This window comes from Rhinolophus sinicus, chromosome 4, assembly GCF_057876585.1.
Source record: "Rhinolophus sinicus isolate RSI-liver-muscle chromosome 4, RSI-T2T, whole genome shotgun sequence".
Lineage (NCBI taxonomy): Eukaryota > Metazoa > Chordata > Mammalia > Chiroptera > Rhinolophidae > Rhinolophus > Rhinolophus sinicus.
The window spans coordinates 58,465,051-58,609,229 of NC_142504.1; the positions used below are offsets into that span (position 1 = coordinate 58,465,051).

The following is a 144,179-nucleotide window of genomic DNA, read 5'->3' on the forward strand; positions in this document are numbered from 1 at the left end:
CCGCAGCTGCAGAGATGCAGGGGATCCCAGGACGGATCAGAGAACACAAAAGCCAGGAGGTGGGCTCTTTCCCTGTGTCCCACAGCTGATCTCTACCGCAGAGGGGGCAGCATATCCAGCATTTGAGGCAATAACCTCAGTGAGACCTCCAGTTGGGCCCTAGGTCGGAAAAAGGACACAAACTCCATACCTGGGCCCCTCCCCCCCTCTTCCTACCCTACCCCCACCCTTCCAGAGACTTAAACTGGCCCCTGAACTGAGGAGTAGTGTCAGATTACAGAGGAGCCTTGGTGCTCGGGCTCCGGGAAGACTGGCCTGCAGCTCTGACCCAGGGAATAGGCTGGGAAGAGTGTGATTTTTGCTGGGCTAGGAGAGAAGAGACTCCTCCACCCCCAGCCACCACCTTTTCTGGCCTGCCTATAGCAGGGCAATTATAACTGCGGAGGCACTCCCAGGGATCAGCAGTAAGTGGCAGATGCAGCTCTGGGCTTTCAGCAGCTAGGAAATCTCCCGCCCACCACACACACACACACACACACACACACACGGAAGAAGTGCCGTAAGACTCAGGAGAACTGGACACAGGGCTGGTGGTGCTACTCTCACTGTGCATATGTGCAGGCAAGAGCAGAAACTGCACTGACTTTGTAGAAACTACCGTCCAGACCCCTCAGCCCCACTCATCTAAATCTGCAGTCCCAACATCACTCTGGGCACCAGGTGACCGACTCTACCTGCACAATACGCAGGTGACTCTTTGGGACAGCAGAGGACAACCTGGAGATTACTTGGTGGGCTTAAGCCAAGACTGGCGCTGCTGTTTGTTTTGTTTTGTTTTCTCTTTATATCTTTGATATCTTTGCCTGTGTTGAGTGGGGATTGTCGGTTGTTTTTACATGTGAAGGTATTTGATTTTTTCTTTGTTGTTGTTATTGTTGTTGTGCTTGGTGATTTGCTTTGTTCTGAAATTGCACTACACCAGGGCCCAGCTTAAGAGGCACAAGATTCAAAATACCCAGAGGCCAACTCCAGACCAAATCAGAGTACTACCGGGCTTGACCTACAAGTGACACACCCAGAGGGAATTCTCTACAAGCATAAGAGCCCATAGAGGCCAAACCTCATTTAAGCTGTCAATCCTCATGCAGCAGAACACCCTGCGGTGGGCAGAGCCAAGTCTCACAACTAGTCAGTCTAGGAGTTAACTCCACCTACTCACAAGTAAAAAGCAATTAAAGATCTTCTTTAATAGGACAATACACACAACACAAGAGTCACACTTGGAGCACACGCAGAGGAGAAGAACGAAGTAGTGCAAGTCAAATCTAAAGGACACATACTACATAAGATAACCCAGCAAGAAATAAGAACTCTAGGGGATCTACCTAATACATCGAAGCAAACACAGAGAGGCAGCCAGAATGGGGAAACAAAGAAACATGTTCCAAATAAAATAACAGAAGAAACCCCCAGAAATGGAACCAAATGAAACAGAGGTAACTAACCTATCAGAGACAGAGTTCAGAACACTGATGATAAGAATGTTTAAGGAGCTTAGAGACGACATAAAGAAGGATGTAAAAATCATAATGAACAACCAGTTAGAACTAAGGAATACACCAACTGAAATAAAAACACACTTGAAGGAATTACCAGCGGGTTAGATGAGTCAGAGAATCGAATCAGCGATTTAGAAGACAAGTTAGCAGAGATCACCCAAGCGGAACAAAAATAAATCCATGCCTATATGGCCATTTAATCTACGACACTGGAAGCAAGAATTTACAGTGGGGTAAAGACAGTCTATTCAATAAATGGTGCTGGGAAACCTGGACAGACACATGCAAAAAAATGAAGATGGACCAGCTCTTTACACCATATACAAGAATAAATTCAAAATGGCTTAAAGACTTAAATGTAAGATCTGAAACCATAAAACTCCTAGAAGAAAATATAGGAAGAAACTTTACATATATTACCCGGAGTAAGAATTTCACTGATATATCCCCTTGGGCAAGGGAAATAAGAGAAAAAATAAACATGTGGGATTACATCAAACTAAAAAGTTTTTTCACAGCAAAGGAAACCATCATTAAAACAAAAAAGGATCTTACTGAATGGGAGAAGATATTTGCCAATGATATATCCAAACTTTATTAAAAACCTAACTCAACTCAACTCCATAAAAACAAACAACCCAATTAAAAAATGGGCAGAGGACATGAGGAGACATTTTTCTAAAGAAGACATACAGATGGCAAACAGACATATGAATAAATGCTCAACCTCACATCGTTAGAGAAATACAAATAAAAACCACAATGAGCTATCACCTCACCCCAGTCAAAATGGCTATCCTCAATAAATCAACAAATAACAAGTGCTGGCGAGGATGTGGAGAAAAGGGAACCCTTGTGCACTGTTGGTGGGATTGCAGACTGGTGCAGCCACGATGGATAACAATATGGAGGTATCTCAAAAATCTGAAAATGGAACTACCTTATGACCCAGGAATTCCACTCCTCGGTATCTATCCGGAGAAATCCAAAACTCTAATTCAAAAAAATGTATGCACCCCTGTGTTTATTGCAGCACTATTCACACTAGCCAAGACATGGAAACAATCGAAATGCCCATCGGTAGGACGACTGGGTTAAGAAACTGTGGTACATTTATACAATGGAGTATTATGCAGCCATAAAGAAGAAGAAAACCTTACCATTTGCAACTATATAGATGGACCTAGAGAACATTATGCTAAGTGAAATAAGTCAGACAGAGAAAGACAAATACCTTATGATCTCACTTTTTTTATGGAATCTAAAGAAAACAATAAATGAGTGAACTAATCAGAAACAGTCTCAGAGACATAGAGGAAAAACTGAAGGTTGCTAGATGGGAGCGGGGTGGGGATAATGGGGAAGGTGAGGGGATTAGAAAGCACAATCGGTAACCACAAGATTGCCATGGGGATACGAAAGTCAATTTGGTGAATGTAATCAATAATGTAAAGATTTTGTAGGGTATCCGATGGACACTTGTCTCATTAGGGAGACCACTTCAGGGATGATGTAGATGCCTGACCACTGTGCTGTCACCTGAAGCTGAACAATAATGAATATTAATGTTAACTACAATTTTTATACACACACACACACACACATATACATGTATGTATATATATGGTTACAAGAAGTGGAGTACAGCAATAGGGATAGAGGCAGTGGAAATGTAATGGCTGTGTGTGATGTCAGAGGGGTCGTTGATGAGGGGAGAGGGGTCATCATTATGTGAGGGATACAAATTATAAATGTTTATATTACATTGTTTTGTACACCTGAAACTAGTAATAAAAAAAAGTTAACAAATAAATAAATACAACTCATTAACTGGAAAAAGAAAGAAAACACCCAGAACTAGTTTCTGCACAGTAAAACAAAAAATAGCACTTCTTGATGACTTTCAGACATGTATATAACACCTGTCAATCAGCAATCTGGCCCTCAGCTTAAAATAACCCAGTTCAATACAGTCTAGTCATGGCCGAAGAGAAACAGGGATGAGCTATTTTCAGTTGTAGCCCCAGCAAAAAGCTGACTATATTATATACTATATTATATAAAATACTATATGTCAATAGTCAAAAGACATAGAGTATTTACTTCTAGGGCCAAAGATTAGCACGAACCAGGAAAAACTTGTTCACCTGAAACTAACAACATACATTATACTTCACTTAATTTTTCAAATACAAAGGAGATAACAGACTCTCTGCCACATATTATATACTCCCCCATGAAAGAATTATTATTTCATTATCCTTTTTATGCCTACCGCTTCCTAGAGAAAAAAATTCAAACTCACTTAAAGCCCTCCTCAATTTGACCTCTACTAACCGTTTAAACTAATTTTCTATATTGTATGCTGCATATGAATTAGACCAATTGTTCCTGAGCAGATGATTTGTGCTTTCCTTCCTGTATTCTCCATGTTGTTTAAATGTAATAAACATTTTGGAGGGTAAAACAAAACAAAACAAAGCAAAACAAAAAACAAACAGCAGTCATGAAGAATCTCACTGAGATATAACAACACTCACAAGGCAGTTCAATGAGTTCAGGAGTAAAATTAATGACCAGAAGGAGTACTTTATCAAAGAGATGGAAACTATGAAAAAGAACCAAACAGAAATCCTGCTGGTCAAGAACTCAAGAATGAGTATTTTTTTTTTTCTTTTTTTCTTTTTTTTTTAATTTTATTAAATTTATTGGGGTGACAATAGTTAGTAAAATTACATAAATTTCAGGTGTACAATTCTGTATTACATCATCTATAAATCCCATTGTGTGTTCATCACCCAGAGTCAGTTCTCCTTCCATCACCATATATTCGATCCCCCTTACTCTCATCTCCCACCCCCCCACCCCCCGCCCCGTTACCCTCTGGCAACCACTAAACTATTGTCTGTGTCTATGAGTTTCTGTTTCAAGAATGAGTATTTTTAATAACCACGTCACATGAAGAAAACAAGCTGTGATTTAAAGATTCCCTAGCATTGCCATCTTACTCATCAATTATTCAAATGCTGTCAAGACATATAGACATAAGTGAACTTTATTTTAAAAATTCAAATATTTGCTTAATGTCCCTATTTAGAATATGTTCAATTGCGAAGCAATTCATTTTAAAACACTGAAATAGATAATGCTATGAATAAAATAAAAATTAAGAATATACTGTCTTGTTAGAAGATAACTTTAAACATAAAAACAGAGATTAATCTTTTTCAGTACTACAAGTTTTGCTGAATTCATAAAAAGAATCATATCCGTTTCATTTAATAATAAACATCCCTTTGTGATTAAGTGTTTGGACGTCCATCATTCACTTACGCTTAGGGGAGGAAACACTGGGATGCACAAAACTTTAAAATTGTTATGAATCATCTCCAACTAAAACCAATTAAGAAGTAGCCAAAGCATCTCAAAGCATACCATTGGTTAGTAGGCAATGATATTTAACACCTAAAATAAAATTTAAAGGCAAATTTTCAAGAATTTTAAATGCATCACTTTAGTTACATTTACTAAATAATAATAAATCTTAACACAGGAGAGATCTAGGGACTTAAAAAAAGATTGTAAAATTTCTGTCTCCTTTGTATGTATATTAACACACACAATTATGACTTTTACCTCATGTGCATTAGTCAATGAAACAACTCAAAATTTTACCAAAGACATACAAAGAAAGACAAAAACCCATAGACACAGACAACACTTAGTGGGTGAGGGGGGAGAGAGAGAGGTAGAAGAGGGAAAAGGGGGTCAAATATATGGCGATGGAAAGGAGAACTGACGGGGGGTGAACACATAGTGAAATATACAGATGATGTATTATGTAAATGTACACTTGAAACTTATATGATTTCACTAACCAGTATCACCCCAATGAATATATAAGACAAAACAAAACAAGAATTATATCAAAGAAATACAAAAGAAAGAAATCTGAAACCCAAGGGAAAGAAGCTAATATAACTAACCTTGGTACAGTAAGCCTCCAGGCTATCATTTGAAGCCCGTGCAGTTGACTTAGGAATCACCAAAGTTTTCTCCTGGAACAGGATTTCCATTGAAGAGTAACTTAGTATTCAAACTTCCAACGGCAAGGTGGCTCCAGGACTGGCCTCCTAAGAGCAGTGCTGAGAAACTGGTTCTGCTGTTCCTTTGCGAGAAGATCGGTTCTGGCCTCTGCCAGCCTTTCATTAGCACTGTGAAGATTGTAAAACACAAAGCTTTGAATTTTATTTTTCCTGAATGACTTGCATTTTTTTCAAGTTGCCATAATAAATAGTAAAAGGAATTTCCCATTAAACAGCATTTTAACACTGAAAATGTGTCGGGGCACACCTACTATGCCCAAATATAGGTTTAAAATTATTCTAAACAAGCACATATATTTCTATGGGGATGCCAGACTAAGAAGAAATTCAAAGCAGGGAGGGAGCAAAAGGGCTCTCAGAGACCTGTCGGCTTCACAGGTTATACTTGCTGCCTTCTGCAATGGCTGAACTGGTAGTATGATTCTGGAGCACTGCACTGAGACATACTTAGTAAACCAGGTTAGAGACTTTTAAAAATCCCACAAAGATATTTTCAAGCATTTGCTGTCTCCGCCCTTGGAAAATACTCTCATTACCCTGGAGAAATTAGTAACCATTTGGCACCGAGGCATCATTTAGAGCAACAGCCTCTAGTGGGGAACAAGAGAGCCTGGTTGGTTATCAAAACAATTCAAACAGCTCCAGAGGCTTTAGCTTATGACTTTGTCACCAAGGCTTTGGAGGCGGGACCTGCCCTTTCTGTCTTCCACACTGCCCCTCAGGCAGGCAGACCACCTTATTATTTTTAGCCACCTTGTCAATTATGCTGACTTTTACCCCTCTGTTAATCTTTCCCTATTTAACATGTATACCTTTGTGTAGAGTAGAAAGACTAGAAAAAAAACAGTTTTTCTCAAAACCACCTGTAGTGGTAATAACACAGATCACAATCAAGAAAGTGCATTTACCAAGAGCCAGATGTGCAGAGTACTTAACCATTTGGGTTTAGTGTTATATTCCCCAAGATAGTTAAACTCATTAGAAACGATTTAGGGGAATTCTGACAAGAAATTTTATAATAATAGCATTGTCTAATTTATATAGTTTCAAAAACACTTTGCTTAAAGACTAGCAGATCAGGCTGACTTTATGAAAACATTCAGTGGGAAAAATACAGTCATGTGAAACCAAAAATAGGCGAGAGAAGCAAATGTCCTGGACTAACATTGTAAAGGTTAAGTTCATTTACTAGCATCATTTCCCCAAATTGTACTATTTACTTAGCTTTCACTTCCTTCTAATCGCATGAACCTGGCTGGATCAAAATTATACTTTAGAGGCAAATTAATGAGCTTAACTGATCTTCTCTATGTGTTTTGACTTATGTGTTTAGTTTATTTGCCAATGATATTCTACGTTTTTGTTCTTCCAGGTAGGCTTGCTTATATTTTTTCAATTCTACTTCACAAGAATCTTGAGAAGTTTTCACTTTGGAGAGTTCAGACTCCAGACCTTTACTTCCGAGTTCCATTTGACTTCTGTTGGAAATATTGTTATACTCATTTAACGGGTCCAAATTTTCTGGAGCAGCTGCTTGTGCCTAAAGCCAGTCAACAGGATACACTTTAAAAATAATTATAGAACATTTGATTCCTTTAGTACATTGAAAGTAAAGTTACTTTCAATGATTTGGAAAGTAAGTTTAAATGTGAAAAAAAAAAAAGCTGAAGTTTAGTATATTTATCATCCATATCAATGGAATTAAATCTGAAATATGAAAATAAAGTTGAATCATTCTTCTATTGTACTCATGTCATCTGATTATTCAAATAATAGAATCAATTTCAAATTTTAAAAATCAAGCAGTATAACTCAATAATCCAAGAGTATGGTGCAATTTTTAAATCACCTTTTTTCTTCACTTCCTAATAGTCTTGTTTAATATCAACTGCTCTTAAAAATAAAATGATTCTCTAGAAAGAATGATTCTCAAAGATCATTTTAGTGATAATAATGATGGACGCTGAAATATCTAAAGGGAGAAACAAATGTGTGGGGACAGAGCCCCTGAAAGTAGTTTACAGGCTCTCGGCCTCACATGGAAAGGTGCTGGCTCGGGTGGTGGATGGCCGTCGGCTGTGGCCGGTTAGCCGATTGGCCGCTAGTATAACTGCTGCAGCTACAGAGGAGAACCGAGGAGAGCGGAAGAGAGTAGAGGAACAGAGTCGAGGAGAGTGGAGGAGAGTCGTCGGTCGGTTGGCTGAAAGGTGGACGGCAGGTCGCGCGTCCGGTGGGCCCAGCCTCCAGTGAGACCATAGTGGTATGACTCCCCTACCTATGGCTCCGTGTGTGTTCCTTTTTGGCCTCACCATATCCTGTGTTCTTGTGTGGGGAGCGGGAGCAGAGACCCCGCAGGCCGCCCCGCCTGAAAAATGGCGCAGCAAGCAGGGTCTCCCGCACAACAAAATGCCACCTTCCTTCCACAAATCTCAAAAACAAAACAACAACAACAAAAAACCCGAAAACAGCAGCAGCAGCAGCAGCTATTAAGGGAAGTAGACGAATCACATACAATGTATATATTCAAAATGTAGTTTGCAGTGTAATGAATTAAGGCACATTAAAGATCAACAAATGAATCTGTAAAAATAGATCGACTTCTTTCAATTTTTTACGACATCTTGTCTTGCTCGTTCTTCAAAATATCTCGTTTATACCATTCTACTTCACTCTTTTGTACTGTATTCATTGGCCATATGACATTTGAGGTTTAATAATTCTCAACTCCTTATTTTTATTCTGTAATTTTTCACATTTCTTTTGTATTCCTTTCATAGATAATAACTCCTGTTAAAGAGATTGATTTTTTCCAAGCAGATGTAGACATTCTGAAGACTCAGTTTCCGTTTTTGCTGTGAGATCATCAATCTCCATGAATAAGATAATATAGTTTGGTTATGACAGAAGTTGACTGAGAACAGTCCTACCCCAAACCAGTATCAACTCTGAACTAAATTCAGTTGCCATAAATGTCATCTGTACTGTAGTAGAGTCTCAGAATGTGGAGCCTTGAGTTACTCAGAATCAAGAACAAAGATGAAATCATCAGTAGTCTCAAAAATACATTCTTTACTGTCATTGCCTTTGCCACACAACATCTACACTTGATTTTATACTGCTTCATGTCTTTACTGCACAAAATGACCAGCAGTCATCTCTTAGAAGTCTCTTAATTCCCTCAGTTAACACCCCATAATTTTTAAAGAAGTTTTAGGGATATCGTGTTGCGTTATTTAGGTCTCAGTCAATAAACGCCTTCCCAAATAAGACTTTGAAAATAAGCCTGTAATTAACGCATCTGATAAGAATAAATTATAATGCCATCAGCCTTTTACTGAACTACCAATGTTTTATGGTAATTTGAATAGCATTCCAAGAAGAAATAATTTCCAGATTTCAAATATCTGTTTCCTGAATATAGCCTCTCCCACATGTCCAGTTGTCAAATCACGCTAAAATGAAGAAATGGCTTGTGGATGAAGATCTAATACAGAGTGCTTCCAGGAAGACATGGTCTAAGGATGAAGATAAGACTGTAAAACAGTCTTGTTCCACTTTGCCAAGTGGAAGCCTGTCACTTGGAAAGAGTAAGGTGTGGCCTCCAATTCCTGTACGGATCTTAAGAGTATAAGAGAGAAACGGGACGCTTATAACCCATCAAAGGACTCTCTGCTCTTCACGCAGAACAGCGAAGAGACTCACGCAGGGATTACTTACAGGTGGGGAAAATTGGGCGAGCAGGGGAAGAAGGAAGGGAGCGGAGTGGAGACGCGCCACACCTGCAGCAATGGGGATGCGGGGTGGAATCGCGATCCACACCTGTGCTGTGGGGACTTGCCCCCATACATGTGGCTGTCGATATTCGGCCCGCACCCTCCTCGGGTTGTGGAAATCTGCCCCGCACCTGTGCCTGAGAAAATCCAGCCCACATCCACAGCTACAGATACACAGGAGATCCCAGGACGGAGGAGAGTGTGGAAGCCAGGAGGTGGGCTCTTTGCCCTTCGTCCCACAGCGGACCTCTCCCACCACGGGGGCAGCATATCCAGCATTTGAGGCAATAACCTCAGCTGATACCTCCAGTTAAGCCTTAGGCCGGACAAAGGACACAAACTCCATACCCGAGCCCCTCCCCCCGCACTTCCGACCCTACACCCGCCCTTCCAGAGACTTGATCTGGCCCCTGAACTAAGGAGCAGTGGCAGATTACAGAGGAGCCTTGGTGCTCGGGCTCTGGGAAGACAGGCGGACGGCTCTGGCCCAGGGAGGAGGCTGGGAGGAGTGTGGTTTTTGCTGGGCTGGGAGAGGGGGGAATCCTCCGTCCCCAGCCACCACCTTTTCTGGCCTGCCTATAGCAGGGCAATTACATCGGCGGAGGCAATCCCAGGGATCAGCAGTAAGCTGCAGACACAGCTCCCAGCTTTCAGCAGCTGAGAAATCTCCCGCCCACCACACACACACAGGGAAGAGGTGTCCTAAGACTCAGGAGAACTGGTCACAGGGCTGGTGGTGCTACTCTCAGTGTGCATATGTGCAGGCAAGGGCAGAAACTGCACTGGCTTTGTAAAAACTACCGTCCAGACCCCTCAGCCCCACGCATCTAAAGCTGCAGCCCCAACGTCACTCTGGGCACCAGGTGACCGGCTCTACCTGCACAATACGCAGGGGACTCTGTGCTACAGCAGAAAACAACCTGGAGATTACTTGGTGGGCTTAAGCCAAGACTGGCGCTGCTTTTTGTTCTGTTTTTATTTGTCTTTATATCTTTGACATCTTTGCCTGTGTTGAGTGGGGGTTGTAGATTGTTTTTTACATGTAAATGTATTTGATTTTTTCTTTGTTGTTGTTGTTGTGCTTGGTGATTTGCTTTGTTCTGAAATTGCCCTACCAGGGCCCAGCTTAAGAGGCACAAGATTCAACATACCCAGAGGCCAACTCCAGACCAAACCAGAGTACTACCGGGTTTGACCTACAAACGACACACCCAGAGGGGTCTCTTTACAGGCACATAGAGGCCAAACCACATCTAAGCGGTCAACCCTCACGCAGCAGAAATTCTGTGTGGGCAGAGCCAAGTCTCACAACTAGTCAGCCTAGGAGTTGACCCCACCGACTCACAAGCGAAAAGCAATTAAAGATCTTCTTTAACAGGACAATATACACAACACAAGAGTCACTTTTGAAGCACACGCAGAGGAGAAGAATGAAGCAGTGCAAGTGAAATATAAAGGACACATACTACATACTAACCCAGCAAGAACTAAGAACTCCAGGGGATCTACCTAATACATTGAAGCAAACACCAAGAGTCAGCCAGAATGAGGAAACAAGGAAACATGTCCCAAATAAAAGAACAGAAGAAACTTCCAGAAATGGAACCAAATGAAGCAGAGGTAACCAACCTATCAGAGACAGAGTTCAGAATACTGATGATAAGAATGTTTAAGGAGCTTAGAGAGGACATCAAGAAGGATGTAGAAATCATAACGAACAACCAGTTGGAATTAAAGAACAGAATTACCGAAATAAAGAACTCACTTGAAGGAATTAACAGCAGGTTAGATGAAGCAGAGGATCGAATCAGCAACAGAAGACAAGTTAGCAGAGATCACCCAAACAGAACAACAGAAAGAAAAAAGAATAAAAAACAATGAAGATGGTTTAAGAGACCTCTGGGATAATATCAAGCGCAACAACATGCGCATCATAGGAATACCAGAAGGTGAAGAGAAGAAACAAGGGATTGAGAACATATTTGAAGTAATAATGTCTGAAAATTTCCCTAACCTGATGAAGGAAACCAACATACAAGCCCAGGAAGTGCAGAGAGTTCCAACCAGGATAAACCCAAACAGGTCCACACCAAGACACATTATAGTTAAAATGGCAAAGGTTAAAGACAAAGAGAGAATCCTAAAAGCAGCAAGAGAAAGACAGAGGGTTACATACAAGGGAACTCCCATAAGACTATCAAATGACTTTTCTGCAGAAACATTGAAGGCCAGGAGGGAGTGGCAGAAGATACTCAAAGTGATGGAAAACAAAAGCCTACAACCTAGGTTGCTTTATCCAGCAAGGCTACCATTTAAAGTTGATGGAGAGATAAAGAGTTTCCCAGAAAAGAATAAGCTAAAGGAATTCATTACCACCAAGCCAGCATTGCAAGAAATACTAAAAGGACTTCTGTAAATAGAAGAAAGATGAAAACAATCTAACTACAAATTTAAAAATGGCAATAACTATGTACCTATCAATAATAATTTTAAATGTAAATGGTTTAATGCTCCAATCAAGAGACATAGGGTGGCTGAGTGGATAAGAAAGCAAGACCCTTGTATATGCTGTATACAAGAGACTCACCTCAGATCAAAAGACTGAAAGTGAAGGGTTGGAGTAAGATATTTCATGCAGGTGGAAATGAGAAAAATGCTGGAATTGCAATACTTATTTATGACAAAATAGACTTTTAAACGAAGAAAATAATAAAAGACAAAGATGGGCACTATATAATAATAAAGGGATCAATTCAACAAGAGGACATAACCCTAGTAAACATTTATGCACCCAACACAGGAGCACCTAAATATATAGAACAGATATTGGCTGAAATAAAGACAGAGATCAACAGTAACAGTATTACAGTAGGGGACTTCAACACACCTCTGACAACAAGGGATAGGTCTTCCAGACAGAAAATCAATACGGAAACAACAGCCTTAAATGATACATTGGACCACTTGGATTTAATCGATATTTTCAGAGCATTCCACCCTGATGCTGCACAATACACGTTCTTCTCAAGCGCACATGGAACATTCTCCAAGATAGACCATATGTTAGGCCACAAAGCAAGTCTGGATAAATTTAAGAAAATTGGAATCATACCAACTGTCTTCTCTGACCACAGTGCTATGAAATTAGAAATGAACTACAGGAAAAAGACTGGAAGACACACAAATTCATGGAGGCTGAATAATATGTTACTAAATAATGAATGGGTCAAGCAGGAGATCAAGGAAGAAATCAAAAGATATCTCGAGACAAACGAAAATGAAAATACAACGACCCAAAATCTATGGGATGCCGCGAAAGCAGTCCTAAGAGGGAAATTCATAGCACTGCAGGCCTACCTAAAGAAACAAGAAACATCACTAATTAACAGTTTATCTTCACACTTAAGGGATCTGGAAAAAGAACAACAAAATAAGCCCAAAGGGAGTACAAGGAAGGAGATAATAAAGATCAGAGCGGAAATAAATGAAATAGAAACCAGAAAAACAATACAAAAGATCAATGAATCCAAGAGTTGGTTCTTAGAGAAGATAAACAAAATTGACAAACCTTTAGCCAGACTCATTAAAAAAAAGAGAGAGAGGACCCAAATTAATAAAATCAGTAATGAAAGAGGAGAAGTGACAACAGACACCGCAGAGATACAAAAAATCTTAAGAAATTACTATGAGCAACTGTATGCCAACAAATTTGACAACCTGAAAGAAATGGACAATTTCCTAGAGGCATACAACCTTCCAAGGCTAACTCAAGAAGAAACAGAAAACCTGAATAGACTGATTACCACCAAGGAAATTGAATCAGTAATCAACAATCTCCCAACAAACAAAAGCCCTGGACCAGATGGCTTTACAGGTGAATTTTACAAAACGTTCAAAAAAGAATTGTCACCTATTCTCCTCAAACTCTTCCAAAAAATCCAGAAGGAGGGAAGACTCCCAAACACTTTTTACGAAGCCACTATCACCCTGATCCCAAAATCAGACAAAGACACGACAAAAAAAGAAAACTACAGGCCAATATCGCTAATGAACATAGATGCAAAAATCCTCAACAAAATATTAGCGAACAGAATTCAGCAATACATTAAAAAGCATACACCATGATCAAGTGGGATTCATCCCTGGTATGCAAGGGTGGTTCAACATCCGCAAATCAATTAATGTGATACACCACATTAACAAAATGAAAAATAAAAATCATATGATCATATCAATTGACGCAGAAAAAGCATTTGATAAAATTCAGCAGCCATTCATGATAAAAACCCTTAAGAAAGTGGGAATAGAGGGATCATATCTCAACATAATAAAGGCCATATATGATAGACCCACAGCTAACATCATACTCAATGGGGAAAAGCTAAAACCATTCCCCTTAAAATCAGGAACAAGGCAAGGCTGCCCACTTTCTCCACTTCTATTCAACATAGTGCTGGAAGTTCTAGCCACAGCAATCAGACAAGAAAAAGAAATAAAAGGCATCCAAATCGGTAAGGAGGAAGTAAAACTGTCATTATATGCAGATGATATGATACTATATTTAGAGAACCCTAAAGACTCCACCAAGAAACTATTAGAGCTGATAGATGAATTTCGTAAAGTAGCAGGATACAAAATTAATATTCAGAAATCAGTTGCATTTGTATATACCAATAATAAAACATCAGAAGGAGAAATTAAGAAAGCAATTCCATTTACAATTGCTCCAAAGACTATAAAATACCTGGGAATAAATTTAACCAAAGAAGTAAAAGATCTGTACTCAGAAAATTATAAGACACTGAAGAAAGAAATGAAAGAAGATACAAATAGATGGAAACACATACCATGTTCATGGATAGGAAGAATTAATACAGTTAAAATGTCCATCCTGCCTAAGGCAATATATATATTCAACGCAATTCCTATCAAACTACCAACGACATTTTTCACAGAAATAGAACATATAATCCTAAAATTTATATGGGATAACAAAAGACCCCGGATATCTTCAACAATCTTGAGAAATAAGAACAAAGTGGGAGGTATAACAATACCTGACTTCAAATTATACTACAAAGCTACAGTAATCAAAACAGCATGGTACTGGCATAAAAACAGACACGTAGATCAATGGAACAGAACAGAGAGTCCAGAAATAAATCCATGCCTATATGGGCATTTAATCTATGACAATGGAAGCAAGAATGTACGGTGGGGTAAAAACAGTCTATTCAATAAATGGTGCTGGGAAACTTGGACAGACACATGCAAAAAGATGAAGCTGGATCACCTCCTTACACCACATACAAAAATAAATTCAAAATGGCTTAAAGATTTAAATGTAAGATCTGAAACCATAAAATTCCTAGAAGAAAATATAGGAAGAAACTTCACAGACATTACCCAGAGTAAGATTTTTACTGATATATCCCCTCGCACGAGGGAAGTAAGAGAAAAAATAAACATGTGGGATTACATCAAACTAAAAAGCTTTTTCACAGCAAAGGAAACCATCAATAAAACAAAAAGGGATCCTACTGAATGGGAAAAGATATTTGCCAATGATATATCTGATAAGGGGTTAATATCACAAATTTATAAAAAACTCACTCAACTCAACTCCAAAAAAACAAACAACCCAATTAAAAAATGGGCAGAGGACATGAAGAGACATTTTTCTAAAAAGGACATACAAATGGCATACAGACATATGAAGAAATGCTCAACCTCACTAACCATCAGAGAAATGCAAATAAAAACCACAATGAGATACCACCTCACCCCAGTCAAAATGGCTAGCATCAATAAATCAACAAACAACAAGTGCTGGCGCGGATGTGGAGAAAAGGGAACCCTTGTGCACTGTTGGTGGGAATGCAGATTGGTGCAGCCACTATGGAAAACAGTATGGAGGTATCTCAAAAATCTGAAAATGGAACTACCTTATGATCCAGCAATTCCACTCCTTGGTATCTATCCGGAGAAATCCAAAACTCCAATTCAAAAATCTTTATGCACTCCTATGTTTATTGCAGCACTATACACAATAGCCAAGACATGGAAACAACCGAAATGCCCATCGGTAGATGACTGGATTAAGAAACTGTGGTACATTTATACAATGGAATATTACGCAGCCATAAAGAAGAAGGAAATCTTACCATTTGCAACAACATGGATGGACCTAGAGAACATTATGTTAAGTGAAATAAGTCAGACCGAGAAAGACAAATACCACATGATCTCACTTATATGCGGAATCTAAAAAAAGAATAAGTGAATGAACTAATCAGAGACAGTTTTGGAAACATGGAGGTAAAACTGAGGGTTGCTAGAGGGGTGGGGGGGTGGGGATAAGGGGAAGGTGAGAGGTTTAGAAAATAGTCGGTAACCACAAGATGGCCACGGGGTTTTGAAAATTAATTTGGGGAACGTACAGAGGGATAGTGGATGGGGGGAGGGGGCTCACACAGTGTAGGGATATAAATGATAAACATCTAATTTTTGCTTTGTCTTGTACACCTGAAACTAATAAATAAAAAATAATAATAATAAATAAAATAAAATAAAATAAATGAATTAATGGTACACTCAAAAAAAAAAAAAAAAGAGTATAAGAATATTAAAGGCCTGGTCCTACAACAGTTACAGGAAACCCAAGGTGAAAAGCTTATCTCAAAACGCTTTGTCAGGGTGGCTTTTCTAAACGCATGAACTCCCATAAAACTCACATGCAGTTCAAAGTTTTTAAGAGAATCCTAGTAGCAAAAAAACAAGCTTGCTAGCTTTGCCTAATGAAAACCAAAACAGCACAAAATAAGGGGAGGCCTGTGGATCTTACATATTTTGAGGGGAGGAATCATGCTAACAGCTGCACACACAGGTCATTTTTTATGAAAAGTACAGAACAGAGAGGTCAGAGGGTAGAGCACAGGGTCATGGAGTAGCCTTCCCATGGTCAGGAGTAAGTGCTAATCAAAGAATGGGCAGCACGCAGCACGCGGGTTTTCAGAATAACTGCGGACTAGCACACCTCCCGATTTCCATTTCTGTGTGGGAAACTTTAGCAGTTTTGCAGAAAGAATGTTGGCTGTGTGGGTGGTAGCTAGCTCATCTCTCTGCTTCTAAGGTCTTCATATTGAAAGGAATTGTCTTCAATGGGCTTACTCCAGAAACCACGATCCAGGCATCTCATCATCATTTGCACCAGTCTAAGATGGTAACAATCTTGGACTTGAGCCTGAGCCTGACGCTGTAACAATTGTGACTTGTGAGGGTATTGTGTAGGGATGAGTGTGTTTTCCATGTGGGAGGAAGACATAAAATAGTGGCCCGTGGGTAGATTAAGCAGGTTTTTAAATGTATCCCTACGTTTTGAAATATTCATGCCATAAAAACAGTAGAATACTGTTCAGTGACTTGCTCCTACTAAACAGAGTATGTTGAAAGAGATTCCGTGTGAATTCCAAGGCTGGTTCAGAAAAAGCAACACAGCTGCTGCTGGCTGTGTCTCTGAGGACGTTACCCTTGGAGCCCAGCCCCCATGTTGTGAGGAGGCTCAGGCCACAATGCAAGCCTGGGTGTTCCAGCGGAGGTGTTTGGGCCCCAGCGAAAGTTCCGACCAACGGTGGGCATCAACAACCACACACGCTGGTGAACAAACTTTGAAATGATTTTAGCCACCAGCGTCGAGCTGCCCCAACTGAAGGTGAGGGGAACAGAGACAGATAGTCCTGGCCACACTTTTCCTAAAAGCAGAACTTTTTGTCCACTTGTAATAATTTATAAGTAGTTTCGTGCGGAGACAAGTAAATAGCTAACAGGAGTGGGCTTTCGAGCTGGCAAGATGGGTCAGGCAAAGATGAACAGGAGCGAACTTGAAGCTGCAGGAACGAGCTTAAACATTAACTGCTTGTTCTGAGTCCCCTGGCTAGCACGGCACCTGCAAGCTGACAAGCACCTTACATCCATCACAGGTGGGAGAAGAACAGTTCTCAGTCACAAGAGCAACCCCGTGAAAGCTGACCTCCATCAAAGGTGGGAACGGGACAGTTCCCAGGAGAAGACAATTGTAACGGCAGCCCCTCTGAAGCTGACAAGCACCGTACACCCTACATGGAAACATATAAAACCCCAGCATTTCTCATCTGTGCATCTGTCTCCATCGGACTCTACCCTGGCAAAACACCTTTGGTCAGTATTTCTCTTACCCACTGTCTCCACAGTTCTCTCTGTCCAACTGCCTTGGTAAAATTCCTTTTGCCAGTTCCAGCAGAAAACTCTCTCTGCCTGACTTTCAGTATATCCTTTCTCACTTTGTAGAGTCTTGTGAATACTTTCTCATTCTGCGATTGACCACGGGCTAATTCTACGCCAGTACACTTCATTCTGTACTACTCAGTGGGCAAAGACCATGGAGTGTAATGCAGAAACCACCTCCCGGACTGAGCGTACAGTGCACATGACCATGAGAGGCAGGGTAAAGCCACTGACATGGAAAGAATGGACTCTAGTGCTAAATCCACCTCCCAGATCACTTCATTCGCAGCAAATGTTTATGCTGGGCTGCATTCCCAAGTCCTCTGAGAAGCAGATGAAAGCAACATGCTCTGGCGGATCAGAGAAGCCGTCCCCAGATCTTCACAGTTACTCACGTGCAGCCAATCTCTGCACATTCCCACTGTGGCGGAGGAGTGAAGGGAGGCTGGCTTCCTTTTTTTATTTTTTGTTTCTTTGTTTTTTACAGAGGGGGAAAACTGAGCATTTGATTGAACAATTCTCTATTAGATTAAGTGCTTTCAATTTTGTATTCAATTGTGGAAAATTCTTTTACAATAAAAGCTTAATTATATCCATGTCTCCAAGAAGAAAGTATTAGTGTGGTATAGAATATTTAATGTTATCCAAACAATTGTTCAGCAAAATATTTTCAATTTATACAAGTAGAGGTGCCATCATATCGAATACCATTTCCCCTTTGACAAATTCATACTTAGAAAGACAAGATATCGCTCATGAAGAAAATTTTAACACTGTAAAATTCAGAGCTAGATTGTCCTGCACAGACTGGCTCATAAGCGCTGAGGAGAATGAGCTCAGTGAGAGTTCGAACAGTCACAGAAAGCTTCACAGAGAGGACAGCATGGGACCCGGGCGTCCAGGGGCAGGGAAATAAAACAGTCTCCCACCGTAACTTGTACACAAATGTTCATAGCAGAATTAATAATCCCCAAAAAGTGGAAACAACACAAAGATCCATCATTGATGAATGGATAAGTATTTTATCCACAAAGTGAAGTAATGTTGGGCAATAAGCAGAAATAACTAATATGCTGACATGTGCTATAACACAGTTGTGCTGGAAACATGATGTTAAGTGAAAGAAGTGAGTCAGAGGAACTCATATTGTGTGATTCCATTTACATGAAATATCCAGAATAGGCAAATCTATAGAGACAGAAAGAACATTGGTGGTTCCCTGGGGCTGGAGGAGACGGGAAGATGGGGGTGACAGCTAAGTGATATGGGCTTTCTTTTGGGGGTGATGGAAATGTTCTATACTTGACTGTGGGGATAGTTGCACGACTCTCTGAATGTATTGAGAGATCCTGAATTGTACATTTTAAATGGGCGAATTATATAATATGTGAATTATGGCCTGATAAAGTGTTTTGTTTTCCTTTTTAAAGCCAATAGTAGATCTAGATCATTTTCTTAATTCTCTATTGTGCGTGTACATGCCTCAATGATCTACATATTTCCATACTTTTACAATATTTCTGAAATGAAAAGAAAATTAAAGAAATGCCGACTTTGATGGTTTGTATAATGACCTTTCTGTAAAAGTTAGCCTGAAATCCATGGACTATATACAGATTCTGTAACCATTCACAAATGTGACAATGAAAAATAAGATAATTTTCTGGATTGTTCTATGAAGTATTATGCTCTGATTTTAAATGGCTGCCTCATCGTGGTAATGGAGCTATGAATACAAAACGTTGTTTAATAGAAAAAAAAGTCTGTCGACTACTATGAGGAATGCTGTACTTGTCTCAACTTTCCCAATGGTATATATTATAAGAAAAAATATATACCGTGTTTCCCCGAAAATAAGACCTAACCGGTCAATCAGCTCTAATTCATCTTTTTAATTTATTTTTATATTTATTTATTTATTTATTTACAAATAAATAAATTTTTATTTTGTCAAAAATAAAGGGCATTGTAAAAGGACAATTAAGTAAAATCTTGAAAATCCTAAATATCTGTAGGATGCCTGTTCTTTATACAGTCCCTTCATATGCCACATTATACTTAATTTAATATTTTCCCACTTCTTCCTCTTTTTTTTCAGTTTTGCATTATTATTTTTTAATTAAAGTTTATTGGCGTGATAATTGTTAGTAAAGGTACATAGATTTCAGGTGTACAGTTCTGTATTACATCAGCTATAAATCATATTGTGTGTTCACCACCCAGAGTCAGTTCTCCTTCCATCACCATATATTTGATCCCCCCTACCCTCATCTACTACCCCATCCCCCCTCACCCTCTGGTAACCACTAAACTATTGTCTGTGTCTGTGAGTTTTTGGTTCTCATTTGTTTGTTTTGTTCTTTTGTTGTTTTTCGTTTACACACCACGTATCAGTGAAATCATATGGTTCTATGCTTTTTCTGAGTGACTTATTTCGCTTAGCATTATAATCTTAAGATCCATCCATGTTGTCACAAATGGTCCTATTTCATCTTTTCTTACCGCCGAATAGTATTCCATGGTGTATACATACCACAACTTATTTATCCATTCATCTATCGAAGGACATTTTGTTTGTTTCCATGTCTTGGCCACAGTAAATAAAGCTGCAATGAACATTGGAGCACACGTGTCTTTATGTATAAATGTTTACAGATTTTTTTGGTAGATACCCAGAAGAGGCATTGGTGGGTCATATGTTAATTCTATTCCTAATTTTTTGAGGAACCTCCACACTGCCTTCCATAGCAGCTGCACCAGTCTGCATTCCCACCAACAGTGTGTGAGCCTTTTTCTCCACAGCCTCCCAAACAATTGTTACTATTTGTCCTGTTGATAATAGCCATTCTAACTGGAGTGAGGTGATAGCTCATTGTGGTTTTTATTTGCATTTTTCTGATGATTAGTGATGTTGAGCATTTTTTCATATGTCTATTTGCCATTTGTATGTCCTCTTTGGAGAAATGTCTCTGCAGGTCCTCTGCCCATTTTTCAATTGGGTTGTTTATTTTTTGTTGTTGGGTTGCATGAGTTCCTTGTATATTTTGGATATTAGCCTCTTATCAGAGGCACTGTTTGCAAAAATCTTCTCCCATTCAATTGGTTGCCTCTTTATTTTGTCGATGGTTCTTTTGCTGTGCAGAAGCTTTTAAGTTTGATGTAGTCCCATTCATTTATTTTAGCTTTTACTTCCCTTGCCTTTGGAGTCAAATTCATAAAATGCTCTCTGAACCCAAGGTCCATAAGTTTAGTACTTATGTTTTCTTCTATGCAGTTTATTGTTTCACATTTTATGCCTAAGTCTTTGATCCACTGTGAATTAATTTGGGTACATGGTGACAGATAGCAGTCCAGTTTCTTTCTTTTGCAAGTGGCTTTCCAATTCACTCAGCACCGCTTATTGAAGAGGCTGCCTTTTCTCTATTGTATGTTTTTGCCTTCTTTGTCAAAAATTATCTGTCCATATTTAGGTGGCTTTATTTCTGGGTCCTCAATTCTATTCCATTGGTCTATGTGTCTGTTTTTCTGCCAATACCATACTGTTTTGATTATTGTTGCCCTGTAGTACAAACTAAAGTCAGGGAGTATGATACTCCAGCATTGTTCTTTTTCTTAAGATTGCTTTGGCTATTCGGGGTCTTTTGTGGTTCCAAACAAATCTGATGATTTTTTATTCTATTTCTTTAAAAAATGCCATTGGGATTTTCATGGGGATTGCATTAAATCTGTATATTGCTTTGGGTAATATGGTCATTTTAACTATGTAGATTCTTCCAAGCCAAGAGCACAGAATGTATTTCCATTTCTTTGTGTCGTCTTCAATTTCTTTTAAAAATGTCTTGTAGTTTTCAGCATATAGATCTTTCACGTCTTAGGTTAGTTTATTTCTAGGTATTTTATTCTTTTTGCTGCAATTGCAAAAGGAATTGTTTTTTTTTTCTATTTCTTTTTCTGAGATTTCATTGTTAGCATATAGGAATGCAATGGACTTCTGTACGTTGATTTTGTCGCCAGCAACTTTACTGTATTCATTGATTGTTTCTAGTGGCTTTTTGGTGGAGTCTTTAGGGTTTTCTATATATAGCATCATGTCATCTGCAAAGAGTGATAATTTAACTTCTTTATTCCCAATTTGGATGCCTTTAATTCATCTCTTGCCTGATTGCTCTGGCCAGGACTTCCAACACTATGTTGAAAAGCAGACGTGATAGGGGACAGCCTTGTCATGTTGTTCCTGAACGTAGAGCAAAGGGCTTCAGTTTTTCACCGTTAATTATGAGATTAGCTGAGGGTTTGTCATATATGGCCTTTATTATGTTAAGGTATTTTCCTTCCATACCTATTTTATTAAGTGTTTTAATCATAAATGGATGTTGTATGTTGTCAAATGCTTTTTCTGCATCAATTGATATAATCATATGACTTCTGTCCTTTATTTTGTTAATGTGATGCATCACATTGATGGATTTGCATATTTTGAACCATCCTTGTGCCCCTGGGATGAACCCCACTTGGTCGTGATGAATAATCTTTTTAATGCATTGTAGCATTCGATTTGCTAGAATTTTATTTAGGATTTTTGCATCTGTATTCATCAGAGATATTGGTCTGTAGTTTTCTTTTTTTGTGTTGTCCTTGCCAGGTTTTGGTATGAGGGTAATGTTGGCATCATAAAAAGAGTTAGGGAGTACTGTCTCTTCTTCAATTTTTTGGAAGAGTTTGAGCAGGATTGGTATTAGATCCTCTTTGAAGGTTTGGTAGAATTCACTAGAGAAGCCATCTGGTCCCGGACTTTTGCTTTTTGGAAGGTTTTGGATGACTGATTCAATTTCATTACTGGTGATCGGTCTGTTTAGATTTTCCAGTTCTTCATGGTTCAGCCTAGGAAGACTATATGTTTCTAGAACTTGTCTATTTCTTCTAGGTTATTGAATTTGGTGGCTTATAGTCCTTCATAGTATTCTTGGATGATCCTTTATATTTCTGTGGCATCCGTGACAACTTCGCCTTTTTCATTTCTGATTTTGTTTATTAGTATCTTCTCTCTTTTTATCTTAGTGAGTCTAGCCAAGGGTTTGTCAATTTTGTTAATCTTTTCAAAGAACCATCTCTTTGTCACAATTTTTCTATTGTCTTTTTGTTCTCTATTTCATTTAGTTCTGCTCTGATTTTTATTATTTCCTTTCTTCTGCTGACCTTAGGTTTCATTTTTCTTCTTTTTCTAGTTCTTTAAGGTGTAACGTGAGGTTACATATTTGGGATTTTTCTTATTTCTTGAGATAGGCCTGTAATGATATAAATTTCCATGTTAAAACTGCTTTCACTGCATCCTAAAAATCTTGGTAGGATGTGTTTTCATTCTCATTTGTTTCTATGTATCTTTTGGTCTCTCCTCTAATTTCTTCTTTGACCCAGTCATTCTTTAAGAGTATCTTGTTTAATCTCCTTGTATTTGTGTTTTTTCCTTTCTTTTTGCAGTTGATATCCAATTTCAAAGCCTTGTGGTCAGAGAATATGCTTGGCATGATTTCAATCCTCTTAAATTTGCTGAAGTTAGTTTTATGTCCCAATATATGGTCTATCCTTGAGAATGTTCCATGTACACTAGAAAAAAATGTATAGTCTGATGTTTTAGGCTGAAGTGCTCTATAAATGTCAATTATGTCCATTTCATCTAATGTATCTTTTAGCTATGTCTATCCATAGCTGTCAATGATGCATTTAGGTCCCCTAGTATAGTTGTTTTGGTCACGTCCTCCCTTTAGTTCTGTTAGTAGTTGCCTGGTATATTTCGGTGCTCCCTGATTGGGGGCATAAATATTGACGACTGTTACGACTTCTTGTTGTATAGTCCGCTTTACCATTATAAAATGTCCATCTGTGTCTCCTGTTACCTTTTTCACCCTGTAGTCTGTTTCATCTGATATTAGTATGGCCACACCTGATTTTCTCTGGATACCATTTGCTTGGAGTGTCAATTTCCACCCTTTCACTTTGAGTCTTTGCTTGTGCTTGTAGCTGAGATGTGTCTCTTGGAGACAGCATATGGTTGGGTTTAGTTTTTTTATCCAATCTGTACCTTTTTATTGGTGTGTTCAGTCCATTTACATTTAGGGTGATTATTGATATGTGAGAATTTCCTTTCATTCTATATTAGTTTTCTGGTAAGACTGTGTCTCCATTGTTTCTTTGCCTTTTTGTTGTTGTCTATTATATCTGTGTGGTGGTATTCTATGATGCTTCCCTTTGTTTCTTCTTTTATTACAGTATGTATTTCAGTTCTGAATTTCTTTTTGAGTGGTTACCCTGAAGTTTATGAAAAACAAAGTTTGATATTTAGAGTATTCCATTTTCTTCAGCACGCTTACTTTCTCCATTCCCATATTCCGGTTCAGGCCTTACTCTCCCCCTTTTTATGTTCTGGTTGCCACAAATTGTCCCTGTTTGTGGTGGTCGAATAGCCTCCTTTAGTATTTCTTGTAGTGCAGGTCGTGTATTAGAAAATTCCCTCAACCTCTGTATGTCTGGAAAGCTCTTTATTCCTCCTTCACATCTAAAAAATACCTTTGCTGGATATATTATGCTTGGCAATTATTTCTCTCTTAGAATAGTTTGAATATTTGGTTCCACTCCCTCCTGGCTTGTAGAGTTTCTGCTGAAAAATCTGATGATAATCTAATGAGCTTTTCTTTGTAGGTTACCGTCTTCTTTTCCGTGGCTGCTTTGAGGATTCTTTCTTTGTTGTTGATTTTTTTACAGCTGCAATACAATGTTGCTTGAGGAAGGCCTATTGGGTTTGAGGTAATTAGGTTTTCTATTTGCTTCTTTGATTTGAGCATTCAGTTCTTCCCACAGATTGGGGAAGTTCTCCTCGACTATTTGTTTGAAATACTCTCTTTTTTCCCTTCTGTCTTTCTTCTCTTTCTGGTATGCCCATTATTCTTATATTGCTCTTTCTGATGGAGTCAGAAAGTTTTTGTAAAGTTCTTTCATTTCTTTTAAGTCTCAAGTCTCTTTCTTCTTCCATCCGTGTCATTTCCAGGTTTCTATCTTCAATGTCACTGATTCTTTCCTCCATCTGGTCAACTCTACTACCTAAGCTGGTTATTTCATTCCTAAGTTCTTTTATTGAGTTCTTAATCTCCAGAAATTCTATTTGGTTCTTTTTTAACATTTCAATCTCTTTGGAAAAATGTTCGTGTTGTTCTTTGTGTTTCCGAGTTCATTAAACTGCCTTTCTGTGTTTTCTTGCATCCCATTGAGTTTTTTCAGAACCACAATCTTGAATTCTCTGTCATTTAAGTCACATATTTCCATATCTTTAAGTTCGTTTTCTGGAGACTTTTCACTTTCTTTCTCAGCTATCTTGTTGCCTTCGTTATTCATGGCAATCAATGATTTATTATGTCTCTTCCTAGACATCTATAGGAGTGGGTTCTGCAACAGGTTAATAGGAAGAGGTTTTCTTTTGTTTTCCAGTACATGTTGTTAGAATGTTTTATTTTGTCTCCGACTACAGCCTTTATTTCATCTCACATTGTAATACTATGTTTTCTCTGTGGTATTCCACCTTCTCACACCATGGGAGGTTTCCCTGAAAGGCTGGCTTCTCTGTTAACAGTTCACCTGGGTCGTAGGGTGCCGCAACCATGTGGGGATGTGGAGAGTTTTTGAAGTTCCAAAGCTCTTCCTGCACCAGATTCAGAGCCTGTGTGTTCCAGCAGTTCTGTTTACTCCTGTAGGGATTCACCCAGTTAGGTGGGGACAGGGGCATGGTGGGTTGTGAGAGGTGGCCCAGAGCAATGGCAGCGACCACCACCACAGCCAGTCCTGCTTCCACAGCTCCATCCCACCAAAAAGGAAGGAAGTAGTTGGGCTGCGAATCTGTGTCTTTGAACCACAGTTCTTAGAACTGCAAACATTCTGTTCTTTTGATCTGACACTGCTACTGTTCCGCTTCTAGCACTGGGGAGGTGTGGGCGGGGTGAGCTCTAGGAGGGGGCGGCTAGTCTCATTGCCTAAGGCTTCTGTTCTCTGTGGCAGTGAAGGTTTAAACCACCGTTTTCAGCCTTCTTCCCTCTGTTTTTGCTCTGAGGTCTCTGCCGTGAGCTTTGGGTTCAGCCATGTTACATGCTGCCTTCAGCCCTGTGGGCCATAAGCGGAGCCCTAGCAGTCCAAGTTCTTCCCTCTCTTGCAGCTACAGTAGTTCCGGGATGCTGCGAGCTCGGAGCACTGACCTAGGTCTCCGTCCTGCGCCCGCGCTGCTCTGTCTCTGCACTTCTCCCTTCCCTCCTCCCCCGCTTGCACAATTTAGGCCACCTTCTGGTGAGTTCAGTAGTGGGCCTCTTAGTCTTGCCTCTGCTGTGCAGGGAGTCCTGTGTGGAGCTATAGTTGTTCCATTCATTGTAAATTCCAGGGGAGATTTCCAGAGGCTCAGCTCACACTGCCGTTTGATTACGTCACTCTTAATACATCTTTTAGAGCAAAAATTAATATAAGATCCGGTATTGTATTATATTATCATACTATATCATATCATATCATGTCATATCATATCATATCATTATTATATAAGATCCAGTCTTATATTAGAGTAAAATGAAGCCAGGTCTTATATTAAATTTTGCTCCAAAAGACCCATTAGAGCTGATTGTCTAGCTAGGTCTTATTTTCAGGGATACATGGTAATACAAATAGCAGAATGAAAGCCAAAATCTAAGGAATAAGTGCATTATAAAGATCATAAAATTATACTAAATTAATCACAATGAAAATACAAAAGAAAGCTGCCCTTGAAAATCAGCATCCTAAAACACTTTATATTATTTAATCAGCTGTAGCTTAACTGTTGAAATGTTACATTTCATACATACTTGATTTCTCATTTGCGCTAATGTCTTTTCCAGATCCTGTATCTCAGCTTCTAAATTCGTGCAATCACGTGATATAACCTCCAGTGAAGCCTCTGACAGACATTGTTTTTTTAGGGTATATGCTAGCTCTTATTGAAGTTGTCTCACAACCACCTAGAAAGATGTTTCTGTTACAGATTTTATAATCGTATTATATTAAATTATGTTAATAAGCTGTAACTCTAACATATTAAAGAATATATAACTTGAAAGAGATCACCACATGCATCAATTCACCTTCTTTTCCTCTCATGGACACACTGCTGTTTACTGAATCCGGGAAAAGACACAGAAGGTATTATCCCTAATCACCATTAGGTTACTTAAACAACGGATTCAGCCCCACTCTCCATGCTCCCCTGATGAACCTGAGGAGTTTTACAATCTACTGACGTCTCAAAGGGAAATGGGTATGTCGGTGGGACTAGTGGTAGCATAATCTACATTCTGGAAAGTGTCCCTCCCTCTTCTTTATCTCAGGCTGAGATTGACTTCAGAGGTCCTCACATATGCAATCCTCTGCTCAAATCCTTCCTAGAGATTCCTATATCTTAGAAGAAAACGACCTCATTTCAATGGTCTTCAGGGCCCCAGGTAACCTCGCCTCGACCTCCCTGCCTGTTACACATGAATCCTGCCTCCCCTCACTTGTCAGAAAATGGAGATCCAATGCCAAATTAATAAACCACAGAGAGCTACAATTCTCTTTGAATTGGACAAACTTACTTCCAAATGATAGTAATTGGGCCTTGTGATGAGAAATGAATAAATTATGTGTAAAAATATTGAAAGAAAATTAAATGTAGCAGTGGGAAGATTAAATCGCGTATACTTTCGCTAAAACCCAGCACAGTTGTCCCAAATTGTGATTTAATGAAAATTTAACTGCCTTTAAAGAGTTGAGCGATCATAAGAGTACATTACTTTAAAAGGAAGTATTTCCATATGTAAGGCAAATTGACATGAATATCAACCAAATTATACCAACTAAAATGTACAAGAAGCTACTGAAGGAAAGGTGCAGTATATTGAGGGACAGCGTCTACAATTCGGTTCATCTGGGAAATCAACAATTAACTGTCTAGGTAATGCATTGAATTGAACCTGAATCTACAAACATGTTAGAGATAGGAGCATTTCCATTGATCTGCTTCATAACGGTATGACACTGTGGTGACAGGAAGATTACAAGTACTATTATAGCAGTACACGACTAAACTGCTAATGTCAATCTACATCTAGTAACAAATTCTACCTTAGAATGTTAAGGGCAACACAATGTCTTTCCTCCAAGTGAAGCACCTCACACATCTAATTTTTATTTGCTGGATACAACATATGCTTTTACGTTGTTACAGAAAATACCTTTGTAGTCTATATATTTTTAATATTCAACTACATTCAACATTTCACCATCATCAAATATCTGAACACTGAATTTTCTTTCAGGTAATTTGAAAACTATTTTTCTTTCTGGATACTTACTTCTCTTTCTGCCCTAATGTTTTCATGCTGATACAGTCTTTCATTTAAGTGAGTCCATTCATTGAGTAACACCTTATTTCTCTCCTCCAGCATACAATCTAGTTTCTCAGTTTGAGCTTGAAATATTTTTATGATATCCTGAAACTGGTCTTGGATACTAATTACTCTTTTCGTTGTGACTTTTGTTGCGAGCATCATCTCATTGCTGTTGAAGCAATGTATTTTCACTTTGTAGGTGAGAACACCTCTTCTCTAGGTATTCCAGCTTTCCAATGTATGTGTTCACTTTTTCTCGTTCACTTTGATACATGTGTTCAATTTCCTTTTTGTGACACTGTGTTTGGCTTAGGTCTCTGTGAACACGTTCTAAAACCAAAGTCATTTCTCTAAGAGCAACTCTTGTGTGATGGCACTCAGTTTCTAGACTACTGAATTTACTATCAGCTTTAGAAAGTTGTTGAGAAAGAATCTCATTGTTATCTTTTAGGTTAGACACATCAAAATTCATTTTGTCCCGTAAAACAAACCATTCCTCTCTTGCTCTCTGGAAAGCAAGCTGTACGCCTCTTTTAGATTTCTGACTTTGCTCAAGACCGTGGATAGCAGTAGCCAGTCTAGAATGGTAGGATTCAACTTCTGTTTGCAGTCTTTCTCTGTTTTGTTTTTCACGCCGCGTTTCAGAGGTTAGTCTTTTATTCTCAGCTGTCAGAACATTCAGCTGTCCATTACATTGAAATATTGTTTTCATTAGTGTTTCCTCATTCAGTTTTATTGTCTTTTGAAGATGGTCATTCTTTTCTTTTGCAATTGCAATGTCCTCAAAATACATTTTTTCCATTTCCTGATACGCATTTTTAACCCTATCTGTTTCCAGTCTTAGTATGGCAATTTCATGCAACAGATCTTTTTGTTTTTCATGACTCTCAGAAACCTAAGTAAAAGAAAAAAAGACTTGTAACTAGCCCTCAGTGAAATGATGTATTGTGATATCCTCTGAAATTAAAGAAAAACCTATATGTTTATATAATGAAAGGTTGTAATAAATGGATATCCCACTGATTGAAATAAATGGATATCCCAAACCTCCAACTTTATACAAGCATAAATTCTCCAAAGTTCAAAAAAAATTTTTTTTTTAAAATTAAATTTATTGGGGTGACAATTGTTAGTAAAATTACATAGATTTCAGGTGTACAATTCTGTATTACATCATCTATAAATCCCATTGTGTGTTCATCATCCAGAGTCAGTTCTTCCATCAAAAATTTAATACAAGAGGCTGACTGAATCCATGAAAGTGTAAAACAGAATTTTCAAATCATAAGAGAATTTTAAGAGTCTCAGATTTGGAAAAGATACAAAATGAGAAGGCATAAATGATTAAGAAATCTCACTTTAAAAAAGAGTTTACATTCGGAAAATATAGCAAATCCAGAGTAAGAGTATTAACTCTGCATATACTCGGACAGATTAAATTTCCTAAAATTCTTTTTTCTGATATATTCCATAGATATTCTAATTTTCCAGTATTTTCATAGTCAGTTATGAAAATTATATCTACTAATAACTGATAAATCTAGGCATTGCACTAAGCTCTTCTCGTTAGTTATCACAATCTGAAACAGAGAAATTGAAAAGATGAGTAAGTTTAGGATTTCCCCCAGGACTTCTGACTCTACAATAGTGCTCTCACACCAAACCACAGTGATTCCTCTAGTGTAAATATATAAATTGAAGAGGCCTTAGAAATTCATGAGATTATTTGCTGCTACAGTAACTTTTATTTCCTCTTCATAATGTTTAAAGTAGCCATAAATATAAAACGGGAAAATACACTAGGAATAAAACACTCATCAGTAAATTATCACTTGATATATGTATGTATATCATGGCATACAATCTTCTTCAAAAGTTCATTGTACTTAAATAGGCTACTACTTGGAGCAAATTGTTCCTTTTCTCAAAAGGAGGAGAATGAATGTAAAATATGGTCTGAACTGGCTGTACATTAGCCTCAATGGAAATGAAAACTAACCTCTCTATTAATACAGCAAGGGGATGAAATCACTGCCGAAAACTGGAACATCTGTTGATAGTAGCAATAGTTTTGAGATTATAGAAAGCTCATAGATTCCTACAAAAAGTGTTAAAGCCTCCACTATGGATGAGGTCACTGTGAATGTCACCACTTGTCTGTTGGACATAGAAGGATTTGAATCAAGAATATCATTTACTGCAATGGACCAAAAATGTCACTCCACATAAAACACACACACACACACACACACACACTTTCACACATGCACACAGAGATACACACAGACTCACAAACACATACACATATACATATGCTTTCAAAATCCTCAATATTTCCCATATATACAGTGTTGGTTTTTAAATATATACACACACAAATACACATGTGTTTGAAAATCACTAAACAAAATACCTCAGAGTTCATTTTCTTTCCACAGAAATCTTTAGTAAAAGGTGAAAGATTTATACGATTTGGAGAGAAACCAGAGTATAAAGAGTTCATTTTCTTAACATCTATTTCTTTCTCCTTTTGTTTGCAAAGGTCATTAGTCAGAATTGCATCTTGCAACATTCTGTCATTGTGCCCTGGAGAAGGTCTCCTCTGAGTGTCATGTTGCTCTAGTGCCACCTAGAGAATCGAGTATGAACAAAGAAAAATTAGAATAGAATTAAAATTTAAGTGTTAAACTTCTTAATCGATGTTTACTTACTACCAAATTACTGGACTACAACTAGGAAGTGGCAGATAAAGTGCCTCAGTCTAAATTAAGAGAAAAACATGAGCCCGCCAATCTAATTCTGTCCTTGTTTGAACTAAACAATTCGTTAGATGTTAAATCCACCCAAACATGAATTAGTAGATGATTGTTAAATGTTACAGAGGCTTCCTCCCTTAAAATATGTCACCCCACCATATCTTAATTAGTGAGTACCTGCCATGAACCTAACAACATTTTTAAAGATTAATAGCTGGAGAAGAGGCAAACTTTAAACTATTAGGAGCCAAAAACATTTACATGAAGCAGAAAGAGAAGCCAATTTCTAAATTTTTATTCAAATTATATACTATGAAAGGGTTATGCATTCATAGAGTTACCTGTTGCATTCAGTTCCAATTGATTCTAATACCCACTGAGGTGAGCAGATAAAAACAATGAGTAACATTGACCGATTTCCTACACCAAAATGAAAAACTAGAAAGTGAGTGTTTGTACCCTAACAACAGAAGGTCTCATCGTGCAGGATGTGGTTATCTTACTTAATAAGCAGTTGAGTTGATTTCATGACCCCGTTCTCTCCCTGAATATAGACTCGGAAGTCAATTACACAGAGGTCCCAAGGCAAAGTCCATCTCTAACCTCGGCCTTAGTGAGTAGCCATACAAAACTCCAAACTTTGAACCACTGAGAATGATGAATCTTTTCACACGAGTCCAACTCAGTGGTCAGCATTTGTACAGTGTTCATAATTTCAACTGTTTAATCCTGTGATTCAATAACTAATGGTACCTTCTTTATCATGTAAGGAAGTTAAAACAACAAAGAAGGAAACAATATTCAGGACTTTTTTTTTTTTTTTTTTTGCCTCAGTTCCAGGAATAAAATTGACTTACAAGAAACTATAGATTCTAACAATATTTGAAGTTTTGGAAGCAGTTCAAATGTGATGAAAATAATATTCAATTATGACCTATTGACTCTTAAAAAGCTAGCTTGAAAGTTAATTTCAATGGGCCATGTTACGTTATTGAGGCATTAAAAACAACATTATACTAGAAATTTAAAAGTAAATTTTCACATACATGACGGTGGTTCTTTTCACTTCCATCAAGCCTCACTTGCTCTTTCTCTGATTTCATGCTTAAATGTAGTTCTGTGGATAAATCTATATATTAGATAAAATGAACTTCTTAGGACATTTAGATAAAAACTATAATCTCTATAGAAACAAAATAACATTTTATCAATTGAGACTTTAAATTAAGCTTAATCTTTCACTGAACATTGACTTAAAAAATACTTGTGATTATCTAAAACTTCAACAAACCATTTGAGAAATAACAAATGTCACAAAGTTGAAGGCATACAAACATGTCAAAATCCATTCACAAATTCATTCACCCAACTTCAATGAAAACACAGTCAGAAACAAAACAAAACAAATAAATACCAGACAGACATATCAAGTCATGATGTACTCTGTTCTCTACTTCCTAAGAGTACCTTTGAACAACACCCTAAGATTCAATTGCAACATCGTTCAGTTTCCGGAATTTATGTTACTGTTTATGCCTTTGTCAGTGTACACCTTTCCTCATATCTGAAATGTTTTCCTCTACTATTCTGACAAATTTCCTTTAATCTTTGAGGATTCAGCACTGGGCTTTAAGGAAGAACCGAGATAAGAGGGGACCGACTATGTGGACACAGCTGCGAAGGAAGTACAATGCAGCAAATTCTCAACAAAATCCATTACGGCTAGAAAAGTCCACTCTGAAGTGCATAAAGCCATAGAAAATCCAAGAAATATTTTAATATTTGGTTTCAGAAGGTGCTTTTTCAGTTACACTAAATAGAGTTATAACTGATACTTGGGAATTAACTCAGGGCTATAAAACTAAAGCTAAGAAACCACGTGTCCTCTCAGTGGGCAATCTTTAGATCTCTTCCTACGTTTCCCATCTGCTCCCAACGTTCTACATATAATCCCCCTGCCCACTCCCCAGTGTACGCTAAATGTTACTCTAAAGGAAATCATGCTGTCAACTCATTGTCTTTCTTATTTATGTATATGTTACTGTAGTTACAGGAAGAATGCAAATGTCTTGCTGAAAGGTATTCCGTTTGGATATCTGTTGAATAAATGGAGTGAATATAAAGTAGATTTTGCCACAAAATGACTTTTGGAAAGTCAGAAAACTATGGTGAAGCCACACAGAGGTGGTCTAGGGTTAAACTCTTTCTGTTTCTTTTTTTTTTTTTTTTTCATGTTCTTTGCTGTCTCTGTTTCCTGGTAGCTGTGATTCACACAAGTCACAGAGCCTATAATATCCTAATAGAAACACACCTCCAATATGAGTCTTTTCTTTATCTACTAAGATCATGTGTCCAAACTCTGTGGATGCTGACAGATTTTGTGTCATTGAGTGTGATGCACATGGACATTGATCATCAACTTTCCAATCCCTGGATATTTCACGAGTGTCATAACTGAAGCTCAAAGCAGTAGGGTCCCATTCTGAAGAATCTGAAAATAAGTTTTCATTGAGTAAAATGGAAATGATAACACAAATTTGACAATTGTGTAAAATTTCCTTCTTCAGATAAGCAGTCCCATGTCCTCCCTTTCCCCAAACACGCTACTCCTTCATCGCACATGTTACTTTAGGTGTCCTATACCTGCCATTCACATAGATAAGTTCAATTAAATGTTGTCTCTCAGCAATTTCTGTTACATAATGTGTTTCAGGTCAAAGCTTTGCTTCTTAATAGTTAAGATTGTTCAGGGTATGAATTTCTTTGTTATTATCAAAAGTTATGTCCAACCATCTATTTTAAGTTTAAATATGCATGTAAAACATGGGTTTAAAAAACTTTTAATGAATGGTACCACTTCAAATAAGAGACCACTTATTCCAAGGAAATGGTCTTTTCTAAATGCACCAATATCTTCAGAATTCATCCTTTAAACCTCAGACAAACAGAACTTCATATGACAAATGACAGCCTTGGGTGATCTTACTGCTTCCAAGGAAATATAGGATCAGATTAGGTCCAAACTAGCTACCTCCAAAGGGTACAGAGTGTCACAAGACAGAAAGGAAATATATAACAAAATTATTTTCCTTTTATAAAAAACAAAACTCTCAGATTAAGTTTTTAAGACAAGGGCAAGACAAAAGAAATGACTGTAGAGGTGAAGCTTTAAAGCCTGTTTCTTCATGAGGAGTAGCTTCATCATGTCACATCCATGAACCCCGTATGGGGCTTCCAAAGGTAGTTCTCAATGTCACGCGACAGTCCCTGAAGTCCCAAGATGTATGAATTCAGGGGCCTGAAGAGGTCAAAACTACCTTCTCAGGAATACTTAATGTCATTTGCCATTTTCACTCTCATTCTCTTGATCAGTGTCCCATAGAGTGTTCCACAGCCATGGTAACATCATAGCTCTAGTGGTTACTGGGTCATCTCTCTAAGGGCGAATGGAATGTGCCTGACGGGTGTGCTTGCATTTTAAATTTTCCTGTTATAATTTCTAATATTGTAAATAGCGTGTTTCCCCAAAAATAAGACCTAGCTGGACAATCAGTTCTAATGTGTCTTTTGGAGCAAAAATTAATGTAAGACCTGGTCTTATTTTACTATATTATAAACCAGGTTTTATCAAACATAAAATAAGACCAGGTCTTATATTGATTTTTGCTCCAAAAGATGCAGTAGAGCTGATTGTCTGGCTAGGCCTTATTTTTGGGGAAACAGGGTATCAACAGATACTCCCAATTTACACAAAATTCATTGGAATTCCCAATAATTCTTTCTGGGTTTTTTTGTTTGTTTGTTTGTTTGTTTGTTTTTTAATTTTTATTGGGTAATATTGGGGGAACAGTGTGTTTTTCCAGGACCCATCAGTTCCGAGTCAAGTCAGCGTCTTCAATTTAGTTGTAGAGGGCGCAGCTCACTGGCCCATGTGGGAATTGAATCGGTCACCCTGTTGTTCAGAGCTCGCACTCTAACCAACTGAGCCATCTGGCCGCCCCAATTCTTTCTGTTTTTTGTTTTTTTAAATTCTTAATAGTATAAGAGGATCCTAAGGCCCAAAAGTTTCACAACTACAGTTTTCGAAGATTGTGTCTACCAAATATTCATTATGATTAATTACTCCCACCACTTTAAATAATCAAAGATACCATAAGTGCGCCTGCCCGCGCACACACACAGTCTGCTAATCAGAACATCAGGTTGGCTTAACGTCATCCATATACAATACTAACACGACGTGAAGTTAAAACATAGTCGAGGGCCGGCCTGGTGGCTCAGGTGGTTAGACCTCCGTGCTCCTAACTCCGAAGGCTGCCGGTTCGATTCCCACATGGGCCAGTGGGCTCTCAACCACAAGGTTGCCAGTTCAATTCCTCGAGTCCTGCAAGGGATGGTGGGCTCTGCCCCCTGCAACTAAGATTGAACAGGGCACCTTGAGCTGAGCTGCCTCCCGGATGGCTCAGTTGTTGGTTGGAGCGCGGGCTCTCAACCACAAGGTTGCCAGTTTGATTCCTCAAGTCACACAAGGATGGTGGGCAGTGCCTCCTGCAACTAAGATTGAACACAGCACCTTGAGTTGAGCTGCCTCCCGAATGGCTCGGTTGGTTGGAGTGCATCCTCTCAACCACAAGGTTGCCAGTTCAATTCCTCAACTCCTGCAAGGGATAGTGGGCTGTGCCCCCTGCAACTAGCAACGGCAACTGGACCTGGAGCTGAGCTGCACCCTCCACAACTAAGACTGAAAGAACAACCACTTGAAGATGAACGGCACCCTCCACAACTAAGATTGAAAGGACAACAACTTGACTTGGAAAAAAGAAGTCCTGGAAGTACACACTGTTCCCCAATAAAGTCCTGTTCCCCTTCCCCAATAATAAAAAAAAATAAAACATAGTCGACATGTTAGAAACTTAGGTAAAGGGCAACATTCAAATGAGCATTTCAGAATACTGGAAAAATCTCTGTGTGTGATAATTAACTTCTGGGAACTCCGATTAAATAAGGAATTCCAAACTGGGAAATTTAGGGTGTCAAAACAGAAATAGAAACATCTCAATTAAAGCACACTTTTTTTAATGTCTTTTTCTTATTCTTGTAAACATATTTTTTCTCAAATATAGATACAAACAATGACATCTATACTATTTACATCAAATCCATCAATTACATTTGTAAAACGAAAAAAAACACACAAAGGAATAAGTAAGAAGACTGTGAGCATGTCAGAGATAACATTTGTTTATCTGAAAATGGATTAACGGGAAACCTGAGGATAGAATCAACAGCATATCTTGACTGCAGTACATCAGAAACATTTATACCATCACGCTACAAGTATTTATCATGTTCTTCAATTTCTCCTGTAATTCAGGAAGTACACACTTGTGAGGAGAGTTCTGTTGAATGCATAATGCATTTGTCAACAGATGAAGTGTTATGAATCGATCAGCTGGGATACGCAATGATAGAATATCAATTCATAAAAATATTCATTACTTTCCACACCAATGTGGCCTACTAGTATGCCTACACTTCTTGTATCCTCTACTTTACAAACATCACAAAGTTTCTTGATCTGCTCATGCAAGAAGCTGTATCAAAATCCTCTAAGAAATGATGTAGAATGAACCTTCAATATGAAATATGATATTTAACAGGAAAAATTAATTTAACAGCCACAGAAATATTAGACATAAAAAATCTTTTATATTTCAAATTCCGTGTAACATTTACTGAAAACAACAACTTTAGAACTTAGGGAATGAACTCTCTAATTTCTTTTGTGTCCAAACTTACTTTCCTTTGGTATCTCATGCTAGACTTGAAAGGACTTTTATGAACTGGCTATCTTATCAAAGAATTAGCTCCTAAACAAACAACAACCATGTGCTCTACTCAAACTCATCTCATTGGAATAACAAACACCAGTGTAACCTATGTATCTTGGATGCCTGAGAATCCTGAGGAGATAAATGAGTGGCTACAGTTTATCCCGTTCCAGCACTTCCTCCTGCTTCCAGGATTCTCTGGAGCAGCAAGGATCTCATCTGTTTCTGGGCAAATACACTGAAGCCTTCCAAATGAGGTCTCTCACATTTCCTCATCAACTCCAAAAGGCAAAAGCCTTTCTCATTCTTTCTGTGGATTATCCCAACCACTTTTTCTTTCCTCTCTGTTTAGTACTAGTATCTTACGACTATCACTTCTATGTCTTCATTTTGGTCATAAACATGGTCACAAAGAAACACAAAATAATGCTGTTCTTCGATCCTTTTATATCATCAACTATCTGATGCCTCTTCTTCCAGATTTCTCTGAAGAGAAATCAGCACCCTCTGGCACAGAGCCTGGGCTGTGGACCAGCAACATTGGGGTCCCCTGAGCCCTTCTGAAACATGCAGATATAAGACCTGCGGCTATCATTTCCCCCAAATATGCAACTGCATTCGGACTCATGGACTTTCTCATGGACTTTTGGTCAGGTTATTGCTTCCCATAACTGACCCCGCTCCCTGCTTCATTCCAATGCTCTTATTTTGCTGTATATGATACTATCCTATGGAGTAGCAGCGTTTTGTATGGCATTAAATTATATACATTTACAGCTGACCCCATAGGCTTAAGTTCATCGATGGTGGATAAAATAGAGCTCTACGTGGTCACGTACCTCAATACACAACCGTGAGGAAAAGAGGAAGAGCTGGGACACGTTTTGGTACCGAAAACTCACTTTCTGTTCTTCCCACATTTCAAAAATTCTGTTCTTCTTTTTTCTAAACAAGTATTTAGTACCTTACACTCTGTATACATGCTTCATTTTCCATCATTGACTCCCTACAATTTCTGCCTTTGTCATGCTTCATTCCCTCTTTTATTCTTTTCCTCTGCTTTATTTCCTGACTCTCCTTAGGTGTCAGAATATCTTGAAATGGAGCAAACAACTGAGCTCCTATGGTTGCACTCCCACTTGAATCTGCTGTTGATACCTAAGCACTGTACAACTTTGGTCCATTTCACTTTCTTTTCCTCACTGGGCATTTAATAGGTGATTTCCTTTGGCTGTCAGACTATGCATGTTTTACATCAACATTCAGGTGAATGACTTTTTACACCACCCAGGTCTTACCTTCTACTTGTTGAACAAGTACAGCAGTGAACAGGGAATGATCAGCATATGTCCCTGGACGTAGCTCAGGAACACTCTGTTAAAATTTATACCAATCGTGAGTTGTATAATGATTTCTAATCCCTTCTAAGAACATGTCTGAGTTTCCCCCGTTAAAAGGAATTAGACTGAACAATAAGACAAGCATGTCTTGGAAACCAAACCATTTAAACAGAAAAGCCTGGAAACGCTGTCTAGATCTGCCTTCCCTTTTGTCTTCATCTGGCTACTGTCTGACTCTAAGTGAGCATTGAAGGCCAGAGGAAATGCTTTCTCAGACACTATGCCGAGGTCTATGCTCACTTCACCGAGGAACTAACTTCAAACACCTAAATCGACTTTGCTGTCCCCTCCCGGATGGGAGGACACTTTGACAGTAAGTATGTACACAAAAACTTAATAAGTGTGCTTGATCCAAAATTTAAATATTTCATCTGTCAGAACTGCTTTACTGCAAAAATGAGATGGTTGACCTGATAAGACACCTTGGTGTATGTCACACTGCATCTAAACAGAACAATTCAGAATCTACTGTGCTTTGGTAAACAAGGGCTTGGAAAAAGTTACTATTTAATTAAAATTTTTGATAGGAAATTGGTTCAATAAAATAGTAAGGAAGTAAGAAAAATACTTCTTTAAATTTACAACATCTTTGAATAATAGCCAAAAATTTTACACAGTTATGCAACTCTTCAAAAAATGATACTAAGTTTTCCTTGGGGAAAAATGAGAACATTTATTTATTAACCAACTAACATGGGCCAAGCACTTATTATGCACATTTTATTTCTCTTCTACACAAAACAACAGATATAAGAATGGTTTGATGATAGTTACTGTTCTGCCTGCTTCCTGGCCTTTCTAAGACATCAGGGTAAGTGATGAGCAGATGTGACCCACTGTTGTCTCTGTCCAACAGATTTTGCTCCTAGACCTTCACAGGTCTGGCTCCTTCTCATGCTTCACTTGCCAGCTTTTGTCACACGCAGAAAGGGGGTCTTTTCTGACCCCCTTAATTCTACTCCCACTCCCATTCCAACTATAAACTCCCTCTTATTCTCTAACCTAACATTCCCATTTCCTTTACAGGAATCACATATTGTTTACTTGTTTTTCTGCTCCTACTGCTACAGCTTAACCCCTCAACTTCTACATTCAGTGCCAAACCGCCGGCACATGGATGGTGTACAATAACAGAAATTTGTTTCAGGTGAAAATTTTTAAGATCTCATTAACAAGGCCTCACCTACCAAACACTACAGACCTTTGCTGCGTGGCCAATCACAGTTTCCTGAACCCTAACGTCCCTAATTAGAAATCCACATGCTCCTTCTGACTTTCCCGTTCTGTTCTTGACACTACTGCCTTTTCTTGTCCTTCATGTTACAGAAAGTGTCCCCGATATTAACAAGTCACTACAAGCCACAGTGATCATTGTGCCTTACTTTTCCACAGCACCCTTTACAGTTTACAAAGTGTTTTTACATTTGTTACCACACTTGTTCATTACACATAGATGAAAGGTAGGTACGAGTACTGTCGTTATGAATGAGGTCTGACATTGACAGGTTAAAAATTCTCCCAAGATCCCATAGCTAGTAAGTGACCAATCCAGGATGCTAACATGTTCCTAAACTTCAGATACACTGCTTGTACCATTAGGCAGCAGATGCCCATTTCAAAAATCACACCCTTCCTGTCTTTCCTAACCTGAGCTGTCACCTCAGATTAGCTCATCATTACTTTGTGCTCATATTACTACAAGTATGGTTTTCAGAAATTTACTCAATGCCTGCTATTTTAACTGAACAAACAGCGTGGAAGGCCAGAGCACATACTTCCACAGACACAATACTTATGCACGTGCACATAAAACTAGCACTCATCCAAAGTGCTGTTCGTACAATCCTATCTCCTTATTACTATTTGTGGGGAGCCATGGTTAAAGCTAATTGCAAGCCTTAATGGCTCTGCTAATGCATAACCGGTTTGTGCTCCTGAGGCATTGTCTTTGCCTGCACCTGGAGGGTGCTTACGAACTGCTAAGGTATGAAGTGGGAACAACCAGTTTCAAGACATAGTGATGCTAATCAGGGTAATTGATGGATTCTGTCATGGGACAATCGTTTTGGGGAGTTTCAGTGATTAAGTAAGTTTCTGTGAAAAAGTTAAAAAATCAACTGTTAATGATGTAATGCATTTTTGTGATTGTGAGCTTGCACGTACTTAAAAGGTATAAATTCAGCAGAGAAAATAAACCTGGTGCTTCAGGACCACTGAAGACCGGCCGCATTAGCATATGTGTGAGTGCCTTTTTTCATTCCCACTCCCCTTGTCAGGAACTGTTCGACTCGTGGCGGCTGGCTCGCCACAAGTGGCGCCCGAACAGGGACCTGAATATAGGGGTAATAGTGAGGAACACCGCGTGGGAAGGGTCCGGCTCATTGGAGCTTATCGGTAGATGCGTGGTGAGTACGGCACTGTCCCCTCGGTCGAATGAGTGTGTGAGTGAGTGATAGCTCCACGACTTTGTGTTACGGAGCTTGATTGGGCCCCAATCTGCGGTTCCGGTTCTGTCATATGGCATAACGGCGACTGGGCTTTACAACCCACCGGTCCGGGGGATTATACCGGAGCGCCTCTAGCTAAGACAGATTTAGCCCCGCAAGGGACACGGCCAGACGGGCACCTGGGTGATTTCTGTGTGAAAGAAGGACCGAGTCAGGGAAAAGGGATGGGTCTCGCAACCAGCAAGGACCTGTATGTTAGAGGACTTAGGAAGTTGCTTGCCGCTCGCGGTAGTCGTGTAAGCCGAGAGCAGTTAGATAAATTCATAGACTTTATAAAAGAAGTCTGTCCGTGGTTTCCTGAGGAAGAAACAGTCAGCTTGGAAATCTGGCAGAAAGTGGGAGAACAATTAAAGGATTTTTACACTGTCCACGGGCCTCAGCAGGTTCCGATTGAAACATTTGGACTGTGGACTTTGATCCGGGACTGTATGAACCTTAAAAATGAAAAATGTAAATTAGAGAAAGTAAAACAAGCCGGCGATGAGGAGGGAGGAGGCGCAAAGTTTTTAGAGGGAGTTCTTAAAGTTAATAAAGAGCCGGTTGCTCAAGAGTTTCCAGACGACATATGGAAAGATTTGAGCCCTAAAGATCAGAAAAAATTAGAGGATGAGGCTGCCACGTATGATAGGGAGAAATATCCCCCTGTTGTGGCTATGGCCCAAGAAGAGGGACCAACATCTGATGCTCTTCTTACACTGTCAGAACAGATTAAAAAGATTCAGGGACAATTAATAGAACTAAAGGTTTCAAAAAATGAGGAAAACGGTCCTCGAGGCTCACAAGTCTCTTGTAGAGATCCCTGAAATCCGGGGGGAAGGGATCCTCCATTTGATCCTTCAGCACCGCCCCCCGATGAGACTGGAATGAGGGACCCTCCATTACAGCCTCCTGTCTGGGATATGCCCACACAGCCTCCACCGGGTTATGTTAAACCGGGATCTGATTCCTTTGATGTAAAATCGCCGCTCCAAATGGCTTGTGAAGAAGCTCACAAGCAAGGGGAGTCCACAGAGCATTTTAAAATATACCCTATCTTTGAAAGGCTCGGCAGACTGGGCCTTTATTAAAATCTCAACAAAAATAAAAGCCTAGATTACAACTAAATTCTCCTCCAAGTGTAGTTGCAGGGCTGGATCCACAGCCTGAGGCCCCTGTTTTAGCACCTGTGACAATCAGACAATTATCAGGCGTAAAAGATCAAAGGTCCCCCTTACAAAAGATTTTACAAACTGCTAGTACAGGAGCAACTTTAAAAGGGACACATTGCTTCCTCTAATTCTCCCTGGAATTCTCCCATTTTTGTTATTAAAAAAAAATCTGGTCAGTGGAGATTATTATAAGATTTACAAAAAGTTAATAAAACCATAAAATTAATGGGAGCCTTACAGCCAGGCTTGCCCTGTCCTACAGCCATACCAAAAAACACATATAAAATTGTTTTGGACTTGAAAGATTGTTTTTATACTATACCTTTAAATCCTGATGACTGCCCTAGATTTGCTTTCAGTGTTCCTTCTGTTAATTTACAAAAACCTTTTAAGAGATATCATTGGCTAGTGCTACCTCAGAGAATGGCTAGTAGCCCTACATGATGTCAAAAATTTGTATCAGCTGCAATAAAACCTACCCAAAGGGCATTTTCAGATATTCACATCATCCACTACATGGATGACATACTTCTTGCCCACTCTTGTGAACCAAAGTTGCTTGCTGCTTTTGCTCATTTACAAAAAAAGCTCCACAATTATGGGCTAGTTCTAGCCCCAGAAAAAATTCAACAAGTGCCTCCTTACTCTTATCTGGGATATTGTTTAATGCCTCAGGCCATTGTGCCTCAAAAAATACAAATCCGGCGAGATTGTTTAAAAACATTAAATTATTTCCAAAAGCTACTGGGAGACATTAATTGGATTAGACCTCAGTTGCAGTTGACAACTGGTGAATTACAACCTTTGTTTAAAATATTACGTGAAGAAGCTGATCCTGCTTCTCCCCGCGAGATAACATGGGAAAGAGGCTTTGCTTGTATTTCTCCAGGTCCTGAAGAAAAACCTTTGTAAATTCCTGGTCGGTGTTAAACCATACCATGAGCGGTGTTAAACCATACCATGAGCGACAGCCCACAGAAGAAGACATCTATAGATACCCATCCACGCCCCTAGGGTGTGAAAAAGCTCTCACATTCCGCAGCTGCAAAAGGACTTTCCACATCAGACCCTGTTAAATGGATAAAGACTTTGGGTAGAGGGTTTTTGCTGGGGATATTGCTATTCTGTTTATTGTTCTGTGTTTCTCATGCTTCAAAAACAAAAAAGGGGGAGATGTAGTCACACAGCAGCCTAGCCGACTGTCCCCCCCCATGTCTTTTCTTAAAAAAAAAAAAAAAAAAAAGTCAGTGAGACTGTGCCTTTTTAGGACTTTGCTTATCTTTATGTTTTACACCTTATGTCTCTCTGTCTGGTCCCCAAAAGATGGTTTGCAGCCAAAGACGGGTAAGATATCTCAAGGGAGATACAACCTAAGCAAGGCAAAACCGAGTGGGGACCCCCAATGAGCTGCCTTAGAAAAATATGGGAAGAGGCCTTGCCTCTCCTTCCCCCTGCCTGGGAAAAGCCTCTGCTGTCTCTGGCTTTCCTCAAAGGAGATTGGTAGCCAATGACGGGTAATGATCAGTAAGCGTTTTTACAACCTAAGACAGGAGTCGATCGCTTTGATGATTGATATCCAATGACGGGTAAGTCAAAATGTCTGTACTGACCACCTAAGCCAGACACGATCTCAAAAATATAAAATAAAAAAGGGGGAGATGTGGGGAGCCATGGTTAAAGCTAATTGCAAGCCTTAATGGCTCTGCTAATGCATAACCGGTTTGTGCTCCTGAGGCATTGTCTTTGCCTGCACCTGGAGGGTGCTTACGAACTGCTAAGGTATGAAGTGGGAACAACCAGTTTCAAGACATAGTGATGCTAATCAGGGTAATTGATGGATTCTGTCATGGGACAATCGTTTTGGGGAGTTTCAGTGATTAAGTAAGTTTCTGTGAAAAAGTTAAAAAATCAACTGTTAATGATGTAATGCATTTTTGTGATTGTGAGCTTGCACGTACTCAAAAGGTATAAATTCAGCAGAGAAAATAAACCTGGTGCTTCAGGACCACTGAAGACCGGCCGCATTAGCATATGTGTGAGTGCCTTTTTTCATTCCCACTCCCCTTGTCAGGAACTGTTCGACTCGTGGCGGCTGGCTCGCCACACTATTCAACATGCTCTTCCTTCCCTGGAAAAGTTCCTTGCAGATCTACTTGACAATACAAATATAATAATACTTTGAAGTCCCAGGCCTTAGCTTTTCAAGTTCCAAGTTATAAAAAAAACTAGATTCCCAACGCTTTCTTTCTGAATCTCATTATGACATTTACACATTCACAAAAAGCACAAACAGACATCTGGCCATTGGTCAACTTGGAACAATTCTCGAGATTTTAGGTAAACTTAACTTCAATACCCAAAGTGATTCCTTATGACTTTGAAGCCTTCAGTTACACTACAAGCTTCTTATTATACTACACTGCCTTCATTAAGTGAATCTTGCAAGTTAGCAGAATTGTACTACGCAGTCTTATTATATTCAGCACATAGCTCTTTTATTAATTATAGGTGAAACCATAAGAAAATAATTTGTATGGGGAAATGCAGAGGTGAGAAAGCACAGTCAAAGCGCACCTTAGGTTTTGACATCACTGAATGCTAACATATAAAATAATATCGATGATAATAATAATAATAATGAAAGACAGTACCTCAGAATCCCCAGGTGATTTTACATCTTCTTCTTCTCCTAATCCTAATGCTGACATTTGGACTATAAAATGTAGTCACAGAAACATTAATGTGAATATTTATCACTCTGCATTGTAAATACACATTCAGGTCTATCGCAATGCATGACTATTCAGATAACCGTAATAGTATTTCAGAGGGTGGAAGGATTTGCCAGAAGAAAACGTCAGTAATAGTTGGGATACATTTGAAGAAACTTAGCAAAACCAAAAATACGTAATAGAAATGAACATCACATTTGGATCTACACAGGCTAGATTTTTTTCTATCAGCATGGAAGCTACGAAAAATTCATAGGTAGTCACTAAATTACCACTTCTTTTATTCTGCTGTGCTCCATCAACATAAGACAAATTGTCATTATTGGTGAGCTCTTGTGGAGCACTTTCAATAATATCCATACCATTTTCTTTTTTTCCAATTGCCGGTTTTGTTGGTTCTTCCTATAAAACAAAACAAAAGAGAAAGCCAACTTCAGGAAACATCATATTCATTTACTTGCTCACTCACTCACTCAGCCCACCAGTAAGTAAGGCCACAAATATTTACTGTATCCATCAAATCATGGGAACTACCCCGGGAGAAGCTGAAAATATAAATAACAGATGTTGTCCTATATTCCAGTACGGGTAGAGATACATACAAACCGTAAGAAGAGTATCACTGGCTGACTGGACACCTGAACTGAATAAAGTACAGTGAGTGAAGCTCAGGAGATGCTGCAAAGGTGGGGCTGCATCTTGAAAGTTATGTTAAGTGCAGGGGGAAGGCGAGAGAAGTGGATTCTAGAAAGGGCAGCAGGAGCCAAAGCATGAGGTATGAATCAACATAGGAAGGGAGGGTACCAAAGGAATGATGTAAAACTGAAACACTGAGAATGGGACAGAGAGATAAAACTGCAAGATCAGAACCAAGCCAAAGAAGGCAAGTGTCAGGCTAGTGAATTTTACCCTCATGTAATGGGGAGACACTCAGTAAGCAGAGTGGCTGCATCGTTGGAAATATGTTTTAGAACAGTGACTCCAGCTGCAATTTAATCAGGAATATAAGGGAAGCAAACTGGAAAAGAGTACTTCAAAATTAAATGTGAGAAAGTGAATTAAGGTAATAAGATCTAAAATATTGTAAGGATGTAGAAAATATGAAACTTGATGAGTGAATGAATGTGGTGATTCCAGGGAGAGTTGGGGTCCAGGATATTTCTTGCTTCAGTATTTCAGTGATGCTATTTGCTAGGATGGGGAAAAGACACAACAGAATAGACTGGAGAGAGTCAGGAAAAAGATAGGGTCGGGGCAATGTCTTCACTTCGGTACATATCAAATTTGAGTCACCCAGAGGACTTAGAAGGAAAATGTGGATAAATACATTTGGAGTAGAAATAGATGACTTTACTCAGAATAAATGTACGATGTTAAGAAGATAGGTATTTGTAAAACATACTCAGCTCGTATCATTAAATACCGTAAAGCCAACACAGAGCTTGTGAAACTTTAAAAACAAAACATGAGCAGAGGTACAAAAACATGAGATCTGATTTTTCAATTACATATTTCAAAAACTAAAATATAAAATATGCTTTTATGGATACATGCGAATTTTCATTTCTGGGATATTATCATAATAAACATTTTAAGTGTAATGAAAAAAATTTAATTGTCAATCACCAATTCATGATGCTACAAAAAGACAACTATTTAAAAATAATTTTTAAAAGACAAGTTTTAAATTGTAGAAGAGAAATGCTTATGTGATTACAGAATCACGAGTCATTTTGAACTACTGCTATATATATGAAAGAAATACAAAACCTTATTTTAAAATTCACATGGTTTTCTTATTTCCCTGCGAACAGTACAATAAAGGTCTAATTACCTATCTACTGCATATAGCATGGTGGTTAAATATTGTAGGGAAAATCTAGTGTAAAGACGGAAATAAAACTAGGATTATCTAAATTAAAGATTTGAAAGTCTTCAAGTACATCTACGATTATCACACAGGACCGAATGAAAAAGGGGACTGAGAAATCAAGTTACCAGGATGTCTGAGTTTGAAATATGAAAGAACTTTCAACTTAGCTTTCACAACTACGGACACCAAAGTTAATAAAGTTTCTTACCAATACTACAAAATATACCAATTGCTGAAGAGGTTTTAAAAAGTAAAAAAAATCGTCTTTCAGAGACAATATTGTATACTTTGTTGGTAATGTTTTCTTTCTTATGACTTTACAATATCGAGTATTTTATATTAGAAAATAATCATAAATTGTGATTTCATCCTTTGATGTGTGCATATGTGTCCACTTATTGCAGATATTATTAGGAAAAGATCACTAAGAATCTCTAGCTCCCGAAGCTAGGCGAGGTGCCCATCGTCTCACAGATGGGAAATGGTACAGAGTGGGCCAAGCCAGGCCACCTGTCTCCCAAGCCAGAGACCACATTCTGCTCAGCCCGTCCTCTCCCTACCCAGCTCCCTTGTCACGCCTTCCTCTGCTTCGCTCCTTCTTTTTTTCCCCGTGTCCCGAGCAAAGCCTGAAGTGAAGCACTGTGCTAGGCACACAGAGAACAGAGAGAGGGGGCCTGCTGAAGTCCGGGCGTCCTGCAGCCCTGCTCAGTCTGACCCTGCAGACTAGAGCTGGGAGAGGTTCCCTGCATCAGTGTTGATATTGGCAAAACAACTGGCTATCCATGGGGCACCGAATAAATAACTGATGTGACGTCTGCACAGTGGAATTCTCTGCAGCCACTGCAAAGTAGCCCCTTAACACAGACATACTAGTATGTTAAGTGAGGAAAGCAAGAAAAGAAGACATGTTTTAAATGAGCCCATTTGATTGTTTTTAAAGGTGCACCAGGATCTTAATGTCATTGATTCATTATTGTTATGATAGTATTCTCTTTTTGGTGAGGTCAAAGTACACAAAACATAAAATTGAACATTTTAAAGTGAAAACTTCAGTAGTCTTTTGTACATTCACAATGTTGTGCAATGATAGCCTCTAGTTTCAAAACATTTCATGACCCAAAAGAGAACCGTATTCCAATTAAACAGTCACTCCCCGTTACTGCCACCACCAGGCCCGAGAACTACTAATCTGCTTTCTGTTGGTATAGATTAACTTATGCTACACATTTCAGATGAAAGAAATCATACAATTAAAAAATTTTTAAATAATGCATCCTGAAAAAAATAATTTATGTACTTTTTTCTTTTAGGGTATTGCAACTTAAATTCATTTCCTCATTCAATGAATAGAGATTAAGAACCTCTTTTACATAATCAGAAATTTAAATTAATGAAACACTAAATAAAATCCTTATTTATTTCTGCTGTCTTTATCTTCAAAAACTCAAAAACCCCTAACAAATTTATAACAATGACTAAAATAAGTTAATTAAGCAAGACGAGTGTATGCCAAATAGTAAGATAATGTAGAAACCACAAAATAAACAATGGCCAAAAATTCATAACAATCTGGTAAGACCTAAAACAGATTTTACTTTGAATTATAAATGAACACAGGTTTTGCTAGATTAAATACAAGATGTCACTGTATTAAGTTTAAAAGTGAGGATTACAAAAAAAACAACTTTAATAAAAAATTCAATAACCAAAGAATAAGTGAGAATTAAACTTTCCTTCAGTTCTTCATATAATCAGCTATAAGAAGTTCAGAGAACTGAGCATCTTTTTTCATGACTTGGCTTTTTTTTCTTAAAATCATTCTCTCGTATTTTATAATAGAATGAGCTCCTGCTCTCATTTAACCCACCTATTTATGTTGGGTCGTTATAATAATCTCATCTTGACTCTTATTAAATCTTGGCAGAAATATTCAAAGTATAAAAAACAACATAGGCTATCATTTAGAATCGAAGGAGAAATGAAAAAGCTTCCAGAAAAGAAAAAGCTGGACGAGTTTATACCACCAAACCGGTATTACAAGAAATATAAAAGGTATGGTGTGAAGAAGAAAACTAGAAAGAGGAAGAAGAATGAGAAGGAGAAGAATGAATGAATGAATGAATGAATGAATGAATGAATGATAAAATGGCAATAACTACATACCTATAAATAATTATTTTAAATGTAAATGATTAAACACTCCAATCAAGACATAAGTGGCTTAATGGATAAGAAAACAAGACCCATATCTATGACATGAAAACAAAAAGGTTTTGCACAGCAAAGGAAATCATCAATAAAATGAAAACACAACCAAATAGGAGAATAGGAGAAGATATTTGCAAATAATACGTCCAATAAAGGGTTAATATATAAGGAAGGAACTCATAAAACGCAACATCAAAAAGACAAACAATGAATTAAAAAATGGGAAGAGAACCTGAATGGACTTTTCTCCAAAGAAGTCATACAGGTGGCCAAGAGACATAATGAAAAGACGTTCAATGATACTCATCATCAGAGCAATGCCAATGAAAAACACAAGGAGCTATCAGTTCACACATGTCAGAATGGCCATCATCAATAAGTCAAAAAACAACAAGTGTTGGTGAAGATGTGAAGACAGGGGAACCCTCGTGTGCTGTTGGTGAGACTGCAAATCAGTGCAGCTACAATGGAAAACAATACGGAGGTACCTCAAAAATTTATAACTAGAAACACCAAGTGACCCAGCAATCCCACTTTCAGGTATTTATCCAAAGAAATCCAAAACATTAATTTGAAAAGATACTTGAATCCATAGGTTCATTGCAGCATTATTAGCAATAATCAAGATATGGAAGCAACCTAAGTGTCCGTTGAGAAATATTGGATAAAGAAGAGTGGTACATATACGAGGTCTCACATTTAAGTTCGCGAACTTGCCACCTTGCGCTTTATATTGGCAGCACTGTACAAACAGCTCGATAAGGTTTTCATAACCTTGGTATGTCAGCATCTCACAGCTGTGTTTGCGTTGCCCGTCCTGTGGTGGTGTCTTGCTGAGTGGCGTTCATTGTTGTTGTTGCGTGATTTTGTGTGCTGTTGCGAGAATGTCTGAGCTTGAATTAGAACAATGAACAAACATTAAATTTCTCGTTAAACTCCACAAGAGTGGAAGTGAAATCAGGGATATTTTAGTCCAAGTTTGTAGGGATAATGCCATGAAGAAAAGGGCAGTGTACAAATGGATTAAACGTTTTACTGAGGGGAGAGAATGCGTCACTGATGAAGAGAAGTCAGGGCGGTCAGTAACAAGCAGAACTGATGAAAACATTGCAAAAATTCATAGAATTCTGCATCATCATCATTGGCTGACTGTGAGAATCATGGCAGACTAAGGAACCATCGATAGAGAAACAGGAAAATCTGAACTGAAAATCTTGGCATGAGAAATGTGTGTACAAAAATGATCCCAAAGTACGGGGCCGGCCCGGTGGCTCAGGAGGTTAGAGCTCCATGCTCCTAACTCCAAAGGCTGCCGGTTCGATTCCCACATGGGCCAGTGGGCTCTCAACCACAAGGTTGCCGGTTCAATTCCTCAAGGGACTGGTGGGCTCTGCCCCCTGCAACTAAGATTGAACATGGCACCTTGAGCTGAGCTGCCACTGAGCTCCCAGATGGCTCAGTTGGTTGAAGCGTGTCCTCTCAAAAACGGCAACTGGATCTGGAGCTGAGCTGCGCCCTCCACAACTAAGACTGAAAGGACAAGAACTTGAAGCTGAACACCACCTCCCATAACTAAGACTGAAAGGACAACAACTTGACTTGGAAAAAAGTCCTGGAAGTACACACTGTTCCCCAATAAAGTCCTGTTTCCCTTCCCCAATAAAATCTTAAAAAAAAAAAAGATCCCAAAGTAGCTCACCGACGAACAAAAGCAAAGGAGAGTAAAGTTTGCCAGCACCTTTTGGAGAGGCAACACGATGTTCTGGGCCATGTTATCACTGGTGATGAAACATGGGTGTACCAATACGACCCTGAAAGAAAGCGTCAAAGTGCACAATGGAAGTCAGCCAATTCACCACAACCAAAAATTTCCAAATCAACAATCTAAAGGATGTTGCTAACCCTTTGTGATATCAGAGGGATTATTCATTCTGAATCTGTACCAACTGGACGAACACTTAACTAAGTTTATTGTCTGGAAGTGCTGAAAAGTCTGTGTGAAAAAGTTAGACAAAAACGACCTGAATTTTTTGACGATTCATGGCTCTTGCATCACGACACTGCAGCAGCTCCCACGGCACTGCCTGTGAGGGAGTTTTTAGACAGTAAACAAATAACTGTATTGGAACACCCTCCCTACTCACCTGATTTTTTTCTTTACCCAAAGATAAAGAAAATATTGAAAGGAAGGCATTTGGATGACATTCAGGACATCAAGGCTACTACGATGACAGCTCTGATGGCCATTCCAGAAAAAGAGTTCCAAAATTGCTTTGAAGGGTGGGGTAGGTGCTGGCTTCAGTGCATAGCCTCCCAAGGGGAATACTTCAAAGGTGACCGTAGGGATACTCAGCAATGAGATATGTAGCACTTTTTCTAGGATGAGTTCACGAACTTAACTGTCAAGCCTCATATGCACTAAAATATTACATGGCCAGAAAATAGATTGAAATCTTACCATTGGCAACAACATGGGTGGACCTAGCTGGTATTATTCTAAGTGAAATCAGTCAGATAGAGAAAGACAAATACCGTATGATTTCACTTATTTGTGAAATGTAAAATACAATAAATGAACAAGGAAATGAGAAACAAATTCATAGAGATGGAGAACAAACTGATCATGGCCAGGTATGAGGGGTATTGGGAGGATGGGTGAAAAAGGTAAAAGGCTTAAGAATTGCAAATTGGCAGTTACAAAATAGTCATGAAGATGTAAAGTACTGCGCAAATAATACAGTAAATAATATTGTAGTAACTATGTATGGGGCCAAAGGGTACTAGATTTATTGGGGGATCACTTTGTAAGGTATATAAATGCCTGACCTCTATGGTGTACACCTGAAGCTAACATAATACTGAACATGAACTGAAATGGAAATAAGAAAATTTAAAAACAACAGTAAAAAATTTCTGAAATTTGACATTTTACCATATAATTATTAAGAATCTGTGCTTCTAGAATTATTATTTTATGCAGAACATGTACTCTTCCATTAGATGAAGACATTTAAATAGATTCACAATGCAATGATTTAGAGCACAGTGGAATCCCTTTGTAATATGGATTTTGAGAAGAAAAACTCAAATTCTAATTTCCACAATTATTTTAATCTAAATGATGGACCCAGTATACGTGCAACTAATATAAAATAATATCAAATGTTAACTGAATGTAACTGAAGAAAAAAATAACAAAAACGAGAGAAAACATTTCCTAACAACTATAAGATAGCAAAATGTAAAGTGTAAAAACAAAACAAAAACCTATGTAATATATGCTATATAGTTTTAAAACTGAAAGGTTACAGGAAGATTTCCTGACTATTACAATAACTAATTGGATCCATTAAAGATTTCATTTAGGCAAGTGTATAAAAGTCATGCTAGTATAATTTAAATGTCACATTAAGAATCCTTCCCCTTCTCCTTCCATCACCATATATTTGATCCCCCTTACCCTCATCTCCCACCCCCCACCCCCCTTACCCTCTGGTAACCACTAAACTATTGTCTGTGTCTATGAGTTTCTGTTTCTCATTTGTTTGTCTTGTTCTTTTGTTGTTTTTGGTTTATATACCACATGTCAGTGAAATCTATCAATAAAAAAAAAAAAAGAATCCTTCCCCTTGAATGTAATCAATAATGTTGTAAAGATTTTGTAGGGTATCCAATGGACACTTGTCTCATTAGGGAGACCACCTCAGGGATGATGTAGATGCCTGATCACTGCACCGTATACCTGAAGCTGAAGCTGAACAATAATGTATATATATATATACATATAAACTTGTAGTTGACATTCATTATTGTTCAGCTTCAGCTTCAGGTATATATATATATATATATATATATATATATATATATATATATATATATACATATAGTTATATATAGTTACAACATTATATATATATAGTTACAAGAAGCGGAGTACAGCATTGGGAATAGAGACAGCGGAAATGCAATGGCTATGTGCGATGTCAGAGGGATAGTGGATGGGGAGGGGAGTTGACACAGTGTGAGGCATATAAATAATAAATGTCTAACTATTACATTGTTTTGTGCACCTGAAACTGAAAAAAAAAGAATCCTTCCCCTTGATCAAATATCATATCTCCTCTACTGTGGGAAACCTCCCAATGTAATTGTCCTATCACTGTATATTTTCCAGCCCACACTGCTTTTCAGCCCTCATCTTCAGTACTGACGAGGGTTAAAAAATTAAAATAAAATAAGATAAAACTCAACTGATCCTAATTTATAAACTGGTTTACTCTGCCCACTTTTCTATTACAAACATAAAACAATGATAGGTGGACCCCTACTAAACTGTAGGACTGGTAGTACACAAAACTAAATTCAGAGCAGGAAAATTAATTTCACAAAGGTCCACTTTACCTTGGGATCAACAGTGAAGTTTTTATCCTGTGATATAGACCGTGAACCATCAATGCCAGGATTGCAGGAAAGACTTTGGGGTAAAAATACACAACAAAAATAAGTGAGTTCATTCCTTTACAAAAGCAACAACAACAAGAACAAAATAGTGTGGTAGTTCAGCTATCTGCACATTAAATGAAGTATCTTGATATAATTAAAACTGGGCCTGTTTTAAAATGTTTTCCGTGATCTATTTCTGCCTCCACCTCTCCCAACCTATGAAAAAGTCAGTGAAGATACACTCAGATTCCATAGCAAAGAGTGACAGCCATATATTGGAAAAGGCTTCGATTACTTTGTTTTCACCAGAATTCCTGAATCCTGAACTGCAAGTCCAATTAATAACCGACATAACTTTTGTAACCTAAACTGGGATGAATCTGATGACCTAAATCACGGTACAAAGATACACTGGCTCTTCTCCATTGTCCGCCCCTGCTTCAAAGACTAATCTGTGTCACTCAAAATGTCAGTCTTGGGCCGGCCCAGTGGCTCAGGCGGTTAGAGCTCCATATTCCTAACTCTGAAGGCTGCTGGTTCGACTCCCAAATGAGCCAGTGGGCTCTCAACCACAAGGTTGCCAGTTCAACTCCTCGAGTCCTGCAAGGGATGGTGGGCAGTGCCCCCTGTAACTAAGATTGAACACGGCACCTTGAGCTGAGCTGCCTCCCAGATGGCTCAGTTGGTTGGAGCGCTTCCTCTCAACCACAAGGTTGCCAGTTCAACTCCTCGACTCCAGCAAGGGATGGTGGGCAGCGCCCCCTGCAACTAGATAATGGCAACTGGACCTGGAGCTGAGCTGCACCCTCCACAACTAAGACTGAAAAGACAACAACTTGAAGCTGAACGGCACCCTCCACAACTAAGATTGAAAGGACAACAACTTGACTTGGAAAAAAGGCCTGGAAGTACACACTGTTCCCCCAATAAAGTCCTGTTCCCCTTCCCCAATTAAAAAAAAAAAAAGGCAGTCTTGGTTCCTTAGCACAGAAAGCACTTGCTAAGATGACCCCATTCTTTGTTTTCACCCTTAAACAATACAGTGAGTTCCCTGATATGTTTGCAAGTTACATGCACAAATGTCAAAGAACAAATGTGTATGTTGTTAGCCTTCCCACTCCCAGATCTCTCATCCTCAGGGCTCCCTGGCAACCTCCAACCTTGAAATCTTCAGCCTATGAAGGCACAGACTCCTGAAACAAAGTCAGGCTCGAATGACCCGCCCTCGGAGCTCTCTATTAACCTACTCCTGGGAAGCAAGCTAAATGGAGTCTCAGTCGTCCACTCACAACACAGGCATGTTACCAACTCACCAACCCCCTCACGGATTTGGCGGTCAGTCTTTCCTCTGCCCCACCGTCCATGTACATGGAAAGGACATGAGCGAGTTGGGAAAAGAGGTGGAGGTGACGAGACACCTGCCTTGGGCCACAGATCTATGTAGTTCAGCAATCTCCAGTGCCCTAGGACTGGAAGCCCCCTCTGTAAGCTGGGGTGCAGGTAGGTAGTACCGCATTCCTTCCTACTGTAAAGATAATCTTTAAAGTGGCCATAATTATTTTAATATTTTTGATAGAAACCTTGAATTTTCCTAGTTCCTCCAAGTCAACAAACCAAAAGTCAGCAATCTGTCCAGGACACACTTGAACCCCTTATATTAATCTATTTCCTAGGCAACTGCTAACATCCTGTGTCTTCTTATTTCAATTTTCTTTAACTTGTCACAAACCCCATTATTCTGATCTCTTTTCCCTGATCTGATCTCTGATCTCTGTTCTAAAACCCTTATTTCTATCCCAACCCACTGGTGTTCCTCTTCAAACTTGGATTCCCTGCTAATTCCATTCTGATCCTCTTCCACTGTGTTCACTAGACATTTCTATTATTAAAACACTCACGGACAGGATGATGAAGTAGGAAGTGTATGCGATTAGAAATCTGAAGTTGAATCTCTTCTCCATCCCTCACTAGACCCAAATAAATCATTTTAATCTCTTTGAGTTCCAAACTCTCCATGTGAACAATCACTTGATCGTTATCGCAGCATGAAATACTAGAGGGTGTTTTAAACAATTAACACCTCAGATTCCTTAAACCCTTGAAATTCTAGATGCTTTTGATTCTATCAAAATTGGAGACTGCTTGGCTGGCAGAAATGGAAAACAAATAACACAACCAAAGAAACACCAAGAAAAGCAGAGAAGAAAGTAAAAAAATCAAGAAAACTCATGGAAGAAGAGCAAAGACTCTAGGAAATATCAAAAAAACTTCATAGAATTAGGCAAAGGCACCGGCCTGAAGAGAAACCCAGACTGGGGAGTCAGTCAGTAGTGAAATCAACTGAAAATACCCTCTAACTTGATGCTGAACTTCATTAACCTAACATGGCCTATACATGGGTATTTTTCACTTACTGAAAAATAATTCATCTCCAGAAGGGTAGATGGCATCGCACCAAAAACCACCTGCCTGATCAGGTCTTGCTTATGTACAGCCTGGGGTTCTGGGGCCACAGCTAACTCACATCTGCCCTAAATTCTGATGCTGAAAATAAGCTTCCCGTTACTGCTTTACCATACACTATATTGACATAAATGCTTGGACTAACCGGGCTTCTAAGGAAAACTCTAAATCAGCATTAACACATAACTGAATTGGACTCTCTGAGCTCCTCTAACCTGCATCTGAATCTGACTCCAGAGCTGCCCAGGAACTTCTCAGGACAGGCTGAGGGACAGGAGAATGGCTTTGGGGAGCCAAGTAGGCTGAAGGTCCAATCACGGGTCAGCCACTTGTAACTATGGAACCATGGGTCAATTAATCAACCTCCTGGAACCACAATGTCTAATTAATAGAAAGTAGGCCTCAACAGCACAGTTACTTTGCAAAGCTATTGTGAGGGCGACATGAGATGACAAATGTTAAGCAGATAAGATAGGGTCTAGCCCAGAGCAGAACACTCAATAAATGTTCGGTTCTGTTCTCTGCAGTCGAGTAATGAACATGCAATTTTTAGAAATCCATAAAATCTTACCTGCTTGCAGGGTCTTTCTTAGAACACTCGTCCACTATTAAAGAAAAAAAATTAAAATACATTTAAATCCACAATAGAAAAATGCAGAACTCCAACATATCAAACTGATATTGTATTAAAAGTATTTGTGGAGAATATAGTGGATTGAATATTAATTATACTATTGGTAGGCAACTGATATAGTATGAACTTTTACTTCTCGTATATATACATTATAAAAGGGAATAAAAAATAATGGGATGTACCAAAATGTGACACCTACAAGTCAACCCCCATTTACAATGATTATAAGCCTAACTAACACCCATCAGACTGAGAAAAAATGGTATCATTAGTAGAATCAGTATCACTAACTGACACTGTCAAACGGAAATCGCACGATTTTCTTGAAGCGTATCACGAAGCCCAGTTATAGCAGTGTACACTTATTTTGCTGTGACACAGTACAATGTGTCCAGCTCTTCACTCAACAGTGTTCCGTTTAGGATGAAACACCCTGTCATTAGGAAGCCTGGTCGACAGGCACTATACTTTGCAGCACTGCACAACACAGGAAGCAGACTCTTTCTACCATATCAACAATTGCAAGATAATATAAAAGACTTTGTGATTCCAGTGTTATCAAGTACAACCCCTGAGACTGTTTCCTTCCATTGCTAGAGAGCCTGACTGGACCCACTGCAGTCACCACTGCTGGCTCCCTGCCCACTAGCTGTTCCTTAGTCTTCATTCTCACTGGAGAAACACGACTCTGTATGGATATTCACTGTCTAAATACACAGAGAAGGTGGCCTCTCCCCAGTTCCTGAAAGAAAAACGATTGTACTAAGCTAATCACATGACTGGTTTACCACTACCTGGGGTGGGATGGAGCATGTGAGGTACCCCAGCCTATGTATGTTATGGGTGTTCTACTGTGAACCTCTACTTTTCTTCCTAAGGAAAGAAACACCGAGCTCAACCTCATTCACATCAGGGAAATGCAAATCAACACCACATTGAGATACCACCTTGCTCCTGTCAGATGACTATGATCAAAATGGCAACAAATAATAAATGCTGGCGAGACAGTGGTGAAAAAAGAACCATAGTGCATTGTTTGTGGGATTGTAAATTGGTACAGTCACTGTGGAAAACAGCACAGAGTTTCCTCAAAAATCAAAAACAGAACTGCCACAAGATCCATCGGTTCCACCTCTGGGTATTTACACACTGAAAACAAAAACACGAGTTTGAAAAGAAATGTGCACCCTATGTTCACTGTAGGATTATTTACCATAGTCAAGATATGGCAGCAACACAGGTGTCCTTCGATAGGTGAAAGGATAAGGAAGATGTGGTGTGTGTGTGTGTGTGTGTGTGTGTGTGTGTGTATATGTAAAGTATTACTCATCCATAAAAAGGAAGCAAATCTTGCCATTTGCAAAAACATGGATGTTTCTAGAGGGTGTTATGTTAAGTGAAATAAGACAGAGAAAGACAAATACCGTGTGATCACACCTATGTGGAATCTAAAAAACAAAACAAAGAAACAAAACAGAAACAGACCCTAAGCTATAAAGAAAAGCCAGATGGTTGCCAGAGGAGAGGGAGTTGTGGGGATGATGAAAAAGAAGGTGAATGAGACATACAAACTTCCAGTGATAAAATATCTAAGCCAAATACATCAATAATATCCTTATAACTATGTCGTGTGATAGATGGTACCAGATATATCATGGTGATCACCTTATGAGCTATATAAATGCCAAAGCACTGTGTTGTCCACCTGAAACTAATATAATATCGTATGCTTACTATAAAGAACAATTTATAAGGAAAAGAGAACCACGTAAAGAAACGCAGTCCTTCCAGCTTTTGCATATTGTCCCGAGAACATGGTTTGGCACCGTTGCTAATTAGCTGACCAGCACACGAGACTTAAACAAAACACTGACAGCCTCACAGCTGAAAAGGGCCAACATCTTGGATCGTGATGGCACCACTGAACCCCAACACCACCCTGGTTCCTGTTGTTTAGCCCCTGTTAACTAGGTCACCTATTATCTGCAGCTAAAAGCATTCTATCGGATACATTTCCCAAGGTTTACAGGGTCAGAGCGACTCCTACCTCTAGTACTAAAGACTTTCCGGAGCTTGCCTTACCTAGGTATTCACCTCCTTCCCAACCATCCCCACAGCACACTGTTGGCACCATCAAAACTGAGCTGCTCACACATCCTGCAAAGTTCCCTTGGACATCTGAATGTATGTCAGTGACTCCTTCTGCAAAGCTGTAACCTTGATAGTTGCTCCTCCTGCCCAACAAAGTCCTTCTGTCTGCCTCTTTGCCTGGCCGACTTCACTCACTCTGCGTACTTCCCTTCAATCCTCCAGAGATTTGTACAACTCTCATTCTTCATCATGGACTGAAAGTGTCTGTCACATACCACACACCAGTAAAAATAATACATAATGATAATTACAAGCTCTCGGTGGGCTCTGGTGCTGAGTAAACACTGTATAAAGTATAGTCAAGAATAACAATGACAATGATAATCACAAGCTCTTGGACGGCAGGGACTGTTTTTAAAGCGCTCATATTCGGCAGCATCAGAGTAACACTTAGCACCTAAAAGACACTGGATGGTCACAGGGCAAACCATTACACGGACAAATGAATAAGTGAATGCAAATGTTGTCATGAAAAGTCTGTATAAAGAACCACGGAAATAAACCAGGGACAGCTGTATGGTATGAGGAGCACCTTAACGGTCCAGTTCCGTATCGTCTCTGTGTTTCCAATAACCACCGACAGCAGTTCTTTGACAGAGGTCTCCTAAGGGAAAGGGGTCCCCACGCAGTTCAGATCGCACAGGGCACGATGTGCCACATCTAGCGAGCACAGCAGTGTTCTTGTCACTTTGACTTTTTTGCGCTTTTAATATAAACTGCTGAGTCCCGGGTTAGGCTATGGGACTATGATTATCTTTTGACTGATTGCAACAGAGCATCCTGTTCTAGAGAAATGACACTGTCATGACAATTACCTGACAAACACAGGAAGCATCTTTTAATAAAGCCTACATGTCTCATTCCTGTCTGACTTATGAGGAACGGAGATGATAATAGAGAGGCCTCGTTGGAATATATATGTGGAAGAAAAGCTGTCCTTCTCAACAAGGCTTTGCTTTTCTGACTTGTATAGTACCAGTAGATAGTTTTAAGAAAACATAGGCTCTCTGGGATGGCTGCACACTGGCTAGTTTTGTACTTCTTATTGCTCACCATCTGTTTATGAGACGAGGAGGTATTGTTGAGTTCCTAGTTTTCGTTACATTTTTAGTGAGACCAATCACCATGTAATAACAAGTATTCATTTACTAGATGTAATCCATTTGCTGCAGAAATTAAACAAAAGATCCATTTTTATAACAAGTCCAATTTGTTACCAGGTAATTAGAGAAGAAACACACAAAGTTAAAAATATTTTTTTCTTATTTACACAAAGATCATATGGTATTTTAGGGGTCATGAGTAAATAAATGAATTTCTTTTCATACAATAGTATCTCAGATTTTATTATTACCTTCAATCAACTTTTATAATTATTGTGAATGCTGCACTTTTAAGAAAGAAAGAAAGAAAGAAAGAAAGAAAGAAAGAAAGAAAGAAAGAAAGAAAGAAAAGAAAAAATATACATTCAAGTTACACATATTTTTTTCCTCACTGTTCTTTCATTAGCAAAACTTTCTTAGTCTTACTTTATCTATGGTAGGACCACCAAGAATAATTCACTATAAGAAGCCTTACCTAGATTGCTATTTTCAGAAGACTCTTTACATCTCCTTTCTTTTTTATAATCACAAATTAGTTGGCGGTTGCTATGTATAAAAAAGGTGATAATATTATTATCTTAATACTGATGTGAAAAACATTTATCAAATACATGAAATTATTAAGAGTATTTCAGGTAACATCAGAGCTAATACAAAATAATATCCCACATGCTTCAAATTTGTGAGTTCTACAAACTTCTTTTTTTTTTTAAGCATGTGATTAAAGAAAACAAAAAAGTAAGGTGAACCAGTCATGAATTGAAGGCAGTACAGTTCAGTCAATTAACCGGAGTTAGCCTGACATAAGGGCGAGTGTCTTGAACTCAGACATCCTAGCCCTATGACCCACAGCTATTCAGAGTTCTCTGGGGAAGTCGCTTCTCTTGGCTCAAAGTACTCCTCTATAAAACGAGCATCCGCTGCCTTATTTTACCAGGTTGTTAGAGGATTAAATGAGATAATGCACCAAAAAGAGGCTCAGAGCAATGGTAAGGCAATGGAATGAGTTTTCTTGAGCTTTAGTTTTTGAAACTTTTTGGATTTCCCAATAAACCCCAATGTGTGTCTTTCATAGGTTCTAACATTCACATGTTGCAATTTTTATAAAACGTTTTTGATTGTGGTTATTAACGACTCTTGTGGTTTGTGATTCAGGACATCTCATCTCTAACGTATTTAGAAATACGTTACCTCATTAAATCACATAACATGATGGGCCCCTATTCCCGTAGCTAATCACACTGACCACAGAAAAGTAACAGAAGTGAAACCTGGCTTGGACGGCTACTGTCCAGTCTCGACTTCCTCAAACTCTGAACCCGCAGGTTTTATTAGAATAACGCTTAACCTCCCTGTCCATCCGCATTGACTTGGAAGATATGACTCTCCCTTTACACGTGCATACTGATGAGTCATGGGTGGGCTCAGCTATTCTGGTGTTAAATAACCTACTTTAGGTTCAGATTCAGGGCTTTCTGTTGACTGGCTTCCCTGTGAGGCATAATTGAAACCATTTTGAAACCTGAGGGAGATTCAAGTCGCTTGGGGGATTCACATTATTTTGGAAAACAGATCACCTGAGGGCCCCACCTTAACTAAGGGATCTCAGGGAACTTGGTGCCTACTACTCTGGGAAGGCCGTTATGGGACCTTCCGGGACCTAAGGGAAGGAGCTCTAGGGGATATTCAAGCCATCTCAGGGTACAGATCTGGTAACAGAGGAGAGAGGAAAGTCTGGTCTTTTCTTGCACATTATTTGACCCTCTCTGACAGCTCAGAATGGTGCCAACTAACATCTGCTGGCAGAAGACACAACAAAATGCTCAAAGGGAAACTCATCGTGAAAAGGCTGAGACGTGGGCCCCACACAGGTTTCCAGTGTGGGGGGAAGGCTGTGTGTGGCTAAAGCTGGGAGGCCCAGCTGCCGGGCCAGGGTGCTGGTGCTTTGGAATAGGGGCTGAGCTCACAAGCACGGGGGTGTAAAGTAAGGAATGTTGGCACTTGGAAGTCCAAGTGTGGAAAACCACAGACACAGAGGACTCTGGATCAGCAAGGGCACCTGGGAGTAACGGTCAGTCATGACTACAGGACCCATTTCTATAGCAACCGTGCAGCAACAGAAATAATGCAAACAAGAGATGATCAGAATGACCTTCTTTCTCTCTCCTGACTTGTGAAAGAGGATGGACTTAGGGCACCCTTTGGCTTCTGAAAAATTCAAGAGGGAGAGTACAGCAGATGGCCTCCAGAAAATACAGGATTTCCTGCTACACTGAACATTTCACCAACCCAAATAACTGGTTGGAAAAATCAGAGAAGGGACATTATTTGTACCCGATGCACAGGGGTTGTACTTGGAATGAAATGGAGAATGTTGGGGTCCCTAAGGATAAAGGTCTTCAAAGTTGGGGTAAGGAATCTGTGCCCTTTGCTTGGTTTCTGGCTGAGGACATCCACCAACTCTGTGCCATTCCCAACTGCCTGAACCAAACTGTGACATCTCACCTGTTACAGAGGAAGTAACGGTTATATTATCCTAAAGTCCAGTTTTGTGATAACTAGCATTTTAATGTAAACACTTACATCCTCAAAGTTTTAAAAGAAGCATAGTTTTCTGCAGTCCATCCACGGTCATCTACAGCATACACGTCAACATTTTGCTGAAGCAGAAGCTTGACTGTGTTTGAGGATTCATCCTTTACAGCAAGCATGAGGGCCGTTCTAAAATAACAGAGAGAACTTGACCCTTAGGAACTTTAAGTTATGTAAACAGCTAATTTGATAGACTTTACCAAGTTCAATTTATTGCTTGTCTGTGTAGAATGGACCATTTAAATATTTAAGTGTTTATCTTTGTAAATTACATCCAAGGCTAAAATGAAGGGGAAAAGGAAAAAAAGCCTCTTGCCCCACTTGGGTACTACACAGAAGCTGCTAATTTGAAGTCTGCTAATAGACAAGCAACTATGCTGAGGTCACTTATCTGAAGTAGGTGAACATTTCAATGAACAATGTCCTGCTAAGTCTGATACATGGTACTTCAAAGTAGCTAGAAGTCAGGTAAGTTAAAGGTAGCTGGCAGGCTTGAAACAATAATATTAATTCTAGTAATAATAGCCATAGTTTGGATTAATGATGCTATGTTAGGCACTAAATTAAAAGCTGTTAATAGGTAATCTTACACACAACCATCCTTGAAAAATATATTATTATCCTCATTTCCATATCAGGAAACATATTTGGCCATGATGAGTAATGTTCCCAAGGTCACACACGTGACACGTAAGAAGGCTCGGCATTGAATCCAGTCTTGTGTGACGTGAAAGCCCAACTCTTTTTTCTTTATCACCCACCTATGACTTACCTTCATTAAAGAAAAAATTATTCAGCAAAAGTTGTCTTTCACCCTTCTACCCATACTAGTTAAAAATAAAAAGGTCAAAATAGACTAGAAATGAAAAAGGATAAAAACTGATGAATGTCTGATAGTAGTAATTCATAGTCACGTAGGGAAAACCTAGTAACATGAGTGTTCTTCAAAGAAAACCGTTTAAAGGAGAGTCATCCAAAATACAAAATCAACACCTGTTTATGTTTACTATGCATCTTTAAAGGCAAACTGTATACAGAGTAGAGGTTACAAATCCTGTAAGAGAAACTAGGTCCAATATTATATCATAAACTAAAAGTTAGAGTTAGAGTCCAAAATTAGTATAATTAATTAAAAAAAACTTTAGCTAATATAAGATCAGATGATGAAAAACTCTGATGACAAATGACATCGGTCAATATTATAAATAAATATGAATATGAATCCTGCAGTATACTCTTCCTTCTGTTGCTCAGTCAGAATAGTTGCTTTTCTATCCAAACAATGATGTGGTGGTATTTTTCACTATGTAATTATAAGTTAATCCTCTTCTTATTAATTAAATCTGACATGAGTGATTGTTACCACTCTAGACAAATAGTAAGGTAAAGAAAAAGAAGAAACAACTATACCTTTTCGAATTATCGGATGCATTTACATTTGCATTTTTCCTTATTAAAAATTCCACCATTTCCTTATTTTTTACATATACCGCAAGCATAAATGGTGTGAAACCATCCTGTGAAGCAGAGAAAACGATTCATAAACTATAATATTACATATTTCTAAGCTGAATTTTAACACTCACAAAATATCCTCTGAACTTAAACACACACTAAGGACAGTGAATAAAAATCAGCCCTGTGTGCTGTCATCTGCTGCTCCTTCCCTTTAAAATAACCTCCTTCTATGTCCCCAGCAGATGAACTGCAAGCTCATTCCCCAGAACTCCTTTCAAACACTGACAGTCCTGGTGCCAAGAATCTTTGCTCCTATCACAGCCTCTATCGTAGCATGACTGCAGTTGTTTTATTATTCCCCATCTGAACCGAGAGCCTTTGAGGTCAGGGGCTATTTTTCATCTCTGTAACTCCAAACTCTGAAACATAGTAGCAAATGCTTTCAGTATTTTTATTGAATTGATAACCCAAATGATTATTTCTGGAGTAGTGTTTCTTAAGTTATTCCAAGGAATATGTATTGTGCCCAGTAAGAAGATTCCAGAAGATCACATTGTGTTTGAGAAATATTACAAAACTCTGCTTTATTTGCCTGTTACTAAAGAAATGTTTCACTGTAATCTTGTAGCCTCAGAGCCCTCCTAAAATTGATCTCCAGGCAAGTTTACGACTCACTAACTCTGTCTCCCCAACTAAGGATTATTATCCCGGAACAATGGAGAGTCTCTTGCCTAAAATTGTAAACTGAAGGAAAAACGAAAGTAAAAACCCTCTTCTTGTTATTTCCCCTCAGTGGCCGAATTTCCAAATCAGTCTGCACAGTTCCTCTGAGGGCTCTTTCGTTTTCCCTATTAACCTTTGGCCAATGAAAGCTAAATAACTTTTTATAAATCACCTTTTCATGATATAGGAACACGTCAACAGCAGGAAAATGTCTATGATATTGTAAAATGCTTTTTTGTTTGTTTGTTTCAAGGTAAAGCCTATTTCCAAGGCAAATTTTGCTTTCCTGTATTGTTTTCCATTAATTAGAAAAAAAAACTGAGATGTGGAAAAAAGCATTTGAAAAATAAAGTTTTGCCTTTGACAAATTGTGTTTTTACAAATATATGCTGTAAGCACATAAAAGACAGCTGAGCCCTCAACTGCTTCTTTAGAAGTATCATCATGTAAAGTGCAATTTTCAGCAATTAAGTTCAAAATGTTTTCGTTCAGGGAACTGCTTGACTTGCAAACACGTAAAACTGACCCTACCTGTGTCAACCGAGGGCGTTCCTGCAGGGGTTGCAGTGGCGAGAGGTGATGTACATCCAGGAGCAAAAGCACGTGAACGCGGCCCCATCACCTCCTCACTCTGTACACCTACAACCCGCCCAGGACCTGCATGAGGCTGAGCAGGAGCCCCACTCCGAAGTGGAGACCCCGAGGGGGAACGTGGTTGGCAGAGGGGTTCTGAGCACAGGCAGCTGTCCTTGCTGGATGCCCAGACGTGACTGACCCTCCTGCCCAGTCTTCAGAACCCCAGGGTCCTGGGGTGCCAGGGGCCTGTGGCCTGCTGCTTCCCCTCCCCACGTGCACACCCCCAGCTCCCCCAGCCGGGTACCAGGTCTCCATTCCTCCTCCCACCCATCCCTAGCAGCGCCCATGTCCTAAGGCCCTGTCTGCACAGCAGCACCCCCACATCACTTCCCTCGCCCCAGGCCTTCAGTGCTTGGTGGGCTCTGAGCCTGGCACCCACTCCCATGCAGTAACAGCAACTGCTTCCTTCTGGGGTGGAACGGGAGCTGGGAGACAGAGCTGGGCCCTTTCCGTGGACACCCCATTTCCCCAGCCTCCCTGACTTGGCTTTGGAGTTGTTTCCGTGGTGACAGGGCCTGATGTACAGTATGCAGTGCATACCTACTAGAAATACAATGCTTGTGGCTAAAGAGATGTGTATTGCAAGTATTGTGTAAATACACCCGTTGATTTATGCCTCGCAAGTTGCTTCTATATCTGCCTGGTGTTGCAGCAGCTTTGCAGCCAGGGCTACGTTCCCACTCAGGGCCGCATGGTGGAGAGCCGTGTAGCCATTCACATCCTTTATATTGGGATCAGCTCCATGTTCCAGTAGGAGACTCACACACTCCTCTTCCTGGGACTGTACGGCCTGTCAGGATTATGCCCAGAAACAGATGGTAAATTCTGGGAATACAAAGTAATCATTCCACAACTTTCCCCAATTAGTTCTAGGTAATCGAGACACGTTCATTTTCATTCTAAATCATTAAATTCATCTGGTGTTGACATAGCTGGCTACCACGTACCTTCAACAGAGCTGTCCTGTTCATGTTGTCTTGGAGGTTCAGCTCACATTTCCTGTCTGTTAGCAGAGTCACCACTCCCAGGTGAGAACAGGCACAGGCCAGATGCAGAGCGGTCCTATGAGGATGACAAGGCTTTTTAGGACATTACAGGGCACTGTCTCAACTACAGAATTCCTCACGTAACTGTGAACATGAAATGCTATTCCTAAGCCTTCTAAACCAATACGGAGTTTGCTTCTGGACAAAGGACAATATTTACTAGCTCTTGTCACTCACCGCATTAATGAAAGAGCAGCCTATGTGACTAGAGAGAACATGACCCGGGGATTCAGCTCAACTTGGGTTTGATCCTACTTCAACTCTGTCACTTGTCAGCTATCCCTTAGCCTTTGTGGGCCTTGATTTCCCCATCAACAAAATGGGCATAAAAACAGTACTTACCTCGCAGGACACAGGACTTTGCTTAAATGAGATCTATGCAAAGAGTTTACTACACGTCCTAGCACAAAACACAGCTGAATAATTGTGAGATAATATTATTATAATTATTACTATTACTGCTACTTTACAAAGATAACATTTAGTAAAATGGTATCATTCTACCTACTTTGCAGATATGTTTTAGAGATTAGAAAGAACACTGTATTTCAATGATTCTAAGACACTGTTTTCTCACATTTAACATCTCTGACTTTGGAATGCAATTTATAATTCAGAATGTCTTGTACCTATGATTGGCAGCATTTTAAAAAGTTTCTTACTGGTACACACAAGAGTGGACATCGTACCCTCCATGGTGCCTTTCATGAAATGAGATAATGGTCTACACAACAGACCTATTGTGTTCTAGTCACGTAGTTAGCACTTAAATAAATTTAGTTCTTAAAAGCATTATGGGGAGAGAGGACTAAAATAACAAAGCAAAACAAGACAATGTTTTAAAAAGTAATTCTTATTTTAATTTACAAGAAACTTTAAGCTAAAGGAAACTCAGGATTCAAATGAAGAGGGACGGCTCGTTTTATTCAATATTTAGTTTTATAGATTATATGAAAATCAGATATTTCCCATGATCAGCATTAGTACTTAATACTATTGTGTATTTTCAAAACGACAGGTTTGGTTACCTTTTACAGTGTCCTAACTGCAGAAATACTTTTGTTTGAAAGGAGAGCGGAAAAGCTTCAATTGGCATTAGGTCCTAATGTTTCCATTTAAAATTTTTTTATTTGGCTCATATTGAGGCAACATGAAGATTTCAAGGGAGAAAAGGGGCTGAGAGCTGGATTGAAAAGGTCCTGAATAGACTATGTCTGCTACATAATAGGTATTCAGGTGATATCTGATGAATAAATGTGTTGCAAAAACGGGAAACTACAGTTGTAGAGTTCAGTGTTTTTAAAGAAAAAAATTATACAGTAAAGTAAAACTGCTGCAATAGTAATAATCACTTATACTTGCTATTTTTGCGTTTTGATTTTCATAAGGACACAGCAAAAATGATTAACCAAAATCATTTACATACTATAGGCAGTAAAGCTATATATAATGAAAAACGTAAGTGTATATAAAAATATACATGCATGAACTCTACAGGCAAGATAAAAAAGGTTCTCTTTACTCCTAAAGGGGCTAAAAGTTGTCAGAAAATACTTATCTTCAAAAATGTATATTTTTTTAAGAAACAGAAAAGTGAGAAATTATTTTTATCTGTACAAGATTCATATTCCTAGGAACAATGAAATATTATCCAGGATTATTTCATTAATAATAAACTTTTCTTGAATTTCTATATATGTTCATTGTGGAAATCAGATTTTTTTTTAAAGGAAATGAAAATCTCACTTATAACACAAATACTCAGGTAGCAATTTTATCCCATTTTGCACATGTTTTTGACTAAGAGAAGAACATAGTCTGTTTATGAGTGTGTACAATCAAAATGATTATTTTTCTCCCTTTCCGATCTACCCAGGTATATCTTTGCATGTCAACATACATCTATTATCCATACCACCTTCAAATCGGTCACACATTACTTCATCCTATGGATGCACTGCTTATAATGCATGGAAGTTTTAAGTACTGCTGAGATGTAAAAAAAAAATGTATGTAATTTATCTGATTATTTCATAAAGATACTTTAGTGTTTTGAATTGATGGGTAAACGCAAATATATTTTTTAAACGTGGTCTTTATCACCAAATGGCCAACTTGAAAAGCCAAAAACAACTTAAACTCAAGTTTAAGCAGCAGTGTAAGTACCGTGGCTCTTCACCTTCACACATTTTGTGGATAGAAAGGGGAATTACATTTCTCTTTTACCTTAAATCCCTTTTCTCACAGGGGACACTAAGTATTTTCCCTATATCCATTGGTCACTTGTAGATATACAAAAAGGACTTTGTCCAATTTCAAATTCAAGGGTTTTTTTGTTGTTGATCTCAGAGTCTTCTCTGTAATGAAGATATACTTTTGGTCTGATATAAATATGTTGTAAATAATTTGCAGGTACATTTATTTTATTTTCTTAACATTATTTTCTGGTATACTGACTGTTTGGATTTTTTTACATTGCTCAACCAAGCTCCAGAATTCTTGCTTTTGAAGTCTTGGTCAACATAAAAAAGAAGTCTGGTATTTGTGTTTTCTTCTGGTACTTCCTTCATGGTGTATATTTAAAATGTTTAATTGATAGTCCATCTGGAACTGATTTTTGTGATAAAAAATATCTAGCTAATTTTCCCCAAATACTGAACAGGTATTTCTCCATCATTCATGATTACTTTACCTTTTCTACTAACGTGAAATGTCACCAGTATCAAGGTCTAAAATCTTACATATATTTGGGTTTGGGGGCATTTTTTATCGTGTTCCCATCATTTATCTCTCTTTTCTGCAATTAGTAAAGACATAACTTGTGGACATTTGTAGCACACGTTGACATCTAGAAGGGCAAATCTTTGACTACTATATAAAATGTTTCATAATTTCATCACAACAATAAAAGAGACATAACGTGGAACTCAAACATTTTAAAACCATGATATTTTAGATGGCTTATGGAAAATACACAATTACAGGAAGAGCACACATTTTGAGAAAACGGTCCTTCCTAGTCAAGCCCACAGCCACCTCCCACTTCCAGGTTCCCTGTCCAAGGTGCCTCAGTAGAGAGACGCACACACATAGGTGTGCACTGATGCAAAACGGTTTTGGGTTTTCTCGGAAGAATTTTTAGCCCGCAAGTCGACCTATTATGAGAAATATTTTTCGTTATGCGCTTTTCTATAGGATATAACATTGTGGTCTAAAATTGTGAACATCAAAAATAAAATGCTGTATATACTTATTTCATTTCTATTACAGATATTTAGTTCATTGTAAGCGGGCATTTTCCCGCCAAATCGCGTCGTAACGCGGGGCTTTTTTGACATTTTCTCGCCAAAATTAGACTTTCCGTAAAATATTCATATCTTTCGATCTATTTGATATTTTTCTATGAAACTTTCAGTGTTTTAGTTTAAAAAGAGGTCTCTATTTATTTACTTTGCAAAATTTTTGCCGGTTCCAACTAGAGGGATATGACGAGTTTACTCGTTTCCGCAAAAAATGTGTTAAATCCCTTTGAACTTGTCAGTAGAGCGCTCTATGAGGAGAATGATGAGTGAGTGGGTCCTAAGTGTCTGTTTCTGCTGCTCGCGGAGTCGACCTGGGCCCTGGACCCCAGGTGGGGTCCCCACCACGGAGGGAAGACGGCCCAGCGCCCTGGGTGACAGGAGGGCTGGCGTCCACCTGGATGAGCCTGGGCAGATAAGCCCCTCCCCCAGGCCCCCCGCCTTTCCCAGGGCCGCCTGTGACCACTAGCCTCGCAGCCCTCTCACCGGTCCCTCCTGTCTCTGTCATTCAAGCGTCCTGGACGGAGCAGGAGAAGCCTCTGCACTTCCGGGACGTTCCCACTGCAGGCGGCTCTGTGGATCTTCCTGAGATCTCTCTCTCGAATGTAGTAGCCCCCTCCAGCCTCAACCTTCTTGACAGCACCACCGCTCTCCGAGCTCTTTACAGATTCGGAGGGCGCCACGCGCCTCCAACACCCAGTGAGGGAAACCTCCTGCATGGCCGAGCCTAAGGGCTTCGCAAGCTCCTCAGCACTGCCCAGGCTTTTCAGTCCGCTGAGCCCAAACAACAGTAGACTCTAGAGCAGCCAACTGCCTCTCCCACAATATCCCAGCAGGACAGAGAGGCGGTTTGGAATCTCTCAGCCCAGAATGCCTGTAACCAAGCAATGGTGCCCGGGTCAGAGCTGATGTCACTGCGCAGGTGCACAGAAGCCTAACGCACAAGGGCAAGGGCACCCAGAGCTCACGGGCAAGGCCCAGGCGTCTCACATCTCAGAGGTTGCTTGTGGGCAGCGCGGGGTTCCTTCTGCCTCGCGATTTCACCCATTTATTCAATCTAGAATGGTCAGAAAAGATGTACCTTTCCATTCTTTTTTTACTTGATAGTATAGTCACTTGTCAATTTGTGACAACTGTACCAGTATTTTTACAGCTGACCCTTGATTTTCATACACCTTTTTTTGCAACCCACCTTAAATTTGTCACTTAAATGCTTCAGTTGTCGTCTTTCCAAAGCTGTGTCTGGATTAAGTTAATCAATTCATGAATAACCACACTACCGACAGTTCACTTTTGGCAGTGTCACAACATTCGTCTGTCCAATGATTTTGCCAATATTTGTGTATTTAATCAAATTTTTGTCCTTATGAAACTGCGTGGAAAATATAAAAATGAATTTACCACACCAAGAAGCACAGATCATATAAACATAATACAATTATTAAACATAGACATCATTAGACATTCTGAGAAAAATACATCAATTGAGATAATAAAAAAAAATTATAAAACCTTAGAAGAAAGGTTTTCAAATTAAAGGAAATATTTGAATAGAAATCAAATTCACCCTTTTGCAAATCAAATTCACCCAAGGGCAAATCAGATTCACCCTTTTGCAAATCAAATTCTCCCTTTTGCAAATCAAATTCTCCCTTTTGGAAATCAAACTCACCCTTTTGCAAATCAAACTCACCCTTTTGCAAATCAAACTCACCCTCTTCAAATCAAATTCACCCTTTTGTAAATCAAATTCACCCAAATGCAAATCAAATTCACCCAAGTGCAAATCATTTTCACCCAACAGCAAATCAAATTCACCCAACTGCAAATCAAATTCACCCTTTTGCAAATCAAACTCACCCCTTTGCAAATCAAATTCTCCCAAGAGCAAATCAAATTCACCCTTTTGCAAATCAAATTCACCCATGTGCAAATCAAATTCACCCAAGTACTAGAAAGTCAGTTATAATTCTAAATAACCATGTCAATACCACACCAGCATAGTGGAGAAGACATCCCAATTTGTTACAGAGCACAAGCCCCACGCAGACCTAATTATCCCAAGGAGGTGAAGCTAATCGCCCATGAAGTAAGAGGCACTGTGGGGAGACTGCATTAGTGCCTTGGGTAACGTGGATGACCTGGGATGTGGGAGACACAGCAAGATTTCTAATTCCAGTTTTCCAGATCACGTTTCCACAAATCAACTATAGTACCAAAACAGGGTGGTATTGTCATAAAACCAAACACACAGATCAGTGGAGCAGAATCGAGCCCAAATTTGAAGGTGCAGAAACAAACGACGCTGGGAACACTGGACAACTGTACACAAAACAACAGCACTGAACACTATCTTACACCACAAAGGGAAACCAACAATTTTCCCTACTACCGTGTTTCCCTGAAAATAAGACCTAACCGGAAAATAAGCCCTAGCATGATTTTTCAGGATGCTCGTAATATAAAATAACCCCTACCGTATTTTCCCAAAAATAAGACCAGAATTTATATTAATTTTTGCTTCGAAAGATGCATTAGGGCTTATTGTATACTATGAGCACCCTGAAAAATCATGCTAGTGCTAATTTTCGGTTAGGTCTTATTTTCGGGGAAACACGGTATGTCCTTCCTCTGCTGGATCCTCTGGTGGCCAGTGCCCTTCCCACAACCACTCAGCAGAGTTCAAGTATAAGAAGTGTCTCCTTACCTTTGGCTCTCATTCATACCTCCTGGTGAGATAGCGAGGTAAAGCAGGTACAGAAGGACATCCCATGTTGTCAACTAGCCGGAGAGCCTTCAGGGCAGATACAGAGAAAAAACCAAGTTCCCTCACAAAAGATGCCACTGCAGGACATGAAAGCCATCATGGCATCTCTTGGAAGAGAGTCTGCTTTCGTGATACTCTGGCCCGGCTCTCGAGCAACGCTCTGCTCTTGCAAGATTGTGGTGGTCATGTTTATCACGCAAATCCTTGCTCTCATGAAATCCTGGTGGACATATTTACCACATGACCCCCTGCTCTCCCGAGATCCTGGCCACATGCTCCCGTGAGACTAGCGGGCATGGCTCTCATGTGGCTCTCTGCTTTCAGGAGATCCTGGCCACTGGCTCTCTCATCACCTGTTCTTGGTAGAGGCTGCTGTCCCCCCACTTTTCGGTACAAAAGCGGCTCTTTTCTCCAGCTTTCACGTGAGGCCGGTCCCCGGATCTCTGCAAGGGTCTTAACCTCAGGCTCACTTAGTTCTGTGGGAAAATATCCAACAGGAAGTGCTCACTTAAATTGTGCCCGGAGGAAGTGTACATGGGAAACAGGCTAAGAGGATGTACCCACATGAAGCCAGTCTGAAGAAAGTGTTCAGGGAAATTCCCACAAGCTGACACGCTCCCTTGTCCCTGGCACCCCATCTCTTCACACACTGGCTAATGTGAGAAGCTCGATGGAGAAATTACTTCTAAGTTTCATCATACACCTTATCCAGAGCACCGCCTCTGTCCTGCAGCCAAAATGGAGACATCACCTCAAGGTACCTTCTCGTCCCTGGCCCCAGAAACACCTCTGCCCTTCACACCCTGAGGGAACAACACACAATTCAGATTTGCTTCTCGGTCTCACTTTATTGATTTCCCCAGGCATCCCCTCTGCTCCCTCACATGCTGGATGGAAATTTTGCATCCATGATTCTGTTTACCATTTACCCCTGTGCCCCTCACATGCCAAATAATACACATGTAAGTTCTGAGAAAGAAGACACCTCCTTAAGGGTTATGGCTGGCTAATGCCCGAAATTGTTAGAAAGGTAGACTAGCAGTCATTTTCACACAGGGTCTTTTCACACAAACCACACTGCAGGAAGAACGTTGCAATAAACCACCTGCCTCCCACAGTGCACTGCGTATGAAAGATGTCTCTGAGGGACAGAACAGACAGGACCAGACAAGGCTGGAGCTCATGGAGCAATGTAGAGCAGAGGTGTCTAGAGAAGGAACTCTCCTTAGGGCCCCGATGCCCCATAATTGAGCTGTAACACTATTGAGCTGCTCCACAGCTATGCTATTCTCACAGCAGTGCTGTATCACAATAGAGCTGTTCGCATTGAATAAAGATTCCATCTGCACTGCAACCCCAATTTGGGGATTCCTATTGACACTGACTTAGGGCCAGTGACCATAGGTTGACAGACACCTGATGCCAGAGCCAGATTTGGGACACAAACCATGGGTTCTAAAACCTGGACTCGAGACCTGACCATTTTCCCAAAGCCAGACCACAGACCCTGGGACATTGATCCTGGAGCAGAACCTGTACCCCAAGTTGAGCCAGTCCTAAAGTCAGAACACAAACACGGATGCTAGACACCAACCGCCAGAGCCTGACATGTGATGCTGGACCACGGATTCTAGATTGCAGGCATCAAACCTTGGAGCCAGAGCTGGACATATCCCACAGACATGGGCTCCAGACCTGAAGCTGGACCCAATCAGACTTTGAACCCCAGACACCAGATGCAGAGTCTGACTAGAAACTGAACCTAGGAATCTGAGTGTAGAGAGAATCTACTGCTATGGGAAGTTTTCCAGTCTGGTGAAATTACTACACAGTAATCTATTTGAAACAACCATGTCAATACCACGCCAGAAAAACAGAGCACATCCAAGTTTGTTATAAAGGACGAGACCTACGCAGACCCAGTTGTCCCAAAGAGGTGAAGCTAATCCCCTTTGTTAATTTGAAGCACTGGTGGGCGACTACATTAGTAGCCTTGGGTGACGCAGATGACCTGGGATGTGGTAGACATAGCCAGATCTTTAGTTCCAGTTTTCCAGATCACTAAACCACAAACTATAGTAGCCAAAACAGGGTGGCATTGGCATAAAATGAAACACATAGATCAGTAGAGCAGAATGGAGCCCAGAATTGAACTCACATAAATGATGCTGGGAACACTGGACCATTTATTTGCGTGTTTTGCCACACGCAAAACAACAGCACTGAACAGTATCAGATTCCACAAAGAAAAACTGATTTTTTACACTAAGCCCTTTCTCTGCCAAGTTTCCTGATAACTGACACCTCTCCCCCACCCCTCAGCCGAGTTCACACACAGGAAGATTCTCCTTACCTTTTCCTTCTCTGTCCACACTTGCTGGGGAGGTACTGAGGTAAAGCAGGTGCAGAAGCATGTTCCACTTTGTCTTGGAAGCTGTAGAACCTGCAGAACAGATGCAGAAGTTTAACAAGTTCCCTCAAAACATAGGCCAGCACAGGATGTGAAAGGCGTGATGGCAGCTCTGTCCCCCTGGCTATCGCACGATACTCTGGCCTCCGTCTGTCAGGCAAGGCTCTGGCCCCTGGCTCTCATGAACACTGGCTGCCTTCTGTGTTGCCAGGCTGGCCTCTGGCTCTCCTACCAGACTCACACTTCCTTCTCACCTAGTGATCTGAAAAAGTGGTACCACAGGAATTGATCACTTTAAATTGTGACTGGAGGAAGTGTACATCAGAAACCAGTTTGGAGGAAGTACTCACATGAAACCAGCCTGGAGAAAATGCTCAGGAGTAACTCCCGCCAGCTGACATGCAACCCTTAACCCTGGCACATCCTCTGCTCCTCGAACACTGGCTGAAGCTGGGATAGAAATATGAACTCCAACTTTCACCAGTCCCTTTACCCTGGCCCCCACCCCCCCATGCCCCTCTCACAGGCTGGCTCCAGCTGGGATGGAAATATCTCATCCAAGTCTATCCTAGCCCTTTCCCCCATGTACCCCCGCCCCCGACATGCTGCCAGGAGCCAGAATGGAGACATCACCTCCAAGGTTTCTCCTTGCCTCCTGCCCAGGACCACCTCTGCCCTTCACACCCTGGTGGAATCCAGAATTCAGATTTCTCACCAGGTCTCATTTTACCCATTTCTCCAGGCGCCCCCTCTGCTCCTCACATGCTGGATGGACATGGGATAAAAAACTTGCCTCCAGGTTTCTCCACCATGTACCCCTCTGCCCCTCACACTCCAAAGAACACATGTGTAAGTTCTGACAAACAAGACACTTTCTAAGGGCTCCGGCTGACCAACTGCTCAAATTAAAACAGGGAATCTAACAGCCATTTGCACACAGTCTTCTCACGCAAACTGCACTCCAGGGAGAAGCTTGCACGAATGGGCCTGCCTCCCCAACTGAACTCCCAATGGAAGACATATATCAGGGGTAGAGTACAGCATTCAGGACTGGACAAGACTGGCACTCGTGGAGCAACGTGGAGCAGCGCTGTCACACCACGGTCACCTCACCCCAGAGCCCTGATGCTCCATAACTGAGCTGTGACACCATTGAGCTGCTCCCCAGCTGTGCTGTCCTCACAGCCATTCTGTATCACAACTGACCTGTTTACACGGAAAGTTTCCATTGTCAATGCACCCCAATTTTGGGATTCCCATTGGTGTCGAATTGGAGACAATGACCATGAGTAGACAGGCAACAGATGTCAGAGCCACAATCAGGACCCCAAACAGAGATCCCAAAACTGGGACTGCAGTTTTTACCCTGGACCCAAAGCCAGACAACAGACCCTAAGGCCTGGGCTCTGGAGCAGTACCTGGACCCTAGCTGAGTGATAGTCCCAAAACTGAAACCCAGACCATGGATGCCAGGCACCAGATGACAAAGCCTGATATGGGATATCAGACCATGAATGCTAGTTTCCAGATTCCAAACTCGAGCCAGAACTGGACCTGCCCCCAGACATGGACCCCAGAGCTGAAGGTAGGAGCGACCAGCTTCTGAACCGCAGATACCAGATGCAGAGCTAGATTATGGCGTAAACTCTGGGCCCCAGGCCTTGGAGACTGACCACAGAGTTATACCAAGGAGCTGAGCGCTGGAGTAAGGAGTGGGACCAAAACAGTGGGCCTCTGTGTTCAGGTGACAGAACACACCTGTGATAAACATAAATCCCATATGCAGAGCACTTAAACAGACTGTTGACTTATAGCCGCACACCAGGGCCTCCCCAGGACCACTGACCTAATCTCCAACCCTGATCCTTACTCCTAATCTCCAACCCTACACCTGTATACCCCCGAACCCTTAACCTTTTACCACATGTAAAGATAAATATCACTGCGAAACATCTTGAGATTAAATGCAGCATATGTAAAATGATGCAATGAAGAAACAGTAGATATCAGATGACTGAGGCTGCTGCCAGCATAACCCAATATGTTACAGTGTAGGAACTTTTCATTTGGTTTGTTCTCTAGATAGTAACACAGAAAAATCACACAGCTCAAAGGGAACCTTGAATAATTTATCATTTTGGTCTAGATTCTCAAAAAGCCCAGAGAAAAAGAGTGACATTTCTCCTGGTTTGGATATTATCTAAGCTAAGATGTTAAACTGGTGTCTCCTTTGTTGAATACAAGAGCAATTTTATCAGTCTCTTCCTTTTTGACAGTGGTACAAACAACATAGTCCTGAATCTAAAACATTGTAACTCAGATTTCCCTTTTCTATCTTTTGACTTAACGTTGTAGATCATTCACGTTTTGTTAAATGTGTGATTCAAATATATTATTAAAAAGTTTTCACTTCTTGAAGTGTGTATCAGTTATCACAGTAAGGTCAACCCCCCATCTAACTGCCCCCACTCTAAGTGCGTGACAGTTGCCAAGAAAACATTAAAAAAGGAGACATTCTCTTCATAGATACTGTCAATAGCTCAACATTTTCCAAGTCCAGCTAGAATAACTAATGCTTCCTACTCCCTGCATTTGGCTCACTATTTTTATGGGAGCATCACAGGAAGATCACAGACCACTTTACACCATGTGTGAAGCAGGTCATGATTTGCCCTTGTGCATTTAGATGTGTCTGAAATACCTGTACCATTTTCTGTAACTCATTTACTGCAACATAGGGAGGAGGCACTATGAATGCACATGGCCCTGGGATTTCAAATCTCCCATCACCTATTTCCGCTGCACACATCTGTCCAAAGGGATAACTCCAAATATGGACATTTTCACATTACGTATATTCATCATCCTGTCTTGTGTTGACTGCACACACCATTGCATCTGACATTCGTGTAACTACAGTATGATGAATAAGTTTCCTATAACATGCTCTACATGAAAAACAAAAGTATTATGCTGAGCAGGATGACTTATGTCTCATATTAATGGGTGTTCACTCTATTTATAGGACCTTTAAAACAAGTACATCTTTACTAACTAAGGTGAATACAGGTACAACCACCATGAAAATAATGATAAAATTGAAATCCGTACAATAAACATGAACATAGTCATTTATTATCATCAAGTACTATGTACTGTAAACAATTGCAGACGTTGCCATTTTAGATGACAGGCAGCTCTGTAGGATTTATATAAGCATCACCACGAACGCGTGAATGATGCCTTGTGCTATATTAGAACACCTATGATGTCTCTAGGTGATAGAAGATTTCCTGCAGTATTATAGGGCTTATGTGGTCTCTGTACAATCTCATTGACAGAAACATCATTATGTGATGCATGTGTAGAGATACAGGTGAATACAATTGAATGAAGAGCTCAAAAATTAATGCATCCATCTTCAGTTATTTAACATAGGAGCACACCATTAATTTATGTAAATAGTGTTTTCAAAGAATGTTGCTGGGCATTGGAGTTTCCACAAGTGGAGGAATCAAATTGGACACTTACCTTATACCATAAAATACTGACTCGAGACAGATGAAAGTCTTACATGTATGAGGTTAAATTAAAAAATCTAAAGGAAAACATCGTGATGAATCTCTGACCTAGGACTTGACCATGGTTTTTTCAATCTGACATCAAAGCAGAAGTAATGAAATAAATAAGGGACAAATGATATGTCCTCAATATTAAAAACTTTTGTGTACCAATAGAAGCTATGCAGTTGCACAATTTGTGTGCAGAGATAGTATCTAATGCTATTGAAAGTTTTCACATTTGAAATTAATGGAAAGTAAATTACAATTCTACATAACAACGTCAAAACCGGACCATAAAAGCAGAAAGACATCCATTTAATAGAGGCCAAGCCCTATGCAGACCCAAGTTCACTCAAGGAGGTGAAGCTCATCGCCTTGGGAGCAGTCGGCATGTTATGTGAAAACTACATTAGTAGTTATTGGTCCTGAGTGATGTGAGTAACTTGAAATGTGTTAATAGACAAAGCAGTTTTTAATATAATTATCCAGGTCACTCAACAAAATACAAAACATGATAAGCAAAACAGGGTGGAATTGACATAAACCACATACATCAATGAAGCAAAATGGAGCTTAAAATTAAACCTCCGTGAATGGCACTGAAAACAATAAACAGCTGCTCATAGAACAATGACACTAAAACTTATCTTGCATCACATAACAAATACCAGTGTTCCACACCAAGCCCTGCCTCTGCTTTGTCCGCTGGAGCTCAACACCCCTCTTCAACGACTCAGCAGATTTTGTGCACAGGAAGCTCCTCCTTACATTTTCCTCCCTGTCCAGTATTTCTGTGGGAAAGAAGCAGGTACAGAAGGACGTAGATGCTGTCCCCAGAGCAGCAGTGTCTCCACAGCAAATACCGAGGTAAGCAAAGCTCTCTCAAAACAAACTACACCTCTGGTCGCGGGGAAACATCCTGGCGTCTCTCGCTCTCCCTCCTTGCTCTCCCGTGAATATGGTCCCTGGCTGTCACGCAGGGCTCTTGACCCTGCATCTCGCGAGATTAGGGTTAGGGTTAGGGTTAAAGTTTACAGTTTAGATAAAATATTTGGTGATGGAAGGTGAATTGACTCTGGGTGGTGAACACACAATGTGATTTATAGATGATGTAATACAGAATTGTATGCCTGAAATCCATGTAACTTTACTAACAATTGTCACCCCAATAATTAATTGCCGTGGCTACGCTAGGGAGTTGATTGGTTGGTTGGTTGGCGGATTGCAGCTAGTAAGTGGAGTGGGTTGGTTGGCAGAGAAGTGGAGGGCAGATTGCGGATCACGTAGCTCCTGCTTCCTGTGTCTCCAACCCAGCCGCCATCGAGAATACACTGGTATGACTCCCCTACCTATGGCTCCGTGGGTTTTCCTTTTTGGCCTAGCCATATGCTGTGTTCTTGTGCGGGGAGCAGGAACTGAGTCCTCGCATGACAGGTCCTTTTCCCCAGTTCATCCTGCACGTGATTACTTGTTCCCTTTAGAAGTGACATTCACCTTGGAACATGGCCCTGGCTGTGTCCTCTGACAAACCTACAGGATCGCAGTCGTCCCCCCATGATCATGGCTTCCTGCTCTGCTGACCTCCAGGTGCCAATCATGAGACGTGGTGCTGGCTGCTGCTTGCGCTGGCTTTCCTGGCTGGGTCTGGCCTGGGTTTGGGAAGGAGCAGCGTGAGAGTGGCATTACGACTGATCACGTCAGTGGTCAGTAACGGGCAGTGATTGTGTCCAGTGTGAGAGGAGTGTCAGAGTTCCCGGCAAAATTAATAAAGTCAGACCCTACAGATGGTTACATGAATCCCACCAGTTGCAACAGGCAGGGTTACCCCACAGTTAGTTATTCTGTCATTTGGGGCAAAGATTACTTACCAGTGTGTTATATGCTAAAAAATATTGCTCCCTTGAGAACTTTTAGAGGTGCATTTGTTGTGGAGCAAAGAACATAAGACTTTGGCCATGCAGTTCTTCTTTTTTTTAATCCCAGCCCTCTCCTCACACATTGATATGCTATTTGGAGCAAAATATCTACTCAGTCCCAATTTGCTGTAAAATGTGGTGAAGCCAAAATGAGGTTGTGACTGGTCAGTGATGCCTGTAAAAAGGTTGCAGCTACTTTTACTAAAAAAACTAGCCTTTGCATATGGAATACATTTTCAAAATGAGGCAAAGTTTAAAATAAGTGATCGTACTTAGTAGAAAATAAAACATACCCAATATATAGTCTGAGTTTGCCTTCTGGAGAGAGAATGATGGTATTGACATAAAGCGATGAAATGTCATCTGTAGGCTCCTGGGTGGAAGGTGGATTTCAGACCCACATGGAGGATGTGTGGTTCCAGGCCTTCTCATAACCAGACCCTGAAGCACCCAAACACAACTCCATTTTTAAGCAGTGACCTAAATTTTCGGTGCCTGGCCTAGACTAGGAGTGTAGACTTTAGCCTCAGAACCAAGTGGCTTATCCAAGATTAAAATCTACCTCATTAGCACTTGATCCCATCTGGCTAAGTTAACTCGCTGTGGACCAAAACCTAACGAAGACTCTGAAACCGAATGGTGGCAAAAATCTAATAATTGGATTGTCCTAGTGATGGAACATTCAGATCCAAAATCCTGGTGGTGAAGACGTTTGTATAAAGTCCCACCCTTCATACATTTTGTGTAAGAAGCTGAGATTTATTCGTGGTCATTTATTTTCATTCCTGGGAATGCCTCACCCAGCACAATTGCCAGTTGTGTGAGTGGGGTATGTTAGAAATCCAGAGCAGTGTGAGGGGAAAGCAAGTATAAACTTTGTAATAATAAAATTATGTTATTATGGAAATTGTCCTGTTTCAGTGTTTGTGTCAGTCTTTGTGAGCTCATGTGTTTACCCTTTTTTCCCAACTATTTATGAGATATTTTGTAAAACGTTACCATTTTATGTGAGGGAAACCATTAGTTTGAAAAAGTTACATGGAGTAAGTATAAAATTGCAAAAGATATTTGTGTAGTTTTAGGAAGAGTAAGACCTCTACAAAGTATTTTCCCCATGGTGAGGTGAAGGTACATTGTACTTTATTAATTGGCTCAGAGGGGGACACATGGTGTTACTTTTCATTCCTGAAGGCAGTTGGGAAGAAGGTAAGACATGTACTTTTTACCTTTGAAGGTCTGGAAAGGTGGCATAGCCTATAAGTTCAAAAGCAGGTATTGGGGTAGCCTGAATCAGATTCTTTATTTGTTACAATAATAGTTTTTGTCACAATGTGTTCTGTTGGGTAAGATAGTTTTACTGATATTGTCTTTGCCTGAAATCTGTGCACCAGAAGATCCAGAGCAGCAGAAGGACAGGTTGCTGCCTAGCATTTTTGTGTGTGGGGGGTGTGGGGTTGCCAGATAAAATATAGAACACCACTCACATTTGAATTTCAAATAAACAATGAATAACTTCTTAGTATTTGTTGTTTACCTGAATTTCAATTATTTTTTTGCTTTAAAGATTAAAAAAAGATCTGTAGCACTTGAAATATTCAAAGAGAGGTTGCTAGCAGAATGATTTTTCAGACATGTCAGTTCTCTTACCATGTTTACGTTCAATGATTTTGCCATATGTGGACATATCCCTGTTAAGGCAGACCTATATTCAAGATCATTTTAATCCTAAAACCTTGACTTTCTAGGTTGACAAATTTTACTCGTATTAAATTCATACTTTAATGGTGTTTAAGTAAGTTCTAGGTATCTCAAGTTCATTTGAGTGTAGTTGCTGCTATAAATTACAAACTTCTGGATGGATATAATCGAATTTCAAATTTAACTGGGTTTTTTTTCCTTGTGAATCAGGCATCCGTGTGGGTGGGGTGGATGTTGACAAAACATTCCATCTGCATTATTTTCACAATTCGTAATTTGAAACAAGTAGGTGTTATGAAATTTTGTTGTTCTGTTCTTACCTGTGATATGAATCGCTCTTAAAAATCATTGCTCGCAGTGCTGCCTGAGCGAGGTCTTGGAGGTGGGCTGTGCACTGAGTGCTGTGGAGGCAACGATGGGCTGTTAGAGGATTTGAAGGAAGCGCAGTACATCCGGACCCCACTGCTGGAGCAGGCTTCCCAGCCTTCCACCGCGCAGATTAGTGTCTTGAAGAATTCAAAGAAAAGTGTACAAGGACTTGGCGTGGAAGCTCGGCAACATCCTCGTCTCGGCACCCTGCATCTACTCGGAACTGATGGAGGCCCTAGACCTGCAGCCGGTCTGTCATTCCTAAATCTGCGCCGTGGCACTGGCTCCCTCAGCTACATGGTGGGGCTCGTTCCAGGTACCTGCAGAGAGCCCGGGGAGCACTGGGTCTAGGGACAGACAGGAGTCTGCGGGCACTTTCCTTTGCAGGGACCAGGGCCCCTAGCCCTTGGCCTTCCCAGCAGTTGTCCCGGCTTGTTTACTTCTAGTCTGTGGGTGGGCTGGTGAAGGGAGGGCCCTGGGCTTTCCAGACCACCCTCCTGTCTCCTGTCCCCTCCCACCTGTACCTCTGGATAACACTGGACCTAGGGAGTTCTAGCAGTCCGGACCTCACCAAGCTTTCTGATTCATCCTATCACTCGGCCTGCCCTGTCACTCTGTCCTTAAACTGAGAATAATTAAAGTCCCCTGAGAGTTAAAGTTCTCTTAGGTTTTGATGGCTTTTTTTTTAATACTTAAAGAGGTAATGCCTGTAAATTGTTTACTTTTAGATAAACTCCAGGGAGGAGAGGGCTTTCACAAGTTATCTTATTTTAAGTCATTTAGCCTGTTTTCCTCAACAAATAAGTTGTGAGACTGTATAAATATAAATATTTTTAATATTTGAGCAACACTATCAGACAGATCACGGGATTAATGTAATTCCTGACTGTGTAAAAGGTGATCGTGGGGGAAAGGCATGTTCATCACTTTCATGGCCGGAAGTTTTCCTGGGGATAAAAAAAAAAAAAAGTGTTTATTGAGCCATATGATAGCCAAAAAAAGGACCAGGTCCTGGGGCCCTTTTATTACAGAGAGTTTGGAGAAGTAAAAGGACTTCAGTTGTTTTGAAAGAATTTGCATTGCTGTTGGTCGCAGGGAGGGAGGAGGTGAAGGGGCTAGCCCCGGGCAGAGTCCCTGGGAAGAACGCTTACAATTGTGGGCGACAGTCCGGAAATTCATGCGTCAGCCAGAAGAGGGGAGTGGTGGTCAGCCGGCCCTCTAGACGGGAGCTGAGTGGCCCCCCTGGAAGTCGAGGAGTGGTCTTGACACTCAGGACCCTGAGCAGTCTTCTGCCTTTGGCTGGTAACTGTTGGACCCTGCAGCTGCTGTTGTGTCATTTCGGATACCTCAGCATTCTTGTGTTGTGAGGCGGGCGTCTGTTTTTACTGAATGAGGTGGACGGTCTTGCCAGAGGCCTGCTGGGAGCTGGTCTGGGCATTCAAAGGCTGCTCTGAGGAAGGAGCAGGGCTGGACCCCAGGTCAGGGGGCTGTGTACACTTGTATGTCATGATTTGCTCAACGTGGAGATTGTCCACAGAGTGTTTGCATGAAGTGCCTTAAGGCTGTAAGATTCTGAATGTGGGAGATGCCAAGTGATAATGGTGACAAATCACCTACATTACAACATGTTTCTTTGCAGTTTTAGAGCCTCTTTAGAAAGTCTTACCAGTAACACTTGAGTTTTGTGGATATGGAATTAAATTTTTGGTTTCTTTATAAGTTCATATGCTTTGGAATTTGGTGAAATTTTGAGACTAGTTAATTTGGGGGGGGGGGACACTCAAAATGTATATGTAGATTTTCAACTGTGCAGGTGTCAGTACCCCTAAGCTGGGCGTTGTTCAAGGGTCAGCTGTCCTGGGAATCTCAGCGGTCTGGAGACAGGCAGCTCTGTTTCAGCTGCAGTGGACAGTGTGTATGTACCGCTTTGCTGTGTGCCATGAAGGTACCCCAGAGAGTTTCCTCTCATGGCAGGCGTTTTGCAGCTGTGGGGAGAAGGCTGCACTGGCTGGACTGCATGTCGCTGGGCCTCTGCCTGCACTTCCCTCAGCCTTAACCCGTGTCTCACAAATCGCTCCGGAGGTGAGAACCTCCTTGGCTTCCCCGTGCCTGCCCATGTGAGCTCTGACTCCTGCATCTGACACACAGGCCCTCACTCTTCTTGGCCCCGGCTACCATTGTGCCGCGGCCTGAACTGTACCGTTTTCCCACCGCATCCCAGCCCGTGCTCGTCCTGTGGTTCCCAGTGACAAGGGTAGGACGAAACACCTACTGCAGAGACAGTGACCCTGCTCTTCACTTACCCGAAAGTGCTGTTGCTGTGGGAGCCGCTCTATGGGGGACCTCGTGGGTCTGGCTGCAGAGCTGTGTCCTCTGACCCCCTGTCCTCTTTCTGGTAGTCCTCGTGTTATTAGGGTAGATAAGGGGATCGGCACTGTTCCTCTGTTGGGTGTTCTGCTTCTTGGGAATAGGAACTACGCTCTGTATCTGTTCTACCGTGTTTCTCTGAAAATAAGACCTAGCCGGACAATCAGTTTTAATGCGTCTTTTGGAGCAAAAATAAATGTAAGACCCGGTCTTATTTTACTATTCTTTTGCTCCAAAAGATGCATTAGAGCTGATTGTCTGGCTAGGTCTTATTTTCAGGGAAACACAGTATAATAGTAAAAACGTGACTTCTCAGGTAGGTTGTTTTGATGAGACAGTGTTTTAGCAGTGACAGATGTTAGCAGAAGAGAGCAACAGGTGAGCTGTCCAAGAAAGGGCGGGGACTTGGCCTGGCATACTGGCTGTGCCAGGAGGGGAGCGGGAAACCCAAGACGGATACTAGGTGGTCGCTCATTTACCAGTCTTGCCCTGTGACTTCAGCACATGTGCCCACGCGCTCTGCAGATTGTCAGAAATTCAGCTGTAACTCACCAAGCGTGCAGCTTGGCGAATTTGTATGTGGGTGTCCATCCCCCCCTCACCCCCACAAGCACACCCAGAACAAGCTGCAGTGGAGTCGGCCCCAGGGCCTGTCATGCCCCCTCCTGTAAGTGGCACCCAGCCCTGCGGGAGGGTGAGTACTGGTCCATTCCCCCTCAGCACACAAGTGTATTGTCTATTTACAAGCTTCATGTAACCAGATTCCCACAACACAGACTCACCTAAGCTGGTTGCATCCGTAGTTCTCCCCCAGATTTCACCCGGGGGGAACATGTGTTTATTCTCACAGCTTTATTTCTGAATACTGATGAGTTTCCTTTGACGTAAAAACGTTTCACTGTGATTTGGAATTATAGTTTTATTTTAATGATGATTAAAACCTACTTTGTGAGGATTATTAAAATACCCACATCTGAGTGTTTGGGGGGACCTCTTACAGAAAACAGTCCTGTGTGATGTTTCATTTGCAAATACAGACTGCTTCTTCAATTCATTAATAAGACCTTGAATGCTTGGTTTCAGATTTTGGCTTTTTACATTTTCAAGTAATTCTTTAAAAGTGAGAGAGCAGGCAGGCTCAGGCTTTGGAAAGCTGTGGAGTCAGTAATTCAGAGACAAAATGTGGGGAACCCTGCGTATTTTGAGATTAGTTCGGCAGACATGGTAAGACTTCAAAACTGTGAGTTTCTGTAATTCCACATGCTAAATTGAGGCATTGCAGGTGATAAACAGAAATAAAGAGTAAGAGTTGTGCTCTAGTTCCAAGTTCTCTCATTCTGGACCCTGCAGGTCTTTTTGGCATGAGCCACGGCATGGAGCCCCATCCAGATATCACAGAGGATATGGAGCAAAAGCTCAGCTTCTTAGGATGAGCAGTAGCTCTGACAAGGAAGCATAAGTCCTGTGCCACTGGGCCCAGGCGCGGGTGTGGCTGGGACTCTTGACAGGGAAAGAGGTCCGCTCATTGGTGTCCACATACTAGTGATGTAGATGTTGTTGGATCTGCCGGCAGTTTCTGGGTGTGGCCGGGATCGTGTCTCGTGAGGCCGAAGAATGGATGTAGGAGCCTGACTCAGAGAAACTATGCTATCCGGCAGCACATGACCTAATTCCTGGAACAGTCAGTTTGCCCTTAAAAGGTCACGTCTCTGATAAGTAAAGCCCCTTCCTCATTCCGCTCTCTCCTTCCTCATTCACTCCCCGCCCAGTTTACCCTAACCCATATAATCTTGTAGCTACAATAAAAAATTTGAGGCTTGATCAGAACTTTGTCTTGCCTCCATTTCTTCGCGCCTCCTATTTTCTCTTTTCAGGGTGTCTCCCTTCGGTCCCTGTTGAATGCCCCGCTGGTCGGGGCAAATGGACACACGGACCAGGGAGAGGTAAAAAGCTGTAAAGGAAGATAGTTTATTAGAGGCAGGAGAAGAGGTTACAGCCCCCGAGCAGGAGGGGGTCCCAAATGGGGATGCCCAGTGACTGAGGCAAAAGCTCTTACTTTTATACCTTCCCCTGCCAGCTTGGGGAAGGGGGCTGGAGCCTTCTTTTTTTTTTTTTTTTTTTATTAAATTTATTGGGGTGACAATTGTCAGTAAAATTACATAGATTTCAGGTGTACAATTCTGTATTACATCATCTATAAATCCCATTGTGTGTTCATCACCCAGAGTCAGTTCTCCTTCCATCACCATATATTCGATCCCCCTTACCCTCATCTCCCACCCCCCACCCCCCGCCCCCCTTACCCTCATCTCCCACGCCCCACCCCCCGCCCCCCTTACCCTCTGGCAACCACTAAACTATTGTCTGTGTCTATGAGTTTCTGTTTCTCATTTGTTTGTCTTGTTCTTTTGTTGTTTTTGGTTTATATACCACATATCAGTGAAATCACATGGTTCTCCGCTTTTTCTGTCTGACTTGTTTCGCTCAGCATTACTCTCTCAAGATCCATCCATGTTGTCACAAATGTTCCTATATCATCTTTTCTTACTGCCGAATAGTATTCCATTGTGTATATATACCACAACTTCTTTATCCATTCATCTATCGAAGGACATTTTGGTTGTTTCCATGTCTTGGCCACCGTAAACAAAGCTGCAATGAACATTGGAGCACACGTGTCTTTATCTCTAAATGTTTTCAGATTTTTTGGGTAGATACCCAGGAGAGGGATTGCTGGGTCATATGGCAATTCTATTCGTAATTTTTTGAGGAACCTCCACACTGCCTTCCATAACGGCTGCACCAGTCTGCATTCCCACCAACAGTGTATGAGGGTTCCTTTTTCTCCACAGCCTCTACAACATTTGTTATTATTTGTCTTGTTGATGATAGCCATTCTGACTGGGGTGAGGCGATATCTCATTGTGGTTTTGATTTGCATTTCTCTGATGATTAGTGATGTTGAGCATTTTTTCATATGTCTATTTGCCATTTGTATGTCCTCTTTGGAGAAATGTCTCTTCAAGTCCTCTGCCCATTTTTCAATTGGGTTGTTTGTTTTTTTGTTGTTGAGTTGCATGAGTTCCTTGTATATTCTGGATACTAGCCCCTTATCGGAGGCACTGTTTGCAAAAATCTTCTCCCATTCAGTTGGTGGCCTCTTTATTTTGTCAATGGTTTCTTTTGCTGTGCAGAAGCTTTTAAGTTTCATATAGTCCCATTCGTTTATTTTAGCTTTTACTTCCATTGCCTTTGGAATCAAGTTCATAAAATGCTCTTTGAACCCAAGGTCCATAAGTTTAGTACCTATGTTTTCTTCTATGCAGTTTATTGTGTCAGGTCTTATGCTTAAGTCTTTGATCCATTTTGAATTAACTTTGGTACATGGTGACAAATAGCAGTCCAGTTTCATTCTTTTGCACGTGGCTATCCAATTCTCCCAGCACCATTTATTGAAGAGGCTGTCTTTGCTCCATTGTATGTTTTTAGCTTCTTTGTCAAAAATTATCTGTCCATATTTATGTGGTTTTATTTCTGGGTTTTCAATTCGATTCCATTGGTCTATGTGTCTGTTTTTCTGCCAATACCATGCTGTTTTGATTATTGTAGCCCTGTAGTACAAGCCAAAGTCAGGAAGTGTGATACCTCCATTATTGTTCTTTTTCCTTAAGATTGCTTTGGCTATTCGGGGTCTTTTGTGGTTCCAAACAAATCTGATGATTTTTTGTTCTATTTCTTTAAAATATGCCATTGGGATTTTGATGGGGATTGCATTGAATCTGTATATTGCTTTGGGTAATATGGCCATTTTAACTACGTTGATTCTTCCAATCCATGAGCACAGAATGTCTTTCCATTTCTTTGTGTCTTCTTCAATTTCTTTCAAAAATGTATTATAGTTTTCAGCATATAGGTCTTTCACATCCTTGGTTAAGTTTATTCCTAGGTATTTTATTCTTTTTGCTGCAATTGCAAAAGGAATTGTTTTTTGTATTTCTTTTTCTGAGATTTCATTGTTAGTATATAGGAAGGCAATGGACTTTTGTGCGTTGATTTTGTAGCCGGCAACTTTACTGTATCCGTTGATTGTTTCTAATAGCTTTTTGGTGGAGTCTTTAGGGTTTTCTATATATAGCATCATGTCATCTGCAAAGAGTGATAATTTAACTTCTTCATTCCTGATTTGGATGCCTTTTATTTCTTTCTCTTGCCTGATTGCTCTGGCAAGGACTTCCAACACTATGTTGAAAAGCAGAGGTGATAGGGGACATCCCTGTCGTGTTCCTGAACGTAGAGCAAAGGGCTTCAGTTTTTCTCCATTAATTATGAGATTAGCAGAGGGCTTGTCATATATGGCCTGTATTATGTTAAGGTATTTTCCTTCTATACCCATTTTATTAAGTGTTTTAATCATAAATGGATGTTGTATCTTGTCAAATGCTTTTTCTGCATCAATTGATAGAATCATATGATTTTGTCCTTTATTTTGTTTATGTGATGTATCACATTGATGGATTTGCGTATGTTGAACCATCCTTGTGCCCCGGGGATGAACCCCACTTGGTCGTGATGAATAATCTTTTTAATGCATTGTTGTATTCGATTTGCTAGAATTTTATTTAGGATTTTTGCATCGGTATTCATTAGAGATATTGGTCTGTAGTTGTCTTTTTTTGTGCTGTCCTTACCAGGTTTTGGTATCAGGGTAATGTTGGCCTCATAAAATGAGTTAGGGAGTACTGTCTCTTCTTCAATTTTTTGGAAGAGTTTGTGCAGAATTGGTATTAGATCCTCTTTGAAGGTTTGGTAGAATTCACTAGTGAAGCCATCTGGTCCCGGACTTTTGCTTTTGGGAAGGTTTTGGATGACTGATTCAATTTCGTTACTGGTGATCGGTCTGTTTAGATTTTCCAGTTCTTCATGGTTCAGCCTTGGAAGGCTATATGTTTCTAAGAACTTATCCATTTCTTCTAGGTTGTTGAATTTGGTGGCATATAGTCCTTCATAGTATTCTTGGATGATCCTTTGTATTTCTGTGGTGTCCGTGATAACTTCCCCTTTTACGTTTCTGATTTTGTTAATCAGTGTCTTCTCTCTTTTTATCTTAGTAAGTCTAGCCAAGGGTTTGTCAATTTTGTTAATCTTTTCAAAGAAGCAGCTCTTTGTCACATTAATTTTTTCTATTGTCTTTTTGTTCTCTATTTCATTTAGTTCTGCTCTAATTTTTGTTATTTCCTTTCTTCTGCTGACCTTGGGTTTTACTTGTTCTTCTTTTTCTAGTTCTTTAAGGTGTAACATGAGGTTATTTATTTGGGAGTTTTCTTGTTTCTTGAGATAGGCCTGTAATGAGATAAATTTCCCTCTTAAAACTGCTTTCGCTGCATCCCAAAAATTTTGGTAGGATGTATTTTCATTGTCATTTGTTTCTATGTATCTTTTGATCTCTCCTCTAACTTCTTCTTTGACCCAGTCCTTCTTTAAAAGTATGTTATTTAATCTCCATGTATTTGTGTTTTTTCCCGCTTTCTTTTTACAGTTGATATCCAATTTCAAAGCCTTGTGATCAGAATATGCATGGTATGATTTCAATCTTCTTAAATTTGTTGAGACTGATTTTATGTCCCAATATATGGTCTATCCTTGAGAATGTTCCATGTACACTAGAAAAGAATGTGTAGTCTGATGTTTTAGGATGAAGTGCTCTATAAATGTCAATCATGTCCATTTCATCTAATGTGTCATTTAGGGCTGCTATTTCGTTATTTATTTTCTGTTTGGATGATCTATCCATAGCTGTCAATGATGTATTTAAGTCCCCTAGTATAATTGTATTTTGGTCAATTTCTCCCTTTAGTTCTGTTAGTAGTTGCTTGGTGTATTTCGGTGCTCCCTGATTGGGGGCATAAATATTGATGACTGTTATGTCTTCTTGTTGTACAGTCCCCTTCACCATTATGAAATGTCCATCTTTGTCTCTTGTTATCTTTTTCACCTTGAAGTCTGTTTCATCTGATATCATTATGGCTACACCTGATTTTCTCTGGGTACCATTTGCTTGGAGTGTCAATTTCCACCCTTTCACTTTGAGTCTATGCTTGTCCTTGTAGCTGAGATGTGTCTCCTGGAGACAGCATATGGTTGGGTTTAGTTTTTTGATCCAGTCTGCTACTCTGTGCCTTTTTATTGGTGAGTTCAGTCCATTTACATTTAGGGTGATTATTGATATGTGAGGATTTCCTGTCATTCTATCTTTAGTTTTCTGGTAAGGCTGTGTCTCCATTGTTTCTTTGCCTTTTTGTTGTTGTCTATTATTTCTGAGTGGTGGTATTCTATGATGTTTCCCTCTGTTTCTTCTTTTATTTCAGTATATATTTCAGTTCTGGATTTATTTTGAGTGGTTACCCTTAAGTTTATGTAAAAGAAAGTTTGATATTTAGAGTATTCCATTTTCTTCAGCACGCTTACTTTCTCCATTCCCATATTCCGGTTCAGGCCTTTACTCTCCCCCTTTTTGAGTTTTGGTTGCCACAAATTGTCCCTGTTGATGGTGGTCGAATAGCCTCCTTTAGTATTTCTTGTAGTGCAGGTCGTGTATTAGAAAATTCCCTCAGCTTCTGTTTGTCTGGAAAGGTCTTTATTCCTCCTTCATATCTAAAGGATATCTTTGCTGGATATATTATTCTTGGCTCATGGTTTCTCTCTTTCAATAGTTTGAATATTTGGTTCCACTCCCTCCTGGCTTGTAGAGTTTCTGCTGAAAAATCGGATGATAATCTAATGGGCTCTCCTTTGTAAGTTACCGTCTTCTTTTCCCTGGCTGCCTTGAGGATTCTTTCTTTGTCGTTGATTTTAGACAGCTTCAATACAATGTGCCTTGGAGAAGGTCTGTTGGGATTGAGGTAACTAGGTGTTCTATTTGCTTCTTGGATTCGAGGGTCCAGTTCTGTCCACAAATTTGGGAAGTTCTCATCGACAATTTGTTTGAATATATTCTCTGTTCCCTTCTCTCTTTCTTCTCCTTCTGGTATGCCCATTATTCTTATATTGCTCTTTCTGATGGAGTCAGAAAGTTCTTGTAGAGTTCTTTCATTTCTTTTAAGTCTCAAGTCTCTTTCTTCTTCTATTTGTGTCATTTCCAGGTTTCTATCTTCAATGTCACTGATTCTTTCCTCCAGCTAGTCAACTCTACTACCTAAGCTGGTTATTTCATTCTTAATTTCTTCTATTGAGTTCTTAATCTCCAGAAATTCTATTTGGTTCTTTTTTAAGATTTCAATCTCTTTCGTAAAATGCTCATGCTGTTCTTTGATTGAGTTTCTGAGTTCATTTAACTGCCTATCTGTGTTTTCTTGTATCTCGTTGAGTTTTTTCAGAACTGCAGTCTTGAATTCTCTGTCATTTAAGTCACATATTTCTGTATCTTTAAATGCCTTTTCTGGAGATTTTTCACTTTCTTTCTGAGCTATCTTGTTGCCTTGGTTATTCATGGCGATTACTGGTTTACTATTTCTCTTCCTAGACATCTACAGGAGTGACTTCTGCAACAGGTTGATAGAAAGCGGTCTGTCTTTTGTTTGCCAGTACTTGTTGGTAGAATGTTTTATTATTTCTCCAACTGCAACTTATTTTTCTTGTCCCACACGGTAGTGCTGTTTTCTCTGCACTATTCCAACTTCTCACACAATGAGGGGATTCCCTGTGAGACGGGCTTCTCCTCTGTTAATAGTTCGTCTAGGTCACAGGGCGCAGTGTCCCGGTGAGTATCTGGAGCCTTCTAATGGAATTCATCTGTTAGGTTTGCTCTGTTTGCTCATCCTGAAGGGATTAAGGAACCAACCCATTCCTATCAGGTCTGCTCCTTTGTCCGGCCAGAAGGGATTTGAGATTATCTATTAACCTCAAGACGAGGTCTCATGTCCATGTCCCGGAGTGAAGGAGACATTCCAGGACCTGGAGTTTCAGGATATGGCTGCTTTTTGTTTATTCCACCAGGGACGCCCCTGTCTACCTACCAACACAGTATCCTGTCTCAATTGCAAGCGTGCTTGGAGGTGGCAGGGAGTCAGGGACGGACGTGTGTTCTGATCACTTAGAAAGATTCTGTGGTTTCCAGGGCTTGAGGTCTGTGAACTGATATGACGGTAAAGGTAATTTTTCACCAGCATAATAAGGGAAAGAAATAGAATGTTCATTTTGTTCAATTTTCTTTTTTTAATAGAGACATTTATCATCTAATCGTTTCTAAAACAGAACTGTTCTGTTTGTCTTTAAACAGTATTTATAACTAGCACTTGCCACTTTTATACAAGCATTGAGTTCTCGTTTTATGGGTCACAGGCTTTGGAAAAACCAAGTGTGATATCCCCTCACTTCGTTGTGATGTACTAAATCCTGAACAAGACAGTGAATATAAAAGCAAAGGTAATGATGATTGGGGGTTGGATTTCAGCTGGGGTCATGCTTATGATACTTTCCTGATTCATTGTTGTAAATTTTTAGGGTTCTAATTATTAATAGTATAATTCTTTTCGGAAGTCTGGCTTCCAGCTTCTGGTTCTATACATTGTATCACATCACTATGGGATTGTGAAATCAAAATATAGCCTGTGGTTAGCATAGATTTACTATATAGACTTGTTACACGGTGATTGATTTAATTATGGGAAACATTCTTTACTTTCAGGTTCTGTGAACCTTCCTTTGTTACTGGCAATTGCTTGGAGACCTCTCCCGATTGTTGTCAGTATGACCTGGTGGACTGTGGGGCTGATGTACAGAAAAACCTCCTCAAAGTTGGGGGGGGGGGGATCCTTGTCCTGCTGCTGGAAGAAAAGGCCAGACCCCCTTCGTCGCTGACGTTTCTGCACACTTAACTGCCAACGTCTCTTCCAGGAAGTTCACATATATTTTCCCTTGTATCCCTTGTAACAACTCCATTCATGTCACACATGAGGAAACAGCAGCAGGGGGTAAGGATGGCCTAGGCAGGGCCAGGACCTGGCTCAGGTGGGTGTCCCACTGCCTCCTTGGAAGGCTGTCCCCTCCCCGCTTCTCCTTCCCCCTCCCCCACAGCTGTTCTGTTATGCTTGCTTTACTGCTACAATTATTATGTGTAAAAACGATGACAATAAGCCTTCTGATTTCCAAGCTGTTCTTTCACAGGGGTCCTTCCTTGGTAGGAGTCCTGTCCACGTGTGCTGTTTGTTCATGCATGTCGTTGCATGGCTTCGATACTGTGTTTCGGGGAAACCAGTGTAATATGTGAGCAGAGTAATCCAACATGAATTGGTAGTCAGGAAGAATGCCTCCAGTCACAAAGACTTGGGAAAAACAAATGATAAAAATTAGGATTTTCTCTCTCTCTCTCTTTCTCTCTCTCTCTCTGATGCATATTTTACATTTTAGCACTTTATTTGATTTGAAAAGTAATCATTCATTTTAGAAAATCCAGAAGAAATGAACAGTAAGAAGAGCTGCTCACTCCCGTGGCCAGACATGTGAGCCTTATCTGTGTCTCCAGATTGTTCTTTTTAAAATAGGTTACTGTACCTAATGTTCTAGAAGTTACTGACACGGGTTAGCTAGCATGTCCCTACGGAGACAGGGGGGTCCCTGGTGGAATAAACAAAAGACAGCCATATCCTAAAACTCCAGGTATTGAAATCACTCCTCACTCTAGGACATAATGTAACAAGGCCTTGAGGTTAATCATAAAATTCCTTTTGGCCTGACAAATGGAGCAGATCTGATAGAGTGGGTTACTCTGCTAATTCCTTTAGGATGGGCAAGCAGAACAAACCTGGTAGACGAATTTCATTAGAATACACCAGTTCCCTTCTTCAAACAGCTCCTCTTCCCCAAGCAGGCAAGGGAAGGTATAAAAGTAAGAGCTTTTGTCTCAGTCACAGGGCACCCCATTCGGGACCCCATCCCGCTCAGGAGCTCTGACCCTTTGCTTTCATTACACTATCCTCTTTTTAAAACTCTGCCTCTCCTGGGTCCGTGTTTCCATTCTTCAGTCTCAGGAGACACCATCTGGCCCACAAGAGAAACTGCCGACAGATCCAACATCTACATCACTTGGGGAATCACAGGAAAATATTCCTCCATCATTACAATATTTTACTTCGGGGAGTTCACGAATATGATTTAAGTCATTTAGTGCATATATACTAGCCTGCTGAATCGCTGATCCCAGGTTATTGTCTGCTTCCTGTAAGTGGACATGAGGCTGTGTGCAGTTTTTCAATGTTATTTTCTGTTCTAGAAAGACTGAAGTGAATGTGCCTAATTAAAAAAATTATCCATAAAATTTCAGTATGCATCCATAAAAGATAAGGGCTCTGTTTTTTGTTTGTTTGTTTGTTTGTTTGTTTTTTTAACATCACCACAAAACAATTATCAACCTAAAAAAATAATGGTAATTTATTATGTGGATGGAAAAGGGGCCACATATTAAATCTGACAAGCTCAGGAGACTGAAAATAACCACATAGGATGGCTTGAACATAAAAATTCCTAATTAAGGTGGGCCATGGGGGGAAGTCACATCCTTGGACTGTAGCTTCCTTGACAAAGGTCAATCTCTACCTTAAGTGAGCCTGTCTGTTGTCTTTTTTGCATCTAAGATAACACACCCTTTGGATTGTCAGAGTAATCCCTTTTCTGGACCCCCCAGGGGCACAACCCACCACACCAAGGCAGGAAACTGAAAAATCTCTCAATGTTATCTTGTTCCCCAAATACCATCTCTACCTGCTGTAAAATGCTGTTAACTATCCTGTACCCACCAATGTAAAAGAAGTGTGTGTCTCTCCATTTTGCTTTTTATCTAATCCCAGAGATTTCCCTGCTTTGCTTTCTACCACCGCTTCAATCTATAACCAGTGGATTGCATGTAACCTTCCTCCTTTGATTCTAATGTATAAAACAAGTTGCAAAATGGCCGTTTTCCAGAGCATTTTTTCAATCCGTTGAGACTTTGCTTCCTGGCAATTGTCAGTTTGGCTCAAACAAACTCAAAAGGTTTCTCAGGCTGGATGTTTATTTGTTGACAATACCTTCAAATGTCCAACTGTTCAAATTTTCCTGATTGTCTCAAAATTTGTTTGAATACTTTATTTAAATGAGGTTCCACTTAAGGTTTATGTATTGAATTTGGCTGATGTATATCTTAAGTGGTTTTTAATCCATAAGTTCTTAACTTTTTACTTTTTCCTTGCAATTTATTTGTTGACAAAATCAGGTCATTTGTTTTTCCTTGCGTGGATTTGAGATTACCTATCTCTGTACTGATGTTTTTATATCCTTTCTGTCCTTTATTCCCTGCAAATTGGTGGTTGGATTTTCTCATGTCTTTCGTCTATGTCAGTGTCACCTTTTTCTCACGCTGAAAGTCCTGGTCCCCAGCCACCTGATTTATTGCTTTTCTAGAATACGTGTTATATGCATTATCACTAACAATCTGATTTCCAAAACTACTTCAGGCTCCTCTGGCAGCTTTGCTTGAACAGCCACCCCTGCACAGCTGTGGTAACTGGACATGTCCTCAAGGTTGGTTTAGAGCCCCTCAGCTTTTCCCTGGCATCAGGTGTCTTGTCCAAGCGTGGGTCGACCCTCAGGTCCATAGGACTGGCCTGGTGTGGGAACTTCAGTCCTGGGGGGCCTAAAGGCTTATATGGAAGACCTGGGAACACAGTGCGGAGTCAGCCAAGGACACCCCAAGAGATCCCAAACCACAGGCCACGCACACAGTCGGCTACCTTGAGGTGGCAGCAGCTCAGCACCCCACACCTCACACCCCACATCTCCATCTATTTCTGTCCTTGTCTGACCTCCAGTCTCTGTCAACACCAGTCTTTGTCTGACTAGGGACCTTCCTTCATCTCTAGCTCAGGATGTCTTATCTACCCACGTTCCCTTTCTATCTCTCTGCCTCTCCTGCATCTTGGGTCTCTGACCCCCTCCTGTGTGTGGGGTTCCCATATATATATATGAAATCTGCTTATATTCTCTTCTAATCTGTCTCATGTCTGTTTGATTATTAGAGCAGCCAGAAGAACCTTGAGGGTAGAGGAATGATTCTTCCTCCCCCACATAAGCAAGTAATCGGATATTTAATAAAAGGTGAGATTTGGGAGTACAGATTCTCAGGACTGAACGATTAGATCAATGAAATATGGAACAATCTACCAATTTAACTGCTGGATGTGAAACTTTTATTAGTTTCAAAGGCGGGAATGAACAGGACCAAAAATTTTGCCTTGGGCAAACTGACTTTAAGCTGGTAGTTAGGAAACAAAAGATTCAGAAACAGCCTTTGACCCTCCCCTTTCCTCCCAAAGAGATTCATATAGAAAGACCTACTTTAGGAAGGGAGCCTTGGCATAAACTCCTTAGCATGAGGCGGGAAGACGCCCAGTGGAGCTTGCTGACCACACTTCCCCCGTGTCCCTTTGTGTTCGGGGTTGTCTAACAATTTACCCCCCGCCCCACCCCCGTGAGTGTGCCACTCTAAGTTACCCGCAAAGCACTCAATCTTACTTACCTCACTGTCTTTGGAATTTTCTCATGTAAGTGAATTCCCCATGCGCATATGTTAAAATTCTATTTTATCTATTAATCTGATTCTGTTAATTTGATTAGTTCAGCTATAAGAAGTTGTTACCTTAGGCTGAGAGAACAGGGCCACTGGGAGAGGGGGGAGGAAAGGAATGTGAGATGCAACAAAGAAAAGAGATCATTCCTAAGAAAAGGTGCAGCCATAGTTAGTTGTAATGGATTACAAAACTATTAGCATTATAGGCAGGGAAAAATTCCTAAGAAACGCTACAGATACAGCTAATTGTAATGGGTTATAATCCTATTAGCACTGCAGTCAGGGAAAAATCTCCACCCCTTGTGTCCTGGTGACAGTTCCCACTAGGGAATCCCTCCTCCAAAGGGAGGGAGTCGTCAACAGTCAACAAAGACACACCCTGGGAACGCCCTGGAAACACACGGATGTGACCTGTGTCTCCACCCTTGAATATTTGGCGCCCTCATTCAAATATAATCCTAAATTTTCTTTGCTCAGGTGCAGTCCCTTTCTTCCTGCACTTATGTACTGCATTTTGGGACTATATTTTCTTTTAATAAGTGTTTGGCCTGCTTGGCTTTGTTCACGAGGCTTTGTTCCTACATCCTGGAATGCCTACCCACTCTCCGACAACACACTTAAAAGGTGAGAGCAAAATAATTAATGTTTTAAGCCCCCACAGTATTGGGATAGCACTGCTAGCTCCTGGAAAGTGCTGTATCTGACAACTGAAGGACCTCTTCACGTAGAGGTAAGCGGTGTTTTTGTTAACCCTGCCAGACTTCCTGGTCTATTTCTGCAGGGTTGTGGAGAATTTAAAAGTGCTGTGTGTCCTTTTCCTCTCTTCTACATGTGGACTGTCAGGAAAAAGTGTTTGTGAAGCTAGCTTCTCGGGAGTAGCGACTCACAGGTTTTCTTTATTGAATCTTTCCTCCCAGAGGTGGTCATTTTTTTGGTGTCTGTCTCTTGTGTCATTTGTCCTGACAAGGAAATACCACAGAGACAGAAAGCCTTTGGCTTCCTTGGTTAAGCTGTAAAAAGGCTTTTTGGTTTGAGTAGCTATTAAAATCTTACCGTCAGTGGCCAGACTATGGATCCTTAGAATTCGAAAAACTTGAAAATCTGAAAATGTGTTGGAGAACGTTCATGAGAAACAGCTGTTTTATTGGACCCTAGAGAAAGACCACATGTTTAATACAAAGGGATACAAGGAAATTTAACTATTCTTAAGCTTTTGATTTAGTTATTCAGCTTCCTGGGTCTTACAGAAGCTAATATCAACATTAGGTTTGAAAAAGGCAGAAGGGAAAGTCAAGAGAAGTGCAAATATTAACAAACTTTGGACATTTAAGATTATGAGAATTGGTATGTTGAAACCAGCTTTAAAGAATTTAATAACCTATCAAAAACTTGAGAAAAATGGAAGCTGATTTTTCAGTCTGATAGAAGTGAGAAAGTCTCAGCATCACCCCAGGCCCCCCTGCGGAGTAGATATGAAATGGAAACACAGCCCACAACTGCCCCAGGCCCGCTGAGCTAAACAACATAAAACTTTCAAAAGGGGCAGTTTTAACAATACAAGCCTCCCTCGTCCAGCCTGGCTCCCCTTTTCCTGCCTCCTTAAAGTCTGTGCAGCACAAATAAAACCCTGAGCACAATCCCCTTAGCTGTAGACAGGAAGACTCCATGCAGGAGCCTCACAAAACTTTACCGGCCACGTGTGTTCTCTTTTCCTAAATTACCTGTAAATCTCCCATTCTTCATCTAAAATCTAAAAGCCCACTCCCACCCTTGTCTAAAATGTCATATTTACCTGATTTCTTCTCACTGTCTTTGGAAATGTCATGCTTATGTGAATCCTACGTGCACGTGTATTACAATTCCTGGTCTCTGTCTGCAGTTGGGTAGAAGTTAGAACAGGTGTGAGGCCTTGTCACCTTTCTGAATTTACATTGACAGAAAAATATTTGTGAAGCTAACTTCTTGCACCGAGAGAATCTAGAGTCTTCTTTATTCTTTCCTCCCAGCGAGGTTCCTTTTTTCCTGTGAGTGTATTTTGCGTGCACTTTGCCCTAAGAAGGACCTACCACGGGGACAGAACACAGGCACAGGCTCCCGTAAGCCTGTCGTTGGAGCCGGCCTCACAGGCTGGGGAGTTAAGCGGTTCTCTCCAGACCGGCGTCTGCGGAGACAAACTTTGCTGTGGGTCCCTCTGTAAAAATCTCTTCAGGTTTTTCTTTCCTTCTCATTCTGTGTCCAGGGAGCTTGGCTGTGTGACCGAGGAAGCTAATCCTCTCTGGTCCCCACCATCAGCCAGGTGCACTTACTCCATTGGGCCTGGTGGCCAGTGAGATAAGCTGGGGTTCCCAGTGCCCCTCTGCCTGACTGTGCCAGCTCTCAGGGGAGTGTGTCCTGAGGGGCCTCTGCCCATAAGGGCATCTGTCCTCCCAGCCTTCCTTACCCTTTAGTGCTGGACAGATCCCGGTCCAGTAGCACCTGCTGGGGCCACAGATTAGCGGGTTTGGGGCTGGAAGTGCCTCCGATTTTGTGGGAGACCTGAGACACGCTGTCCACCCCACCATCCCTACTGCCTGTGTGACGAAGGTCTGTGCTTTCTCTGACTGTCTTTGGGGGTGACCCTTTGGCTCTGGGAGGGCTGCTTCCTCTGCACTCGGTGTGGAGGGGCCTCTGGCTTCCTGGCCTGAGCTGTAAAGAGGCTGGTTGGTGTCTCACTATTTAGACCTCAGTGTCCATGTACAGACGATGGGTCCTTGGAATGGGGAAAACTTATACATTTATATTGTGTTATAGAGCTCTTGTGACAACCAGCTGTTTTTTGGTAAAACGTCTTGTGTGTTCTCTATAGTTATTACTAATTCTGTTAATTTGTGATCTCTGGGTGAAACCAGTTTGTGTTGGTGTGTGGTAAGATGTTTTGTAGCTCCAGACTCTGTTACCAGTTTGTGATATTTGATTGGCTTTAACAAATTAAATGCTTATATAAACTAAGAAATAAAATACAAACTAACCCAAATACTTTGTGATCTGGTGAAATATTTGATATTAAAACTGGTTTTAGTTTGGTTTGATTACAGTCATGCGTTTGACAATTATCAGCATAAAATACAATTTTTTCTAACTGGGTTTATAAAAATTAGTTATCTGTTTAAAAATATGTCAAGAAAATAGCTTTGGTAATTACTGACTTTGAAATCTCAAAGTTTTCACTACTATATAAAATAGGTACAATTAAAATAAAAGGTATTTAGGTAAACTTTTAAGTGATAATTGCATTGTATATATACACTGAAAAGATTTTCTAGGTGTCTGGTAATTGGAAATTTTAAAGTTTTATCATATAAATTAAATGATGCATAGTTATTGAACGTCTAGAGCATTTCCAAATAGGAGAATAATGAAACACTAATTACTGAACATTGGTTTATCAACTTTTTGCTATTTATTGTAGATGAACTGAATATATTTGGGTGTATTAGTAAACATGTCTTTTGCCACATTAAAATTTTTGTGCTAAGAGGAAACGTATTTCTAGAAATTATGAAATGTGTTCATAATTGCATCAAGCTAAAGAATCCTGGTATAGCTGCACGGTTGGTCACTTAGTTTTCACTGCTAATTAAGATGGACATTTGAATTATGTCTCTGCTATTGTGAACAGCGCTTCTGTGGATTCATGTATCAGCCTTTAACACCTGTTTTCAATTTTGGGGGTATGTTTCTAGAAGTGGATCTGTTGAGCCACATGAGCATTTTTTTGTGGGGTGGAAATTTCAAAGTGTTGCATGCAGAGGCCACACCATTGTACTTTTTCACGTTCAATGTTTAAGGGTTCTAATTTCTCTACATTGTTCCTGCCATTTGTTAGTTTTAGTTTCTGGATTATAGCCCTTCTGGTACATGTGAAGGGGTATCACATTTTGGTTTTAATTTGCATTTGCATCATGACTAATGATTTTTAACATCTTACTGTGCTTGTTGACTATTTGCATGTCTCATCTGGAGAAGGTTCTATTCAAGTCTATTTTAAAATTTTAGTCATTTGTCTTTTTTTGTTCTTGAGTTGTAAAAGTTCTTTGTCTCCTGGATAACAGACTCTTATCAGATATATAATGTATACCTATTTGGTTCCATTTTATGGCGCGTCTTTTCACTTTTGGGATTGCTTATTTTGATGCATGTATGTTTTTAATTTTGAGGAAGTCCAATTTATCTCTTTTTGTTGTTATAGCTTGTGTGTGGTGTCATATCTAAGAAACCATCACTAATCCAAGGTCATGAAAATGTATCTCCACGTTTTGTTTGAGAGTTTATACTTTTACTGCCTATATTTAAGCCCTTCAGGTATTTTAAGTTTTGTGTGTGGTGTGATGTTGGGGTCCAATTTCTCTCTTCATTTGGATGGCCAGTTGCCCAGCACCATTTGTTGGAAAACCCTTCTTTACCCAATGTCACGTTGTCTACCCTTTATAAAAAATCAATGGGCATACGTGGCGGGGAGCTGCTGTGAGCCCTGTGGTCACCATCTGTGAGTGGGCATGCCCCATCTGTGGGTCTGGACATGGCCCTGCAGCTCTCCTCACAGTAACCCACCACCCTGCATGGAAGCCGTAAAACTGTGGCTGAGTTCTTATTTGACATCAACAACATGTTAGGATATAACATGCGTGGCATGTATCCACCTGAAACCTTTACTCCAATGCAGAAATGTGGGCTCACCCTTGCCTGTAGCTACTCATCCTGAACTCATGAAATACCTAAATAACGTGGTGGAACAACTGGAATTTCTATTATAGAAGAGTTCAGTTCAGAAACTGGTGGCAGTCCTCTCAAATATTGAAAGGGGTGAGGTCCTTAAAAGATGATAATTTGATATTGATTGTGACAGGACTGCCAAAAATGACAGTACACTCAGAGAAAAGGCTCAGAAAGCTCTCCAAAATGAAATTCGTTCTGTGTTCAGACAGATCACAGCTACAATGACATTCCTGCCAATGTTGAAAGTTTCTTGTTTATTTGATCTACTGATTTATACAAAGATTAGGTTGTGCCTGAAAAATGGGAAGAGTCAGGAGTACAGTTGATTACCAATTGTGAGCAAGTCTGCCTTCCTGCCTCACTACCATAATCCAGAGTAAATAGCATGGTGGCCTACAGAATCCCTGGTAATGACTGAAAATGAGAACACTAACGTAAATCCTCAGATGTGCTTCTCCTGAAACCAAGTCAACTGTAGTTCATATATTTTATCGCTTAACTTTTAGATGGGGGAAAACTTAACATGCTTTATAGGACCGTGCATGATTATCCCATTTTGGGGGTACCTGTTTGACTTTCCAGGGTGTTGCCACAATTTTTTGCACAGTGTTCAAAAAGGGACCCAGCAGATTACTTCGGCCTTGTAATGTCAATTCCTTGAAGGTGGTAACTGTAGATAGGAAAACCTTTGATATCACACGAAATGCCATCCCAAATCACACCTTTTGATCAAGTGACTTGACTCAGAATACAGGTAGGGAGGTATTTAAATATGAAACACAACAAAAGAAGTCTGAATACTCAGAATCTTTGTTTAGGTCCTAAAGTATCTGATAATACATAGATAGCAAAATATTGCTATTAAGTCCTTTTGCCATTTATTTCATTTGTATGGTAACCATACTGAAAAAAATCTCCAATTATTGGATTGTAATTTATATAAATTACACTTACAAAACTAATATTTCTAGTGTTTAAATTCCGGTGATAGAGCACTTTTTAAAATGTCTTTCTGGGGGTGGCCTGTTAGCTCACTTGGTTAGAACGTGGTGCTGCTAGCACCGAGGTTGCCGGTTCAATCCCCACATGGGCCACTGTGAGCTACGCCCTCCTTACCGGAAAAAAAAAAAAGAAAAAAAGTGTCTTTCTGTGTTTTATAAAATAAAGCTGTAAATGACAATAAGTTAATAAGTTGATAAATAAGTTAAATGTGTATGTTAAAAAAAAATCTACTGGTTTAAACGGACAGGTTTATTTCTGGGCCCTCAATACAATTCCATTGATCTCTATGTATATCTCTATGCCGGTGTCACCATGTTTTCCTTACTGTGGTTTTGTACTAATTACGAATTACGTTTCTGAAGGGTGAGCCTCCAACTTGATTTGGTTTTTGAAGATCCTTATGGCTCTTTTCTTCCCTGGAAATTTGCTATGAATATTAGGATCAGCTTGTGTGTTTTTCCACAAAGGCCTTGGGGCCTTTTCACAGGAATGACACTGAATCCTTACATTGCATCTGTTCTGTTGCCATCCTAACAATTTCCATCACCATGGGATGGCCTCACGTTTATTTAGGTAGGTTTCTTTAATTTCTTTCAGCAAAGAAAGACATTATGTTTTGTAATTTTCAGTGTAGAAGCCTTGCACTTTTATTAAAACTTCCTAAGTATTTTATCAACGTTGATGTTATGTAAAATGGAATTGTTTTCTTAAATTCTTTTTAAAATCATTCCTTGCTAGTGTATACAAATAAAACAGATTTCTGTGTAGTGATATTTTTTCATTTAACTTTGAATTACTTTACTAGTAATAATAATTTTTTGTTGATTCTTTTGGAAGTTATGTATATAAGATGTGATGTGTCATCTGTGAATACACAGTTTCAGTTTTTCCTTTCACAGGGATGCCTCTCATTTGTTTCCTAATTGCTCTGGATTGAGGTACATTATTGAATGACAGTGGTAAAAGCCAGCATCCTGGCCTTGTTCCTGATTTCAGGAATAGACCTGTCATCTTAAAAAATGAGCCATGAAGCTTGCTTAGTATTGCCTAATGTTCTTGATCACACTGAAGAAACTTCCTTTTATTCCTACTTTCTTGAGTGTTTCGATCATGAAATAGGATTGGGTTTTGTGAAAAGTTGTTTGTGATCATGTGTTTTTCCTTCATACTGTTGTTGGGTATTCCATGGTTGATTTCAGTTCATTGAACCACCTTTGAATTTCTGGTGTAAACACAGTTGCTTATGGTGCATGATTATTTTAATGTGCAGTTGGTTTCATAGTCCTGCTTTATGGAACATTATTACATCTTTATAAGGGATATAGATCTGTATATTCTGTTTTTGTGACCTACTTCTGATTTGACTGGTTAGGGGCTATTAGTGCCCTACAGGGCTAGGGTTGGGGCTGAGGTGGAGTGTGGTGCTGACTTAGGGGTGTAGGTTAAGATTATGGGTTACAGTTTGGTTATGGTTTATGTGTATTGTTTAAGGCTACATGTATGTTATATGGTTTATGGGTATGTGTTTTTGGTTATAGTTTATGGTTATTGTTATGGTTTATGGATATGGTTCATAGTTTGTGGTTTCTGGTGATGGTTTAGTATTATGTTGAGGGTTTAGGTTATGATTTATACTGTTGGTTATGGTTTATGGTTGTAAGGTTTTACAGTTTATGTTAAGGCTTAGATTTAGGCTTCAGGCTAAGGGTTTAGTGTTTCAGATTTAAACGTTAGGTTTTAGGTTTGGGGTTAGGGTTAGGGCTCAGTGGTGTGGAATCTGCTGCTTTCCTGACCCAGCATCTGTTCTCTGGCCTCAGTCCAGCACCTCAGCTTCCAGGGAACTCAATTAATGTACACATGTTGATGCATTATTATTCACTAAAGTCTGTATTTTATTTAGATTCCTGCATTCAGGCTCAGTCTCAGTGCTGACACCTCTATCTGTTAAAGCCCACACCAGACAGGTTAATGCTGACCGCTGGGGTACCTGGTGAGTGAATCGGGGTGTTATGATAGGAAATGAGACCAGGAGAAGAACATGAGGCCGGATAAAGTCTCAACACTGTGCTAACGATAGAGGCTTTACTCTCTAGCCCAAGTGAAGCTGTTGGTAGTTGTAGGCACAGGAAGTGACAGGATTAGATCCCTAACTTAGTTAGAAAGATGTAGCTGGTCACAGTGTGGAGGTTGCACTGGACGAGAGAAGGACAGTGGCAGGGAGACCAGTGAGAAGAGTGATGAGAGGCGCTCTGGCCTCAGCTGAGACAGGACCTTGAATTTGGAGAAGAGTGGGGTTTGAAGACCAGAGAGGGGCTGTGGTGAGCCCTGCCCTGTGGATGAAGCTGGCACAGATGCCAGAGTCAGCACTCAGGGGACTGTGGCTGTGTGGACACCAACAGGAGAGCTCATTCTGCCACAAGGAGACTATCTGCTAAACTCTTGATCCTTCCAGCCCATAGAGGTAGAGAAAGGACTGAGAAGGGAAGAGGGAGGGGGAGTGAGGGCCCATCACCTGTGGGGCAGGAGCTGACCTGCCTCACCGCACTGATCTCACAGCCACCTGAGAGGGAGCGGTTATCCCCACCTGACAGGTGAGGAGACGGACTTTCCATGTCTTTGTCTGAAGTCACACAGCTAGTACTTGGAGGAGACAGAAGCCAGCTCTGCGCCTGTCTGAGGCTCAGGCACCCCTCCATAAGGAAAGTGTCACCCCAGGCTCCATTCTGAGCAGCCAGGAAGCTCTTGTCAGTTGTGACCTCAGAGGAAGGAAAGATGGGGAGAAGCAGACCCGTGCTCGGGGCTGAGGAGGAAGAGATTTTCAAAGGCCCGAGCACAGGACTCCCCCCATCGCATAGCTGAGGGGTACTCATTGCCATAGGATCTGGTGCGGCTTGTGCTCCTGTGAAAGACCAGGCCACCACTTCAGTCCCCACTGCCTGCCCTGGTCCCACCCCAAAACCTGCTTGGGTGAGTACAAGGCAAGCTGGACCATTAGGTAAGGTGCAGAGTTTCTTCAAATGGAATGACCGTGATGCACCCCAACGCTGCCAGGACTGTTTGTATCCAGTGTGTGCAAACGCTGTTGGCCCATGTGAGCCCATGTCGGTCCCGGTTCTGGACTCAGAGCTGTGTTACAATCACTCTCCCGTTCAACTACCTGTGCATGGAGATAGTAATTGTTTCTGCCTTTTCTGGAAAATGGGAGCAGTAGGTGCGTTGAGGCCTGTGAAGGTCCTGAAACAGGATTTATCGACAAAGGACTCCCTGCACAGCAGACAGGCAAGATGAAGAGGCCCACTACCGACTGAAATCACCTACAGGTGGGAGATTCGCGCGAGTGGAGGGAGGAGGAAAGGGAGAAGTGCGCGGAGACGGAGCCGCGCGGGCGCAGGACACAGACCTAGCTCAGTGCCCCGAGCTCGCTGCTTCCCGGAACTACCGCAGCTGCGGGAGAGGGAAGAACTCGGACTGCTAGGGTTCCGCCTGGTCTTCCACAGGGCTGAGGGGACAGCATATACCACGGCTGAACCCAACGCTCACGGCAGAGACCTCGGAGAAAAGACTGAGGGAAAAAGGCTGAAAACGGTGGTTTAAGCCCGCACTGCCGAGCAGAGAATGGAGCCTTAGGCACTGAGACTAGCCGCCCCCTCCCTCCCCTCCCAGAGCTCGCCCCGCCCGACCTGCCGGTGCTAGAAGCGGAACAGTAGCAGTGTAAGATCAAAACAACAGAAAATTTGCTATATTTGAGAACTGTGGCCCACAGACACAAATTCACAGCCCAACTAGTTCCGGCAAAGGGGAGACAGCTGTGGAAGCAGGACCAGCTGTGGTGGTGGTCGCCGCCATTGCTCTGGGCCACCTCTCACAACTCACACCGCCCCTGACCCCACCTATCTGGGCGGATCCCTGCAGGAGTAAACAGAACTGCTGAAATATACGGGCTCTGAATCAGGAGCTGGAAGAGCTTTGGAACATCAAAAGCTCTCCGCATACCCACCGGGACACTGCGCCCTGTGACCTAGACGAACTATTAACAGAGGAGAAGCCCGTCTCACAGGGAATCCCCTCATTGTGTGAGAAGTTGGAATAGTGCAGAGAAAACATAGCACTACCGTGTGGGAGAAGGAAAATAAGTTGCAGTTGGAGAAATAATAAAACATTCTACCAACAAGTACTGGCAAACAAAAGACAGACCGCTTTCTATCAACCTGTTGCAGAAGCCACTCCTGTAGATGTCTAGGAAGAGAAATAGTAAACCAGTAATCGCCATGAATAACCAAGGCAACAAGATAGCTCAGAAAGAAAGTGAAAATCTCCAGAGAAGGCACTTAAAGATACAGAAATATGTGACTTAAATGACAGAGAATTCAAGACTGCAGTTCTGAAAAAACTCAACGAGATACAAGAATACACAGATAGGCAGTTAAAGGAACTCAGAAACTCAATCAAAGAACAGCATGAGCATTTTACGAAAGAGATTGAAATCTTAAAAAAGAACCAAATAGAATTTCTGGAGATTAAGAACTCAATAGAAGAAATTAAGAATGAAATAACCAGCTTAGGTAGTAGAGTTGACCAGATGGAGGAAAGAATCAGTGACATCGAAGATAGAAACCTGGAAATGACACAAATAGAAGAAGAAAGAGACTTGAGACTTAAAAGAAATGAAAGAACTCTACAAGAACTTTCTGACTCCATCAGAAAGAGCAATATAAGAATAATGGGCATACCAGAAGGAGAAGAAAGAGAGAAGGGAACAGAGAATATATTCAAACAAATTGTCGATGAGAACTTCCCAAATTTGTGGACAGAACTAGACCCTCGAATCCAAGAAGCAAATAGAACACCTAGTTACCTCAATCCCAACAGACCTTCTCCAAGGCACATTGTATTGAAGCTGTCTAAAATCAACGACAAAGAAAGAATCCTCAAGGCAGCCAGGGAAAAGAAGACGGTAACTTACAAAGGAAAGCCCATTAGATTATCATCCGATTTTTCAGCAGAAACTCTACAAGCCAGGAGGGAGTGGAACCAAATATTCAAACTATTGAAAGAGAGAAACCATGAGCCAAGAATAATATATCCAGCAAAGATATCCTTTAGATATGAAGGAGGAATAAAGACCTTTCCAGACAAACAGAAGCTGAGGGAATTTTCTAATACACGACCTGCACTACAAGAAATACTAAAGGAGGCTATTCGACCACCATCAACAGGGACAATTTGTGGCAACCAAAACTCAAAAAGGGGGAGAGTAAAGGCCTGAACCGGAATATGGGAATGGAGAAAGTAAGCGTGCTGAAGAAAATGGAATACTCTAAATATCAAACTTTCTTTTACATAAACTTAAGGGTAACCACTCAAAAAAAATCCAGAACTGAAATATATACTGAAATAAAAGAAGAAACAGAGGGAAACATCATAGAATACCACCACACAGAAATAATAAACAACAAAAAGGCAAAGAAACAATGGAGACACAACCTTACCAGAAAACTAAGGATAGAATGACAGGAAATCCTCATATATCAATAATCACCCTAAATGTAAATGGACTGAACTCACCAATAAAAAGGCACAGAGTAGCAGATTGGATCAAAAAACTAAACCCAACCATATGCTGTCTCCAAGAGACACATCTCAGCTACAAGGACAAGCATAGACTCAAAGTGAAAGGGTGGAAATTGACACTCCAAGCAAATGGTACCCTGAGAAAATCAGGTGTAGCCATAATGATATCAGATGAAACAGACTTCAAGGTGAAAAGGATAACAAGAGACAAAGATGGACATTTCATAATGGTGAAGGGGACTGTACAATAAGAAGACATAACAGTCATCAATATTTATGCCCCCAATCAGGGAGCACCGAAATACACCAAGCAACTACTAACAGAACTAAAGGGAGAAATTGACCAAAACACAATTTTACTAGGGGACATAAATACATCATTGACAGCTATGGATAGATCATCCAAACAGAAAATAAATAACGAAATAGTAGCCCTAAATGACATATTAGATGAAATGGACATAATTGACATTTATAGAGCACTTCATCCTAAAACATCAGACTATACATTCTTTTCTAGTGTACATGGAACATTCTCAAGGATAGACCATATATTGGGACATAAAATCAGTCTCAACAAATTTAAGAAGATTGAAATCATACCATGCATATTCTCTGATCACAAGGCTTTGAAATTGGATATCAACTGTAAAAAGAAAGCGGGAAAAAACACAAATACATGGAGACTAAACAACATACTTTTAAAGAAGGACTGGGTCAAAGAAGAAATTAGAGGAGAGATCAAAAGATACATAGAAACAAATGACAATGAAAATACATCCTACCAAAATTTTTGGGATGCAGCGAAAGCAGTTTTAAGAGGGAAATTTATCTCATTACAGGCCTATCTCAAGAAACAAGAAAACTCCCAAATAAATAACCTCATGTTACACCTTAAAGAACTAGAAAAAGAAGAACAAGTAAAACCCAAGGTCAGCAGAAGAAAGGAAATAACAAAAATTAGAGCAGAACTAAATGAAATAGAGAACAAAAAGACAATAGAAAAAATTAATATGACAAAGAGCTGGTTCTTTGAAAAGATTAACAAAATTGACAAACCCTTGGCTAGACTTACTAAGACAAAAAGAGAGAAGACACTGATTAACAAAATCAGAAACGTAAAAGGGGAAGTTATCACGGACACCACAGAAATACAAAGGATCATCCAAGAATACTATGAAGGACTATATGCCACCAAATTCAACAACCTAGAAGAAATGGATAAGTTCTTAGAAACATATAGCCTTCCAAGGCTGAACCATGAAGAACTGGAAAATCTAAACAGACCGATCACCAGTAACGAAATTGAATCAGTCATCCAAAACCTTCCCAAAAGCAAAAGTCCGGGACCAGATGGCTTCACTAGTGAATTCTACCAAACCTTCAAAGAGGATCTAATACCAATTCTGCACAAACTCTTCCAAAAAATTGAAGAAGAGACAGTACTCCCTAACTCATTTTATGAGGCCAACATTACCCTGATACCAAAACCTGGTAAGGACAGCACAAAAAAAGACAACTACAGACCAATATCTCTAATGAATACCGATGCAAAAATCCTAAATAAAATTCTAGCAAATCGAATACAACAATGCATTAAAAAGATTATTCATCACGACCAAGTGGGGTTCATCCCCGGGGCACAAGGATGGTTCAACATACGCAAATCCATCAATGTGATACATCACATAAACAAAATAAAGGACAAAATCATATGATTCTATCAATTGATGCAGAAAAAGCATTTGACAAGATACAACATCCATTTATGATTAAAACACTTAATAAAATGGGTATAGAAGGAAAATACCTTAACATAATACAGGCCATATATGACAAGCCCTCTGCTAATCTCATAATTAATGGAGAAAAACTGAAGCCCTTTGCTCTACGTTCAGGAACACGACAGGGATGTCCCCTATCACCTCTGCTTTTCAACATAGTGTTGGAAGTCCTTGCCAGAGCAATCAGGCAAGAGAAAGAAATAAAAGGCATCCAAATCAGGAATGAAGAAGTTAAATTATCACTCTTTGCAGATGACATGATGCTATATATAGAAAACCCTAAAGACTCCACCAAAAAGCTATTAGAAACAATCAACGGATACAGTAAAGTTGCCGGCTACAAAATCAACGCACAAAAGTCCATTGCCTTCCTATATACTAACAATGAAATCTCAGAAAAAGAAATACAAAAAACAATTCCTTTTGCAATTGCAGCAAAAAGAATAAAATACCTAGGAATAAACTTAACCAAGGATGTGAAAGACCTATATGCTGAAAACTATAATACATTTTTGAAAGAAATTGAAGAAGACACAAAGAAATGGAAAGACATTCCGTGCTCATGGATTGGAAGAATCAACATAGTTAAAATGGCCATATTACCCAAAGCAATATACAGATTCAATGCAATCCCCATCAAAATCCCAATGGCATATTTTAAAGAAATAGAACAAAAAATCATCAGATTTGTTTGGAACCACAAAAGACCCCGAATAGCCAAAGCAATCTTAAGGAAAAAGAACAATAATGGAGGTATCACACTTCCTGACTTTGGCTTGTACTACAGGGCTACAATAATTAAAACAGCATGGTATTGGCAGAAAAACAGACACATAGACCAATGGAATAGAATTGAGAACCCAGAAATAAAACCACATAAATATGGACAGATAATTTTTGACAAAGAAGCTAAAAACATACAATGGAGCAAAGACAGTCTCTTCAATAAATGGTGCTGGGAGAATTGGATAGCCATGTGCAAAAGAATGAAACTGGGCTGCTATTTGTCACCATGTACCAAAGTTAATTCAAAACGGATCAAAGACTTAAGCATAAGACCTGACACAATAAACTGCATAGAAGAAAACATAGGTACTAAACTTGTGGACCTGGGGTTCAAAGAGCATTTTATGAACTTGACTCCAAAGGCAATGGAAGTAAAAGCTAAAATAAACGAATGGGACTATATGAAACTTAAAAGCTTCTGCACAGCAAAAGAAACCATTGACAAAATAAAGAGGCCACCAACTGAATGGGAGAAGATTTTTGCAAACAGTGCCTCCGATAAGGGGCTAGTATCCAGATTATACAAGGAACTCATGCAACTCAACAACAAAAAAACAAACAACCCAATTGAAAAATGGGCAGAGGACTTGAAGAGACATTTCTCCAAAGAGGACATACAAATGGCAAATAGACATATGAAAAAATGCTCAACATCACTAATCATCAGAGAAATGCAAATCAAAACCACAATGAGATATCGCCTCACCCCAGTCAGAATGGCTATCATCAACAAGACAAATAATAACAAATGTTGTAGAGGCTGTGGAGAAAAAGGAACCCTCATACACTGTTGGTGGGAATGCAGACTGGTGCAGCCGTTATGGAAGGCAGTGTGGAGGTTCCTCAAAAAATTACGAATAGAATTGCCATATGACCCAGCAATCCCTCTCCTGGGTATCTACCCAAAAAATCTGAAAACATTTAGAGATAAAGACACGTGTGCTCCAATGTTCATTGCAGCTTTGTTTACGGTGGCCAAGACATGGAAACAACCAAAATGTCCTTCGATAGATGAATGGATAAAGAAGTTGTGGTATATATACACAATGGAATACTATTCAGCAGTAAGAAAAGATGATATAGGAACATTTGTGACAACATGGATGGATCTTGAGAGAGTAATGCTGAGCGAAACAAGTCAGACAGAAAAAGCGGAGAACCATGTGATTTCACTGATATGTGGTATATAAACCAAAAACAACAAAAGAACAAGACAAACAAATGAGAAACAGAAACTCATAGACACAGACAATAGTTTAGTGGTTGCCAGAGGGTAAGGGGGGCGGGGGGTGGGGGGTGGGAGATGAGGGTAAGGGGGATCGAATATATGGTGATGGAAGGAGAACTGACTCTGGGTGATGAACACACAATGGGATTTATAGATGATGTAATACAGAATTGTACACCTGAAATCTATGTAATTTTACTAACAATTGTCACCCCGATAAATTTAATTAAAAAAAAAAAAAAAGAAAGAAACAGGATTTATCTCCCAGTGAGCTCAGTCCCAGGGGCCTGGATTCTCAGTTGAAGGAGGGTGGGCAGGGACACGCTCTCTGCTGCCACCTCGTGTGGAATGTGGGAATGACACCCATTCGTGTGTCACCTGTACATGCTATTTCTTGCTCCCGCTTTGTGGGCAGCTTTACAACAGTTACACTCGACCTTCTTTCTTTAGACACCTGAAGTACCCATATCAACTTCAATTAAAAAGGGACACAAACTTTGTAAGTGATGCTCAAATGTGTTAAAGTCAAGGTTCATTCTTCTTAAATTACAGAGAAAGGAAGAAGAAGGAAGTCAAAGATACCTCTGGAAATTTGATTGTTTGCCGGTAAGAATTTCCTAAATCACTGGCCCGAAGTATTGTTCCAAAATTAGAGGGTAAGTCAAATGCACCCGATTTTGTCTGGGGGTTTGTTGTAACTTACACTAGTGAGGTTTCAGTAGTTGGATTTCAACTAAGGTTTTGAGGGTCTATCTTCTTTATGCTACATTGATTTAATTACTACATTTACAACACAACAGGATTCAATCTTATGCAGCAAAATGTACTTTAATCAGAACTTAATTAAATGTTTTTATCTAGAGTATTATCAGGTATTTTTCTTCTGAACGGAAATTGAGTGTCTTTTTTTTCTTTTGAAGCACCCTACCCCGAATTTGTTCCTCTGGAGTCTGTTAACAGTACCCGATAGGCAGGACTGCATGCTGGTAGGGGAGAGGGTGGTTTTATGGTTTGTTTCCTTTTGTAAGAAGATGAACCAAACTTATACTTATTCCACTATTTTCTGCTTGGGAGGAACGGTCGGGTTGCAGGCCACGCTCTTAGTGTCTTTCCCTCCATAAGTACTTCAACCCACGAGTCATCTTCTCCTCACATGTATATTCAGTTCCGGTTCTTTCCACTGTGCTACAGTATGTTTCCCTCTCACTAACCAAAGTAGCGTCTTGTTTTGGTTCTCTGTTCAACTTATTGGCCTGCAATTTTTTCCCACCACCCAATTTCCGTCTTTGGAAATGACCCTACTCTTACAACCTTTCACTTGTTTAATAGCTATTTTCTTATTAATTCCCTGTCAGCCATCGTCTATACCTGTCACTCAAATAAAAACCACACCGAGGTGGAATCTCCAGCAGCTACTTGTCCTCATATCTGTAGTGGTCCTCATGGTTGATTCCTGCTTCTCCCTGAAATCCTCTCCTTCCTGGATGCCGCACCAGCTAAATCCTCCCGATCTGTCCCCTTCCCTAGGCTGCTCTTCTGGTTCCAGGCACCCCCTGCTCAACACCAACACACACAGCAGGTCTTGACTTGACTGTCTATCTCGCTCTCCATTTTAAGGAACTTTGTTTTGGCTGCTTGATCTGTCTTCCTTTGCCATGGTTTCAGACGTTACGTCTATTCCACTGGCATCTGTACTGCATCACCTTCTCAGACATCTTCATTAAACTTTATCTCCGTAATTATCCCTGGTTGTTGGCTGTTTTCATTTACATGGACCATTGCAGCCTAAACTAAAATGTCCCAAACTGAGTGAATTCTCCTTTTTCTAAATATCTACCACTTCATGTTGACTTTCTAATTAGAGACAGTTCCATTCTCTCGGTCACTCAGACTAGAACTTACAAAGTTCGTTTCCTTCCTTCCTTCCTTCCTTCCTTCCTTCCTTCCTTCCTTCCTTCCTTCCTTCCACATCCTAATCATTACCTGCATCTGCAGACTTAGCCATATCAATCTATCATGGTTTTGCAGAGAAACAGAACAAATAAGATGTGAAGATATGGAGAAAGATTTATTTTAAGGATTGGCTTATGAGACTACGTAGGCTGAGAAGTCCAAACTCTTCAGGGTGAGTTGGCAGACTGGAGACCCAAGAAGAGATAATGCACCAGTTCCAGTCCAAAGCCTTTCTGCTTGATGCTGTATATTAATAACACTGGAAGTATCGTGAAATAGTGTGATTTCCAGTAATGTGTCTGTGCAAACGTTTTTCTACAATGGAGAGGTTATGTTTTCCCTGTTCTCTCCACTTATTCTTAGAATATAATGAGCTGATGATTTTTAAAGTAGGTGTTGATAAGTCAGAGTCACCCTATAATTCAATATAACAGAAAACAAAATGTCATAATAAGTAAATTCATTTCCCCAAATTGCTCACACACTGAAGTGTAGCAAACTTAGTTAGAAGAGCATGAACTGGCCCAGGAGCCCCTGTGACACTGGGAGGGCGACTCCTCAGCATCTTCACCATTCCCTTTTCTACCAATCATATGTTGAAAAGACTTGTTTAGTCGTTCAGACATTAAGTAATTTGGGTAAACCTATACACACAATTCTGCTAAGTGTTCTGCAATAAAAGTTTATGTTTGTAGGCCTCTCCCCATTTCCCAAAGCCCTTTCTATAGTAGAGTATATACTACTATATTTGATTTTTGATTATGGATTCAATCTCCTTATTTGTTACAGGTCTATTCAGATTTTCTATTTGTTTGTGATTTAGTGTTGGTAGGTGTTGTGTTCCTTGAAATTTATCCAACACCGTTACTACATTTGTGGTTTTTAAGAAATTCCACATACATCAAGATTATTTCCCACTGTGTAAATATTCTGTGTAAACATGATTGTAAATGGTTGCGTATATGCCATCTCATATGTATGTTGTATGTATCTAGCCCTCCTCCTGTTAAATCTAGGTTGACTTTAATTATTTCTCTGCAATGAGTATCCTCATACTGTCCACACCTGTAATATGAGTTCCTCAGGATAAACTCCCAGCTGTAGAGTTTCTGTATAACTGGGTCTGTGAGCAATATTTCCTGCTCTGACCACGTTTTTCTGAAAGGATACCAGGAAGGAGCTTAGGCTCAAAGTTTAAGTTACCAGTCGAGCAATGAGAACAATGTATGCAGATAATTTTGTCAGTGTCTTTCTATTCCAATTCCACTATCCAGTAAATTATCTGCTCAATAGATGGAAAAATATGAGCATAAATGTTAGTTTTGTCTAATAGCAGTAAGTCTCAAGTACAACTTTATTTAAAGAAGTTTCGCCATTATTTTTAATATGTTCACTCATGTGAGTTCTAAGTGTCATCATCAGAACAATGAATGACATCTGTTCCAGAGGCCTAATGCTGGAGTTCCCTCTCTCAGAACTCCTGCAGTCTCACATGAAGAAGTGACAATTAGAAAAGGAGCCACTCTGGGCTAAGTAACATAAAAGATTCCCCCCCTTGAATGACAAGAGAGTAGGCTGGTGATCAGAGGAAAGGTTGCACTTTGGGCCCAACCAAGCCCCCCTACTAGTATCCTCTCATGGGTCAGGTCAACCCAGGAGCTTGTTCTCCCTCATATATAACATATATGTGTTCCCACGAGTTCCAATGAGACTTCTGGCTAGTCTCATTCTCAGAAGGCCTGGATTCTTGTACTTCTCTCCCTGAGTATGGGATTTAATTCACAGAGATTAAGGTCTCCAGACCCATTTGGCACAACCCTGCTGCTGTTCTGTGGTCATCAGTGTTTGGTGGTGGGTTGTGTGTGTGCCAATCCTTGGTTGAGTTCATTCAGCCGCTGTTTGTGCAGACTCACCACCAGCCACTTTGGGCCCCCTGGCACCCAAGATGCTTTTCTGGAAGCAAAATCTGACCCAGACCTAAGGCAGCCTCCTGCTGGGGCCCCCTGGGCTGCTGTGTTGGGTTCACAGGAGTAGCAGAGAGACCCAACTTTGGGAGGTCAGCATGTGTCAGAGTTGGCCTTACTTAGCACAAGTCATGTGTGGCTTTTGGAAATACTGGCATTTTGGAAACACCTCCCCTTACACTGTTAACATTCCTGGGCTGATCCACCCGCTTGTGAGCCCCTGGTTTCCCAGTTGCTTTGGTTACAGTAAAAGCAGCAGTCTTTCTGGGCTTCAGGTCAGGCCTTGTCCTAATCCACCGAACCTTACTTCCACCATGAGCTGTGCTTTCTGGGTGATACAAAAACGTGAGACACTTAGATAAATGTAACGAAATGAGGATGGTCTGTACAGTGAAAAGTGTAAAATGTCGCCCTTAAAACTCATAAGTTCGGTAGTAAGACAAACCAAAAAAACAACAACACCCAAAATATGTTACCGCATGCACTTAAAAGAATATATAGGACTGACTGTCCATGAAAGCCATGTAAAGAGGCTCAGCATTCATTAGTCACTAGGAAAATGCAAATGAAAACCCCATGGAGATAGTACTTCACAGCCAGTAGCACAACTAAGATAAAAAATGTAATAATTGATGAGTACGGGAGCGAATAGAAACCTCATCCATGGCTGATGGGACTATGAAATAGTGCAGCCTCTATGGAAAACAGTTTGGCATGTCTTTAAAATGCTAAACCTACAGTTACCATATGATTCATCAAGTCCATTTCTTGAATTGAAAACCTATGTCCATGTAAAGAACAGATGTCATGTGTAATAATTCACAACATGTGACTGGATAAACAAATTGGGGTATAGTCATACAATGGAATTCTACTCAGCAATAAAATGTAACAAACTAATGATTACTCAACTGCTTGGTTAAATCTCAAAAGCATTCTAAGTCAAAGAAGTCAGACACAAAAGGGTACACACTCGGTGACTCCCGTATATGCCATTCTAAAACACGATGTATCATGACAGCAGATAAGACCCTGGTTGTCTGCGGCTGGGGATGGGAGAGCAATGGACTGCAAACAGGACCACAGTGGAACCACTGGGAACCATCTGTCTGTTGATGGTGGTGGTTCCATGAATATTTATTTGCTAAGCACTTTAAATGGACCCAGTTTGCTCTGTAAATTGTACCTCAGTAAAGCTGATTTTAAGAAATACTTGGAAAACCATGGATTTTGGGAAAACAAATCTTCAGCTCCAAGTGAATGCTAACAAGTTATACTCATCATTGTTGGTTTTAAAAACTGCAGGCAGCTGACTAGGAGGTACCCCATCTGCTGAGCCCTTTACTGCGTTAGGTTATTTCTATCTATAACCTTATGAGGAACATAGTATTCTCCCCCCTCTAGTTAAGGGAACTAGAGTTTGGAATTTTTAAGTAATTTGCCCAAATTCACATAGCTAGTAATGGTGGAGCTTCAATTAAAAATAACTAGCAAGTGTGTGGCTGTTGTCAATACTATAATGCCTGGTACATGGCATGGAGTCTTATAAAAACAGCTATTCTAATTGAAAAAGTAAATATGCCCTACCATCGTTATTCTTTCCAGAGACAAAAGTCACTCAGAGCTCCCTTGAATACTGTCCTGTCTTCCTCTGTCATTGTGTTGATGATGTAATAACTTAAAATGCAATGGCTACTAAGTTGAAATTAGAATTTGAAGGGAAGAAAGTAATTAAGTTTAAAACGTCATGTGGCATGTGAGTTACACACACCATCTCATTTAAATTTCATGGTAAATCTGTTCATGTGTATTAAATTCCACTTCATGAGCTCAAAGTGACCTGTCCCACGTTGCACAATAAGAAAGAGGGGTCAGGGTTCAAACCCAGATCACTTTGGCTCCATAATCCAGAGACTGCACTATTTTCTGAAACTCCTTGCTGCTTCCACATCTAGCTAAGGATATTGGCGGTTTACTAAGAGGAAAAGCCCTGAGGAATTAAAGAAAACCCAGCATCACAATGTCCAAAGCTATAGGCACATGGGGGGTCAAAGTATCTTCTTAACATTCATCCCTTCATTAAGCATACACTGATGAAACCCATGGCATTGGCTTTCCTGTTACATTGCAGGAAGTGAAAAAAATTGCTTTAGTTAACTTTGTCCTTAGCTGAGTTCCAAACTATGTTGCTAGTGTCTCAGCAGCTGTACAGGAATCAGGTAAAAATAAAGTAATGGTGTATAAAAACAGCTATTGGTTGCAGTTGGCAAGTTACTCCGAGAATAAGATGAATTTAAGAGGTGGATGGCAAGGGAATAGAGATTCCACAGATTCTGGGCTTCAAACAGTTTGAAAGACCAACTGCTTTTACGTCCATTAGCAATTACATTTTAGATATTTTTATTGGCTAAGTTCCCTCATCACACAGTCCTATGGAAAAAGATTCGATTTAGGGTGTATCACCTTATAAATAAATGAATTCTACCCTGTCTGCCTGCTATGCATTGAATTGTGTCCTCCGAAAACTCATGCTTTGAAGTTATATCCCCCAGGACGAGCATGCAGCCTTTTTTGGAGAAAGGGTCTTTACAGAGGTAATCAAGTTAAAATGAAGTCATTAGATCACCCATCCAATACCTCTGTTGTCCTTACTTTTTAAAAAAGGGAAAATGTGGACACAGATACACGTAGAGTACAGATGATGTGAAGACACAGATAGAAGACAGGCCTACAAGTGAAGGAGACAGACCTGTAACACATCCTTCGCTCACAGCCCTCAGAAGGAAGCAATGCTACCAACACCCTGATTATGGGCATATAGCCTCCAGAACTGTGAGACAATACGTTTGGTTTTTAAGCCCACACTCTGTGGTGGTTGTTACAGCAGGTCTAGGAAACTAAGGCACTGCTTTATTTAAAATTGCAGCTACACCACTGGCACTGCCGATCCCCTTTACTTGGTTATTTCTATTTTTTCCATACTGCTTGTCTCCTTTAGTATATGTGCTGCCAAAGTGAGCACAACTTGTCACCTTTAAAAAAATCAATATCTATATCATTTATTATGTGTTCTCCTGCCTCAATGAATTTATCACAAGGAACATTAGTTATCGATGTATCTTCTGTGCCTAATAATCGTGGCAGGCTCATACTTGGCATTCAAGAAATATTTCTCAAGTGTTGAATGAATCAATGAAGAAATCAACATTCATCCAGTGAATCACAAATGGGGAGATGTCATAAATTTATCACCAACCAATAAGTAAAGACATAGTCATCTTTTAGCAAAGAGGAAGGGGAGAGGATAGTCCTTGGATAATGAAGACACCGCACTTGGCACATGGAGATACATCCTAACAGACAAACCACAATGTACATAAGGGGTGGTATACATGGAAGTGGGTAATCAGAGTCTAAAATGTGCATGCAAGACCAAAGGAATGAAAATAACCGAGACCACTTTGAAGAACAACAAAAAGTGTTTTGACCTACTACTTGTCAAGGCTCACCGTAATGCTGTAAGAATAAGACAGTGATGTATTGGCCTAGGGTAATTCACCAGGAGTTGGCAAACAATAGAGCATAGTGCACATCTGTCCTGCTGTCTACTATATCCCCCCCACTATGTTATGAAAAATTTCACCCATACACAAAGGTTGTAAGAATTTTACAGTTATCACTGATAATCCGAAATTGAAGACATCTGCTGGATTTCACCTATTATTTGCATTATTGCACTGGATTTGCAAAAGCAATAGTCAGTAAAACTGTTGCCGCTCGTTATGCATCAAGGAAATGGTACTAGAGTTGATTAATTAGTAGCTATGTTGTTCTTCATGACCACATTCACAGTTTTAAGAAATATGACATATTTCGTTTCAGAATGTCCTTAATGGAGCATTAAAAAAGAATTTTATTCAATCTGAACTTTTGATTACCTGTCTTATAATTTCTGTGTAACAAATATTCTACAATTTATAAGTTGTTGTCTCCGGAAAGAGCACTTGTGTGATCATTAGATTTGGAAGCTCAACTTTGCATGAAAGAAAGTTCATGCAAAATAAATGACAGCATTGCTTGGCAATATAAAATTAGGCTTCAAATGAAAAATAGAATTTTGGAAAAGGTGCATCTGCCACTGTGAATGTCACCACTTCCAAATACTGAAGACTAATGATGATATTGATGAATATGAATATTCATGTTGTAAAATGAAATGTGTCAACATTCGGGGAATCTGCATAGGCCATTGAACCCATAGTTTTGCAAATAACCGGTGTATAATGTTACAAAATCATGCACGAAACAATGATTTAAAGTGTGAGTTAGACCAACAGATTGTAATATAATACAGCAAAAAAAATTTGCCCGTGTAAAAAAAATAAAGACCCTCGCCCAAGAGTGGAATAGGGAGGCCCTGTAAGGGGAGCTCTCACTGCTACGTGGATGGCAAAGCTCTACCAGAAGAGCCCCTTGGTTATAACATCTCCCCAAACTCCCAGAAAAGAGTCTCCCCTTTTCTGCTGGGGACTCGCAGCACAGCTGTCCATGGCTGCATGTCCTGGGTGGCAATTCTCTCTTTTCCCCCAAATAAACCTTTTTTTTGGGGGTGTTGGAGGAATACCTAGTAGACTTTTTGTTAAAGGTCAACACCTGTATGATCTCAGATTGTACACTGCAACTACATTATCCCTTGTTCAGCTTGTACTATCTAAGAGCAATATCCACAGTTACCAGATAAGTATATTAAACTACCCTGTCCTTTTCCAACTGCATACTTGGGTGTGTCCACATTTCCTTTATACAATTCCACAAAGACAACATGGTGATTGAATGCAGAAACAAATATGAGAATCCAGCTGGTTGCTATTAAGCCTGGCATTTAAAAGATTGTCTTCCAGGCCAATGGAAATGTTGTAAATCTGTATGAGATGATTGTTGAAAAACTATCAAATTACTCAAAATTTTTTAGGTTAAAACATCGCTCTTTTTATAGGAGACTTATTGAGGTATAATGTCTATATTCCATAAAATTCATCATTTTAAAGTGTATCATTGTATCACTTTCAGCATAATCGTTCCCCTTTTAATTATGGATGACACATTTCAAGACCCCCAATGGATGCCTGAAACCTCAGATAGTACTGAACCATACATATATATTCACTTAAAGGAAGAACTTTATGGCTTTTCTTTGGTGTATCAGAATTGCCAGCATCACTATTCTTGTACTTTGGAGCCATAATTAAGTAAAACGAGGGTCGCTTGAACAAAACCACTGCAGTACCGCTGCAGTCTACCTGATAACCCAGGTGACAAATATACAGGGATAGTATATAGTGTGTGTACATTGGAGAAAGGCATAATTTATGTCCTGGGTGAAACAGTACATAATGTCACAGGATTTCATCATGCTTCTCAGAACATCGTGCATTTTAAAACTTACAATTTATTTCGTGGAATTTTCCATGTAATAATTTTGGACCAAAGTTGACCATGGAAAGTGAGAAAATACGGATCAAGGGGACCCTGGTATTCACACAGTTGTGCAAATATCACTACTGTGAGATTCCAGAACATTATCACCACTCCAAAGTGAAACCCTGTCACCATTCACAGTAACTCCATTCCTTCCCCTACCCCTGGCTACCATTATTCTACTTTGTGTGTTTATGAATGTACCCCAGAGAAGACATACGCCCTCATGGTTTTCTTCATAGTATTACTCCTTCTTGTGAAATTTTCCATAGAATGACCCCTCATCTCCTCCAGACACTCTACCTAAGTCATCATCTTTCACATATGCCTGCCTCCCCACCAAATAGACAGGCACATACACCCTCGTTTTTACTTTCTCCAGATATTCAGATCACCCCCAATAATCAATCTCTACCGCACCACATACACTCTCAAACTCCAACAAAGGGCCATCTTCCTTATTCCACTCTTAGTGTCACTGAACATCTCTGTGGGGACAGCGACAGGAAGAGCAGGGCTAAGAGTCTCCTTACACCGTTTCAAACCCTGTCACAGGACCTCGCCCAGGCTGAGGAAAACAGAGACCGCCACAAGAACCAGTGGAGCTCCTAGTGTATAAGAAACTGAGGCCCATGCTCCCACCCTCGCAGTGCTTCTAATCATTATCATTTTGGGTCCTAGATTTGGTCCCCGCCTCCTCCGCCTTTTCTGCCAATTCCTCCAGAGATGACTCCAGGTGTTCACAAATGGAGCTGCCCATGAAATGCTTCACCTACAACATTACCATCCCATCCCATAATGCCCTCCCACCTCGGGCCGCCCCTATTCTGCTTGAAGAAGCTGAGGAAGAGAGAAACGCAGGCCCCTCTCATTTTTAATAACAAACAAGGCGGGAATGGTAGGTCTCCTAATGTTGCAGACCTTGACTTCAGGTTAGGTCTCTGAATGTTAGGTCTCAGTAACTTGACTTAAAGGCAGAGCCACATCTGCTGCCCTGCACTTGCAGAGAGAACCAAACTTGCAATATATCACAAAATGCCACAAAACACCTACTGGCTTGAAGTCAGTCAATGTTTTGTCAAACTAGGCTACCCTGTCAGCATGTCCCCTATAAATCCCTCTTCTCTCCCTCCTCCGGGCCTGCATCTATCCTTTAGACATGCCGCCTGGGAGCAAGCCATCTTTACTCATCCTGATAAACACTTGCTCTCTTACAATAAAAATTTCTTAACTTGAGAGACCATATGTGTTCCTTTACAGGCCGACCTATCATTTGGTGCTGAAACCCAGAGAGGGTTTAGACCAGAGAATGCAAGATATCCCCTTCTCTTACTCTTCTCCCTCCCCCCAGGGTTGATCCACTCTCTGGCTTCCCTCCCGGACCTGCCATAAGGACGCACTCAGGACTTTCTCCCTTTCCTTGCTGACATCCCAGACAACAGTAGGCCAAATTCTTGCCGGGTGAGTGAAACTTACTCTTCGTGTCTCAGGCCTTCTGTCTCTCCCTCATTGTTATAGGGTTCCATGAAGATCCCAGCGCTAGGCCATTAGGTTCCTCTTGCCCCAGGGTACCAGATCCTCCCAGTCTTGGGGACGCCCAGTCTGAGAGGGATGACACGTACTTGTGTTCGTGGGGTTGAACATCGGGATTTGGGACCCCTCAACCTCTATTCTCCCCTTAATAGGAGGCTCCCTCCTCACCTTTCTCACTCCATCTATTGGGACCATGGGACCTCACGTTTGGTCCATGTGAAATCTACATCCCTTGGTTGTCTCCTCCACAACTTATACGCCCTCAGGTTCAACTTACAGGAGATCCGAACCATGTGACTTATCTTTTACTATAACACTGCCTATCTAACTTCTGTCACCACAGGGGAAAATGGTCACAAATTCCCTACGTCCAAGCCTTCTTTACACTTTGAGCTCAACCCTCGATGTTTGACTAAAAGTCTCTACATCACTCCCTAGGGAAAACAAAACAAACAACAAAAATACACTATTGCTTGTGTTCCTGTGGGTCGATTGCAGACCTTAAGCTCCTTTTGAGACAGACAGATGTGTCACTCTGCCAGGACTGATAACTACTCATAACTAACCCCAGTGTCCTACAGCTCCTGTTAATACCTTTATCGTAAGAGCTCTAGTTTTCCTCTTTACTTACAACTGCCCGGGATGCACTTCTCACTCTTAAGGACCGTAGTTTAGTCCCTTCTCTCACCTTTACTTGTTCCACTTCTCATTATCCTTGGGCTAACCCTATTTGGACCTTGCCATGTTAACATTCTCAAGTTTATCTCTTCCAAAATCAAGTTTTAGAATCTGTATTTAAGCTACAGATGACTATTGTGCAAGGCTTCCAGCCCATCTCCATGACGGACTCTATAATCACTTTCTCCCCTTGGGTCAGAAATTAAGTTCCAGTTCAACGCCACTTAATTCAGTCCATAGACGAGGACTCTCAAATTGGGGGAACCAGGCATTCCACTATTGCCCATTCCTCGAGATGAACCAAACTTAACCTTACTAGTCTTCCTGGCTTTCACACAGAGGACAGGACCCCGGCTCCCTTGCATCACAATGGAGGAACCCAGGGAGAAACCTCACATGGCAAGGAAGCCCATCTCTTTCTTAATAGATGTGGGGGCCACTTTCTGTGCCCTCCCCAAATTTTTAGGGGCTACTCATCCCTGCTATTTCTCCATTGGTGGGATTGATGGTATCATAGCACAATGTCGAACCATAGAAACCCTAACAGGCTCACTTCATAACTCGGCTATAACCACTCATTTGTCGTACTCCCCCGTAGGCCCACACTCCAAATACAGTCTCCTTCCATTTTTGTCTGCCCAACCATGGTCCCATCTTTCTCCTTGCTCTCTCCCGCTCTGACACTCCGATAGAGATCCCCTTACAGCCGTCCCTTATGGATCCAGTTCTTTGGGACACGTTCTATGATTACACACGACAGTCCTGTCGAGATCTAGCTCTGTGGTCTATTCTCGTTTCCAAACCAACTCCTATACCCTCTTTCTCACGTCCCCACCCCTTTCCTGAACCCGCTTGCTTCACTGTGCCAGATCTCAAAGACAACAGTCTTTCAAAGGTTTTTGGTTGAGCCCTCGTTTTCACCCAGGTCCTAGCTTCTGTCTAGCCTCTCTCCACCTCACACCGAACACGTCCCTACACTACGTGGATAATCTCCTTTTGTACAGTCAGTCTCACTCTCTCTGCCAGATCTCTACCCTTCTTGTGTCCATCCCTAACATGGACTACCTGCTATCCCCAAGCAAGGCACAAATCTCTACTTCTTCGGTTGTCTACTTGGGTGTCCTTCTCACCTCCACCCACGTGGCTAACATGGCCAACGGTATATCCAAAATTAACTCCATACTGCACCTTGGGCCTCCCCCTTCCTCAGTCCTTTCGAGCTCACGTATGTCAGATCCTTCCTTCCAGACAGCCTTCCAGCTAATAGCTCACCAATGACCGACTACCTCCTAGCCATCAGCCTCATTCGGCAGATCCATAGGGAGTACGCACACCGCATTCTTCCCCGACCCCAAGACACTTCCTCGGTTCCTCTCACATTCCCTAAGCCCCAGGGGACTGGGTCCATCTCAAACACATGAACCTGTCAGACTTACGACAAACGGGAAAGAGCCTTGCCACCATCTTCTCACCACATCCACAGCAGCAATTGCTGGGTCACCCCTCCTGCTTTCATTTGTCTCAGCTGCAAAAATAGCTGAACTGCCTGTCCTGCCACTCCACATGACCGCCCAGGCTCCATGATATGGCACCTCATTTCTTAGCCTCACCTCATTTTGACTTTATAACATCCGCAGGAAAAACCCGGAGACTAATGAACGGTGGTCCCTACCCCTCCCCTTTTCCTCATTGCGTGAACCACACAACTCCAACCTCACTCCAACCCCTTCTCTCCCCATCCAAATCCTCTCGGTTATCTCTACCTTTCCCCTTATCTCTACTTATCCATTTTAGAGCTCCTTTTCTTTGATTCCATCACCTGATTTTCAACCCAAGAAGACTTGAGTCCCATTACTGTCTTTATTATATTACTCTTCCCTCTCATAACACTTTGCATACCATTACCCGTTATCTCTACCCGACTCACAACCTAATTCTTCATCTTCCACACACGCTTGCCTCCCCACCAAGTGTACAGGTACTTACACCCTAGGTTTCCTTTCTCCAGATATTGAGATCACCCCCAATAGTCAATCTCTACCTCTCCCCACATATACTCTCATGCACCAAAAAAGGTCAGTCTCCTTACTCCACTTCTAGTGTCACTGAATATCTCTGTGGGAGTAACGAAAGGAACAGCAGGGCTAGGAGTCTCCTTATATGAATTTCAAACCCTACCACAGGATCTCACCCAGGCCCAGAATCAGAGGCCGTCTCAGGAACCAGTGGCGATCCGAATTTATAGCTAAGAGTGGCTCTTGATTTGTCCCCCTCATAGGGCCTTTAACTATTATCTTTTTTGGTCCTAGCCTTTGGTTTTTGCCTCTTCCACCTTTTCACCCAATTCCTGCAGAGCTGACTGCAGGTGTGCAGAAATGGAGCTGTCCATAAAATGCTTCACCTACAACATTACCAGCCCCTTCCACAATGTCTCCCTCCTCTCGCTGCCTTTATTCAGCCTGAAGAAACTACAGAAGAGAGACGCAAAGGCCCCTCTACTTTTTAATAACAAACAAGGCTGGAAGGGTAGGTCTCTGAATGTTAGAGACCTTCATTTAATGTTAGGTCCCTGAATGTTAGGTCTCAGAGACCTTGACTTACAGACAGAGCCATGTTGGCTGGCCTACACCTGCAGCAGAGCCAAGCTTGTGACAACAAAAAACACCACAAAAGAGCTACTGTCTTGCTCTTCATGTTCAAACAATGCTATCCTGTCTGCACAGCCCCTATAAGAACCTCCTCACCCCCTCCTCAGGACTGGAAGTCTCCTTTAGACATGCAGTCCGGGTTGTAGCCATCTTTTGCAGAGCCCATATAGTGACGCTCTCTTGCAATAAAGCTTTCTTAACTTGCCTGACATTGTGCATTCCATTTCCGGCCAACCTATCAAATAATACAAGTGATTCTCAAGTGACTTTTACATAAATAATGTTGTAATAACATTGGTTTGGAATGTTTGGTTGAAATAAACTCTACACTTGGGAGCTGAGTTTTTTTCAATGTAAGGAAATATGCCACCCAATTTTTGCCTTCAATTTAGAAAATATGTCTTTGCCTATATAATCGCTTATGAAATTGACTATTTCATTGTCTGACTCTATTGCCAAAAAGCTTTCTTGGTGATTTAGCATTACAGTTGATAACCTATAATATGGAATGTATATGATTCTCTTTCATATCTATATCTATGTACCTACCTATCTATCTATCTATCATCTATCTATCTATGTGTGTGTATCTGACATATAGATATCCACACATACATGTGTATATACTCATAAACACACAAAAGAATGTAAAGAAAAATATATCCACACTTATTTGTCTTGGTCATAGTTTTATGGTTCTAACAGATTATTTGCTATATATTGCAAACAAAATATCTCCAAATATGTGGTAAAAGATCATAGGTTTACAATGAAGAACTAACTATATGTGTCTGTCTCAATCTTGCCCTTCCTGTAAAAGTGCAACCCATGCCCTCCATCAGTTTTTCTTCTTTAGTTCCTCGAGTGGGTAATGTTTACTCTCCAAATACTGCTTCTGTATCTAAATGTTATTGTGCAATTGATGTTATATTTTAACTATTGCCTTCCTAATTGTCTTCCTAATATGATAGATAAGGATGATCTCCCTTACATCCCCTATCTACTTCTTCTGCTAATTTATTTAGTCACTACTCTGATTTGTCAACTGTGCAAATTCAAACAAGATACGTACACCTGCATTTCTTATCCCACAAACCAGAGCCAATGTCTCTTGACTTCACATTTCGTTAAGATGAAGACACCTGTACAGCTCAGGAGGAGGCTGATGGTCAGTAGGTACATGAGTTTTCTCCCTACCCAAGAAGGGTGCTAGAATTCCATTCCCTACTCTGTAGGTCCGTTGCTGTGACTCCTGTGCCCCACAAAAAGGAAGTTTTCTCATGAAATTTAAATAAATTATCCGTCTTTCATGAATTTACCACATCTGGAATATTTTTCTAAGCTCTCAATAATTATATATTCTATTGAATCTGATTTTTATCTCTGGACCACATTTTCCAAAAATCTTCTTATCTTCTACTGGTTTTCTTGGTACTTATACTACCTCATTTCAGTATTTCTTGGATTCCTTGGTGTCTTCTCAAATTCTTACATTTGACATACATTTATACATGTAATTAGCTTCTAATATTTTAATATTTTAGATTTAGAGAAGAGCTATGAAAATAGTACACAGTGCCCTTATTTCCGTTAGCTAGAATCTCCTAATGTTAGCATGATCAAAATTAAGAAATAAACACTTTACCAGAGGGTAAGGGGGGAGGGGAGCTGTAGATAAGGGTAAAAGGGATCAAATATATGGTGATGAAAGGTGAACACAATGGAATTTATAGATGATGTAATACAGAATTGTACACCTGAAATCTATGTAACTATACTAACAATTGTCACCCCAACAAGCTTCAATTAAAAAAAAAGAAATAAACATTGGTACAATACTATTTTCTAAACTCGAGACTTTATTTGGATTTCACCAGTTTTCCCTAAAGTGTTGTCTTTCTGTTTCAAGATACAATCCAATCCAATCTTTGATTGCCATAGTTCTCCAATCTGTAATAGTTCCTCAGATTTTCCTTGACTTTCATGACTTTGACACATGTTAAGCGTAATTCTAGGCTATTTTATAGGAAGCTCCTCAATTTTGATTTTGTCTGATATATCCTTATAAGTAGAATAAAGTCATGGGTTTTTGAGATGAATATCAGAGAGGTGACATGCCCTTCTCACTGCACAATTTCAGGGAGTACATGATGTAAATATATATTACTGGTTATGTTAAACTTGGTCATTTTGTTAAGGTAATGTCCACCATGTGTTTTCATTGAGAAGTTCCTTTTTCTCCCTTGATAAATAATATATACTGGAGATACTTTAAGACTGAAAGATACTATTTTTCCTTAAATTTTTGGCCTCCTGATTTTTTTGTTAAATCTTATCCAGATATAATTTCCTTCAAGGCAGGATGCTGATCCTCTTAGTAATTCAAGTACTTCCCTGCCCCTCAACTAAGGATAGATTGTCTTGTTCTCTTCTCCAGCTGCAATCTCTTTTCATTAGTGTTCTAAGAGCAAAGTGTTTGGTTCCCCTGCCCCACAGATCAAGGCTCCTATTCCAAACAGGAGATAGAGGGAAAGTGTTCCAGTGGAGTTCAATGCTGCTCCCACAGTGGCATTCTTCCCCATCTAGATTTTCACCAGGAGAGGCATGTCTTAGGATTCTCCAGCTCTTCTGTGAGTGCCTCTGTGGGGACAGAGCCAGGAGTGCAGTTTCTAGGCTCTCGGCCTCACGTGGAAAGGTGCTGGCTCAGGTAGTAAATGGCCATCAACTGTGATTGCATGGCCATCAGCTATGGCTAGTTGGCCGTCAGCTATAACCATTGAGCCATTGGCCACTAATATAACTGCCGCAGCTGCGCTGGGGAGTCGAGGGGAGTCGAGGAGAGTCAGTCGATTGGCAGAAAAGCGGACAGCAGGTTGCACATTGTGTGAATCCAGCCTCCAGCGAGAATATAGTGGTATGATTCCCCTACCTATGGCTCCGTGGGTGTTCCTTTTTGGCCTCGCCATATCCTGTGTTATGTGGGGAGTGGGAGCTGAGACCCCACAGGCCGCCCCACACGACACATTGCGCAGCGAGCAGGGTCTCCCACATGACAGCTTCCCAGGGTTCATGGAGAAAAAAACCCATGCGAAAGGATGCAGATTTCATTTCCCTGTGATTTGTTCCCTAGTTCTGATGTCTCATCTCATTATTTTCAGAATCACTCATATTCTTTCACTTATATTCAAATATCTGATTGTATACACTTAAGAATAAAGAAATGAAAATATTTATTGCAAGCTCTATCTGTGGAGAAGGGGCTTGTGGATGGCAGGCCCTGCTTCAGCATGAGATTTTAAGACATAAGACAAAATTCCTTTCAGACCCTTTTTTCCTTTACTTTGCCTTCCACAGTATTAGAAATTATGTTTTTACAATATAAGTTTTGCCCTATTCCACTCCTACTAAATAATCTTTTCATAGCTCTCTGTTGTCTCCAGGTTAAAACTCAGACTCCGTGCCAGGTCCAGTTTTCCCTGACTCTAGCCCTTTCCCCATGCGTCATTCACCCTAACGAGAACAGTCCCAGGTTACTTTTTTGCTTGATTATAAATTTCCTGAGTAAAAGTACATAGTGTAATTCCTTACTGTAATTTTCATGTCCAATAAAGTGCCTGATATATGGTTGGTTCTCAATAAATTCTGTCTGCTTCCCAAAAAATACTCCATCTTGATCCCTCCAAATGTTGTCTCCATCTACCAAAAACAACTATTATGATCATCACCTTCCAATCCCAGTGTCACCTCTTTCCTGATCTAATCTTATTGTGACAGTATTAGGTGCTCCCTACATGATATTTGTGACACTTTTATCATGCTATAATAACATATTTACCTTTAAGTCTTCCCTACTGCATCTAGGATGGAGTTAGGGCACATTTTTCTTGATCTTAATAATTACTATATCAAACTGAAATCCTTACACCCAAACGCTAAGATTTTGGATCCTAAAACCAAAGTCACATTGTGTCCCAAGTGTCCTTTTTCCAGTCCTTTCCATCTCACTGAGGAGCAACGCTCAACTTTATCTATCTTCCCTCTTTGGTTCTGAGCTGAGCCAGGCTACACTATAGTGTTTCTCTCTATGGCATAGATTCTTAGTTTGGACTGGTGACCTTCTGTGCACCCCTATAAGACCATATCCCTTCCCTGAATACGAACCTAGGAAACAAGTCCACTTACATGTTCATTCATACCATACCTCCTTCCAGGTTACAGAACTCTATAGAGAATCAAAGTGGCCTCAGCCCACGTCCGTGACTCCCAAGAACTGACCTCTGCTTGGGTTTCATCTCACTCCCTGTGCTTCATGGACCTGGATTAATGTTAGATGCCAGCTGTAGCTACATTAAAGCTGAGCTGCTTAGTCCCTTACAACAGGCTGTCCTGTCTTGCTCCTTTCAGGAGTCAGCAACTATAGTTAGATAAGCTTATGTATAGCCCTCGAAATGAGGAACAGAAGTGCTTCCTCATGTCCTTTATCTTCTTGACCCATCTGCTCTGAGCTGCGACAAGCACAGAACACCATGACTCACCATGAATTTATTTCAAAACTTGACTATCAAGTCTTCAGCAAGGCATTTAGCAAAATCTTTTCTTTTTTTAATTAAAGTTTATTGGGGTGCAATTGTTAGTAAAGTTACATAGATTTCTGGTGTACAATTATGTAGTACATCATCTATAAATCCCATTGTGTGTTCACCACCCAGAGACAGTTCACCTTCCATCACCATATATTTGATCCCCCTTACCTTCATCTCCCACCCCCCCACCTCCCTTACCCTCTGGTAACCACTAAACTATTGTCTGTTGTCTATGAGTTTTTGTTTCTCATTTGTTTGTCTTGTTCTTTTGTTGATTTGGGTTCATATACCACATATCAGTGAAATCATACGGTTCTCTGCTTTTTCTGACTTATTTCACTTAGCACTATGTTGTCAAGATCCATCCTTGTTGTCACAAATGGTCTTATTTCATCTTTTCTTAGGGCAGAATAATATTCCATTGTGTATATATACCATGACTTCTTTATCCATTCATCTATTGAAAGACATTTTGGTTGTTTCCATGTCTAGCCCACCGTAAATAAAGCTGCAATGAACATTGGAGCACACGTGTCTTTATGGATAAATGTTTTCAGATTTTTTCGGTAGATACCTAGGAGTGGGATTGCTGGGTCATATGGTAATTCTATTCTTAATTTTTGGAGGAACCACCACACTACGTTCCATTGCGACTGAACAAGTCTGCATTCCCACCAACAGTATATGAGGGTTCCTTTTTCTCCACAGCCTCTCCAACACTTGTTACTTGTTGATGATAGCCATTCTGACTGGGGTGAGGTGATACCTCATTGTGGTTTTTATTTGCATTTCTCTGATGATTAGTGACGTTGAGCATTTTTTCATAAGTCTATTTGCCATTTCTATGTCCTCCTTGGAGAAATGTCTCTTCAGAACCTCTGCCCATTTTTCACTTGGGTTGTTTGTTTTTTTGTTGTTGAGTTGCATGAGTTCCTTGTATATTTTGGATATTAGCCCCTTATCGGAGGCACTGTTTGCAAAAATCTTCTCCCATTCAGTTGGTGGCCTCTTGATTTTGTTGATGGTTTCTTTTGCTGTGCAGAAGCTTTTTAAGTTTGTTATAGTCCCATTCATTTATTTTAGCTTTTACTTCCCTTGCTTTTGGAGTCAAATTCATAAAATGCTCTTTGAAGCCAAGGTCCATAAGTTTAGTACCTATGTTTTCTTCTATGCAGTTTATTGTGTCAGGTCTTATGCTTAAGTCTTTGTTCCATTTTGAATCAATTTTGGTACATGGTGACAGACAGCAGTCCAGTTTCATTCTTTGCACGTGACTTTCCAATTCTCCCAGCACCATTTATTAAAGAAGCTGTCTTTTCTCCATTGCATGTTTTTTGCTTGTTTGTCAAAAATTATCTGTCCATATTTATGTGGTTTTATTTCTGAGTTCTCAATTCTATTCCATTGGTCTACGTGTCTGTTTTTCTGCCAATACCATGCTGTTTTGATGATTGTAGCCCTCTAGTACAAGCTAAAGTCAGGGAGTGTGATACCTCCAGTAATGTTCTTTTTTCTTAGGATTGCTTTGGCTATTTGGGGTCTTTTGTGGTTCCAAACAAATCTGATGATTTTTTTGTTCTATTTCTTTAAAATATGCCATTGGGATTTTGATGGGGATTGCATTAAATCTGTATATTGCTTTGGGTAATATGGCCATTTTAACTATGTTGATTCTTCCAATCCATGAGCACGAATGTCTTTCCATTTCTTTGTGTCTTCTTCAGTTTCTTTTAAGAATGCCTTATAGTTTTCAGCATACAGGTTTTTTACATCCTTGGTTAAGTTTATTGCTAGGTATTTTATTCTTTTTGCTGCAATTGCAAAAGGAATTGTTTTTTTTCATTTCTTTTTCTGAGATTTCATTGTTAGCATATAGGAATGCAATGAAATTTTGTACGTTGATTTTGTAGCCGGCAACTTTACTGTATTTGTTGATTGTTTCTAATAGCTTTTTGGTGGAGTCTTTAGGGTTTTTTATATATAGCATCATGTCATCTGCAAAGAGTGACAATTTAACTTCTTCATTCCCAATTTGGATGCCTTTTATTTCTTTCTCTTGCCTGATTGCTCTGGCAAGGACTTCCAACACTATCTTGAAAAGCAGAGGTGATAGGGGACAGCCCTATTGTTTCCTGAACGTGGAGCAAAGGGCTTCAGTTTTTCACCATTAATCATGAGATTAGCTGAGGGCTTGTCACATATGGCCTTTATTATGTTAAGGTATTTTCCTTCTATACCTATCTTATTAAGTGATTTAATCATAAATGGATGTTGTATCTTGTCAAATGCTTTTTCTGCATCAATTGATAAAATCATATGATTTTTGTCCTTTATTTTGTTTATGTGATGTATCACAATGATGGATTTGTGTATGTTGAACCATCCTTGTGCCCCTGGGATGAACCCAACTTGGTCGTGATGAATAATCTTTTTAATGCATTGTTGCCCTCGATTTGCTAGAATTTTGTTTAGGATTTTTGCATCGGTATTCATCAGAGATATCGGTCTGTAGTTTTCTTTTTTTGTGCTGTCCTTACCAGGTTTTGGTATCAGGGTAATGTTGGCCTCATAAAATGAGTTAGGGAGTACTGTTTCTTCTTCAATTTTTTGGAAGAGTTTGTGAAGGATTGGTATTAGATCCTCTTTGAAGGTTTGGTAGAATTCACTAGTGAAGCCATCTGGTCCCGGACTTTTGCTTTTGGGAAGGTTTTGGATGACTGATTCAATTTCGTTGAATCATTTGGTGATCGGTCTGTTTAGATTTTCCAGTTCTTCATGGTTCAGCCTTGGAAGGCTATATGTTTCTAAGAACTTATCCATTTCTTCTAGGTTGTTGAATTTGGTGGCATATAGTCCTTCATAGTATTCTTGGATGATCCTTTGTATTTCTGTGGTGTCCGTGATAACTTCCCCTTTTACGTTTCTGATTTTGTTAATCAGTGTCTTCTCTCTTTTTATCTTAGTAAGTCTAGCCAAGGGTTTGTCAATTTTGTTAATCTTTTCAAAGAAGCAGCTCTTTGTCACATTAATTTTTTCTATTGTCTTTTTGTTCTCTATTTCATTTAGTTCTGCTCTAATTTTTGTTATTTCCTTTCTTCTGCTGACCTTGGGTTTTACTTGTTTTTCTTTTTCTAGTTCTTTAAGGCGTAACATGAGGTTATTTATTTGGGAGTTTTCTTGTTTCTTGAGATAGGCCTGTAATGAGATAAATTTCCCTCTTAAAGCTACTTTCGCTGCATCCCAAAAATTTTGGTAGGATGTATTTTCATTGTCATTCGTTTCTATGTATCTTTTGATCTCTCCTCTAACTTCTTCTTTGACCCAGTTGTTCTTTAAAAGTATGTTGTTTAATCTCCATGTATTTGTGTTTTCCCCCTTTCTTTTTACAGTTGATATCCAATTTCAAAGCCTTGTGATCAGAGAATATGCATGGTATGATTTCAATCTTCTTAAATTTGTTGAGACTGATTTTATGTCCCAATATATGGTCTATCCTTGAGAATGTTCCATGTACACTAGAAAAGAATGTATAGTCTGATGTTTTAGGATGAAGTGCTCTATAAATGTCAATTATGTCCATTTCATCTAATGTGTCATTTAGGGCTACTATTTCGTTATTTATTTTCTGTTTGGATGATCTATCCATAGCTGTCAATGATGTATTTAAGTCCCCTAGTATAATTGTGTTTTGGTCAATTTCTCCCTTCAGTTCTGTTAGTAGTTCCTTGGTGTATTTCGGTGCTCCCTGATTGGGGGCATAAATATTGATGACTGTTATGTCTTCTTGTTGTACAGTCCCCTTCACCATTATGAAATGTCCATCTTTGTCTCTTGTTATCTTTTTCACCTTGAAGTCTGTTTCATCTGATATCATTATGGCTACACCTGATTTTCTCTGGGCACCATTTGCTTGGAGTGTCAATTTCCACCCTTTCACTTTGAGTCTATGCTTGTCCTTGTAGCTGAGATGTGTCTCTTGGAGACAGCATATGGTTGGGTTTAGTTTTTTGATCCAATCTGCTACTCTGTGCCTTTTTATTGGTGAGTTCAGTCCATTTACATTTAGGGTGATTATTGATATGTGAGGATATCCTGTCATTCTATCTTTAGTTTTCTGGTAAGGCTGTGTCTCCATTGTTTCTTTGCCTTTTTGTTGTTGTCTATTATTTCTGTGTGGTGGTATTCTATGATGTTTCCCTCTGTTTCTTTTTTTATTTCAGTATATATTTCAGTTCTGGATTTTTTTTGAGTGGTTACCCTTAAGTTTATGTAAAAGAAAGTTTGATATTTAGAGTATTCCATTATCTTCAGCACGCTTACTTTCTCCATTCCCATATTCCGGTTCAGGCCTTTACTCTCCCCCTTTTTGAGTTTTGGTTGCCACAAATTGTCCCTGTTGATGGTGGTCGAATAGCCTCCTTTAGTATTTCTTGTAGTGCAGGTCGTGTATTAGAAAATTCCCTCAGCTTCTGTATGTCTGGAAAGGTCTTTATTCCTCCTTCATATCTAAAGGATATCTTTGCTGGATATATTATTCTTGGCTCATGATTTCTCTCTTTCAATAGTTTGAATATTTGGTTCCACTCCCTCCTGGCTTGTAGAGTTTCTGCTGAAAAATCGGATGATAATCTAATGGGCTTTCCTTTGTAAGTTACCGTCTTCTTTTCCCTGGCTGCCTTGAGGATTCTTTCTCTGTCGTTGATTTTAGACAGCTTCAATACAATGTGCCTTGGAGAAGGCCTGTTGGGATTGAGGTAACTAGGTGTTCTATTTGCTTCTTGGATTCGAGGGTCCAGTTCTGTCCACAAATTTGGGAAGTTCTCATCGACAATTTGTTTGAATATATTCTCTGTTCCCTTCTCTCTTTCTTCTCCTTCTGGTATGTCCATTATTCTTATATTGCTCTTTCTGATGGAGTCAGAAAGTTCTTGTAGAGTTCTTTCATTTCTTTTAAGTCTCAAGTCTCTTTCTTCTTCCATCTGTGTCATTTCCAGGTTTCTATCTTCGATGTCACTGATTCTTTCCTCCATCTGGTCAACTCTATTACCTAAGCTGGCTATTTCATTCTTCATTTCTTCTATTGAGTTCTTAATCTCCAGGAATTCTATTTGGTTCTTTTTAAATTTCAATCTCTTTGGTAAAATGTTCATGTTGTTCTTTGATTGTGTTTCTGAGTTCATTAAACTGCCTTTCTGTGTTTTCTTTCACATAGTTCCATATCTTTAAGTTCACTTGCTGGAGACTTTTCACTTTCTTTCTCAGCTGTCTTGTTGCCTTGGTTATTCATGACAATTACTGATTTATTATTTCTCTTCCTAGACATCTACAGGAGTGGGTTGTGTAACAGGTTGATAGGAAGAGGTCTTTCTTTTGTTTTCCAGGAGGTGTTGGTAGAATGTTTTATTTTCTCTCCAACTGCAGCCTTTTTTTCTCTCTCACACTGTAGTGTTATGTTTATCTGCACTATTCCAGCTCCTCACATAATGAGGGGATTCCCTGGAAGGCAGGCTTCTCCTCTGTTAACAGGTCACCTGGGTTACAGGGCGCAGTGTCCGTGTGGGGATGCAGAGAGCTTTTGAAGTTACAAAGCTCTATCTGCACCAGAGTCCAAGCCCGTGTATTTCAGCAGTCCTGTTAACTCCTGAAGGGATCTACCCAAATAGGTGTGAACAGGGGAGGGGTGGGTTGTGAGAAGTGGCCCAGAGCAATGGTGGCGACCACCATCATAGCAAGTCCTGCTTCCTCTTTGCCAGAACTAGTTGGGCTGTGAATCTGTGTCTGGACCACAGTCTGAGAACTGCCAATATTCTGTTCTTTTGTTCTGACAGTGCTACTATTCCACTTCTAGCACTGAGCAGGTGGGGGCAGGGTGAGCTCTTAGAGGGTATGGAGGGGGCGGCTAGTCTCAGTGCCTAAGGCTTCCGTTCTCCGCAGCAGTGAGGGCTTAAACCACCATTGTCAGCCTTCTTCCGTCAGTCTTTCCTCCAAGGTCTCTGCCGTGAGCGTTGGGTTCTGCCATGTTATATGCTGCCCCCTCAGCCCTGTGGGCCATAAGTGGAGCCCTAGCAATCCAAGTTCTTCCCTTTCTGGCAGCTGTGGTAGTTCCCAGGATGCAGCGAGCTCGGAGCACTGAGCTAGGTCTGCATCCTGTGCCCCCGCAACGCCATCTCCACACTTCTCTCTTCCCTCCTCCCCCGCTTGCACAATTTGCCCACCCTTAGGTTATTTCTCTACTGTGCCTCTTAGTCTTGCCTCTCTGCTGTGCAGGGAGTCCTCTGTGGAGTTGTAGTTCTTCAATTTGTTGTAAATTCCAGCGAAGAATTCAAGAGGCTCAACTCACGCTGCCATTTTTATGACGTCCCTTCCCTTCTTTCTTAGGTATTTTCTAGAAAACCTGACCTATACTCAATTATATCCAACCCTCAGAAATCAGCCGGCTGAGGGCATGTATCGGGGTATTCAGGTGGCAGACCCACGGAGTCATCCTGCCTATCAGAACTGACAGAGGACCATACAAATGTGTGGCCTGCCTCTCTGTGCACCAACATGCCCTTGACACTACTCAGCAAATGTGAATCAATTGTGAATCAAGAACCTGATGCCCAAACTTGTTACATATGATAAGTGGTTATTGTTGAAAGTCATCAACTGAGACCAGAATCCCCCTTCTGCTTCTTTTCCGCAGCTCACATTCATCTGTGCACACTCTTCAACATAGCACTTTTTGGAGCCAAGGCTCACATAGACTTCATTGAGGACATTTCTCCTCTTTGAAATGGCAAGATGATTATGGCAAGTCATTATTGCTGGAACGAAGGGCCTCTGTAGTATGAGCAAGCTGGACCTACAGAGCACAAAGGATGGCGCAAGTGGAGCCCAGAGCTCAAAGGGGAAGGACTGTCATGGGATAAGGCTCTGGGCAGGAAATGGGTCAAGGCACTTCTGTGACTACAGCCACCTGCAGAAGGGATGATGATGTCACAGCTGCATTTTGACTCATGCATATCCTAAGCTGGGATTGCCCAGGAGGGTGATGGGCAGTGATAAAAGCTCCAGTGCCTGGCAGACAACGGAGAGAGAGTCTGTGAGGAGAACGACCTCTGTGGTTCCGCTAGGCTGGGTCTTCCTACGGACACCCTCGGCATCAGAACCTGCTGAGCAGGTTCCTGTTCCATGACCCTCATGAGAAAGCAACGCTCATGGCACCTTTATCTTGGATTGTCAGGATGGTGAGAAATGCACTTCTGTTACTGAAGCCACAAAGTCTATATATTTTGCTATAAAAATCCAAATACACTAACACTTTACCAGTCAGGGAAGGGGAAATCAATAGCACAATGAGATAATACGTTACACCCTCAAGAATGGTGTGATCAACCAAAAGAGAAAATATCACATGCGGTTGACAATGTGATGTGGAAGAAATGGATCGCTCACATGTCTCTGGTGGAAACATAAAGTGATATAGCTAGTGTGGAAAATAGTTCACAATTTGTTTAGTATGTTGGAAATATCATATGACCATTGATATATAAACAAAAGAGCTTAAAAGAGGTGTTCAGAAACTCCTAAACAGAATTCAGAGCTGCACTATTGACAATAGCAAAAATTTAGCAACACAATATTGAATCAACTGATGAATAAATTAACAAAGGTGGTATATCTATAAAGTGAAATATCATGCAGTCATAAAGATGAAGGAAGTCCTGATACTTGTTACTACATGGATGAATCTTCAGACCATGGCAAATGAAAGAAGCTAGCTTCAGAAGGCCACATATGGTGTTACTGCATTTACATAACTGAACAATAATAATCAAATCCATAGGGAAAGAAGGCAGAAAAGTGTTTGCCAGGGCCCAGGGTGAGGGGAGAATGGGAAGTGAAAGCTCCATGGCATGGGGTTTCTATTGATTGTTTGGAGTCAGATAAATGGTATTAGATAGCATTGGTTGATGATAGCACAATGTTGTTGGCAAATTAGCATGACTGAATTGTATTTTTTAATGGTTCAAGTGGCAGACTGGTTGTGTGCATTTTACCAAAACAACACAAGGAATATTCCTAGTAGGGCACATCTGATAAACTGTAAGTCCTCTAATACTCTTTTTCCCCCCATTTTTTTATATTGATTTCAGGTGCACAAAACAATATAATAGTTAGAAATTTATCATTTACATCCGTCACACAGTGACAACCTCCTCCCCTATCCATTACCCCTCTGACATCATACACAGCCATTACATTTCCACTGTCTTTATTCCTAATGCCTATACTATAGTTGACATTCATTATTGTTCAAATTCAGCTTCAGGTGTACAGTACTGTGATCAGGCATCTACATCATCCCTGAGGTGGTCTCCCTAATGAGACAAGTTGTCCATCAGATACCCTACAAAATCTTTACAACATTATTGATTACATTCCCCCAAAAAACTTGTTTACCTGTGGCAATCTTGTGGTTACCGACTGTTTTCTAATCCCCTCACCTTCCCCCTCCCATCTAGCAACCCTCTATGTCTCTGAGACTGTTTCTGATTGGTTCATTCATTTATTCTTTTCTTTAGATTCCACATATAAGTAATATCATATGGTATTTGTCTTTCTCTGTCTGACTTATTTCACTTAACATAATGTTCTCTAGGTCCATCCATATTGTTGCAAATGGTAATATTTCCTTCTTTATGGCTGCGTAATACTCCATTGCATTTGTACATATCAATAATAAAATATCAGAGGGAGAAATTAAGAAAACAACACCATTTACAATTGCTTCAAAGACTATAAAATACCTGGGAATAAATTTAACCAAAGAAATTAAAGATCTGTACTCAGAAAATTATAAGACACTGAAGAGAGAAATTAAAGAAGATACAAATAGATGGAAACACATACCATGCTCATGGACAGGAAGAATTAGTATCCTTAAAATGTCCATACTGCCTAAGGCAATATAGGGATTCAATGCAATTCCTATCAAACTACCAAGGACATTTTTCACAGAAATAAGTCCTCTAGTATTTTGATGGCCCTGTCTCCTACATCCTTTCGGCTACATGAGAAAGCTTCTCAGTTATAAAAAACATTAAACACTGCCACTGAAATTTTGGTTCAAATGGGAGAAGGGCCCTTGTTAGAAAGAAATGTGGTGGTGGATTTTTGCCTGATGGAGTAGATTATAATTTTACATAGAGAACACTGATTTTGGAAAGAATTTTTCACAGATTTCATTCAATGTGAATTGAATGGCACAGAATCATTACACATGGAAAGAAGTCTCTATAACCAAACTTGATGGGCCTACTCACCTGTGAGCATAGACATTTCCTTGGAGTGGAAAGGAAGGATTGGTCAGAGAGCCGGGTGAAGGGCTGTTGTCTCTTCTGGGGTTCCGGGCTGGGCTATACTGAAGGACTACAGTCTGGACCAGGCTAAAACTCAGATTGCTGTGGGTCTGCTGTGCCTCTCCCATTCTCTTTTATGTAATTTAGGGCCTCCTATGGCAATTCTATCTGTTTCATCTTTTACATTTTGCACACACTGGGTGTGTTTCTTTAATACTGCAATCTTCATGATTCAGGAAACATTCCCAATTTTCACTCTTTTCTAAGACAGTCTGTACATTTTGCATGTGGGAATCTATTTGTGGACAGAGAATCTATCGTGGCTTCAAATTCGTTGTTACATCACCCAGTCAGTGGTGGCAGAGAATGTCCTTCCCGGAGAAACTCAGAGTGTGCTTTGACAAGTAGAATAAGAATACCCACAGTATATACTGTGCCAGCTCCTGAGCCAACTCTCAAAAGAAGTGGAACTTCCCTTCTTTCTTTAGGTATTTTCTAGAAACACTGACATATACTGAATTAAATCCAACTGTCTGTAATCAGCCGGCTGAGAGGCATGTATTGGGATATTCAGGTGGCAGGCCCACGGAGCCCATCCTGCCTATCAGAACTGACAGAGGATCATACAAATGTGTGACCTGCCTCTCTGTGCACCAACATGCCCTTGACACTACTCAGCAAATGTGGATCAATTTTCAAGATCCTGATGCCCAAACTTGTTATGTATAATAAGTGGGTATTGCTGAAAGTCACCGACATAGACTAGAAGCCCCCTTCTGCTTGGTTTCCGGAGCTCACATTCATCCCTGCACTCTTGGACAGAGCACTTTTGGAGCCAGGGCTCACACAGACTGCATGTCAGGACATTCTCCTCTTTGTACTAGCAAGGTGATTCTAGGCAAGCCATTTTCCCTGGGCTCAAGGGCCTCTCTAGTGTGAGTAAGCTGGCTCTACAGAGCACAGAAGATGGCGCAGGTGGAGCCCAGAGCTCAAAGGGGAAGGACTGTTGTGGGATAAGGTTCTGGGCAGGAAGTGGGTCAAGGCACTTATGTGGCTGCAGCCACCTGTGGAGGGGTTGATGGTGTCATAGTTGTTTCATTGTGACACATGTGGATCCTCAGCTGGGATTGGCCAGGAGGGCGCTGGGCGCAGATAAAAGCCCCAGTGCCAGGCAGATATCAGATGGAGAGTATGTGCAGATATTGCGCTGTCTGATTCTGCTCATTCTGGATCTTCCTTCTGTCACCCTCAGTGACAGACCCTTCTGTGGAGTTTCCTCTAACCTTATCCTCATTAGAAATTAACTCTAATAACACCTTCTTCATGCATTTCCAGAACTTTGGAGAAACACGTTTCTGTTATTTAAGCCACCCAGTTTACAACATTTTGTTATGAAAGTCTGAATAGACTAACCCAGTAGTAGTCAGAGAATTGCAAACCCAAACCACAATGAGATGGTACATCACACCCACAAAGATGGCTATGATGACAAAAACAGAAAATATCAAGTGTTGATGAGGATGTGATGTGGAGAAACTGGAAAGTGCATACATGTCTTGTGGAAATGTAAAATTGTATAGCTCTGTGCAAAATGGTTTGGCATTTCTCCAGTAAGTTGAACATAGTTATAGCATATGACCTCTGATATATACCCCAAACAACAGAAAACAGGTGTTCCAAACTAGTATGGAAAAACCCATAGCAGCACTATTCAAAACAGTCAAAATGTAAAGACCCAAATTTCCATCAACTGATGAATGAATCAACAAATGTGCTATATCCATAAAATGAAATATTCAGTCATAAAACTGAATGAAGTACTGATACTGGTTGCCACATGGATGAATCTACATACATGGAAAGTAAAACAAGCTAGCCATAATAGACCCCAAATTGTGTGACTCCATTTACATGACACGTCCATAATAGGCAAATCCAAATAGACCAAAAGCACGTTAATGTTTGCCAGGGCCTAGAAGAAGGGGAGAGTGGGAAGTGATTGCTCAGTGATATGGGGTTTCCTTTCGGTAATGGTGGAAATAGATTGAGGGTATTAGATAAGGTTATTGATGATTGCACAACACTGTAAGATAAATTTCACTCTACAATGACAAATTTGTTTGTGAATTTTACCAAAAGAATATTAGAATTGTTCCTAGTAGACCCTCTCTGATAGACAATAAGTCCACTAATATTCTGAAGCCTCTGCCTCCCAGATCCTTTCAACAACATGAGAAATCTTTCTCAGTTTTACAGGCATGCGCCACTGCACCGTAAGTTTTGGTCCAAAGGAAAGAAGGGCCCATCTTAGAAAGAATCGTGGTGGTGGTTTTTGTCTAATGGAATAGATTATACTTTTATAGAGAGACCACAAACTTTTGAAAGGAATTTTAACAGATGTATGCAATTTGAATTTAATGGGACAGAGACAGTAAAATTGGAAAGAGGTCTCTACACCCCAAACTTCTCTGGGCCTACTCAGTTGCATTTGTTGACCAAAAAACATCCAGCCTAAGAGAAAGCTTATAAGAGTTTATTTGAGCCATGCTGATGACAACAGCAGGGAAGCAAAGTCTCAACAGATTGAAGAAATGCTCTGAAAAAATGGTCATTTTGCAACTTTTTTTATACATTAGAATCAACGGAGGAGGGTTACATGAAATCCATTGGTTGTACATTAAGGGGGTGGGAGAAAGCGAAGTGAGGAAATCTCTGAGATTGGATAAAAAGTAAAATGGAGAGACACACCCTTCTTTTACATTCATGGGAACAGGATAGTTAATAGCATTTTACAGCACATAGAGATAGTATTTGGGGAACAAGGTAACAATGAGGGATTTTGTAGTTTCCTGCTCTGGTGTGGTGGGTTGTCCCCCCTTGAGGGGGCGGGGCTGGAAAGGGATTACTCTTACATTCCAAGGGTATGTTATCTTAGATGCAAAAAGACAAAAGATAGGCTCACCTAGGTGAAGATCGACCTTTGTCAAGGAAGCTACAGGCCAAGGATGTGACTTCCCGCGATGGACCATCTTAGGAATTTTTGTGTTCATGTCATTCTATGTGGTTATTTTCAGTCTCCTGAGTTTGTCAGGTTTAACATGTAGTCACTTTCCCATCCACAGTTTCTCCTTTTGGTCATAAATCAATCCGAAGGATGCATTGATGACCAACTTTTTGGTTGGATAGTGTGGTCCCACGGTGCTAGGAAGGCTCATTCCTAGGACGTCTTAGTGTCAGTGTTTGTCCTGCTGAACGTTGGACCATTGGGGGTGTGGCAACATCATAACCTTAGATGGCAGTCACGGCCGAGTTATTTATTTATATTTAAAAGAAAATGAACAAATGGGAGGCAGTCAGATCCTATGTGTCTTCATTAAATGTATTCTGGGTGATTTCTAATCTTTGAGCTATCATGATCTGAGTTTTTTCCTTTGTCTTACGTTGTTTTTTGTGTCTAATATAACATGTACAAACTAGGACCAAGAGCAATAACAATATTAAACAAATTATACCAATTAGGATCAGAAAGTATCCAATATTAGACAAGTATGAGTCTGAGGAGAGCAAATATCACAGCTATCTGAAGAATCCTTTACATGTATTATAATATATATTTTTAATTAAGCTAATAATAGGTTTTCTTCCCTTGTCTACTGCTATTTGTCCCTTAGGATAAGATTGGCCAGAAAAATGAAGATGTTCTACTGTTTCATGATTGAAAAGCTCTAATTTTTCTTCTGGCCAATTAGTTTCCCTAGAAATGACTTCATGGGAGGATTAAGTTCAATTTCCCAATACATTGGATTTTCAGTATCAATATTATCATGGGTTTTATTAACCTCAGGCAAAGTTAATTTGCCTATGATTTTAGTATTACACCATAGTCCCATAGCATTTACTGTAAAGTTGATGTCATTACAATAGAAATGAATTAGTATGACAGAAGAATTTTCTAACCCTTCTGAACAAAAATGTCCACTTCCCAAATACCATATATTGTTGTTTGTTGGGGAGGGTAAAATAGGGCAGGATTGGATGAATTCAGCAT

General features: G+C 40.3%; 2 protein-coding genes, 1 non-coding gene and 2 pseudogenes across 3 annotated transcripts; 2 read left to right on the top strand and 3 right to left on the bottom strand.

Annotated features, from left to right (window-relative positions):
• Positions 1 to 6,986: 6,986 nt before the first annotated feature.
• On the bottom strand, positions 6,987 to 7,151 carry LOC148758382 (coiled-coil domain-containing protein 144A-like). The gene has a single exon (XM_088797610.1). It carries the CDS (start codon positions 7,134 to 7,136, stop codon positions 6,987 to 6,989), a length of 150 nt encoding a protein of 49 aa, XP_088653736.1. The 5' UTR covers positions 7,137 to 7,151.
• Positions 7,152 to 27,365: 20,214 nt separating this feature from the next.
• LOC109439559 (uncharacterized) lies at positions 27,366 to 70,005 on the bottom strand. Its single transcript, XM_088797861.1, has 14 exons — positions 69,623 to 70,005; positions 65,739 to 65,853; positions 65,408 to 65,581; positions 63,385 to 63,491; positions 59,858 to 59,928; positions 56,066 to 56,099; positions 52,990 to 53,062; positions 44,870 to 44,909; positions 44,427 to 44,488; positions 38,019 to 38,094; positions 33,201 to 33,380; positions 31,936 to 32,006; positions 30,547 to 30,762; positions 27,366 to 29,028 (listed from the first exon to the last, which is right to left on the bottom strand). The coding sequence occupies exons 1-14, from the start codon at positions 69,853 to 69,855 to the stop codon at positions 28,297 to 28,299; spliced, it is 2,184 nt and encodes a 727-aa protein (XP_088653987.1). The 5' UTR covers positions 69,856 to 70,005; the 3' UTR covers positions 27,366 to 28,296.
• Positions 30,504 to 30,625, bottom strand: LOC141568766 (U5 spliceosomal RNA). Its single transcript, XR_016021233.1, has one exon. It is a non-coding gene; the product is annotated as a U5 spliceosomal RNA (small nuclear RNA).
• An 8,695-nt stretch (positions 70,006 to 78,700) lies between the features above and the next one.
• LOC109439558 (protein-L-isoaspartate O-methyltransferase domain-containing protein 2-like) lies at positions 78,701 to 93,099 on the top strand (annotated as a pseudogene).
• An 8,283-nt stretch (positions 93,100 to 101,382) lies between these two features.
• Positions 101,383 to 102,102, top strand: LOC109439560 (mitotic spindle assembly checkpoint protein MAD2A pseudogene; annotated as a pseudogene).
• Positions 102,103 to 144,179: the final 42,077 nt, after the last annotated feature.

Bases quoted from the DNA above. Each gene is read 5' to 3' on its own strand.
- LOC109439559 (XM_088797861.1), bottom strand. From the start codon at position 69,855: ATGCAGGAGGTTTCCCTCACTGGGTGTTGGAGGCGCGTGGCGCCCTCC. The intron at 65,582-65,738 runs GTACGTGGTAGC...TAATCCTGACAG, and splicing joins ACAGGACAGCTCTGTTGAAG to GCCGTACAGTCCCAGGAAGA. The intron at 44,910-52,989 runs GTAAAGTGGACC...TTTGTTTTATAG, and splicing joins ACTTCACTGTTGATCCCAAG to GAAGAACCAACAAAACCGGC.
- LOC148758382 (XM_088797610.1), bottom strand. From the start codon at position 7,136: ATGGAACTCGGAAGTAAAGGTCTGGAGTCTGAACTCTCCAAAGTGAAA.